Consider the following 144179-nt stretch of genomic DNA (forward strand, 5'->3'; position numbering starts at 1 on the left):
GTCAGCAATTCAAAAAAAGCTACCAAAAGATGGCGCCAAAAAATATGACTCAGTGCCAATTGTTCTAGAAATTTTGACAAATGAGGTTATTTACTCAGCAGCCTCTTGCTAGAGTACTATTATTTTACTTGAGTCCTGATGGGTCTGCTTTTGTATAAAAGAGAATTTAGGGGCGCCTGGGTGGCTCAGTGGGTTAGTCCTCTGCTTTTAGCTCAGGTCATGATCTCAGGGTCCTGGGATCGAGCCCAACATTGGGCTCTCTGCTTGGCGGGGAGCCTGCTTCCCCTCTCTCTCTCTGCCTACTTGTGGTCTCTGTCAAATAAATAAATAAAATCTTTAAAAAAGAGAGAGAGAATTTAGGTGTGAGAGTCACACACACACATGGGTTACAACACCATCTATATTTTGTTCTTGGCTGACTTCAGCCACTCGAGTTAACTGGGAGTCAGGCTCTTAGGGAAATTTCTAAGAGACTGATTTTTCTATGGGAAACAACTATAAACTATGAACAAAATTGAAATCAATTGCCTTCGTCCTCTGAAAAGTAAATAAATAAATAAATAAATTATATTTCGAAGGGGAAATGAGACTTAGAAGAAGTGACTGGCATGAGGTAAATTTTCCCATTTGTTATAGTTTTGGCCGTGGGTAGACAAGAAATAAGATATGGCAAGGTGCAGCTAAAATTCTATCAGGAAACCTGTCATTTTTCTGTCCCAAAGAATCAAACAGTCAGGGACTACATGAGTGATTTGAAAGCAAAGACAATATCCTAGAAAAGAGAATGCCAGAGAAAAGAACCTTCAAATTCTGAACATACACTACGTCCGAGTCTTTTGGCTATCCTTAAATTATGTATTTGTGAGAGAATCTCAATGTAAATTGTAGCTAATGTTATAGGAATTGAATTTAGATTTGATCTGCTACTAACCAGATATAAGACAGAGTTTTCAGTTTGAGTCTAACCAAACTGATTTTTTTAAAGTTTATTTATTTAAGTAATCTCTACGCTCAAGGTGGGGCTTCGACTCATGACCCTGAGCTCAAGAGTTCGTGATCCTCTGACTGAGCCAGCCATGTGCCCCTAACCAAGCTGATTTCTAAAACAAAAATATCAATACTCTTTAGAAGAATATAACAAAATTTAGAGTCTTTCTAACATAATATTCACAATACTAAAGATAGAATCCAAAACAATAAAAATATACAGAACCAAGAAAATATAAGTCATTCTCAAGAGAAAATATAGTCAAAAGAGGAAAACTCCAACACAATTCAAATGTTACAATTACTAAGTAATGAGATCAAAACCTTTACAATGGATATAAGTAAAGAAAAGGTACAAAGGAAACTATCATAATGATTGAAAATATAGGACAATTAGGATAGAAAAAGGAAATTTATCCAAAAAAATCAAACAAAAATTCTAAAACAGAAAACTCATTAGTAAAATTGAAATGATTTAACAGCAGAATTGAGATGACTGAGGAAAGAGTCAATGAACTTGCCTTTTGCTTTTCAGAATATACTAATAAGAAAATTAAAAGACAAAAAGTAGAATGGAAAATAGCACATATTCTGTAATATCATAATTATTACATACATGCAATTTGACCAAAGTTTTCTATTCCGAATATATGAAGAGCTAGCTCTTAGAACTCAATAAGAAGATAAATAAAAAATGGGCAAAAAGTTTCAATGGAAACTTTATAAGAAAAGACATACAAAAGCTATTAAGCATATAAAATAGTGCTCACCAGAATTAATCACGAAGAAATTGTTAATTAAAGCCACATAGACACAACCTTAAAAGATGGATAATACCAAGTGTTGGCAAATGCTGAAGCAACTATAGCTCTCATATATTGCTAGTGAGAAAGCAAAATGATGCACACTTTTTGGAAAGTTGTTTGACAGTTTCTTCTAAAGTTAAACATGAACCAACACTATTCCACTGCACATTGTACATTGTGCATTCTATAGCTATTCCATACCTAGCTATTCATCAAAAATAAATAAAAACCCATTATCACACAAAAGTCATATGCAAATGTTCATGACATATCTATTCACAATAACCAAAAACTAGAAAGGACCTAGATATCCATCAATAGGTCAATGGAGAAACAAATGCCAAAGGCAGTAAACACATATGATGGAATACAATAGTATCAAAAGAAATGGACTCCTTTTTGCCCAACAATATGTATGAAAATCATAATTATTCTACTGAGAGAAAGAGGCCAGTTACAATAGTGCATACTCTATGATTCTATTATATACAATTCTGGAAAATGAAAACAAACCTATATTGCCAAACATACTCGTGGTTACCCGGAATTGGGAAGGAAGGAGAGATGGTCAGCAAAGACGTACAGTCCTTTTTTTTTTTTTTTTTTTAAATTTTATTTAGTTATTTGACAGACAGAGATCACAAGTAGGCAGAGAGGCAGGCAGAGAGAGAGGAAGGGAAGCAGGCTCTCTGCTGAGCAGAGAGCACGATGTGGGGCTTGATCCCAGGACCCTGAGACCATGACCTGAGCTGAAGGCAGAGGCTTAACCCGCTGAGCCACCCAGGTGCCCCTACAGTCCTTTTTTTAAACTGATAAAAATATTCTGTATTTTTATGATAACAGTAGTTTTATGACATCTTCAAAATTTAGTTGTTTTATGTACAGCAGTTTTATGTACATCTTTAAATTTTATCTAATGGTATGCTGTAAATGCATACAGTCTGCTCTATGTAATTATCCCCTAAAAATGTTGATAAAAAAGACAAAAGACAAGCTATAGAAAATATTTATCATGATATAGTACAATGTTCTGTTTCTTATTTTTTTTTTTTACATTTTATTTATTTAGTTGAGAGAGAGGGGTTGAGAGAGAGAGCATAGAGGGGAGAGAGTCAGAAGGAGAAGCAGACTTCCCCCTGAGCAGGGAGCCCGATGCGGGACTCAATCCCCAGACTCCAGGATCATGATCTGAGCCAAAAGCAGTTGCTTAACCAACTGAGCCACCCAAGCACCCTGTTTCTTATTTATTTGTTTTTTTTATTATTATTTTTATTTTTTTAAATTTTTTATTTTTTTAGATTAAAAAAAAATTTTTTTTTGACAGAGAGAGAGAGGCAGGCAGAGAGAAAGAGGAAGGGAAGCAGGCTCCCCAGTGAGGAGAGAGCCTGATGCGGGGCTTGATTCCAGGACCTGGGATCATGACCTGAGCTGAAGGCAGAGGTTTTAACCCACTGGGAGCCCTGTCACTTTTTTTTTAAATTTTTTTATTTTTTATAAACATATATTTTTATCCCCAGGGGTACAGGTCTGTGAATCGCCAGGTTTACACACTTCACAGCACTCACCATAGCACATACCCTCCCCAATGTCCATAACCCCACCACCCTTCTCCCAAGCCCCCTCCCCGCAGCAACCCTCAGTTTGTTTTGTGAGATTAAGAGTCACTTATGGTTTGTCTCCCTCCCAATCCCATCTTGCTTCATTTATTCTTCTCCTACTCCCTTAACCCCCATGTTGCATCTCCACTTCCTCATATCAGGGAGATCATGTGATAGTTGTCTTTCTCCGATTGACTGATTTCGCTAAGCATGATACCCTCTAGTTCCATCCACGTCGTCGCAAATGGCAAGATTTCATTTCTTTTGATGGCTGCATAGTATTCCATTGTGTATATATACCACATCTTCTTTATCCATTCGTCTGTTGATGGACATCTAGGTTCTTTCCATAGTTTGGCTACTGTGGACATTGCTGCTATAAACATTTGGGTGCACGTGCCCCTTTGGATCACTACGTTTGTATCTTTAGGGTAAATACCCAGCAGTGCAATTGCTGGGTCATAGGGTAGTTCTATTTTCAACATTTTGAGGAAACTCCATGCTGTTTTCCAGAATGGTTGCACCAGCTTGCATTCCCACCAACAGTGTAGGAGGGTTCCCCTTTCTCCGCATCCTCGCCAGCATCTGTCATTTCCTGACTTGTTAATTTTAGCCATTCTGACTGGTGTGAGGTGGTATCTCATTGTGGTTTTGATTTGTATTTCCCTGATGCCGAGGGATATGGAGCACTTTTTCATGTGTCTGTTGGCCATCTGGATGTCTTCTTTGCAGAAATGTCTGTTCATGTCTTCTGTCCATTTCTTGATTGGATTATGTGTTCTTTGGGTGTTGAGTTGGCTAAGTTCTTTACAGATTTTGGACATAGCCCTTTATCTGGTAAGTTGTTTGCAAATATCTTCTCCCATTCTGTCAGTTGTTTTTTGGTTTTGTTAACTGTTTCCTTTGCTGTGCAAAAGCTTTTGATCTTGATAAAATCCCAATAGTTCATTTTTGCCCTTGCTTCCCTTGCCTTTGTCAATGTTCCTAGGAAGATGTTGCTGCGGCTGAGGTGGAAGAGGTTGCTGCCTGTGTTCTCCTCAAGGATTTTGATGGATTCCTTTCTCACATTGAGGTCCTTCATCCATTTTGAGTCTATTTTCGTGTGTGGTGTAAAGAAATGGTCCAATTTCATTGTTCTGCATGTGGCTATCCAATTTTCCCAACACCATTTATTGAAGAGGCTGTCTTTTTTCCATTGGACATTCTTTCCTGCTTTGTTGAAGATTAGTTGACCATAGAGTTGAGGGTCTATTTGTGGGCTCTCTATTCTGTTCCACTGATCTATGTGTCTGTTTTTGTGCCAGTACCATGCTTTCTTGATGAGGACAGCTTTGTAATAGAGCTTGAAGTCTGGAATTGTGATGCCACCAACTTTGGCTTTCTTTTTCAATATTCCTTTGGCTATTCGAGGTCTTTTCTGGTTCCATATAAATTTTAGGATTATTTGTTCCATTTTTTTGAAAAAAATGGATGGTATTTTGATAGGAATTACATTAAATGTGTAGATTGCTTTAGGTAGCATAGACATTTTCACAATATTTATTTTTCCAATCCAGGAGCATGGAACATTTTTCCATTTCATTATGTCTTCCTCGAATTCTTTCATGAGTACTTTATAGTTTTCTGAGTATAGATTTTTAACCTCTTTGGTTAGGTTTATTCCTAGGTATCTTATAGTTTTGGGTGCAATTGTAAATGGGATTGACTCCTTCATTTCTCTTTCTTCTGTCTTGTTGTTGGTGTAGAGAAATGCAACTGATTTCTGGGCATTGATTTTATATCCTGACACTTTACTGAATTCCTGTACAAGTTCTAGCAGTTTTGGAGTGGAGTCTTTTGGGTTTTCCACATATAGTATCATATCATCTGCGAAGAGTGATAATTTGACTTCTTCTTTGCCAATTTGGATGCCTTTAATTTCCTTTTGTTGTCTGATTGCTGAGGCTAGGACCTCTAGTACTATGTTGAATAGCAGTGGTGATAACGGACATCCCTGCCTTGTTCCTGACCTTAGCAGAGAAGCTTTCAGTTTTTTTTCCATTGAGAATGATATTTGCGGTGGGTTTTTCATAGATGGCTTTGGTAATATTGAAGTATGTGCCCTCTATCCCTACACTTTGAAGAGTTTTGATCAGGAAGGGATGCTGCACTTTGTCAAATGCTTTTTCAGCATCTATGGAGAGTATCATATGGTTCTTGTTCTTTCTTTTATTAATGTATTGTATCACATTGATTGATTTGCGGATGTTGAACCAACCTTGCAGCCCTGGAATAAATCCCACTTGGTCGTGGTGGATAATCCTTTTAATGTACTGTTGAATCCTATTGGCTAGTATTTTGGCGAGAATTTTTGCATCTGTGTTCATCAAGGATATTGGTCTGTAGTTCTCTTTTTTGATGGGATCCTTGTCTGGTTTTGGGATCAAGGTGATGCTGGCCTCATAAAATGAGTTTGGAAGTTTTCCTTCCATTTCTATTTTTTGGAACAGTTTCAGGAGAATAGGAATTAGTTCTTCTTTAAATGTTTGGTAGAATTCCCCCAGGAAGCCATCTGGCCCTGGGCTTTTGTTTGTTTGGAGATTTTTGATGACTGTTTCAATCTCCTTACTGGTTATGGGTCTGTTCAGGTTTTCTATTTCTTCCTGGTTCAGTTGTGGTAGTTTATATGTCTCTAGGAATGCATCCATTTCTTCCAGATTGTCAAATTTGTTGGCATAGAGTTGCTCATAGTATGTTCTTATAATTGTCTGTATTTCTTTGGTGTTCGTTGTGATCTCTCCTCTTTCATTCATGATTTTATTTATTTGGGTCCTTTCTTTTTTCTTTTTGATAAGTCTGGCCAGGGGTTTATCAATCTTATTAATTCTTTCAAAGAACCAGCTCCTAGTTTCATTGATTTGTTCTACTGTTTTTTTGGTTTCTATTTCATTGATTTCTGCTGTGATCTTTATGATTTCTCTTCTCCTGCTGGGTTTAGGGTTTCTTTCTTGTTCTTTCTCTAGCTCCTTTAGGTGTAGGGTTAGGTTGTGTACCTGAGACCTTTCTTGTTTCTTGAGAAAGGCTTGTACCGCTATATATTTTCCTCTCAGGACTGCCTTTGTTGTGTCCCACAGATTTTGAACTGTTGTGTTTTCATTATCATTTGTTTCCATGAATTTTTTCAATTCTTCTTTAATATCCTGGTTACCCATTCATTCTTTAGAAGGATGCTGTTTAGTCTCCATGTATTTGGGTTCTTTCCAAATTTTCTCTTACGATTGAGTTCTAGCTTCAGAGCATTGTGGTCTGAAAATATACAGGGGATGATCCAATCTTTTGATACCGTTTGAGACCTGATTTAGGACCAAGAATGTGATCTATTCTGGAGAATGTTCCATGTGCACTAGAGAAGAATGCGTATTCTGTTGCTTTGGGATGAAATGTTCTGAATATACCTGTGATGTCCATCTGGTCCAGTGTGTCATTTAAGGCCTTTATTTCCTTGTTGATCTTTTGCTTGGATGATCTGTCCATTTCAGTGAGGGGAGTGTTAAAGTCCCCTACTATTATTGTATTATTGTCGATGTGTTTCTTTGATTTTGTTCTTAATTGGTTTATATAGTTGGCTGCTCCCACGTTAGGGGCATAGATATTTAAAATTGTTAGATCTTATTGTTGGACAGATCCTTTGAGTATGATATAGTGTCCTTCCTCATCTCTTATTATAGTCTTTGGCTTAAAATCTAATTGATCTGATAAAAGGATTGCCACTCCTGCTTTCTTCTGATGTCCATTAGCATGGTAAATTCTTTTCCACCCCCTCACTTTAAATCTGGAGGTGTCTTCGGGTTTAAAATGAGTTTCTTGTAGGCAACATATAGATGAGTTTTGTTTTTTGATCCATTCTGATACCCTGTGTCTTTTGATTGGGACATTTAGCCCATTAACATTCAGGGTAACTATTGAGAGATATGAATTTAGTGCCATTGTCTTGCCTGTAAGGTGACTGTTATTGTATATTGTCTCTGTTCCTTTCTGATCTACTACTTTTAGGGTCTCTTTGCTTAGAGGACCCCTTTCAATATTTCCTGTAGAGCTGGTTTGGTGTTTGCAAATTCTTTCAGTTTTTGTTTGTCCTGGAAGCTTTTAATCTCTCCTTCTATTTTCAATGATAGCCTAGCTGGATATAGTATTCTTGGCTGCATGTTTTTCTCATTTAGTGCTCTGAATATATCATGCCAGCTCTTTCTGGCCTGCCAGGTCTCTGTGGATAAGTCTGCTGCCAATCTAATATTTTTACCATTGAATGTTACAGACTTCCTTTCCCGGGCTGCTTTCAGGATTTTCTCTTTGTCATTAAGACTTGTAAATTTTACTATTAGGTGACGGGGTGTGGACCTATTCTTATTGATTTTGAGGGGGGTTCTCTGTACCTCCTGGATTTTGATGCTTGTTCCCTTTGCCATATTGGGGAAATTCTCTCCAATATACCTTCTGCTCCCGTCTCTCTTTCTTCTTCTTCTGGAATCCCAATTATTCTAATGTTATTTAGTCTTATGGTGTCACTTAGCTCTCAAATTCTGCCCTCGTGGTCCAGTAGCTGTTTGTCCCTCTTTTGCTCAGCTTCTTTATTCTCTGTCATTTGGTCTTCTATATTGCTAATTCTTTCTTCTGCCTCATTTATCCTAGCAGTAAGAACTTCCATTTTTTATTGCACCTCATTAATAGCTTTTTTTATTTCAACTTGGTTAGATTTTAGTTTTTTTATTTCTCCAGAAAGGGATTTTATCTCTCTGGAGAGTGTTTCTCTAATATCTTCCATGCCTTTTTCAAGCCCGGCTAGAACCTTGAGAATCGTCATTCTGAACTCTAGATCTGACATATTACCAATGTCTGTATTGATTAGGTCCCTAACCTTCAGTACTGCCTCTTGTTCTTTTTTTTGTGGTGAATTTTTCCGTCCTGTCCTTTTGTCCAGATAAGAGTATATGAAGGAGCAAGTAAAATAGTAAAAGGGTGGCAAAAACCCCAGGAAAATATGCTTTAACCAAATCAGAAGAGATCCCAAATCGTGAGGGGGGAGAAAGGGGATAAAAAGAGGTTCAGAAAGGAAAAAAAAAAAGAAACAATTAAAAAAAGAAAACGAATAAAGAAAAAATATAAAAAAGAAATATATATATATATATATATATATATTAGATAAACTAGTTAAAAAACCTTAAAATAAAAGAAAAGGGTAAAAGTTAAAAAAAATTTAGCAGAAGAAGAAAAAAATTGAAAAAGAAATTAAATTAACTGCAAGACTGAAAAATCATGGGGAGAAAGCCACGAGTTCCGTGCTTTGCTTTCTCCTCCTCTGGAATTCCGCTACACTCCTTGGTAGGTGAACTTGGTCCTGGCTGGATTTCTTGTTGATCTTCTGGGGGAGGGGCCTGTTGTAGTGATTCTCAAGTGTCTTTGCCCCAGGCGGAATTGCACCGCCCTTACCAGAGGCCGGGCTGAGTAATCCGCTCGGGTTCGCTTTCGGGAGCTTTTGTTCCCTGAGCGCTTTCCGAAGAGTTCTGGAGGGCGGGAATGAAGATGGTGGCCTCCTAGTCTCTGGCCTGGAGGAGCCGAGAGCCCAGGACCCCACTCCTCAGTGCACCCTCAGAGAACAGCGCCCATTTATTCCCGTCTCCCTGGCCTCCAGCCGCACTCTGAGCTGACCGAGCCTGTGACCGATTCAAGGTAACCCCGAGCTGAGAGCTCACTCCTCTGCTCTGTCTCTGTAGCCGGCTTCCCCGTTCTAATACCTGCAAGCTCTGCAACACTCAGACACCCCTGATTCTTCTGTGACCCTGCGGGATCTGAGGCCACGCTGACCCCACGTGAGCTTCACCCCGGTTAAGCCTCTGGAGCGATGTCCCTCAGCAGAACAGACTTTTAAAAGTCCTGATTTTGCGCTCCGTTGCTCCGCCGCTTGCCGGGAGCCGGCCCCTCCCCCCACAGTCTATCTTCCCGTCGCTTTGGATTCACTTCTCTGCCAGTCCTACCTTTCAGAAAGTGGTTGATTTTCTGTTTCTAGAATTGCTGTTCTTCTTCTCTTTGATCTCCCATTGGATTTGTAGGTGTTTGCAATCTTTAGATAAGCTATCTTGCTGATCTCCTGCTACCTGAAGTAGTCTCAGCCTGCTACTTCTCCGCCATCTTGACCCCTCCTCTATTTATTTTTTTTTAAGTTCTACAGGTGAATAAGAAAAAATAAGTGACTCAAAAAGGAAATTAGTAAAATATATGTATGATGCTTTATAGAATATACAATATGAGTGCCATTTTAAAAATGTCCTTTCTCACTCAAATTTTTTTAAAAATGCAAATGAAAATGAGATACAACATTATGTCCACTGAATTGACAAAATTAAAGGTTGATGATGGTCTAGAAAGCGTGAGAACCAATCTCATACACACCATGAGTCTGTGCAGGCTTTCTGAATAACCAATTGGCAAGAGCTGTACAAACTGAAAATGAACAGATCCTTTAACCCAGCAATTCTACAGCTAAGAATATACTTTTAACATTTTACCACTATACATTTACAAAGATGTTAACTGAAGAGTTTATAATGCCACAAATTTGAAACAACATAACTGTTGAGTCAGAAAGAGACTAGTTATATAAAGTGTGACACATAAATGATGGAAATCTTATTTAACCACATTTGTAAAAATGTGGTTCACTCATACATGTTAAAATGAATAGATTGTTAAAGTATATTATTAAGTAAAAAACAAAAACAAGGCACACAAAATGCATATAGTATGATACAATTTGGGTAAATTAAAGGAAATCTATATAGGGGACTGTGTGTGTGAGTAGATATATATGCATTCAAATATATTTGTTTATATGTAATATATATACAAATATAAGACACATTTACACAAGCTGTCCATTGTAGTTACTTTGCAATAGTGGTACTGACAATAAGAGAGGGGTTCTGGTTTAAGAAATTGATCTATATTCCAAGTCACAAAGTTTTACACCTAAATTGTCTTCAAACGATTTAAATACTTTTTAGTTTTACTTTTAAGTCTTTAACCCATATATAATTTATTATTGTATATGCTAGCAAGTAGAGATTCAAATTTTTATATGCGTGGCTATATTCAGAAATATTATATTTTTGTCATTCAAATTCTCTACTGAATTTTAATTTTTAAAGTGTTTCTTGAATCTCTTTTTTAATTTCTAGAAGCTCTTTTTTTTGTGTTTTAACTTTTAAAGACCATCTTATTCTTACTTTATGGATGTACTGCTTTATTAAATCCTCTTTGAAAACACTAATTAATATAACAAAAATGTTTTCTGGGGTCAGATTGTCAGTCTCTTTGTTCTGATCCAGGCTTTCCTCAAATGTTTCATAGCCTTGGCAACCCAATCATAGGTGTAAATGATGGAAGATTACCTGTTGGTTGTGGGGACTTGGGTGGAGCTTGTCAATGGCAGGTTTCTCAGAAGGAGTAGGTAAGGAGGCATCTATTATGACTCTGATGCCCATTCCAGATGCCAGAGTGGGAAGAGTTTTCATTTAAGATATTTTCACCCATTCACATTGTATATGTCTAGGGTTTATACAGACTTTTTTTTTTTTTTAAGAAAATATTCCCCTGATCTTTTGGTCTGGGAGTAATTGTTCAGGTGCCTATTTTCCACCTCTACAGTTTGTAAAGGGAGGTGGGAGTTGCCTCTTCAGACTTTCCATTATCTTGTCTCATTTTAGCTACGTATTTCACTTCTGCTCCATGTACTGAATCTTCCTTGGGATTCTGCTGGGAAGATTGTCCTTCCCACCATTTTGGAGCTCCTCAGTGTTCATTCAAGGCAATGGCTTCCTCCACTTGGTTTCACTTGTCATCACTCTTGACTCATTTTTGAATCACAGTAATGAACCAATGTTTTTATCCAGTATAGCACTCCTTTCATTCTCTTCACCCTTGTGAGCTTTATACCTTTACTGTGACTTTAATGTGAAGGGGTGAAAGGTAACTGCACTTTCTCAATTAATCATCTTTACTTGGAAGCCGAAGAACCACTTTTTGAACAAGGAAAATTTGGCTGTCATATTAGAGAGGATCATTATGTGGTAGTGAGAAGAACTGAGAAGGAAAAATTAAAAAGGTTTTCTGAAAGAAGGGACAGGAGCAAGAGTGAAACTGCCATTGCTTTGGGAATGTTGCTGGAAACCCATGGAGGGACAGTTTGTCTTGATGAAAATACATCCCCCATTTTTAAGTGTATGACTAAGTTAATATTGTCCACCCATGAGTGGCAACTTTAAGCTCTTACCTTTGTCCCTAAGTACCAGCCAACACTCTGTGAAAAACCTTACTTCTGACATTGCTCTTTGAATCATTTCCAGGCATTGCCCCTACCTTTCTTTAGAATTGCCAGATATTGGCTTTAAGATTGTTTTTCTATTTTTATTTTTGCACAGTATGTAGAAAAATGGCCCTAATTTCTAGGTTCTATTTTGTCTACTGCTACAATAAGGTAAGCCTATTTGACACAGCTCAGGACCCAGCCATCCTCACCTTCCAGTTAGAATCCCCACCACACACAAGGTAACTGGGATGATGTTCTTATCCATCTTGTTCCAGCCCCATGAGAGAGAACAGAGGAAAGAGTGAGGCGATGGAGAAAGAGTGATTATATGGGTAAATATATCAGAGTAATAATGTGATTATAATCTCCTTAAGGGCCTTATGAGGGTCTTGTATTTCTTCATACCCCTAAGAACTTAGCAAACACAATAAACCAATTAAGCAGAATTCAATTGAGTGGAGCATTTTCTAACTCTGCAGTACTTAAAGCACCTAAATAATCCTCTCAGCACACCTACCGGGCATGCAATTATAAACGCTCCTCATTCTAGTAACTAAAAAAGGCAGAACACACACGCTCTCTTATTTACTGAGGTTACCTTATACGTCCTATTCCTGGTTTAGCCAACAGTGTTAAATAACAATTACTTCATTTTTACTCATTTCTTCCACAGATATTTATGGAGTAGCCATCACATGCCAATCTCTGCTCTAGGCACTGAGGATACAGCAGTGACTAAAACTGACAAATCCTTGCTCTCACAAATAACACTATATTTGGGTTTGGGTGATCCACATGACCCCCAAATGGCAAAATTTTTTTTTAAGTCAAATTATTTAAATTCTTCTACTTTGAAGAAAAAAAGGATTCTTTGATCCCTGGACTGAAAAGAATCTGTAAAACCACAGGTGCCTCTATAGAGAAGAATCTATAGGGAAGAATCTATAAAACCATACTCATGGTCACAAGCTGTGGTGCTGGCCATGCAGAGCTGCCATGGCTGGTGACTTGGGCCAAGCAGAGACCCCAGGTCTGCTAATGCGGGCACCAGGTCAGCAACCCCAGAAAATGGCAAATGCTGAGCTAGTTAACCATGTCCATAGGCTCCACCCTTCAGGGTGCTCATGGTGTTTAGCTGCGAGTCAACCATTCATACACCTTTTGTGGATCTACCTGCTAGAATACAGAGAAGTCATGATTGACTTGGAGTGTGGCTCAGTTCTCCACATGGTGCAATATGTAACCTAGTCTTGAAGTACACTGATTCAAAGTGACCTGAAGACCACAAAATAGCCAATTTTTTCTTTTATCCTACTAAAGGTTACTTGATTTTTGTTTTTTCCTTGCAATCTTACAAAGATGGTCAATGATTCTGTAAAACATCTACTATGTTGGACAAATTAAATCAGAATTGCTCAAGAGCCTTCTTATGGTGCATATCTTACACATTTCCTCCTTCTCAGAAATGTCCATATTTAAAGAGAACAAATTACATATAACCAGAAATACTTCTAAAGAATCTCATATTTTTCCTCCATATCCTTTCAATTTGTGCCAGTCATAATGTAGCCTAAAACAATTAACTCATAAAATATAGTCACTCTACAAATTATACTAAGTAACTTTTATTTTTATATTTATTGTGTTTACTTTCAAAAATATAAAATCATAAATCAAAAATATAGTTACCTTACTAAAACCAAATGTCACCCTGTTCATTTGGTTCCCAATAATGGCAGAAATAAATAAGGAGATAGGAGGAAAATGAATCAGATCTATACAGTGTGATGCATTCACTTTTTCCATTTGTCTTATCATGTCAGCTCATACCCTGCAAAAATGTTGCTATTAAATTGTATGGAGGAATATCTGTCAATATAATCTTGGAGGCAACTACAAACAAATTTAATCAACTTAGAACAAGGGTGACTAATAAACTCCAATGAGAATTAAGAAGCTGTTCAAGAAACAGAATAAACATTGATGTATTGCTTGAGAATATGACTATCACTTTCCTGAAAAGTCTATTCATATCATGCTCTTTAGATGTCTGGATTTTGGCAGCAGCTCCCAGAAACTGAGTGGAGGTAATCACATAAGCAGAATGTAATAATTCCATCACCCATGGTGGAGGGGCAGTCAGGGCTTGAGGACTGGTGTTACATGCAGAGCAGACAAAAGAACAAGAAATAGAAGAGAACGAAAGCTGTTGAGGACATGTTCTCTCATTTCTCTTTGTTTTCTCGTTCACAACCATCTGTTTCCTGTCTATAGGGAATGAATAGTGCAATTAAAGTGGGAATTAGGTGGGAAAAGGTAATAGCTTGTGTATTCTAGCGTGTTAGAGTTAGAATAAGCTTTCTGCTGTCTTAAGTGCTGGAGGGTGTGATTCTCTCCAATCATACCATATTCAGAATTGACTCATATCTTTAGAAAATTGGACAGGTCTATATGAGGTTCAGGGACTTACAAGAGAGAATTTGGACTGGTGCACACTTGAGGGAAAACCATCTGTTGGAATGGGATTCCCCAAACATGCCAGATTGACAACAGAGACAATGTGGTCACTGAAAGAAAATCCAGTAAAATGAAGAAAACCTCTGGCATAGCGGACCAACTTAAAGGTCAAGGCAGAATTTACAAAGAGGCAATGATTTCAAGTATGGTATAAGACTGTGACTCCCACCCCACCATCATTCTTCCCCTTTGTCTCTGAGTATGCTCTGGACAGGAGAAAAATGAGGCATTAAACAGCCTTCCTTTAACTCTAGGGAGGAACTGGAGTTCAGAATCAACTGGAGTTTTTGTTAAAATGTGTTCTTATTCAAAAGCCTGGGATAGTGTGGAGAGAAGCTGAGATTCAGCACTTTTAACACCTCCCAGGTGCTGATACGTGGACTCACTTGGAATAGTAAGGATCAAAAACTTGTGTCGCTTAGGATAACAGCTTTAATGTGTGAAAAGGCTGCTCCTAAAGAGCAGAAGGGACCTTCCTTGGTCTGGAAGACATAGAAGACTGATAGCCCAACAGTGATCACCAGTGCCCAGGATGACTGCACTGCCAAGGGTAGTTCACTGAAGGTTGGTCTGTAGGAAGCAAATTGTTATGACCTCAAGACTTAGTATGAGATTGACCTGAGTTAGAGTCATGAATCTACCATCTTCCTAGCTATGTAATCCTAGACAAGTTGTTCAACATCTCTGAGACTATTTGCTCATCTGTAAAATGTGGGCTATGACTACCCACTTTCAATGGATGTTGGGAGGATTTAATGAGACAATGTAAATATAGTCCAGTATCTACTTAGTGTGCAGGAAGTTGAGATGTTGGTTACTTATCTTTGACTCTCAGCTCCATTCCCAACTTTTTAGCCTCAAAGTAGTAGTACCCAGACTTCCTTGCCAGCTAGTTTGTGATTAGCTTCTATTAGCTATTGGGAGATATTGGTGGAGGAATAGAATCCAGGAGAAGGGGATAAGCCATTCTTTCTTCCTTTGCTTCTGTCTCTGGAAGTGGCAGCAGCAGGACCCCAAAGCCTCAGAAACATGGGCTCATTGATTCTGATTGCAGCAGCTGTAACATGGCAAGCAACTGTAGGTGACTGCCAGGTGCTACATGTGTGGTATATTTATGGCAGCTGTAATAGCAGAAATAAGCAACTATGGGCTCCAGAAGTCTCAGCAGCAATTGTAACAGCATCAGCCAAAATGGGCTCCAGGACTCCTGCAGAGTCAGCAGGAGTGCAAGCTCTGGCTTCCTGTAGAATGACTGTGGTGGTGGTTTTGGTAATAGCTATGATACTAATGACACGGTGGCACCCTTAGCAGCACAACCCATGTGGGTTCCATGAAACAGCACTGACCCTACTGTCGCTCCAGCTCTAGAGTATACTAATCTAGATATTAGTACATCTCAGTACTAATCTCTGAATAACAGCTCGCCCTTTCCCTCGTTGATTTCCTGGTCCTTCCAACACTTAATCTGCAATTCCCTTTGTTAAATTCCTTCTGTTTGAAATAACTAGAATGACTTCCATCTTCCTGACTAGACTGACAGCTATCACTGTTATTATTATTGACTGTAACAATTTTGGGAGGCTGGGAGTGAGGTGAGCTATGGGAGTAGGTGTGGCTGCTGAATCTGTCAATAAGAGGTATACATCTGAAAACACATTCTTGTTTCCTCTTCAATGACCTTCCCTTTAAAAACACACATACTTAGCTATCATAATTTCAGGACCTCTGGTTTTAGTGGTAGATACCTGAAATCAAACATGATGTCAGATTTAAATTAATAGAAATATTCACAGAGTTGAGAAATTGTCTCATAAATTAATAAAAGAATTATGAAAAAAGTTTAAAATAAAGGGAATTTTAGAACTAGTCAGGAGTTCAAACATACAAATAATGAGAGCTTCAGGGAGAGAAAACAAGAAAAAAAAAGGGAGAAAATATGAAGAAATAACAGTTGGCAGATCTGAAGGATAAGAGTTCCTTGAGAGCCCAGATCAACGAATAAAGAAACAATCATATAAACCACATCAAAGCATATAATCATTAAACTGTAGGAAATCCAGTTAAAGATTCTGAAATCTTGCATAAAGAGAACAGATCATATGCAAAAGTGAAATTATAATGATGTTGACCTTCTTAAGAACAGTCCTGGAAGCTGGAAAACAATGGAATGATGCATTTGAAAGTTGAACGGATAATAATTTTAGAACTTATTATAATTTGATATAACTATTATATATAATATAATGTTTATCATTTCAGGCAGATAGCTAAATTATAAATCCAGCATGTGGCTATTTTTTGACACCCAATATCTCATTTGAAATTATTCCTTCTACTGATTCTTTCTAGAAAGCTGCTAGATTTTGTACTCCAACAAATCAAGAGAGTAAAACAAGAGAAAGAAACATGGGATCTAGGAGAAATGTATTATCCTAGTTTGTGTGGTCCAGAAGCTGACTCTGATTGAGTGCTGGTTAGGGGAATGAAGGAAGTGAGACGGGAAAGAAAAGGCAACTAATATGGGGCATGTTATCAAACAAGGTGCCATTGTGGGCCACCAGAGCTTGATCCTCCTGGAGAAATCCGGAGACACAGTGTGAATCACATGACCCAGAGTTATCCCACTTGAGGAATAAGGAAGATAGGTTTATACTCATCTTGTCAGGTATTGGTTTATAGCTATTTCCAAGGGATGCTAATTTCCATGTACTTCCAGTGTGCTTATGTGAGTGGGCAAAGCACGCCCTGGAGGACAAAGTCTTCAGGAAAGAAATGCAGGTGCTAACAGCTAGAAGTTGCATGGATATGTAATTAAGTGCAAGGGGTACCAGCAATGACACATATCACTTCAAAGCACATTCTGTTGCTGAGAATGAGCCACATGGACTCACCTGGAAGCAAAGGAGACTGGGATATGTAGCCCCTGGCCAGGGAGTTACTTTCCCCTGACAATTTTACATCATGAGCAATAGGCAGTAAGGAAAATGTAAATCATTGGTGAACATCCACCTTCTGCCACTTGTGATTTCTGTTTTTACCTCCTGAGAGCCACTAACAAGAACAAGTGGCACTGGGGGGGTTTGTGATGTCTTCTTTGCTATTAGTTTTTCCCTTCTAAATTGATTCTGTTTCATTAGAAGATATAACTAATGACATAGCACTTATCACCCTAAGTTCTAGTTATCTCTAAGAAGAGCATATATGAATCGCAAAAACCCATTCAATCCAACAAATATTTATTGAGTCCCTTCTATGCTGTAGACCTTGCAAGGTATAAATAGAACACTCTGTCACCTTCTAAATTCTAAATGCTGGGAACTAATAATGCCAAGTGATGTCTGACATTGCTGCTCTACTATATTTAGCTTCATGTGTCTCAGGACATTTTGTCTGACATAGGTGATAACTCATGATCAAAACAATAGCTCAATCTTTAGCAAAGCATCTCAAATCTCCTATGCAGGAAATCTACTCCTCTGCCAGTACCTGGATCAAGTGCCATCTCTTGGCTGAACAGGCTCCCAGAAATTCCAACTGCAATGACTAACTCCTTTCTGAGTGTCCCCACCATATTCTATAGAAAACTATAGAAAAGGAATACTGGATTGTATGTTAGTGACAATTTTGCCTCAAAATATTCCCCAGAAATATATAAGCTCCTCCAGGGCAGAAACTTAACAGTTCCTCACTGTGCCCTGAGCACCTAGCATAACGTGTACATCAAGCATGCTTTCATATGGATTATGAATGACTGAAATAGGATTCACCAGTTCCTTCAATTTTTATAACATCTGGAGTCAACCAGTGGCTATGGTTAGCAATTAACCCAGATTTCACTGCTGGACATCTTCTTAGAAAGTATTGTATTTTTAAAGGTCTTTTGTAGGTATCGCTAAAGAATCCCCCTTGAAAGCCATTTTACTTAGTTACTGGCACCATTCATCTATAGATGTTAGATAGGAACTGATAATAAATGGTAGATGATGGGTAATAATGACGATGATGCTATGCGGTAATTTTGATTTAGTGAACTAGTAGGTGTGCACAGAGAAATCACTCCATAAAAGTCAGTGATGTACTGGAAAAATCACAGGATCTCACGCTGGAGATTCTGGGCCCTTCCCCCTCTGTGCTTATTTGACCATTGCAAGCCATTTAACTCTCTCCAGCTCTGTTACCTCTTCCATAGAATGGGGAAGATAACTGTTTATACAGTGGTGGTAAGAATCACAATACTGTAAATATTTTTAATTATGCAAAAACTGCTCAAATGTATTAACTCCTGTGCTAGGAGTTAAAACAAGAAATATAGGACAAGATCTCTCTTAAGCAGCTTCTAGTTCTGCTATAAATCAACACAAGAAAGACTAATAGTCCTTTAGGGAAATCTGCAAAGGGTATTGAGCAATCAGATTATAGAAAAGATATATAAATGGCCAAAGCCATATGAAAAAGACACCCAATCTCACTCAAAACTGCAAATATGCAAATCTAAACAATTAAAGTTATTTTTCACCAAATAGGCGGGAAAAGTGTTAACAATTTCATAATACCTAATGTCCAAGAAAATGAAAATAGTGCAAGAAACAAATACTGTCAAGGAAAAGTCAGCATAGCTATAAAGTACCAGAGTTTTTAAAATTATATACCTTTGATCCACAATTCTAGTGCTGCAAATTTATCTTATGGAGATACTCAGAAATGAAGACATAAGTACAAGTTTATTCATAATATCATTAATAACAAATGCTGCTAGCAATTTAAATGCCTATCAACAAGGGATAGCTTAAATAATGGTTCTTGCAAATAGTAAACTATGTTCTCCTTAAACAGTCAAAACAATTAATTATCTCTGTTTGTGTGTACAGGTTTGTGGTAATACTAACTGCTGACACTGATCCCAGAACTTCAGTGTCTTAGCACACTGAAATTGATTTCTTGCTCATGTTACAGCCTGATGAGAGTGTGCTAGTCAGGAGCAGGGGAGGGGGTCAAGGGGATGTGGTCCTTATGGTCCTTCACACATCCAGGCTGATGGAGGCTCTGCCATCATAATACCTGGTTTCCACGGTCATTAACATCCAGCTGGCACATAAGAAATGAGGGGAGGCTCATGCATGGGTATTTTAATGGACTGGATACAAAAGTGATGCACATTACTTGAACTCCCATTCCACTGGCTAGAACTCACTCAACTGGCCACTCCTAATTTCTAGGGAGTATTGGAAGGTAGCGTGGCTGTGAACCCAGGAAGGAGAGGAAATGGGTTTGATGATGAAGACCAATTCACAAGAGGGGCATGATGGTTTAAAGTCACTCAAATCCTAAAACAGAGTTAAGAGAAAAATGCAATGTACAGAATTCCCATTTCTTTAGAGATTTAAATATAGTTTTAGAAAAGCATATACCAATATGTACATTCTGTTTTCTAAATGAACACTCAAGAAAATAATAACCGATTATTTCAATGAGGGAGACTGCGGTTGTGGTGAAGAAAGAGGATTTATTCTTTCTTTTTGGTGAAATTTTAAAAACTTATGTGTGGATGATTTGTGTTTTAAAAACATGACTTTAAGCAATGACAAAATATCCAACTATATTCCTTTTACCACTTTCCATGTCTTAGATAGAACATGATTTGGTGATAAACTGAAGCTACATTTGACCTATGGAAAATGCTTCTTTTTTTTTTTTTTTTAAAGATTTTATTTATTTATTTGACAGAGAGAGATCACAAGTAGATGGAGAGGCAGGCAGAGAGAGAGAGAGAGAGGGAAGCAGGCTCCCTGCTGAGCAGAGAGCCCGATGCGGGACTCGATCCCAAGACCCTGAGATCATGACCTGAGCCGAAGGCAGAGGCTTAACCCACTGAGCCACCCAGGCGCCCCGGAAAATGCTTCTTAAAATGTTGAATGAATGAAAGAATGAATGAATCAACAAACTACGTAGATAATATGAAGGTACTAGGAATTCGACTATGGGAAGAATCAGAAGATGTAGTTGTCATGACTTGAAGGATGCAGGATATAAATCGGGTCTTAAAGCATGTGTTGATTTGGAACAATCATCTTTGTGTGTACCAGAGCAGAGTAGTAGCAAGAATATTCAAATATTCGAAGATTAAGAAAAAAAAGGCACAGGTAGCCTCCAGTATTTCTGGAACTATTTTGTGTTCACCCAGTTTAAATTGGCTCTACTCGGTTTCCTCTATCACAGATTTTAGAACATTATATCCTGCTGTGTTGTTTTATTTTTCTGGCCCTGGATATGGCCCCAAGATTTTTCATTCTTGTTCTGTTTCTGGATGCCTGGTCATTTGTTATTTCTCAGTGCTCCTTGGGTTTCTGCTACCTCTTATAAGAGATTTCATGATTTTATGGACGTCATCTTTCTGTGGCCCATTACCAAGAAAGGGCTTTGGGATTTCTACCTACACTGCTTTCTCCTACCTTCAAGCCTCCTGCTTGTAATCATGTGAGTAATGCAATTTTACTGATGGAGGTATATTTTCCTTCACTCCAGAAACCTTTGTTTTGTGTACCATAGTTAAAAAAAATATGTACAGAGTTATGGCTATTGTATTTTATCAGCCAGAAGTAAGAACATTATATGGGGAGGAACAGGTGGCTTATAAAAGATATTATATTGCGTTCTGCTTTTGCTCTATATCCTGCAGGTAAACTGACTGATATTTTAATTTCCTCAGACTCTTTTGAAAGCTCTCTAAATGAATGTTCTGAAGAAAATATATAACTTTGGTTATCATACTTTATGGTTATTACTGTGTACACATTAAATGTGAATTAATGCAATAAAACAGTGCATTTCACATAAAAATACTATGAATTTCACTGCTGCCCCTGACATAGCACATGTATCAATATAATTATGGGTTACAAATCTTTGTCAAGAGAGGGAGTAACATTTATTTGATATTCACTTATTGTAAGAATTCAGAACAAGTAATGCACTTTGATACCACACTTGTACCTTTTCTGTTCCCTTTACCTGAGGTTCCTTTTATAAAATTAACATTTTCTTCAGACTTAGCTTTAATATGATAACAGGGGTGACATGGGAAATACTTAGCAAAGACTGGTGCCAATGAAAATTCACTTGCCACTAACTATGGATAAGTAATTCTCATCTTTGAAATTTAAGGAGATTCTGCTATCTTTTCCAGCTCTCATCAATTTAACAAAGTATTGTATAGTCATATTACTCTAGGTAGATAAAACAATATGTATATTATAGCAAATGTTTAAATGTTAGCTATTGTCTACCAAAGGCACTAACAATTAGTAAGTTCATTCACAGAAGTTTAATCAGAAATTTTATATTTATATAATATATATTATATATAATAAATGTTATATTTATATATTTATTTATGCATTAATAGAATATATTATATAATATATATTATTATATGCCTATTCATTATACTTTAAATAAACTAGCTAAACTTGATTAAAAATCAATAGTATTTCTCATAAATGAATTTCATATATTTTGAAGGAAGAAAAAAAGCTAAGGTCATATTTAGATTCATGAATTATAAGACTACCTTTAAAGATGATTCTCTAGGTTCAGATTCTAGTTATGAAAGAATTTCTCCATATTTCCTGTAGAACCTATGACAAAAAGTAGATGCTGATAAGTACAGGCTGTCATGATTTCTCTGAATTCCTTATTCTTATTTCCTGATACAGCTATTATACATTGCCCAAATTAATCACTGTGAGTCTGAAAATGAGAGTGCATATATGTGTATGTCTCATAAGGAAAGAATTATAATATATTTATGTCAGCAGCTGTTTGCTCTGATAACATGTTTCTCCATATAAGTTATTTCCATAGCCTTTATCCTTACTAAGAGAACATTCCTTTATGTTTAGGAATTAGGAAGAGAAGACCTGATTTCAGGGAAGGTGCAGCCAGTCCTTGGTCAAGGAATGGGCATGAGCCTAGTTCTGGACAATGATCTAACTAGCATCTTGATGCTGTAGAGTCTGGAATTAACCTACTGCTATCTGCTTCCAGATTTCTTAGCATATGAGAAAAGTATGGCTTTCTTTTTTACATATTATTGATAGTTTTGTTTTTCCATTATTTTTATTATTCGCATGCCTTTTAAAATTTATAATCATTACCATAAATTGAAACCAGTCATATGAATTTTGTGCTTCTTTTTTCAGTAGTACTCAGATGAGTCAGCTTGGATGTGAACTTGGGTTCAACAAGGCTGGGGTCTTATCAGTTGAGTACAATAAAGGGAGAGGAGAACAAGGAAGTTGAGGGTATCTAAAAAAAATATTATAATGAGAATTTTTTAAATGTTTGATAGAATTCTCCAGGGAATCCGTAGGTCCTGGCTCTTGTCTTTTGGGAGGTTTTTGATCACTGCTTCAATCTCATTACTAGATATTGGTCTATTCAGGTTGTCAATTTCTTCCTGATTCAGTTTTGGAAGTTTATAGGTTTCCAGGAATGCATCCGTTTTGTCTAGGTTGCTTAACTTTTTGGATGTAACTATTGATAATAATTACTTATGATTGTTTCTATTTCCTTGGTGTTAGTCATGATCTCTCCCTTTTCATTCGTAATTTTATTAATTTGAGCTTTCTCTCTTTTCTTTTGGATTAGTTTGGCCAATGGTTTATTGATCTTATTGATTCTTTCAAAAAACCAGCTTCTAGTTTCTTTGATGTGTTCTACTGTATCTCTAGTTCTATCTCATTGATCTCTGCTCTAATCTTGATTATATCCCTTCTTGTGTGGGGGGTTGGCTTAATTTGTTGTTGATTCTCCAGTTCTTGAAGGTATAAAGAAAGCTGGTGTGTTCTGGATTTTTCAGGTTTTTTTGAGTGAGTCTTGGATGGCCATTATGTATTTCCCCTTTAGGACCGCCTTTGCTGTATCCCATAGGTTTTGGACTGAAGTGTCTTCATTCTCACTGGTTTCCGTGAATTGTTTAAGTTCTTCTTTGATTTCCTGGTTGATCCAAACATTCTTAAGCAGGGTGGTCTTTAGTTTCCAGTGTTTGAATTCTTCCCAAACTTTTTCTTGTGGTTGAGTTCCAGTTTCAAAGTATTGTGGTCTTAGAATATGCAGGAAATAATCTCAATCTTTTGGTATCCATTGAGCCCTGATTTGTGACCCAGCATGTGGTCTATTCTGGAGAAAGTTCTCTGTGCACTTGAGAAGAATGAGTACTCTGTTGTTTTAGGGTGGAATGTTCTGTATATGTGAGGTCCATCTGGTCCAATGTGTCATCCAATGCTCTTGTTTCTTTATTGATTTTCTGTTTGGATATCTGTCTATTACTGAGAGTGGTGTGTTAAGATCCCCTACTATTAATGTATTCATATCAATATGAATACATTAGTTGGCTGCTCCCATACTGGGGGGAAATATTTACAATTGTTAGATCTTCTTGGTGGATAGACCCTATAAGAATGATGTAGTGTCCTTCTTTAACTCTGACTACAGTCTTTAGTTTAAAATCTAATTTATCTGATATGAAAATAACTATCCCAGCTTTCTTTTGAGGCCCATTGGCATGACAGATGCTTCTCCATCCCTTCACTTTCAGTCTGGATGTATCCTTAGGTTCAAAATGGGTCTCTTGTAGACAACATATGGACGGGTCCTGTCGTTTTATCCAATCTGCAACCCTGTGCTGTTTTATGGGAACGTTTAGGCCATTCACATTGAGAGTGATTATTGAAAGATACTTTTTTTTGACATCATGTTGCCTGTGAAATCCTTGTTTCTATAGATTGTCTCTGTAAATTTCTATTCTATGACACTCTTGGGTTCTTTCTTCTTTTATAGAACCCCCCCTTAATATTTCTTGTAGTTCTGGCTTGGTGGTTACATACTCTTTTAAACCTTGCTAGTCTTAGAAGTTCTTTATCTCTCCATCTATTTTATAATGTGAATTTTGGAAACTAAACAAGATGAAGAAGAAGTAAACCTGGGAGGGAGGGAGGTCAATATGAGATCATTTTAAGTCTTAATGACATTAGGGAACTCTTACAATGGGCATATTAGAGAAAACATACTGGAAATATAAAAGAGTGTGGTTAAGCACTGAAGTGCTTTAAATTTGAATAAGAAGCTGGGGCATTGCTGATAATGAAAAACCCCTGAGTATGACTCTGAGAGTAGTGGCTAAGTGAGGCAAAGGAACATGAAACGTGAGTCAAAGCCCAGAGAGATCAAAAGCCCAGAGAGATCAAATTGACATCAAAGAGAATTCTCTCCCCCACACATGAACATGTGTGATCTCATTCATATGTGGATAATATATTTGAACATCCACTTGTCATCCTCCCTCATATCCATTTTCTACCATTCTCTGCCTTAATTTCTGCCCTGTGGTGACTGATCTCTATGCACTACATCACTCATGTTCCCTAGTTCTGTGGTGTTCAGTTGGATTGACCAAGGGAAAGTGAAGGGAAAACTGAAGTTGGAATATTTATCCCCTTCACCATCTCTTCCTTATAGGAGTTCTGGCAGTGGCTGAGTATCAGGGTTACAGCTCCTAATGGAGGGATGTACCTCTTTCATAGCTCAAATCTCCCTCTAGTTTCCTAAAATGCTCCTCCCTCATCATTGCACCTTCCATCTTAGGGGTAACAATAATTTCATGCAGGGTTCTTGACCATTCCATGTTTGTTCTCTTATCCCATATCACACCCCTTAAAGTATGTCCTTCATTTAACTTTCTTCAATTAAGTTTTTGAGAGTGTTACATCTCTTCCACCAGGACCTAGACTATGTCAGTCAGCTTTACAACATATATTTATGTGACAGTGAGTAATGGGGAAGGGGGAGGGCATATTAGGGAAAGTATCAAATATTTTGAAATCTAATATCAAATAATGAGATATCAAATAATATTTTGGATTCTAATTAAACTGCAGTTTTCAAAACTAGAACTGTCCTTAGAAATCAACACCCAATTTAAATGCTTCATACTGCAATTTTTTTTTCTCAATACAGACAGGTTAAATGACTTACCTATTGGGAAATTTTGAATCATGGAGATCACATTCTATTTTGATTTGCTCAACAGGCCCTTGTGGAACATGAGATTTCACAACCATCTTACTCTAACCTAATTTTAACTGGAGAAATAAACTATATTATATATAAAATGGAACTTACAAAACTTGAAAATTTGCTCAAGGAAGTTACACTGAAACTGTTTATCTGTTAACTTATCCTGATTTCTATAGCAATTGGCCCTTTGATATATTTCTAAAGCACATGGATTCATAAAGATCATCTAAAAATATCTATTATGTATCATTTCACGAAAGTAAAACTGCCTACAGATGATTTTATAAAGATAATGTCATATCATCCAGAAGCCCATGGGAAGGCCCACATAATTACATATGATACCATGCAGCTCCTTAATTTTTTAAAAAAAATTTTTTTAAAGATTTTATTTATTTATTTGTCAGAGAGAGAGAGAGAGAGATCACAAGTAGGCAGAGAGGCAGGCAGAGACAGAGGGAGAAGCAGGTTCCCTGCCGAGCAAGGAGCCCGATATGGGACTCGATCCCAGGACGCTGGGATCATGACCTGAGCCGAAGGCAGCCGCTTAACCAACTGAGCCACCCAGGCGTCCCCAATTTTTTAAAATTTTTAAGTCTTTTCCTTTGCCACTCTAGTTCCAAAAGTGTAGTTCATTATTATTTCTGACAGTCACAAACATGAAAATTTACCTTACCAGTGGTTAAAAACTCCACTCAAGGTTATTATATCTTTATAGGAAATACTTCTGTAAAGATAGAATTCTGATAGGAATGTTCACATATACTAGGAGACAGAAGAATAAATACCATGAACCTTATCTTTTCTATTTGTACAAGCAGCAGAAAACATTTGACGACAAACATTCTTATTTCCATTTGTCACACAATGCTTTTAACAACATATTATCCTCAGCTCATATACCAAGAGGTTGCCATTGATGTTATGTGTCAGGAAGATGCTTTTCTGATGACCTTTAAATACCACAATCCCAAGTGATGATGCAGAATGGTTTTCTTTTATTCCAAGACCTTCTTTAAAAAATTCAAATGCTTTGGGGGTATGTCATTGGGCCAATGATGCAGTGTTACATCTTTTGCAAGATGTTAGAGGAACGAAAGCCTGTTAAACCTTGAATGTCAATCATCATCTCCTACTAAGATATTTTTACCTTGTGTATTTGTAACAGTTTTCTTCTTTAGAGCACAAAGAACTTTGTACAGAAAAAGTACAAAGGACCCCCAATACTGAAAACTGTTGAGAAAAGGTGGGATGTGTGTGGGTGGGGGTGGTTGATAGCTGTGCATCAATATGCAAGTTTTTGAAAGGAAGTCATCTCCTGCAGTGATGGCAATGAGGACACATTTTAAACTAGTCTGTTCCATCTGTTAGGTACTACACTTCATTTGGGAGTCTGAATCTGTGACTCTCATCAAACCATCACACACAGATCAGTTCCTTATACCTCCAACAGGTGTCCTTGATATTGAGCCAGCTGTCAGTATATGCATACCATGTGGGAGAGGACATTTCCTCCACTTATGTAAGTCAGATCCTGGAGATAATAAAAGAAGTCTCTTTTCTCTCTTCTGAGACTCCTAATTCCTAATTCGTGGCATATATTTAATAACAGGGATAAAACTATGACCCAGAATTCCTCTCAGGGAAAATATTGTGAGTCTTTGGAAAATATCCTTTATTAAGTCACTTAAAATCCAACAGGCATACTGAAGGCAATATATGGTCAAGAAAATAATCACCAAAAGTGAAGAGGAGGGATTTTAATTATTGAACACTGTGGTGAATGGGTCTCACACGTATGAAAGCAGAACAGAACCATTCCACGTAATATGAAGATAATAAACATTGCTTAAAGAAAATTCAAGAAATAAGAGGGTCCATGAAAGACAGCTGTCTAGTAGGATTTCTGCAGACTGAGCAATGTAATGTAAATATAATTTCAATGTACAAGAAAAGCCCTTTCTTCTCTATGAAACCAACATGAAACTTTATATTACTCAGTAATAATTTTGATGTGATTGGGTCATCCAAGTAGAATGTAAATAATGGTAGGTACATAGCAAAACCAGGGACATTTCAACATCTGGTATCTTTTAGATAAGAGAAGGATTCATTTTTTCAAGGACTTTTTCTCTACTTTCCTCTGTTAAGCATAATCATTGGTTACTTTTACTCTCTTCTTTTCATGATGGTGCAGTGGAATATGTCTTACAACCTTTTATAGTCAAAGGACAACAAACAAACAAACAAACAAAAACACTTGCCTGTGGAATAGCCTTACCTTTTTTTTTTTTTTTTTTTTTTTTTTTTAGTAGAGCTGTGTCCCTATTCCTCTAGCTAGAATCTCATTCTCCAACAGTTAAAAATGCTTTCTTCCCAGTAGCTCTACCTATTCTAGTCTGAACCTAACTTTAAAAATTATTTCAAGAGTCAAGAAACTTCTAGTTTCCACTTGGGTATAGTAATCTGAGAATATTTACACTCTCAAGCTTAAAACAACAACAATAATGAAAAAAAAAAAGCCAAACCAATTGCAAGTTCATGACTTTTCTTGAATATATCAGAAAACTGATGTTTATGGAAACCTGGCAGCTGGAATCTAATGAGGGACAGATACATGCAGGGAGAGATGGGACTTCCGTATTTGTTTACCTGGGCAGATGCATGTGGACACTGGTAAGAAGAATAAGGCTCAAATGATTAATGGATTGGAAGAGGCTGAATAGAGGCTCATGAGAAACTGTGGAGCCACAGAAGATGTGGAGGAGTTCCTCCTTTTTTCAAGATTTCCTCCACAGACTCCATCTCGATCTCATAAAAATGACTGGGGAGAGTCTCAAGAAAGCATACAGGCAGGCCTAGGAGAGGGAACAACAGCCACCGTGGAATAAGCACACCCTCTCCCTGTATCTTCTATGGAAAAAAGTCTATAATCTATGAGGTGAAGAACAGCCAACACTCTTACCCTGAGGGCAATGGTGAAAACCTACTGTAGCCTGAGAAAGGAAAAGAAAATAAAGCCCTCTACCCTTGGGGAAAGATCAGAAATAAGTGCTGGACTACACATATTTCAACAGTCAAGGTCTCCACCCACGATCAGCAGACACAGCACCTGCTATGACTGAGACTGAACTAGAGCATAGACAAGCAAGCACATATTGAAAAGTAACAAAAGAATGCTGTTGAAGTAGTTGAAAGAATATGGAGACAGACACTATCTGAGGCATAGTGCAAAAGGAAGTTCTAAAGCTGAGGATGAATCAGATATTAAATAAAACCTATTGGCAAACCAGTCCCCACCTAAAACCAAGTATCATTACAGGAATTTGAAGCCTGTGGAACACTGAGAGTAACTGTAATAACAACATTTTGACTCTTGGCTGGACTAATTTAAACATGCATATAAAGGACCAGAAGAGGAAAGAAAAAAAGGCCTAGCAGAAGGAAAGCATAAAAGCTATTTATCTCTTCCTCTATTGTCCAACACAAGATGTCCCATTTTCAAAACAACCCCCCCCAAATTGAAACATACAAAAAGGCAAAACAAAACAATATATTGCCAAGAGACAAAGCAATCAACAGAACCAGACTGAGAAATGACACTAATGTTGAAAGTGGGAAGTGATTTAAATGTTATAATTAATATGTCATATGCTAAAGGATCTAACGGAACAGGAGGAACACGTATATACATGATCAGATGGAAATTTCAGCAGAGATTCAAAAACTACAAGGTATCATTAAATGGAAATACTAGTAATGAAAAACATGGTAACAGAGACAATGAAACAAAAAGGTTCATGAGTAGCCTTGATATAGACTATGAAAGAATCAGTAAAGTGGAAGACAAGTCATTACAAATGATCCAAACTCAAATTGAAAAAAAAAAAAGACTAGAATAAAAAACTTAAAAAGAACAGAGCATTCAAGAATATGAATAGAAAAGGATTTAATATATATTAAATACATATCAAATATATTATCTAATATCATATATATGACATATATTCCATAGTCATGAGATTATTGGCCAAGGGAGTCTGATGCTAACATCACTCTCTCAAACCCCAAATCAACCCCACAAAATAATATTCATATTGCTAACTCTTATAAGGAGAAAAGAGAATCCTCTATATTTTGCAGCCCAAAAGGCATTTATTTTTCTATAAAGGAAATAACTCAAAATGATAAAATAACTTCATTTTGAAGTAGTTTTTATTTTTTATTTATTTTTTTAAAGATTTTATTTATTTAACAGACAGAGATCACAAGTAGGCAGAGAGGCAGGCAGAGAGAGGGGGTAAGCAGGCTCCCCTCCGAGCAGAGAGCCTGATGTGGGCCTTGATCCCAGGACCCTGAGATCACAACCTGAGCTGAAGGTAGAGGCTTAACCCATTGAGCCACTATGCTGATCAACTATAGCTTTGAATTTATGATGGGATAGGTACCATGTTTTGTATCTAAATACAATGAATCTCTGATAAGAATTAAAAATGAAATATTTCCTTATTTCCATAATTGTAATCAACGTTAGGTAGGTCTCAACCTTAGGTAGGTCCCTCCCTACTTCATTCTATTACTCTTGGGAACATTGCTCAATAGAAAATTGAATCCCCCCAAAATGAGACTTTAATGTATCATCTGACCTTTGGGGAAGGAAAATAGACTGCATCAGTTCAAAACAAGTGTCTAGGGGGGTGCCTGGGTGGCTCAGTGGGTTAGGACGCTGCCTTCGGCTCAGGTCATGATCTCAGGGTCCTTGGATCGAGTCCCGCATCGGGCTCTCTGCTCAGCAGGGAGCCTGCTTCCTCCTCTCTCTCTCTACCTGCCTCTCTGCCTACTGTGATCTCTGTCTGTCAAATAAATAAATAAAATCTTAAAAAAAAAAAAAAGAACTGTTAAAAAACAAGTGTCTAGGGATATATTTTCTGTCTTCTAATTATTAAAACTCAAAAAAGTCCATTTTTTAACAGGTTCTTTCATATATAATTGTATATATTAGCTCCATATAATAATATAAAAGACAACTGTTGTAAAATTCATAAAATATATGCATTAGTAAATTTAAAATAATTTCTAAAATTTCTATATTTTATACTTTCTAACCCTACTACAATCCATTATCATTAATATATATAATTCCTATTTATAATTATAAAGTATTTGCTAATGATTTCATTAGTAGTAAACCATTTTATTAGTTGTTATTTGCTATAGTAAAAAAGACTATTAGGATTAGAATTACATAATGAACTTCCCTTCTGTTAAATTTTTCTGCTCATCTAAAATATGAGATGAAAAAAATATCAGTGTATTGTGTGTTTATAGCAAACATAAGTCTAAAATGTGTGAAATCAATTACACAGAGTTTGAGAGAGAATAATACAGAATCTACTTTTTAAGGGTCTTAAAGTCCTTAATTAAACATAAAGTAGTATAATAAATTTGAAGGTAGATACTTATTAAAATTATAAACCATTAAAATTATAAACCCTACAGAACCCCCTGAAACATATAATAAAATATATAAATAATAAGTTAAGAGTTGGGATGAAATAGAATAATAATAAATACTTACCTAATCCAAGACAAGGCAGAAAAATAGAGTAAAAAAAGAAACAAAGAACAGATGGAACAATCAATAGCAGACATCAAGAAGATAGATTTTAAACCAATCTCATTAATGATTACATTGAATGTAGTCTAAACACATACACTTTCTTTTTCAGATTAGGTAGAAAACTAAGTTCCAACTGCATACTGTTTCAAGAAATCCACTAGAAATATAAAAATACAGATAGGTTGAAAGTAAAAGTATGGGCAAAGATAAAACATGCAAACTCTAATCAAAAGAAATTGTAGGGCACCTGGGTGCCTCAGTTGGTTACGTGTCTGCCTTCCGCTCAGGCCATGCTCCCAGGGTCCTGGAACAGAGCCCTGCATTGGGCCCCCAGCTCAGTGGGGAGCCTGCTTCTCCCTCTCTTGCTCCCCCTGCTTGTGCTTTCTCTCCTTCTCTCTCTCTCCCCACCCACACTGTCAAATAAAAATGAAATCTTTAAAAAAAAAAAAAAAAAGAAAGAAAGCTGAAGTGGCTACATTACAATCAGACAATCAGACAAAGTGTACTTCAAAACAAGTAAGATTATCCAGGATGAATGTTACAGAAGGATAAAGAGGTCAATTCTCCAGGAAACATAACAAATCCATACTGGTATATGCCTGTAACAACAGAATTCAACATGCATAAAGCAAAAAATTTCTAAATTTCTGGTTTGTAAAAATATACAAATCCACAATGATAATTAAATACTGTAATCCTCTTCTTTTAGTACAAATAACCAGAAAATTAATGATATAAGTTAATAACTCTGTGAACCAAATAACTCTACAAACCAATTTGATTTAATTGATATTTACAGAACACTTGACCAACAACAGAAGAATGTACATTATTTTCAAGTGTACATGGAACATTCATCAAGATGGACCATATTCTATATCATAAGCAAGTCTTAACAAATTTAAAAGAATTGAAATCATAGAAAATTAAGTTCTTGGGCAATAATGGAATTATACTGATGATCAATAATGGAAAGATATCTGGAAAATCCCTAAGTATTTCTAAAAACTTAACAAAATTCAAAGTTCTTAATAACCCATAAGTAAAAAAACTGTACTTCAGGGGAAATTGAAATTTTTTTTACTCAATAAAAGTAAAAATTAAACATATTAAAGTTTGTTGGCTAAAGCTAAAGTAGTGCTTAGAGTGATGTCCATAAGATAGGAATTTTGTATTAAAAAAAAAAAGAGTATGGGCTATGGTGAGTGCTGTGAATTGTGTAAGAATGATGAACCACAGGCCTGTACCCCTGAAACAAATAATACATTATATATTAATAATAATAATTTAAAAAGAGTAAGTAATCTAAGCTTCCTCTTCAAGAGACTAAGAAATTAAGATCAAATTAAACCCATAGGAAACAAAGAGAAGAAAAGAATAAAAGCAGAAATCAGTGAAATTTGGGGTGCTTTGGGTGGCTCAGTCGGTTAAGCATCTCCTTCAGCTCAGGTCATGATCCCAGGGTCCTGGAATTGAGATCAGCATTGGGCTCCTTGCTCAGAGGGACGCCTGCTTCTCCCTCTACCTGTTGCTCCCTCTGCTTGTGCGTGCTCTCTCTCTGACAATAAATAAATAAAAATATTTTTTAAAAAAAGAGCAATCAGTGGGGGCACCTGGGTGGCTCAGTGGATTGAGCCTCTGCCTTCAGCTCGGGTCATGCTCTCAGGGTCCCGGGATCGAGCCCCACATCGGGCTCTCTGCTGAGCAGGGAGCCTGTTTCGCCCTCTCTCTCTGACTGCCTCTCTGCCTACTTGTAATATCTATCTCTCTCTCTGTCAAATAAACAAAATCTTAAAAAAAAAAAAAAAAGCAATCAGTGAAATTGGAGATAGAAAAATAGAGAAAATCAGTGAAATGAAAAGTTGTTTATTTATTTATTTATTTATTTATTTATTTATTTGACAGACAGAGACCACAACTAGGCAGAGAGGCAGGCAGAGAGAGAGGAAGGGAAGCAGGCTCTCCGCTGAGCAGAGAGCCCGATGCGGGGCTTGATCCCAGGACCCTGGGATCATGACCCAAGCCGAAGGCAGAGGCTTTAACCCACTGAGCCACCCAGGTGCCCTGAAAAGTTGTTTCTTTAAAAAAAAAAAATCACTGCATTTAATAAACCTCTAGCCATCCTAGCCAAGTAACAGAAGAAAAAGAAACAAGTTATTAATATCATAAATGGAAGATAGAAGGGATATTATAAAGGATCCCTTAAAGATAATAAGACAATAAGAGAATACTAAAAAAATTCTATGCCCTTAAATTTAAAAACTTAGATAAAATTAACCAATATCTTGAAAGATATAATGTGCCAGTACTTGCTCAAAAAATAAGTAGGTATGGGTATTGACCCCAAAGATACAGATGTAGTGAAAAGAAGGGACATCTGTACCCCAATGTTCATAGCAGCAATGGCCACGGTCACTAAACTGTGGAAAGAACCAAGATGCCCTTCAACAGATGAATGAATAAGGAAGATGTGGTCCATATATACTATGGAGTATTATGCCTCCATCAGAAAGGATGAATATCCAACTTTTGTAGCAACATGGACGGGACTGGAAGAGATTATGCTGAGTAAAATAAGTCAAGCAGAGAGAGAGTCAGTTATCATATGGTTTCACTTATTTGTGGAGCATAAGAAATAACATGGAGGACATGCGGAGATGGAGAGGAGAAGGGAGTTGGGGAAAATTGGAGGGGGAGATGAACCATGAGAGAGTATGGACTCTGAAAAACAATCTGAGGGCTTTGAAGGGGCAAGGGGGTGGGAGGTTGGGTGAGCCCGGTGGTGGGTATTATGGAGGGCACCTATTGCGTGGAGCACTGGGTGTGGTGCATAAACAGTGAATTCTGGTACACTGAAAAGAAATTTAAAAAATAAAAAATTAATTAAAAAAAAAAGAAAAAAAGAAATAGGTAACTGGAAAACCCTAAATCTATAAAAATATTAAATTCCCAGTTTAAAACCTTCAACAAGGAAAACTGATGGCCAGGTGATTTCACAGGTGAGTCCTACCAAGCCTTAAAGGAAAAAATAGTACCAATTCAACAAAACCTCTTCTAGAAAATGATAAAGTAAGCAACACTTCCAAACTCATGAAGTCATTGTTACCCTAGAACTAAATCTAGACAAAGTCATTATAAGGGAAAGCTAAAAAGTAGAACAATATTCCTCACAAAGATACAAATATCTTCTATAAATTATTAGCTAATTAAACCCAGCTAAATATAAAAAGGATAATAAATGACTAAAAATGGAATTTTCCCAAGAATACTAGGCTTCCTCCATATTAAAAGAAACAATGTAATTTACCATATTAACAGACTAAAGAAGAAAATATAAGTAATTATATAATAGATGCAGAAACATCATTTGATAAGTTTTAACATAATGGGGGGGGGCGTTCAGCAAACTAGGAATAAAAGGAATCTCCTTAACCTGATAAAAACCATTTCCACAAAATCTGTAGTTAACATCATTTAATGAAAAACTGAATGTTTTCTCCCTAAGATGGGTAAGAAGATAAGGATATCATTTCTCACCACTTTATTCATCATCTTACTGGAAGACCTAGCCAGTGCAGTAAGACAAGGAAAAGGTAGAAAGGCATAATAACAAGAAAAGAAATAGTAAAACTATCTCTACTTACAGACATGATTGGTCATATAGAAAATCCCAACAAAGTTACAAAGTTAGGACTAACAATTGAGTTCAGTAAAGTTGCAGGATACATAAGAAATGAATCGTATTTTTAAATAGTAGCAGTGAACAATGAAATTAGAAGTTAAAGAACAACTTATAACTAGCAACAAAAATGACATATTTAGATATAAATGTTAAAAAAATTATGTAGGATCGGTAGGCTGAAAATGGCAAAACACCAAATAAATAAATTTTTTAAGACAAACACAGAGAGATGTTTTTTAATTTGTTTTAATTTTTTAAATTAAACGGTTTTTTAAAATTAAGTTAAATTAAATTTTTAAATTAGTTTTTTTAAATTAAAAAAAACATTTTAAAATGTTTTAATTTTTTAAGACAAACTCCGGAGATGGAGAGATGTTTGTGGATTGAAGATGCAATAGTGTTAAGATGTCAGTTCTATCCAAGTGGATCTATAGATTCAATACAATTCTAATCTAAACCTAGGAGGTTTTTGTAGATATTGAAATTCCAATTCTAAAATTTATGTGGAAATGTGGCAAAGAAACTAGAATAGTCAAAACAATTCTGAAAAAGACAAATTTGGAGGACTCACACTATCTTATTTTAAGACTTAGTATACATCCACAATGATCAAGACAATGTGGTATTGGCAGGAGGAATAGACATGAGATCAATATAAGAGAATGGAGAGCCCAGAAATAAATCCACAGACATGTAGTCAACTGATTTTTTTTTTACAAAGGCACAAAGATAATTCAATTCAGAGAAAATAATCTTTATAACAAATATTATGAGAGTACATAAATATACGTGTGCAAATAAATGATCTATACCCATACCTTTTACCTTAATAAACATTAACTCAAAATAGGCCATAGATTTAAATATAAAAAATAAAATTATAAAAACTTCTTAAAGAATATATATAAGAAAATAGTTGTGACATTGCGCTAGGTAAAGAGTTCTTTAGATATAGTACCAAAAGCATGAGTCAAATTTTTTTTTGAAAACTGATGATTTGTACTTATTAACAAGCAACACTTTTTGCTCAGCAAAGGCACTGTTCAAAGAATGAAGAGACAAGCCATGATAAAGAAGAAAATATTTGCAAACTAAATCACATTTCTGACAAATAACTGCCGTCTAGATTTTTTTTTTTTTCCTTAACTTGACCAGAAGAAATCAAACAACCTATTTAAAAATGGACAAAAGTTCTGGACAGACTTCAGTAAAGAAGGTATACAAATGGGAGATAAACACATGAAAATATGCTCAATGTCATTAATCACATTAGGGAAGTGTAAATTAAAATCACAATGAGATACATGTCTATTAAATAGCTAAAATTTCAAATCATTATAATACCAAGTGCTGGTGAGGATGTAGAGGAACTGAGACCCTGATGAACTATTGATGAGAAAGCAAACTAGCTGAGCTATTTTGGAAAACAATTTGACAATTTCTTAGAATATTAAACATGTAATTACCAATGGTCCAATCGATCTACTAGGTATTTCTTCCAAAGAAATAAAAACATACATTCACATAAAAACCTGTATGTGAATGTTTACAGCAGTTTTATTCCTAATTGTCATAAAGTAGAAACAACCCTGATGTCCTCTAAGTGATGAATGGATAAACAGAATGGTATATTCATAAAATAAATAAGCATTATAGAGTGATAAGAGGTAATACATTATTGATCCATGAAACCACCTGAATGAATCTTGAATACATTTTGCTAAGTAAAAGAAGCCAAACTAGATGGTTCAAGGTAAAATGCAAAAAGAACTGAACAAATTTAATTGATCCAAGGAAGTATTTTTTTCTTCCTAACTAGGAGATGGGCTGGGAATTCTGGAGCTACTTTATGAATATATCAGAGTTAAACAAATAACTAAAAATACTGTAGGCTTCTTATTGTTGGAAAAAGCACTTAAACTTAAGAACAGGGGAAGCTAAAGTGAGCTCGAGTTGTTCAATTGGGATGGGCAGTATCCGTATAAATTTCTGTTTAGTATTATTATTATGTATGCAGATAGGTACTGAAATTAATATGTGTGCGTGTTCTCATGGATTAGTACATACACATATTCTCACTGTGTCTGCTGAGAGGATCTAGAAGTAGCTATACCTCACTAGTAACGAACTTATCTAGCTCCCAGATCTTGGTTTCTAAATAAAAGGATCCAAGACACCTTACTATATAGCTGATTCCAAGTCTGGGGTTCAGAAAACACTAAATGAGCCTGGTGTATCTATTGTCAAAAATTACCGAAGGGCTTACAAACAGATAGTGCATGTAGAAAGGACCAAGGAAACAGCCAGGAAGAACTCTCATCGGCCAAAGCTAGAATAATTTGAACAAAGAACAACAACAATAAAAAATAATGAGAATATTGCAAATAACCTATAGAATGAAATAAATATCAACAGTCACACTGACATCAATAGGTAAGCTAGTAAGGAAGTAAGTGAATGGAATAGCTTTTATTTGCAGATGAATTCCAATTACTAAGTTTAGAAGGAATGAAGAAAACTGAAAATATAACAGACAAGGTTCACTGATGAATGCTAAAAAAAAGTGAACATTTGCTCAGAGGCAGGGTGTTTCCATAAATCATATTGTGTCTCCCCCAGAATAGTTATTAATTGCAAAGGGAAAAACAGAAACTTTACAGTGGAGACACCCAGCAGGTATTACAAGCCCAATGAGGAAGGCTCACATCACCAGTAATAAAACACATTGAATCATGCATTTTGTTATAGGATGCACTGAGAAGAGCAGGTCATGTCTGTGATATTCTTGTCAAAGAAGTCTGTCTACTTTTGCCTTTTTTATCCTTCACTTTTAGTCTTTCTAACCATAATTCTATGCTCAGATTAGAGCCACTTTCTCATCATTTTTCCTTTGTCCTAAACACATATTTTTCAACTTTCACTTTTGAGTTGCTAACTTCTTAACCATGGTTTGTCCAAGATTACTTGATAGTAAATAAAAGGTGAGGAATGTCTATCTCGCATTTCTGTTATCTCCCCCCCGCCCCGCCCCCGCCTTAGGAAACGCAGGAAATCACAGTGGTCAAGAGCAGGGCTCTAGCGCCCTCTGCCTGGGGTCACACATAGCTCAGCCACAAAGCCTGGTGTTTCTACATGCATCATTGAATTTCTCTGGCCTTCTATTTCCGCATCTGAGAAATGGAGATAAAACCGCACCTATCTTACAGAGTCATGTGAGGAGTAAAGGAAATAATACAATTAAAGTACTTAGAAAGCAGAACGCCTTGAATGTGGGCAGTCCTTAGTAACTGTTACTACTTATTTTATACCTAGGTTCAGAGAATTAGATTCCATCATCATCAATTTGGATAAATCTGCTTTCTCATTTACTCCCTCAATTGATACTGAACAAATCCTTGTTATCCTCACTCCTTTCTGACAATCATGCTACCCTGATTAATATGTTTTTGGATATATATGTATATCCAAATATATACATATGTATGTGTATATATATATATATATATATATATATATATATATATATATATATCCTTGATTTATGTATACCCTGTATTGGGTTTTTAAGGAATGTAAAATACATAAGATGTTTAATTTTTAAAATATGTATGCACACACACAGCTGTATGATCTAATTCATTGTTTTTCAACTCTAAAATTACCCAGGGAACTTTTTAAGTATCAATCTCCACCCTAGGCCAATCAATTCAGGTACAGGGACTTAGGTATTAGGAATTTTCAAAATTTCCTCAAGTGAGCAGCCAGGGTAAGAACCACTGATCTAGTTCATTTTTTCCAATCGCTCCATAGCATACTTCCACTGCCATTCATTCATTCCTTCATTCATTCATTTATTCTATGGTGATGGATGCCTCATTTTCTGCCTGTTCTCTACTTCTATATGTAATGTTTTAATAAGCATCCTTATACATGTTTGTTTTATGGACCTAGAGTAGATGTTTTCTGGTTTATATATGCAGAGGGGAATTATTGGGTTGTTGAATCTGTACATCTGACTAAATAATAGGTTTTCTCTGGGATGTGTGCACAAGTTAATTCTTATACAACAGCGCGTGATGAGTCTACTTTCCTCACATCACAAAATCCAGAACGGCTTCAGGGGTGTGCAACGTCTATAGCCAAAAGAGCTCCATGCTTGACTTACTGTTCTCCTATCACCATCTTGAAATCATTTCATCTTCGAAGTTGTGTTTCTTAAGTAAAGTCAGATGGGATGATGTAGCATGCCTGTGAGCAGAGGAGATACGCTCGATGGCAGTGCACTCTGGAGCAGTAGCCCACACAAGCGTGCACTCAGGCTCATGGCTGTGGCATAAACACAGCAGTTTGAGTGGGACAGTTTGGGCTGCTTTCGGGGCCCAAGAGTCTGCTGGGTCCAGACTGGTGGCAGCAATGGCAGCCACCAAAGTGGCCAAGGTTCTGGCAGGTGCTAGGGCCTCAGAAGAGAGAAGAAAGTCTGTGTGGGAACGCTGCCCCATAGACAGGTAACCACTGATTCGCTTTTTGTCACTATAGATTAGTTTGAACTTTTGATAATTTTATACAGTCAAACAATATGTTCTCTTTTTTGTGTGGCTTTTTTCACTCAACATAATTATTTTGTAATTCCCCCATATTGTCGTCGCTCTCTTTTTTTAATTAAAGATTTTTCTTTATTTATTTGAGAGAGAGATTCAGTGAGAGAGCACAAGCAGGGGGAGCTGCAGAGGGAGAAGGAGAAGCAGACTCCCTACAGAGCTGGGATCCTGACATCAGGTCTCGATCCCAGGATCCCGGGATCATGACCTGAGCAGAAGGCAGATGCTTAAGTGACTGAACCACCCAGGCGCCCTTTGTTATATCTTTCAATACTTTTTTTAAAAAAGATTTTATTTATTTACTTGACAGACAGAGATCACAAGTAGGCAGAGAGGCAGGCAGAGAGAGAGGAAGAGGCAGGCAGAGAGAGAGGAAGAGGCAGGCAGAGAGAGAGGAGGAAGCAGGCTCCCTGCCAAGCAGAGAGCCCAATGCGGGGCTCAATCCCAGAACCCTGGGATCATGACCTGAGCCAAAGGCAGAGGCTTTAACCCACTGAGCCACCCAGGCGCCCCAATACTTTATATTTTGTTGATGCTGGGTAGTATCCATCACACGAATAAGCTGCAATTGGTTTCTCCATCCTCTCCTTGGTAGGCATTTAAGTTGTCTCCAGGTTTTCATAAGTACAAATAAAGCTACTATGAACATTCATGAACAAGTCTTTGAGTGGACATACATTTTCATTTCTCTGGGTAAATAACTAAAAGAGGAATGCCTGAGTCAAATGGTAGGTATAGGTTTAATTTTTGAATTAACTGCCAAACTATTTCCCAAAGTGGTTGTACCTGTTTACATCCTCACCAGGAGTGTAGGACAGTTCCGGTTGCTCCATATCTTTGCTGACACTGTGGATGGTCATCCAGATTCTGATGGTCATTGCAGTTTTAATTCTCATTCATATAATGACTAATGACATTGAGCATCTTTCGTATGCTTATTTGCTATCTCTATCTTCTTTGGTGAACTGTCTGTCCAAGACTTTTTCTTCTTTTTTACTAGATCATTTTCTTATGACAAAATTCAGAGAATTCTTTATAGATTCTGGATACAAGTCCTTTATCTGACATATAATATGCAAACATGTCTTCGTAGTTTGTGGCTTGTCTTTTCACAGGGTTTTACTCTGAATGACATGCAATACCATTTCAGCTCTGAGAAGAAGGATAGCTGATCTAACTTCCATTTAGATCAGCTTAGTTACTGTGTTCAGATGGATAAGAGAGAGCGAAAAGCTTAAGTAACAAGTCCATTTACAAAGCTGGGGTGCAGAAGCAATCATCCAGGTGAGAAATAATGGCTTCCTGGACTAGCCAATAGCACTAGGAGTGGAAAAAAGTTGAACTCTATCTATAATCTGTGCTGGCATCCCAAGACTGGTGTGGTGGGAGCCATCTGCTCCAGGTACAGGCGATAAAGTGAGGGGATTGTCTGTTGAGAACTCAAAAGTGACTTTAAAACTGACTAAAATCAATCTGCTTTTTATTGTCACTAAGACCTTGCAATTTTCAACAATGCCAGTGATAAAATACTCCTCAGAGGAAAGAATCTTTTATTATTTCAAATCCTAAACAACTGCTATAGTACCGCTGAGTCTTAATAATATACCCGGGAGCTTCTGTTGAATATATTTTTATTTCTTATCCTTTAATAAACATTGTATGCCAGATGGAAGTTATTTCAGAGACCTCTGTTACACAATCGGGCTTCAACACACTTGGATAGACCCTGCTGCCTGCACTGGTTTTGAAAGGACACTTGCACACAGGGTTTGGGAAACACCTGTGCTCTCTTAGGAACACTTCCTGTCTCCATCCCTGGGTGGGACGGGGGCACCACCTGTTCCTACAATCCAACAACAGATTCGAAAGAAACAAAAGTGTCGTGAATATAAAGATGAAAAAGCAGAACTTGAATGACTTCAAGTCTGTCATTCAGTGTGACCATGTGAAGTTTTGCATTTAAAATTTCTGGGTTTTATTGTGATATGAGATTCTATCTTTAAGACTTCTGTGGCCATACGTGCAGTTACTAATTCATCTAAATTAAATGTATAAAGTCTTCTTTGTTCAACTAAAAAGATTGACAAATCTGGCTCTACTCTAGGCAACATGAATGGATGAAGAAAATTAACTTTGTTGAAGTCACTGATGAGTTTGCAAAAGTTGAGACAAAAGTTCATTAATGCAAAAAATATATAGTTCTTTGTCTTTTAAATTTTTTAAAGATTCTATTTATTTATTTGACACAGAGAGAGAGAGAGAGAGAGAGATCACAAGTAGGCAGAGAGGCAGGCAAAGAGAGAGGGGAAGCAGGCTCCCCACCGAGCAGAGAGCCCAATGTGGGACTTGATCCCAGGACCCTGAGATCATGGCCTAAGCCGAAGGCAGAGGCTTAACCCACTGAGCCACACAGGCACCACATCATTTAAAAATTTTTTTAAAGATTTATTTATTTTAGAGAGACAGAGAGTGCATAAGATGGGAGAGAGGTAGAGGGAGAGGGATGGGGAAGCAGACTCCCCACAGAGCATGGAACCAACTCATGGCTCTATCTCACAACCCTGAGATCATGATCTGGGTGGAAACCAAGGGTCAGTGCTTAACTGAGCCAACTATGTGCCCCTAGTTCTTTGTCTTTTTTTAGTACATCAAATAGTATTAATCCCGCCCCCCCTTTTTTGCAGTATAATTTTTATTTTGTTCTTCTTAACTTGTAATATTTATTTTTGGCATAAATTTATATATGAAGGTCAATGAAAGAAAAAGAAATAACTGCATTTCTTTTCTGGCCATTACTACTATTCTTTTTAGTTCATTGTTATTATCTTTTTATTTAGTGATTATTACTGAAAACAATTTGGGGAGGCAACTATGGGATGTTAAAAATATCCACTTTGGTTGTCAAACTTCAGGGTGCCATTAATAATTTGAAATCAGGCATGGTGTGTGTAAGGTAAGGAGGTTTTCATTTATACATATACTTTATTTTGTTTTGCTTTTTGCCTGTACAACAGGAAGGAAGGTTGTGTCATTTATGAGCTTGTGGAGGAAAAGTAAATGTTTGGTTTTAGGACATGCCAATTTCAAGGTGTCTGTTGGAAAAATCAGCATACGGTTACCTGGGTGGCTCAGTTGGTTAAGCGTCTGCCTTCAGCTCAGGTCATGATCCCAGAGTCCTGGGATGGAGTCCTGCATGGGACTCTCGGCTCAGTAGGGAGTCTCCTTCTCCCTTTGTCCCTCCTCCCACTTGTGCTTGCACACTCTCTTTCCTACTTGCAAACATAAATAAATAAATAAATATATATATATATATATATATATATATATTTTTTTTTAAAGAAGAAAAATAAGTGTGGATGTTAAAGCTGCTGCAGGTATACAAATCTGGAGTTTAGGGGAGAGACTCTACTGCAAGGTATAAGCATATGGCTGGTATTTAAAGATAATAACTCAGGCACAAGAGGAGTAAACACAAAGAAGGAGGTGGTCTGGATATGAGTCCCGTGCTATGCCAGATTTAGAGATTGAGCCTTTGTGGCCCTGCATATGGTCACACTTTATGAACAGTCCATGAAAAAGCACATTCTCTTTTTATTCTGCACATGTGTGTTGATTAATATCTGTCTGCTTGATCTACAAGTTTCTTGAATGTGTTAAAGTATCCAAAGTAATTTTTTTCCAAAGTAAATTTTTGACTTATTTGCTTTACCAAGTAGAACTGTTATATGTTGCTTTCTTTAATAAACTTATGCTTTGAAAATATATAGATTTATAGAAAAATTGAGAAGTACAGAGAGCTCCTATATACACCTGCATAAGGTTCCCCTACTGATAACATTTTATATTAATATGATACATTTGTTTTAATTAATGAGCTAATATCGATGCATTATTAACTAAATCATTCAGCTTTCCTTAGTTTTTTTTTTTTTTTTTAAGATTTTATTTATTCATTTGACAGAGAGAGATCACAAGTAGGTAGAGAGAAAGGAAGGGAAGCAGGCTCCCTGCTGAGCAGAGAGCCCGATGCAGGACTCTATCCCAGGACCCTGAGATCATGACCTGAGCCAAAGGCAGCGGCTTAACCCACTGAGCCACCCAGGCGCCCAGCTTTCCTTAGTTTTTACTTAATGTCTTTTTTTCTGTCCCAGGATTCCATCCAGAATTCTACGTTGTATTTATTTATCCTGTTTCCTTAGGCTCCTACAGACTAACAATTTCTTAGACTTTCTTGTTGCTCATGACCTTGACAGTTTTTGTGTCCCTTTATTGGATTTTGTCTCATTAGTCAGGTGTTACAAAGTTTTTGGAGGAAGATCATAGTATAGAGTGACATTTTCATCACATCATATCAACATGATTCATGACTGTTGGTATTGACCTTGATCACCTGGTTGAAGCAGAGTTTGTCAGGTTTCTCCACTGTACCGTTACATAATTTCTACATAAATTATTTGGAATTATTTGAAATTGTTTTACATGGACAATGTGTCTCTTCTCCTCCTTTTGTTAATTTATTCAGTCACTTAGTTATAGCAGTATGAACTCAAGGATATTTATTTTATGCTTTGCATAATAATCCAACATTACTTTATTTCTGTTGCTCTAGTTGTTCCAGCTTTGGCTATCGATACTCTCAGTTGGCTCCTGTGCCTCCTGATGAACCCAAACCAGTGGAGGTCAGTGGTTGGTTGTTTTGTTTGGGGAATTCTTAAAGCACTTTCTTATTTTGTGGCCCTACAACATACTCTAGGCTCATCTTGTATATTTCCTTCCTCATTCCTACAATAAGTCATTGCTACAAAGGCTGTGCTTCCTTTTATTGAAAAAGGATATTAGAAACCAACATATGGGGGCAGTTGGGTGGCTCAGTCAGTTAAGCATCTGCCATCAGCTCAGGTAGTGATCCTGGGGTCCTGGGATCAAGCCCCAAGTTGGGCTCCCTGCTCAGTGGGAAGTCTGCTTCTCCCTCTGCCCCTCCCTTCTGCTTGTGCTCTCTCTCTCTCTCTAATAAAATCTTAAAAAAAAAAAAAATAGAAACCAAGGTATGGACACTCTAGTTGTGGTTGTTACTGGTTTGTAACATCATTTGTTACATCATTTGTAACATCATAGTTTTGTAAATCATTTGTTGATTTTTGTATTTCGAGGCTGTAGTTTATGTATATGGTCATTTTGATTATCACAACTTCTTTAATTTTATTTTATTGTAAGCAAGAGCATTTAACATAAGATTTACTCTCTTCACAGACTTTAAGTGTAAAATACAGTATTATTAACTATAGACAAAGTTGTACAGAAAATCCCTAGAAGTGATTCATCTTTCAATACTAAAAGTTTATACTCATTAATTAGTAACTCCCCACCTCGCCCTCCCCTGGTAACCACTGTTCTGCTCTCTGCTTCTATGAATTTGACTATTATAGATACCTCATAAGAGGAGTCATACAGTAATTGTCTATATGTGACTGCCTTACTTCACTGAACATAATGTCCTCAATGTTTACACAAGTTTCAAATATTGCAAGATTTCTTTAAGATTTTATTTTTAGATAATCTCTACATCAAGTGTGGGGCTCCCACTCATGACCACGAGATCAAGAACTGCACGCTCTACCAACTGTGCCAGCCAGGTGCCCCAGGATTTCTTTCTTTTTTAAGGCCGAATAATATTTCATTGTATGTATATATCACATTTTCTTTATCCATTCATCTGTCATTGGACATTAAGGTGGTCTCCACACCATGGCTATTATGAATAGTGCTGCCATGATCATAAAGGTGCTAATATCTCTTCAAAATATTGATTTCAATTCCTTGGATAAATACCCAGGAGTAGGATTGCTGGATCATAATGGTAGTTCTATTTTAAATTTTTGGGGGAACTTCCATACTGGTATCCATAGTGGTGGCACCATTTTGTATTTCCAGGCAGTGTCCAGGGGTTCTCTTTTCTCCACATCCTCATGAACACACATTGCCAATTTTTGGTAATAGCCATCAAAACAGGTATGAGGTGATATTTCATTGTGGCTTTGGTTTTCATTTCCCTGATGAGAGCGACACTGAGCCTCTTTTTTTTTTTTTTTTTTTTTTTTTTTTAAGATTTTGTTTATTTGGGAGAGTGCACATGCATGAGCTGGGCGGGGGTGGTGTACAGAGAGGACTCCCAGCTGAGCACAGAGCCCAAAGCAGGGCTCAATCCCAGGACCCTGAGATCATGACCTGAGCTGAAATCAAGAGTCAGACACTTAAAAACTGAGCCACCCAGTTGCTCCCTGAGCATCTTTTAATAAACCTATTGGCCATTTGTATGTCTTCTTTGGAAAATGTCTATTCAAGCCATTTGCCCATTTTTAAAATCAGGCTGTTTGTATTTTTACTTTTGAGTTCCTATATATTACTCTGTTGATTATTTCCTTTACCAGGCAGGAGTTTTTTAGTTTGATGTGGTCCCATTTGTCTATTTTTGCTTTTGTTGCCATTAGTGTTATATCCATTAATGTTATATCCATTAATTCATTGTTATATACATTAATTCACTGCCAAGACCAAATCATGAAGATTTTCCCGTATGTTGTCTTTTGGAAGTTTTACTTTTGGGTCTTATGTGTAAGTCTCAAACCCTTCTGAGTTGATTTTTGCATATGACTTAAGGAAAAAGTCCAATTTCATACTTTTGCATGTGGATATCCAGAATTCCCAGCACCCTTTGTTGAAGAGACTATCCTTTCCTTTATGTGATTCTTGACACCACTTGTAACATCTTAATATACTAGTGTATGTGTATATATATATGTATCAGTTTTTTCCCCTACTATAATATGATTCTCTTACTTACATGGTTTTAGCCTTAAACTCCATATTGTATGATATTAACATTGCTATGCCAGATTACATTAGATTTGTGTTTCTCTGGCATTCTCTATCACTTTATTTTCAAACCTTCTGAATATTATTATTTTAAATATGCTTCTTGTAGGCAATATACAAGAAGTGAATTTTGGTGAATTTTTTAAATGTAGTCTGAAAATTTCTTTTTTTTTTTTTTTTAATATTTTCTTTATTTGTCAGAGACTGAGCACAAGCAGGGGTAGCAGCAGGCAGAGCAAGAGGGAAAAGCAGGCTCCCCACCAAGCAAGGAGCCCAATGTGAGACTCAATCCAAGAACCCTAGGATCATGACCTGAGCAGAAGGCAGACGCCTAACCAACTGAGCCACCCAGGCACCTCCTGAAAATTTCTTTAAATTGTGGGTTTAAACTTTATATTCATGATAACATTTATATTCATAATAACTTGACATAGTGGGGCATTTTTTGACATTTTTTAATTTCTATTTATCATGTTCTTGTGTTTCTTCATCTTCTTATTTGTCCTCTATATAGACTGATTGAAATTCCAAGTCCTGGTTGGAAAGTTACATCCTTTTAGTCTTTATGTGTTTACCCCTGACTATTAAGATATACTTTTTTATTCTTGTATACTTATTTTATTCTTTTCTATATATTTCTTAATCTTATCAGCTTCTAATTTTAATTATAAACTAGGTAAGTGTTTATTTGTGTGCTCTCAACCCCTCAGATCTCTTACACCTATGACTCTCTCTATTCATCCCAATCTCACTATGTTGATAGCATCTAGAACTTCACTAATAAAGTAGCTACTAGCCACATGTAACTAGTTTTAAATTTAATTAAAATTACATGAATTAGTTACATGAATTATTTTCCAAGTGTTCAACAGATATATAGAGCACAGATATAGAACATTTTCATCATCTCAGAGGCTTCTTTTGGATAGTGCTGATCTAGAGTTTTATTGTGTATTGTTTTGAATATAATTTTGATCACTTGTTTACTCTTTAGAAAATAGTATATTTTACTGAATTATTATCTTATTCTTACTTTTCATATATTTCATAGTATCTGCCTGAATCTTTCCCTCTACTTTCTGGAAAGCTTCCTCAAAGAGCTCTGCAATGGAGGTCTTTGTATAGAAAATTCTGTGAGACACTTTATAAATAAGGTTACTTGTATTTTGACTGCATTTAAATGACAAATCATCTGGATATGAACTCTAGATAAAATAGTCTTCCTTTGGGTCACTTGGGTGGCTCAGTGGGTTAAGCCTCTGTCTTCGGCTCAGGTCATGGTCTCAGGGTCCTAGAATCGAGCCCCACATTGGGCTCTCTGCTCAGCAGGGAGCCAGCTTCCCCCTCTCTCTCTGCCTACTTGTGATCTCTCTCTCTGTCAAAATAAATAAATAAAAATCTTTAAAAAAATCAGTCCTCCTTTGTCATTCTGCTAATTTTGTTCCTTTTTAAAAAAAAATCCAGGATTGCCACAGATGACTCTAGTATTATCCTGACAGTATTCCATGTAGATGTTGTACTATTCTTTTTTGTCTTTAGCAATATGGGTTTTAGTATTTTTTGCTTATTATTAATTGTTCTGTGAATTCTGTTAAATTTGCCCAGCATCTTTCTTTATTTGGTGGAAAAACATCAATGATTTTTTTCATATATTTCTTCCTCTTTATATATTTTCTCTATTTTGGTATCCTTATTATAGTCAATTTGGAATTTTATTGTTCTCTTTGAGTATTATTTGTGGTTTGGGTTGTTTTTTTTTTAAGATTTTATTTATTTATTTGAGAGGAAGTGAAAATGAGAAAGATCACAGAGGGACAGAGAGAAGCAGACTCACCACTGAGTGGAGAGCCCAATGTAGAGCTCAAGCCCAGGACCCTGGGGTCATGACCTGAGCCAAAGGCAGAAGCTTGACCAACTGAGCTACCATAATACAGGTGGCCCTGTATTATGTGTATTTTAAATATATTTTAAACTTGTTCCTTTTTTTAATCTTTTCTAAATGTTTGATTTATTACAATAAATCAAATTACAATAAAATATAAAATTATTTCATAGTGCTTTGTTCCTCAGATGTCTGAATTACCTTGTGAGCTTCTATTCAACATAGTATTTACTAACTTGACTAATAATGAATGGCTGGAGAGACACTGAAGTCTAGATTCTGTGCTCCAGCTTATAGGGTCTGATCCAGACCTCACTCATTGAGAAAGTTAGGAGGATGTCCCTTGGGTCTGGGAGGTGTGTGTGTGTGTGTGTGTGTGTGTGTGTAGGTTGGGAAAGTAGAAAAATGTTCTGTCTGGGATATATTAAGCCTACTTATCCTAATGATATATTTTCTATAAAATCATTACCATAAGATGTTTGGGACTGTATCAGTTATTGTTTGCTGCTTTAACAAAGCATTCTGAGAAATATTGGCTTAAAACAACAATTTAGTGTCTTAATTTTATGTGTTAACTTGTCTCAGGAGGCCAAGAAGGAACAGAGGGACAAACTAGACTGGATATCTATTATGGCTCTTTCCCACATCTGTTGGCTGAGATTGTCAACCAGCAGGATCTACATATGGCTTTGTCTATGTAGTGTGGATTTCTCACAAAATGATGAATGGATTCAGGAAAAAAGTACTCCAAGGACCAACTTTCCTAGAAACTTCGGAGGAAGTTAAAAGGGCTGTTATGGTGTAGCCTGGGAAGTTTCAGAATGTTGTTCCCACTGCATTTGATTAGTCAAGCAAATCACTAAAGTCAGCTTGGATTCAAAGAGAAGAGCAAGACATACAGGAAAGGAAGCAATTGATGATGGTTACTATTGGAAACTAGTTTCCACATACACTATATATTTCCCTATTCTCTGACATATGTCAACATGAAATAATTCCCTTTGTGATCATAAATTCAAACCACTGACTATTGTTCTTCCCTAGCAAAGCAAGTGAGCTTTACCTTTGCCCATCAGCTATTTTTTTGGTTATTAAAAACCAAAATCACCATTATATCAGTGGGGTATCTGCACTTCTACCATGGAATGCTGCATTCTCTACAGTGTGTGTGTGTGTGTGCGTGTGTGTGTGTGCGTGCGCGCATGCATGTGTGTGTGTGCACACACACCCACACACATGCTTGCGCACATATGGTTACACACAGTCTCTCCCTTTACCCATGACACACAACCACACACACGCAATCAGCATGCCAATATTCTAGAATTGCTAGATATTTTAGTCTGCTTTTTTTTTTTAAGAACTAACTAGATCTAAAGCTACTTACACTAATAAGCCTTTTATCTTCATAAGTCAGATACAATTTAAAGAAAACACTTTCTTCTCAATCACAGGCATCTATCATCTGGAAGTAAGTATCTCATTCAATTATACTGCATATGCCAAATAAAAATCACATGAACCCTAAAGAATGTTTAAGCTTAAGAAAAAAGAAAAGCTTAAACTATGGGAAATTCTGTAAGTAACTTTAATTTCTTTGTTTGTTTGAGAAGAAATATGATTTGCTATAATTTCAGTGAAAGAGAAACATTCACTTTAAAGATATAAAATCCTAATTTTTAGCATGTATTCTCTCTCAAGATTCTTTACTCATTCTTTGATAACTTCCATTGTCATAGGTGCTTCTTTATATTTTAAAATCATAAAGCACACAGAAGATACTAACTATATGCTTAGGGCATTCTATGTATCCTCCTCCATGAGAAGCTAAATTAGTGGGAGTACAAATTATGATTGAATATTCATACTAGAATAATACAAATAAAGGGCGTAACCAATTTAGTTAAGAATTTCAGCAAAAGCCTATTTTGAAAAGTAAATGGAGGATGTGAAGAGACTTCAGAAAGTACAAATACAGGCAACCAATAAACATAGGAAAAACTGTTCAACCTTACAGTTTATCAAAAAAAATGCAGATTAAAACAAAAACAGACATTTCCCTTAACAAATTGACAAATTTTAAATAATATTATGTTGTCAGTTTATACAGGAATAATTAGACAAAAACTAAGAAATTAAGACTATCCCCAAAAGTTTAATGTGACAAAATTTCATATTTTGCAGTTTAGAGACAATTTATTTAAATAGAAAAACAGAACTGAAAGGATACCAAAAAGCATAGAGCCAGATAATCAAAGAGAAGTTAGAAATTATCTCCTTCAGTTCTCTCCTAATATTTTCTGGATTTTTTGTTGTTGTTTGTTTTGTTTTCGGTTTTTTGTCAACAGTTTAAACAGAGTTTGAGATGGGCCCAGTAAAGAAAACCATCATTCTGTTTATTTAGTAAATAGGGTTATGTTTGAATAGTTACAACCTAAAACAGCAGATTTTTCCGTAAAGGGCCAGATTGTAAACGTCTGAGTCTTTGAGGACTGTAACGTCTCTACTGCAACTACTCAACAGTTGCCACAGAGTGAAATCAGCCACAGACAGCATATAAATTAATGGTCATGGCTATATTCCAATAAAACTTTATTTACAAAAACAGTCAGCATGCTGTGTTTGGCTGTGGGTTGCAGTTTTCTGACCACTCCTTTAGAATATACCTATACGTTGTCCCTTAATCATAGCATATAGTACATTTGCATTTATTCATCTGAGGAAGGAGCCAGAAAACCTGAGAGGGAAGGGAGGATCTAGAGGCCAGACTTAACTAAACATTAGCAGAGAAATAATGGCCGCCTAGAAGGAGAATCTATGTCATTACACTGGCTTATGACTTAAAAATATCTAAATATTTGGCATAAACCAAGGAAAAAATTTACTGCTGGTAGTGATAATACTCCATTCTTTGAAAAACTTTTCAGTGCCTAGACCTCTAATGAACTGAGCAGCTAAACACAGAGTTTTGGACTAAGGGAAAAAACACGTCCCTTAGGATGGGAGGATGCATAGCAGAGAAGAAAAATCAGAGAAGGTAAACTCTTAACGTCTCTTAAAAAAGAAAACACGGTTGGAGGTTTAAAATGTAATGTTAGAGAAAAATACATTCAGATAGTGTCGATGATAGTCGCTCAAGTACCTGCTGTGAAAATAACCTTCACAGAAACAGGAAAAAATGGCTGTGATTTGGGTCAGCACTTTTTCCTTCCCCTTGTCCCCCTCTTTTCCTTTTTCCCTCCTGAAGCTGCACTGACCTTCCATCTCCTGCTTTGGGGGTGATGATTGAGCCGATGGGCGAACCCCAATCAGAAGTCCCTGACCGTTGAGTCCTGTCCTGGGTTATTTAACCGAGCGTGATGGGTATTTCTGAGAAGGTCATCATTTCTTTCCATCGCAATGAGTGATTGGCTCAACAAGGAGTTCATATTGCACCAAATACTTTCAAAAATGATTCATGTTAATGGCATGTCTCTGGGGATTGATGCTAAATAGAAGCTACAACTAAAGCTTAAAAAATGATTTAGCAATATGAAATCCCACAGACCACGGCACACGTAGGCACAGTGGATGGTAAACATCAAAGAATAAATACAACTAAAAGTCATAAAATTGGAGAGACAATAAATCGGACAGTTCAAGACCTTTTGGGGGCTTGAATCATAAAAAATAAAATGACTTACTCAGGCATTCCTGGCTTTATTTATTTATTTTTATTTTTTTTGCCAGACGTCTTTTACAGGGCAGTGAACTGAAGACAGTTTCATATTTCTGACATGTTAGTGTGGTTTACAAAGGTAGTTGCCTCACAAAATAAAATCAAATGGACATATTGAAGAAATACCCTCTTTTGTCCATAATACTGATCACTCCTTGAGGGGGGAGGTTGTTGGGAATTTATTCACCAAAATCAGACTTGAAGCTTTTATAGTCTTCCCATGGCCGCCACAAAAATGTAACAAAAAAGAGAACTGATATATCCAACCCATTCCAGGTTTGTTTTTTTTTTAATCTCCCTATAGCCCTTTTACTTTTTAAGGGGGTTATAATTGGTTCTTTAGAATCTATTTTATAATAAAGAGGGAAAAGAATTGTAATGTTTTAGATGAACTGGAAGGAGAAAAAAATAACTAGGTTCAATTTAACATATTAAATTGAAGAAAATATTAATGTCAAAGATTCTTTAGCTTCAAATATAAAATGTTTCTTTAGAAAAGTTTCTTTTAAAAGACCTACATGTAGGCAATTCTAAATGTATCTTTAAATAAATGAAAAAGGAAAGAAAAAAGGAAGCAGCCTTATACCTTTCTTTCTTCTCAAGACTTTCTATCTTAACTATTAATTCATAATTCTAGCAATATTCAACCACATTTAGCAGACATTGTGTAAAGACCTCTAGAGTGCTTAATAATGAACAAGACAAGGTTCCATCCTCAAGCTTTCCTCTGGAAAGCTCCTCACAGGAAGGATTAAATCTGCATTGAGTCAACAAAAATGACCTTGGCAGCACCCGGGTTCCTTCTGTCTCTTTTACTCCTCATACACAACTCTAAACAAGCTCATGAATACTTTCACTTTTACATGTCTTATTCTCTTTTCTCTACTAGACATTAAAATCCTTACTAATATATTCAGTTGCCTATTTTGTATCAGAATCCATTCAACAATGACTAAAAGAGCTATACTTCTGCTATCACAGAGGTTGCAATTAAGAAATATATTAGATAATAATTATAACAGTGAATTATTTAATTTTATTCGTTATAAAGACAACAGTGGGCATTGGCTGATAGGTTAATCTTATGTGGGTGCCTATACTCTCAGTACAGGCAATATTACCCGTGTTGGGGGAGAACTTATTTTGTTTGGAGATAAAATAATCTTACTCTTTTAATATATAAAACACAGATCTATGTAATATAGATATAGAGATAAATAGAGCTAGAGATACATATAAAATCTCTATATGTATATGTAGATATTATATTCACACAGCACAGAACCAGATATATATCCGAGATATTAAAATTTCTTGGGGAGCAATTAGAAAAAAAATGTCTAAAAAGGCCCCTTAGGGGGAGATGATAAAGAAAAGGAGATTGAAGGGCTCCTGGGTGGCTCAGTGGGTTAAAGCCTCTGCCATCGGCTCAGGTCATGATCCCATCGAGCCCGGCATCGGGCTCTCTGTGCAGCAGGAAGCCTGCTTCCTCCTCTCTCTCTGCCTGACTCTCTGCCTACTTGTGATCTCTGTCTGTCAAATAAATAAATAAAAATCTTAAACAAACAAAAAAAAGATACAAAGAAAGAAAAGGAGACTGAGAAACACTAGTCTGACTGGCATTTACTGCTCACGCACAATCCATTTGTGTACACCATTCTATATGATATGCTCCCACTCTTTGTTCTCAGCTGTGGGAAGTGCTATCTTCAGCCAAATCTCTTACCCTTTTGACCCTGCTTCACTAGATCCTGAGTGTAAGGCTCCAAAGAGATGAGGGCTATAATTTAAGACAAATTTAGGGTTTGGAGTTCTGGGTTTAGGAGAATCTACTTCCCTCCCTTATCAGTACTAGAGATTTTCAGGGGGCAAAAATAATACGAGTAACATTTATTGGGCATTTATTATATTGTTAGGCTCTCTGCAGAATTCTCTAGGCACATCATCTCATTTAATGCTCAAAACTCTTCCATGAGTACTATTACCATCCCTGTTGTATAGATGATAAAACCAGGACTTGGACTAGTCAATAACTTGCTCAAAGGCAACTCGAGACTCAAACCCACAGGATCTGATGTCAAAGCCTCGTCTCATGACCTTTTTATGTTTCACCCTTTATATCAAAATTGTGTTTCTAAATATCATTTGCAAAATGGTTTCTATGGGAAATATCCTCTGAATTCTAAACACTGACTCACAAAAAGAATGATCGGGGGGCGCCTGGGTGGCTCAGTTGGTTAGGCAACTGCCTTCAGCTCAGGTCATGATCCCAGAGTTCTGGGATCGAGTCCCACATTGGGCTCCCTGCTCCACGGGGAGTCTGCTTCTCCCTCTGACCTTCTCCTCTCTCATGCTCTCTCTCACTGTCTCTCTGTCAAATAAATAAATAAAAAATCTTAAAAAAAAAAAAAAGAATGATCGGAACATGCATGTTTATAACAAATTGATGATCTGTATTTCTTGGTGAATTAAAAATAGCCACAAGTACGTGGCAGTGCTTACATCGAAAGCTGTCCTAGTCATACTATTAAACAAAAAAAAAAGAGCAGGCTAGAGAATAAAATAGGTGATAAATTCATATGAAAAAAGAATAAATGAAATATGAGCCAGCAATCCCACTTCTGGGTATATACTTAAAAGAACTGAAAGCAAGATCATAAAGAGATATTCATATACCCATGTTCATAGCAGCATAATTCACAACACTTAATGTGTGGAAGCAATCCAAATGTCCATCGACAAATGAATGGACAAGGAAAATGTGGTCCATCCATACAATAGAGTATTATTCAGCCTTAAAAAGTGGGGAAATTCTGACACACATTACAATGTGGATGAACCTTGAAGACATTATGCTAAGTGAAATAAACCACTTATAAAAAGACAAATACTGTGCAATTCCACTTACATGAGGCATCCAGAGTAGCCAAATGTAGAAACAGAAAATAGAATGCTGGTTTCCTGGGGGACAAGGGAACATAGAGAGATGTCCTTTAATGGGTATAGAGTTTCAGATTTGGAAGATGAAAAAGTTCTGGAGAGTAGTTGTGTAACAATGTACATGTACTTAGCACCATTGAACTGCACACTTATAGTGTACACCAACTTTGTTAGGTGCATTTTACCACAATTAAAAACCAAAAAATTAAAAAGATAGCCACAAGTTCTTTTTTTATCCCTATACTTGCCCAAGAGGTAGCCCTTTTTTCACCCTCTTGCCTGTGGGCTGGGCCCCGTGACTATTTGACAGAGAGAATATAGTAAAAGTGATGCTGTACAGATTCCAGGTCTAGAATGTGAGAAGAACGGTATCTTCCTTCTTCCTGCTGAAATCCAGTTGCCATTCTGGGAGGAGGCTTAAGCAGCTACATGAAGAAACCTGCATAGAGTAGAGCCAAGGCTGCTAGTTAACCACCCCTGCTGAGCCCTCCACTGACAACCATCATCAACTTGTCAACCATGTGAGGGAGGCCACCTTGGAAGTGCAGCTTTCAAATTTAGGCCATTGGCACAAGCAAGCTTCCACCACATTAGGCCCAGATCAGCTATCTCTGCTGAGCCCTACTCAAAAAGCAAAATCCTGGGCAAATGCATGATTAATAACTTTTCAAGCACTGAGTTTTGGGGCAATAATCAAAACTGTACCCCCAATACAAAGTGGAATGCTGAAAAAATGAGTGACGACTAACACATAAAACTGAAAAAAATTCTCATGTTATCATGTCATGAAGCTTAAGTTTCCAAAGGTTAGAGTTTGACCACCCTTTGTCCTTTCACCCAGAAAGAAAGTTTTTTGGTAGGCTCTTCCAGCACGGGTCCTTTCTAGAACCCTAAATATGTGGGTTTTTTGTTGTTAAGGCACTCACTGTGCAGCAGTGCTTGCTTAAACATTACCATAGTGAACAGAACTAGATTTGGTCTAATTTATTGTGACCTTTAAAGAACTGTTTAATGGAAATTTATGAAACAAAGCAATAATTTCAGAATAATTTGTACTGTAGGTAAAGAAGAAAACATTTCACTGAACAAATAGATTAAAACTTATTTTAGATATTCTATAGAGTTGTCAGAGTTAAGTACTATTCTCTCCTTTTCAAGGAGGTGCTCATATTTTTTCAACTTTAAATGAACAGGCCAGAGCCTCAGTCCCATTCTTTGTTATTGTAGCCTTTATGACTTGTCAGTTTTTGTCAATTTCATACAGAAAATGATAAGCTATGGACTGAGTTATGCCCCCCCCAAAATATATATGCTGTAGCTCCACCCCCCAGTGCAATTGTAATTGGAAATAGGACCTTTAAGGAGGTAATTAAAGTTAAATGAGGTCATAAGGGTGGAGCCTGACCATGTAAGATTAGTACCCTTATAAGAGGAGACACCAGAGATCCCTCTCTTTCCATGAGCCCACACTGAGGAAAGGCCATGTGAAGACACAGTAAAAAGGCAGCTGTCTATAAGCCAAGAAGACAGCTCTCATCAGAAAACTAGTCAGCCAGCATCTTGATCTTAGACTTCGAAGCTTCCACAACCATGAGAAAATAAATTTCTCTTTAAGTTTGAGCTACCCAGTCTGTGATATTCGTTATGGCATCCTGAATAGATTAATTCTCTATGTTCATAGTGGTTTAAAGTTAAAAGAAATCTTTAGGTTATCAGTCCCTCCACATCTGCTGTCTTTTCTTATGCAGCAATAGTATTTAGTTGGGCACATGGCCCCACTAGGGGGCCATTTTACAAAGTGTGACTTGAACAGAAGTGAAACATTCAACTGTCTGTGCCCTTTAAGAAATGACCAAGCCTTCTGTGTCCTCTCTCCCCTTCCTGATGGCTGGAATGTGGAAGCCATATAGAGACTGGAGTAGCCATCTTGGACCATGAGCAGGAAGTCATCAGGGAAGATGGCAGAGTCATGGGTTCCCTTGCAAAGGAGAGCTACCCTACAAGCTCAGATTTCTACTTCACCGAGAAATCAACTGCAATATTACTTTATGCATGGTTAATTTTGATTCTACTTTACAGAAATCAAACTGATATTCTAATTCACATAATCACCCATTGCAGGAGTTATTAATCATTATCTGCAAAGGACCATATAATAAATACCTCAGGCTTTACATTCTCTGTTGCAACTACCCAACATTGTGGTTATAGCATGAAAGCAGCCATCGACTGCTATGAATGAATGAGCAGTACAGCTGTTTTTCAGTACGATTTTATTCATAAAAGCAGGGGATAGGCTAGAACTGGCTCTTGGCTGCAGTTGCCTACCCCGACCTATTATAATAATTCCTCTGTCTTAACATTGATGGAACTGCTACATGCAGAGTTCAAACTATGGTCACACACAGCAAAGACTTCACAAATACCAAAACTGTTCCCTAAATTCCCAGGTCAGTATTCTATCCATTTATCTCATTCTCTATAACAGGGGCTTGTAGATACCTCTCTGCAGTTATGTAACGTTTGCTCATTATAAGAGCCTTACTCATAAAAAATTCTCTGCTTTTTTTGTCTCTTTATTATCTTCATTGCATTTCCCTTTTTCTTTTTGTTCATTTTTCATGCTAAAATTCATGCTTTTTATTATATGCCCATATCCTCTGCTCTCATGGGTCACTTGTGTTATGTATTAGACATTGAATTTTATTAGGCCAAAGATACCCAGACACTATCTTTACTTATCAACTGCCTCAGCTGCTTTAGAACTAAGGTTCTGAGTAGAGAAACTTCATTTATAACAACAACAAATATATAATTTTGTTTATAAGAATGAATAGAAAGCTCAGTGTGTATACAATCTTATGTAGACTCTATGTTCTCCAGGCTCATATTTATACTGTCAAAAATTTGTACTGTCAAAAATTACTCAGGTGCAATTACAAACTTCCTGATCTTTCTTCAGTCAGAGAGCTGAGATAAAAAAAGAAAAAAAGTCACATTCTTATTACAGAGACACATTTACTGTGTTTTTATGGAACGATAAATGATCTTGATTACTCTATACCAATCACTCCTTGAACCTAAGACAGGAAAGTTATTTGTCTCTAACAAATGAATACCTTTTTTCTTAAACAATGCAAAACAAGTAACTCAACGTATTTTCTACTTTTCCCTGTGATACCAGAAAATTCAAAGCTGCTTCCAGCTTGTCTCTCCTAGCTAGGCATCCGAGTCTCCAGGTAGCAGCTGCTTTCCTTCAGCTGGTGTTCATTCTTTATATAAACCGTTTTATTCCCCAATTGCATACTGTGTTTGATACTGCTAATCTCTTCAATTACACTTTGGAGTCTCTTGGGACCTACATCAACTGTATAAACAGCAACACGAAGTAGCTCTCAGGTGACCAGCCGGAGAGTGTCACATTCCAAAGAAACATTAAAAGAAGGATCATTTCAGTAGTATCCTCAGATTTTCTTGAATCTCACAAAAACAAAGTGGGGGGGTGTCAAATCAAAAGGAAAAGGCTCAAATGAATGCAAAGGAAGGCAAATGATTGTTCCATATAGGTATGCCATGTGCGGCATCCTCCATTCAACTCTCTTCTAGGGCTTTCCACCTCCGGGGGCAGTATTTCTGGAAATACGGCCCCTATGTTGCTTTTAAAAATGCCATTTTTTAAATCCCATCCCAGACCTACTAAATCAGAATGTCAAAGGGCAGAGCCCAGTCATCTGCATATTCATCAGTTCTCCAGGTGACGTGAATGCCTACCAAAGCATGGGCTGCTAGCCTTTGAATTAAAGCCAGATTCCTTAAAGTTTAATACCCCACAGATCCTTCTGTCACACCACCCTACAAATATGATGCTCCAACCATATGGAATCCCCTGAGGTTCTCTGGATTGTTCCTGATTCCTTCAGCAGCACAGCTTCCTGCACTCTCTGCTGAGAAGTTCCACCCTGACCTTGCCCATCTGAGATACTGCTATGTGTCTAGTAGGAAATAACTCATATATACCTTCTTCTGACACAGTCTTCCCTGGTTTTGCCCAAGCCACACACCCTAGGCCCACCATCAGGACCTTTCCCTCTCTGCTCCTTGATTCTCTGCTCATTCTGCCACAAAGCACTTAGTTAGGGCACTATATCATGATTCTGGGTTTTTAGTCTTTCTCTATTAAACTAGAAATTCCTCAGGGTGCCTGGGGGGCTCAGTCAATGAAGCATCTGCCTTTGGCTTAGGTCATGATCCCAGGGTCCTAGGATCCAGTCCCACAAAGGGCTCCCTCACAGTGGGGAATCTACTTCTCCCTCCTCCTGCTTGTGTGTGCTCTCTCTCACTTGCCCTCTCTCTCCCTCTCAAGTAAATAAATACAACCTAAAAAAGAAAAAAAGAAATTCCTTACAATCTACCTGGTTATTTACTCATTTTCCCCCATGTACAGAGTTTAATCTAAAAATACATATATTAAATAAATGAGTAAACAACATGAAGTATGTTCTCTATGTGTCTGGTGGCTCTAATTACATGCTAAAGTTAAATTAAAAGTCAAATTCTGCTTGTTTAGCCCCCCTACTCCTATACAGTCATAAGCATAACAATAACTTAGTAAACTAGTGCATCAGCCTCTTTGCTTGGCATGTACGTGCTCTCCTTGAGAAATAAACAACAGTACCTCTAATTTATGAACTGCCACTTTGAACTAACACCTATTTCAGTCCCAATGGCTCAATGGCTATTTGAATAGCTCTATAAGGGTTCAAGACTTTTTAAAAAATGATGCCGTGGCTCATAGAACTATGGTGAATACAGTTATAAATTTCAGAAATGAGACCTAGGTTCTTTGTGCAGCCACATTTGGGTTCAGGGAATATTCCAACCATGGCATCTCATTTCTTAGGAGAGAGTGAATGCCCGCACTCTACACTAATTATCAGGCCACATCAGACTCTCCTCCTCTGATGATAAAAGCTTTGGCTGCCTTTGAATAAAGTGCTTCAAAGTCTCCCTTTCATAAGATTTTTGAAATCTCAGCTCATTGAGACTGTCACAGCTTGACATACTCGTGAATTTGTCATACTTTCTGGAAGCCTTTCTCCAATCCTAAACCTGGGCTAAGCCAAAAATCTTCTACTGATAACACTCTCCTAAAGTGGAAGAGACAGGGAGAAAGATGGCAATGTGTCATAAAATAGGGAAAAATCACTCCATTTGGTCCAGGAATTTTAAATGTGTGTGTCATTTCCATGATTTCAGAAGAAAAGGGTTAAGTTTATCTGAGATGTTTCTCTGGGCAATGCAGTACCAGGCCCCAAATACAAAGTAGGTTGGTGGATGTATGTCAGCATCCTGAAAGGAAAGAATGGGATATTTGAGAAGAATTTAATTAAAACTTAACAATTTACTAAGGTATTTAGGGAAATCAAGTCAGGGTGGTATAATACCCTGGGACTATCTACAGGGGGAGAGCCATTAGCACCTCAAACCTGAAGGGGCAAGGAAAAGAGAGTGGTTCTAGAAACCTAAGAGGCAATTAAAAGGAGCTGACCCAATAGTGAGGGGCTCTGGCCTTCCATTGAGGGACATAATCACCCCATCCCACTTAGCAAGGATGCAGTTATGGAAGTTAACACTTCAGACTCACTCCCCATCTTCTAAATCCTGCTTGTGTTTCCCATCACCTGAATTGCAGCCAAAAGGCAAGGAAATCCACTGTGTGTCATATGTGTCAGCCTCAAGGGTCATGATGCGGGATGGAGAAGACAGAGGTGAGTTTCATGAGGCATACAGAAGACATCCCAGCCTAGAGAGTCACAGGGAGGCTGGAAGTGAATATTGAACAGCAGAATTTCCATTGCTTTTGTTGAAGGAATTGACGTCGGCTTTACTGGGCACGTGTACACTGTAATAAAGATTTCTGACCATAAGGACTCTAGTGACTTACACCTTCTCTGCTTTAGGTTCTGTTAAGGTTTTGAGAATTTGGATTGATGATAATACATGGATACTGTGAAAGAATTTTTTTTTTTAATGACACGCTGAAAGGTAGCAATAGCAAATGCTTAACTTGGCAACTATCTGAGAATGGACAGTCAATTACATATCAATAATGCAAATAAAGGGGCGCCTGGGTGGCTCAGTGGGTTAAAGCTTCTGTCTTCGGCTCAGGTCATGATCCCAAGGTCCTGGGATCGAGCCCCGCATCTGGCTCTCTGCTCAGCAGGGAGCCTGCTTCCTCCTCTCTCTCTGCCTGCCTCTCTGCCTACTTGTGATATCTGTCAAATAAATAAATAAATAAATAAATCTTTATTAAAAAAATAATGCAAATAAAATTTTAAAAATGTGTGCAAAAACAACAATGGTCCCTCTATATCATTTACATCTAGAAATGGTTATGGTGGGATCCACTGATCTCAGGACCAACTCCAGCCATAAATCAAATCAGTGACAATCTACATGGTGTGACTCACGGTGTGAGCATCCACAGTGTCAGCTGCCCCCAGTCTCCCTAAGCCAGTCACTCTTAGCTAGAATTCTGCCATTATAGAACGATCTTTGTGTTTCAGATGTCCTGGATTTGCTGGCATCCCTTCTTAAAATTTGTGTTCTCGTAAAGTAATACCAGAGTAGTTATTAGCATATTGAGTTAATTACGAGTAATAGAAATTAGATTACTAACCTTATTTTACCCAACAACTATCTATATTTTTTAAAGGGAAGAAAGCAGACTTGTTGCATAGGTCACTGTCTGAAGTAGACTGAGATGAGATGTCACCAGATAGTGAGACAATCTCTGGGTAGTGAGGGGACAGAAGGTGGCAGCTGGAAGTCAGGGTCAGAGGTACAGGAGAGAAAGAAATCTAAAGGGAAGGAAGGGTGTCAAATAGACTCAGTACACTGTATTTGTTATATATCACATATTTTGTGCAAGACATCATGCTAAGCTGTCTCCATGCATTGTCTCATATAATCTTTACATCACTCCTGTGAAGGAGGCCTTATTAACCTGCATTTTTCCAGATGAGAAAAAAGAGGTTTAAGGAAGCTCAGTAACTTGCTTAAGGTCACAGAGCTAGTAAATGATGAGAAAGAGTGTGGATTCCACATCCTCTGCCTCATTGCATCTGAAATATGTTCATGTCCTCTCTAGTCCTGTCTGCAAGAAATTTAAAGAAGGGTGAATTAGGAATTAGAATAGAAGATTTTTTTTTAAAAGCCAAAGCCAACCAACCAAACAAACAAACAAAACTTAGAAAAGGCCTGAATGCAAAACACACACTGTCCCCAGAAGAGATATTCATTTATCAATTCATTGTCTAACAAAATTCTGTTGAATGCTTACTCCAGCCCGGGCTTATCCTTAGTTCAGGGATTGCAAGAGTGAAGAAATATTGCCCTCCTTCATAAGCTGGCAGTGGTGAAGACTCTGATCCATGTGTGTACTCAGAGAATACAAGAGCTGAGTTTGTTTGGGTGTTATAGACCAGAGAGTAAGAGTTTATGAATATGCAGAGTTCTTAAGTAAATTTGGTGCTGGATAAAAATGAAGCATAAAGGATAAAAATAAAAAATGAAGCAAAAGAGGAAGCACTTATATCAATTAGTATAAGCTACACCATGCTGCAGTAACAACAAAAATCTCAGGGGCTTTACAAGGTGACAGTTTATTTTTTATGAATTCAAAGTCCACTGTGAGGATTCTTGGGGAAAGTCATTCTCCAAATGACTATTCAAAGATCAAAGTGCCTTCCTCTTTTTGGAGGATGGGAGGGGGCTTTCATTATTCCAACACAAGACCTCCTTCACTATTGCCAGAGCAGAGGAAAAGTGAGATGAGAATAATACATGGCATTTTTCCTAACTTGACCTGGAAATGAGATGCATCACTTCTGCTAAGATTTTATTGACCAGAAATAGTTACATGGAACCACCCACCTACAAGTATTCTGAGAAGAAGAGAGCCATATATTGGGGAAACCAAGTAATGTCTACTGTAGTACTTAACAGCAAATGCATACTGACTGTCTATGATAATACAGCCTATTTAGTTCAGAAACTATTTGTGATGTCTCTGACTATGACATGGAAAATCTCTTCTTAAGGGTGCCGAAGAAAACCAGATAGGAAAATAGACCAGATGTTCATAAGAGAGGCATGGATATGGCCTAGTTCAATCTCCATCCCAGTTAGACAGTGGGCTTCTCTTGAGAACTGACTCTTATAGACAAAATAAAAAATCAGAGAGAAAGAAGCATTCATTTTGCTTCCTGGCTGCCATCAGAAATCTGTGGGACTTCCCTTGGCAGCAAAAGACTTCATCTTCAAGGGTAGGATTTTAAAAGGTGGTTTAGTGGGGCGCCTGGGTGGCTCAGTGGGTTAAGCCTCTGCCTTCGGCTCAGGTCATGATCTCAGGGTCCTGGGATCGAGCCCCACATCGGGCTCTCTGCTCAGCAGGAGCCTGCTTCCCCCTCTTCCATTCCCCCTGTTTGTACTCCCTCTCTCGCTGTGTCTCTTGCTGTCAAAATCTTTAAAAAAAATAAATAAATAAAAGGTGGTTTAGCTTTGGTCAAAGGGCATAGAAAAAAAAGGAAAACTCCAAAAGTTGAAATTCACAAATCAGACACATTAGAGTCTTGAACACACTAATTAGTTCTTAGTCAATACACTGTAAGGCTACCCTGAAATTATGGCTAAATTGCATAAGAAGAAACATGTTTGGAACTCAGAGTGGAAATTGAGAATTTGGGAAATTAAACTCATTACTCTATATACTCCAGTTATGACTCAATTCTTTTTCATTGCCCCTTTTTGAACCTTTTCTGTGTCTGTTGTACTCCTGAGATGAGTAATGGAATTTAATATTAGGTTCTTTTTTTTTTTTTTTTTCCAAGTGCAGGTGTTATTTGGTCTTGTACAAGAGTAGCAGGACATTTAACAGCCTACACAAAAAGGCTTACACAATATTCAAGGAAATGTTCCTTCCTAACAGACTGGGGTAGAGTCATTTCAAAGGAGAATGGTAAAGAGCATTGAAAGGTTGACAGGGGGATGAAGTGTATTGGAAGCAATGGACGAAGAGGCAAAGTGGGAATGGTAAGATGACTGGCTAAGAGCCTGGAGGTTGGTATGTCCCAGCTGCTCTGACAAATAATGTGTGACCTTGGGCAAATCACTTCATGTGGTGAATGCTGTGATGTGCTACCCAGATTCTCCCTTCAGGACTGAAGGACCCATTTCCTTCACTGCTGGGAGTAATCCAGGCAGAGAGCCTTAGCTGTCAACACTTTCAAGAATTGCTTCAGTTGAAGGGTACAGCTTCTCCCAGGCAAGTCCACATCCAATGACTAGTCTATGAAGAAGCCTGGCTGGACCTCTTTCCCCAACCTGGGATGGCTTGGAAAGGCCATTTTACCTCCAGGGGTAAAGCTGGGGCCTTTGAAGTCAGCTGGGGCCTTTGTTAAGAAGGCATCGCTTCTCAGCTTCTCCCTTTGCCCAGTTCTGCTTCTTTCCTCTCGCTCACACAGGTGTTGATTCCAAGAACACTCCCTGATAAATGTCCTGCCTCTAGTCTCCCCCTCAAAGTCTCTTTCCTGGGAAATCCAATCTGTGATTATACATCCAACTGGAATCTATAAATCTAGGACTCAGTTTCCTGTTCCAACTAGGGGAAAAAAAAATAAAAATGATCTTGAAAGAGCTGTGGCCTTTCAACATAAGGCTCATGCATGGACATGAGAAAGACTATGGACAACCTGAAACTGTACATGAAGTTTTGTGTAAAGGAGCCATTTCCTGGGGAGATGAGTTGACCTCGACAGACTGCCTCAAGTGTTTTTCACTGTAACAGATTAGGAGTCACTGATAAGAGATGACCTCTTGCAGGCACTTTAATTGCAATATTCCAGGATTTCACAAGGCACAGGGTAGGGTCTTCAAGGGCTGCTCTGTGTGCTCCTAACTTGCCACTATGAAAGTCAATTCAGGGACACCTGGGTGGCTCAGTTGGTTAAGCAGCTGGCTCTTGATTTTTGCTCAGATCATGATCTCAGGGTCCTGGGCTTGAGTCCAATAAGTTTGACTTGGTGCTCAGTGGGAAGCTTGTTTGAGGATTCTCTCCTTCCCTCTCCCTCTGCCTCTCCCCCTGTTGTGAATGCTCTCTCTCTCTCAAATAGATAAATATATCTTAAAAAAATAAAGCCAATTCATATTTATGAGTTAATGACAGAGGTCTACCCCCAGAGAAAATGTATTCATTTTGACAGTGTTCCAGAAATAATTGCCTAGCCTTAATTTTTAAACGTCTGAAAGGGCTGTAAGAATAGGCATTTTGTTGGTGAAAAAGTGAATCCAAACTGGCTGGTCAGAGAGACAATGTGAAACAGGCTTGCAATCCTTGTTCCTACAATTCTAGAACCAACCTGGAACCAGTTCTAGTAACACAGTGACCTGCTACCCTCACCATAGCCCACTACTATGAGAAAGAGATTTGTCCCAAAGAGAAGAGCAGAAGCATTCACTTGTGTGTCTACTATATGCCAGGTGCTCTGAACACTGATTTTATTTAAAGCTCAGGCCAACAGGTGAGCAAGCCTTATTATTTCCATTTTCAATAGAAGGAAACTGAGACTTGAAGTTTCCAAAATTTTGTTCAAGGTCACAAAATTAGCAAAACTGACTTGCACTTAAACTCAAGTTTGTCCTGTCCACCTCCAAATTTTGGACATATTCTGACATACCACTTTGCCTCCTTAGGCTATGTCAGACCCTCATTCCAAGCTCCTGGCAGGAAACACCTTCTCAGATAAAGCTGGCTACATATGGAAACAGCAGCCAGGACATCAATTCAACTACTAGGGCCTCCACTCTCATCTACCGGATGCCAAGAGTGTTCACAAAAGATTTCTGTGAAAATAGCAGTCAGAGAAAAAAAAAAGGAAAAACCATTGGCCACTGGTAGAAAAAAATAATGTAGGTAAACTGATGAATCTTGTCCTAAGTGTTTAGGAGTAGAGGTTTAAAAAAAATTTATATATATATATTTGGACTAGGTCAACAAAATCCAGGCAGGCATTTGTGAGTTAATGTAATACCAGAAGTAGTCTACTCCCATAAAAGAAGGAGTTACTACTATTAATTGTACAGCATTCATTCTATTCACCTAAGTGGGGCATGCAGTGAAACCAAAAAGTCTACTTTATTGTCAGATTCTTTAATCTTTTTTGCTATTATAATCACTAGCACTATGATCTCAATAATAAGCACTACCTCTTAACTATGTGTAATAGATGCCCACTTTAATTTATACTATCTCATTAATCCAACAATATTGTGGAAGAAGGCTGAGCAGGTATTATCTCCACATAATAGATGAAAAACCAGAGGTTTAGAGAGCTTAAGAGATTTGCCCAAGATTTCTTAATAGCATTCTGACTTCTAGGCTTTCCCCAAATTTACTAACAGGTAAAAGAAAAACAGAGCCACATCAGTGAGCCCAAACTATGCAAATAACTCTATGTTAACTTCCTACTCCATATTTCTACATAGCAACTAGAGTGTTGATTTCCAAATGTGGATCAGATCTTGTCATTTCCCTGCCCTCAACACTCCAACCCTCCAGTGGCTTTCCATCACACTGAAATAATTCGGAATCATTTCTCTGGCCTAGGTGGTCTTACAGGATCTGGCCTACTCACTTCCCTTGCCCACACTTGCTCCTGGTTCTTGAACCAATAAGCATGCTCCTTCTTAGGTTTTTGTATTTGCTTTTCTGTCTCTCTGGAACTATTTCTCCTATTTCCACGAAACAGTTTCCTTACCATCGTAGCTGAAAAAGCACCCTGTTATTCTCTTTCCTTGGACCTGGGTTTATGTTATTCAAAGCTCCTAGAAGTACTCAAAAATTATATTATATATGGATTTATAGATTTTCATCTGTTTCATAGTCATCATTCATATTTATCTATTTATTATTTCTCCCCTAGAATATGAGTTCCATGAAGGCAGGAAGCCTCTCTGCTTTCTTCACTGTTAGATCCACAGTACCAGACTTAACAGTTCTTGGTTAATAAATACTTGCCAAATTTAAAGTGAGTCACTGAAAATATCAGTTAAGTAGTTGAGATTATAAAGAGCAGATTATAATTTTCATGTTTGCTGCTGTGGGCACTTCCCTTCTCCTTAACTGGAGAGGTCTTTGTGAAATACATGATGTAGTATAAGGCTTTTATGAGAAATGGTCCCGTCCTGGCTTTATCACTTCCAACTCCTAGCTTCATTGAGTTATTTAACTTTGCTCCTACTCTAAAACTAGATTTCCTTATCTGTAAAATGGACATAATTGTAGTAGTTGTGGGAATCAATAAATTACATGCAAAAAGCAAGCAGTGTCTGACACACTGGGAAGTGCTGAATAAATGTCAACACACAAATGGATAAAGAATATGTAGCCCATATATACAGTGGAATATTACACAGCCATCAGATAGGATGCCAATTTTTTTATCAACATGGACAGGACTGGAGGAGATCATGCCGAGTGAAGTAAGTCAAGCAGAGAGATTATCATATGGTTCTACTTACTTGTTCTACTTACTTGTGGAGCATAAGGAATAACATGGAGGACATTAGGAGAAAGAAAGGAAAAGTGAATGGGGGGAAATCGGCGGGGGAGATGAACCACGAGAGACTGTGGACTCTGAGAAACACACTGAGGGTTTTGGAGGGAAGGGGTGTGGGGGGTGAGCCTGATGGTGGGTATTAAGGAGGGCACATATTGCACGGAGCACTGGGTGTGTGCAGAAACAATGAATCCTGGAACACTGAAAAATTAAAATTTAAAAAATAAAAATAAAAAACAAAAAAAGTAGAATTATAAGAATTATAAAGAATTATAAACATAGGTCATTCCAATTATTTATTTCCTCATTCTTCATTCATGTACTAATGAGCTAGGCACTGGAGGAGCACGAATGAATAATATTTACTTCATGCTTTAGGACAGCCTGGAACTGGTAGTGGGGAGAGGGCCTATATAGTATCACTTTCTCCCCTGGCCTACTAGAAACTTCTACCATATGCATATATATATATATATATACACACACACACACACACACACACACACACACACACACACACACATATATATATAATATTCTATGAAATAAGTTGTAAAAATAAATTATTAATTCATAAAAAAAAAATTATTAATTCATGTAATCATTATTACATTTTTTTCTCATTTAATCCTCAAACACCACTGGAGACATAGCCACAGAGAAACAAAAATTCAAACCTCAAAAACTGTGTGAAAAGGAAGGCAGACATTTGTCGACTCAGATACTGACCCTGGCTGGGGACCTGGTTTGTGGTGCCTGCACTGTGTCATGAAGATGCTGGAGTCTTAAACTGTCACACTTTCAAGAAGATCCTACCTAAAAATTCTGGTTCCAATTTCTCTTGAAAGATTGGCTGGTCTAGCAACACTGGAGCTGCATTTCCTTCTGACTACCAAACTCAAGCTGAGGAGTGGCTGCCCCCCCTTTCAATCAACTCTCCAGATTTTATCAGTTGTGAAGTTTTTTTCTATCCTCTTTCCAAGAGGCCAATGTTAACATCTCCTACAATGATTGCAGCTTTTTCATTTTCTCCATCTAACCATGTCAGTGTTTGTTTTATATATATTTAAGGTTGTGTTGTGAGATTCATATACTTGACTGTAATACATTCTCAGCAAATTGCTCTTTTTATTATGATTGAGTGTCCTCTTTTTGTTCCTAGCAATTGTTTTGCTTTAAAATCCGTTAGTATTGCTACCATGGTCCTCTTTCAATTATTACTTGCCTATTGTATTCTTTTCCTTTTTCTTATTCTCCTTACCCCTCACCTCCATTCCAGCCTTGACTCTTCCCAGAGCTGCAATTTTTTGAGGATCCCTTCACGTGCTCCCTCAACCCCAAAGCAGCAGATCTTACCTTAGCATCTGGGGCTACCCTCTGATAGGCTACTGGGAATTCAGAAGACCAGCCATGTTGCCCGCAGAAACCAAGGGAATGGCTGGGTCTGAGTCCTATGGGACTTGATTTGTATCTGGCTATGGTTCTCTTTCTTTTTTAAGTTTTCTCTTTCAAAACAAACATTTATCCATCCTTACTATACATAAAATTCAAAGTTGGTTGTGACTACTTTTCAAGGCATGGGCTCTACAAAACATACAGAGTGAACATATCACATATCCAGGATATGTGATAAAGATGGTGCCAGATAAATAGAGGCAGTTCGTAGCTCTGGGAGGGGAAAATGAGATCTTAAGACCTTTCCTCAGCAAAATCAGTGGGGCCTAGCATTTAGATTCCATGAGCAGCTCCTTCTTCTATCCTTCATAGCTGGAGAGCTGGCAGTGGAATATGAGTATTACTCCCAGGGTCACAATAAAATTAAAGGACAGATGCCTTTAAATAAGTTGTAGATCATGAGTGTAGGAGTTATGTGAGTATATATGATGATTATATCCCCAGCCTCAATGGCATATCTCAGATACTTTATCAAACCATCAGTATGTTATTTTATTCATCAATAATGCAGTGATATTAGAGAGAGAGGGAAAGAAACAGAAAAAGAGCAGAGATTGAGGTAAAAAGAGCTGACAGATAGGAAAAAATAATTTACCATAAAGTTAAAAAATGTGCATCTGATTTGAGAGTCTAAATTTAAAACAACACAATGCTTCCCACAGACCGAAAATCAGCCTATCCTGCTATGTCCATTCAGATTTCCCTAATCTAACCACTTCAATTTATTGTTCACTAATTAGATAGAATTGTTGTCCAGAATAAAGAAATCACCACCCAGTAATTACTTCATTGTAAAATGTAATGAGCACCCCAAACACTGACACATACTGTAAAAATTGCAGCACAATAAATAGAACACTGTTTTCCAACAATAACCCGGCAGTGAATTCTGCTAGTGTATTTCTTTGTGAAACATGTTTATGTGATAGTCTTCCAATTTTATGGTGGAAGTTTATCACCATAAGGTGCATTTCATGACAGCCGAATAACTACATTCAGTTAGGCTTGTCACCATGTGCCTTCCGTATCAAGACACATGCTGATTGTATCAAATACTGTTGACTGTCTTAGTGCCACAAATAGAAAAGATGATTACACTGTTCTGTGTAGATATGATGCAATATTATTCACATTGCAAGAAATCTAAGGTCAAGGTTGTCTAACGACATTAGAAAGATTGGGTATTGAAAGCTTTGTAATGCAGTGATGATTCACTAATGGGCAGATGACAGGTGTACCTTAATGTGTGGATGATTCTTTATGTAATGGGTGGGATAGAGGTATACGCATATCAAATCACTGAGTGTTATTAGGGTGGGGATATGGGTTGTTAATTTATCTTTTTTAAAATAAATCAAAGCCATGTTTTAAGCACCCCCTTTTCAAAATGTGTTTATCGCAAAGGATTGTACTAGAGGACAAGAGATCTAAAATTTTGCCTCTATCCTGCACACACACATTCTGTGATGGGGCTGGCAAGTAAATGACTGTGCCCTACACCTTGGCATTCCTTATGTTTTGGGTTTTGGCATAGTACTGTTGGCTTTTACTCTCATCTAGAATATACTGCAAGGCATATCTTCTTTAAGCTCTACAATCAGATCCATGTCTGTAAAATAGCAAAGATTACTAGTTACTTAATCAAATTTGAAATTTATTTACACGCCAGTGTCAAACAGTTGTTAAGGTCTTATCCCAGCTTTGTAACTCACACAAAGTAGATGATCACAGAAATTTAATTTCTCAAAATCTCATTTTGATAGTTTATATGCACTAACCTGTTACCTTGTTTGGGTCTCACAGTTCTTTCATAATCATGTAGTATAACTTAAAAAAAAAGAATAAAAGATATTCACCAGAACGGTTTTTACAATAGCATATTCTCCATTATTTTTTCCTTCACATCCACATACTGATGAGTTAATTTAAAAAAAATCATAAAATTGTGATTTCAACACATTACCAGATCAATGCACAGTTAATTTAAGAAACTGAGCAAATATTGAGGTTGAATGTCTGTTGATACAACAGCTATGTCATGGGGACTATATTAGCTTTCAAAGAATAAAGGTTAGTTTGGTATAATTAATAACACACATGTGTTTATTATTTAAAGGATATCTGCAATTCTATAAACTAATGGCCTTTATGAACATGATCCACAAAGTATCCTGGAAAGAGTCTGTTAGTAACAGTCAAAGGGCCAAAGTGAGAGGTACCTTGATCTGTAATTAGGGCAGGATGCTGGGTGAAGGTCCAGCTAGCAGAGAGAGAAGAATATATTCAGTCATGAGGAGTAGGAAAGATAGTATTTTCCATTAGGTGGTAATTGGAAATAGTGTCTTCAGAGAGTTCTGAGAGCAATAGCAGGCTATTCCAATAACTGGACAGGACTAGGAGATCTGAGAGAGGAACTGAATTGCAGTTCCAGGTTCTTGACTTGTGGCTGTTGCTACAGACCGTTATGGGTATTGAGGCCTCAACCAGTCCTACAGTCACTCAGCACAAAGAGGAAGAATGCAGGGCAGAGAAAAAGTGCATGTATGACTACCCTTTTGATGGGATTGGGCAATGATGTGCATTATTGCACAGGACAGGCCCAAGGAAGCTGGGGCAGGGGAGAAGATTATGGAAAGGAAATAAGGAAATAATCTTTGTTCTACAGTGAAAAAGATGGATGAATGCAGAAAAAAGAATAAAATTGGGCTTTAGAAGAGTAAGAACTACACAGACTAAGGCTCCAGGGATGGGTCATGGCCCATAAAACTCGGTGGGTGGGCGTCTATGTCAGACGATGTTCCCTATTCCCCAATGTCTGATATAGGTATTTTTAGGGTGGCCTACTTGGCTGAGTAGAATCAGTCAGCCAAACATAAATAATCAGGTTATTTATTTCAATTGTCCTAACAGCTTAATTGTACATCCATTTGGTGATTTAATAAATCCTTGCTCATTTACCAATATGACAACTATCATTAATCAAATTAACACAAAACTAGTAATAATGCAATAAAAGGTACAATATGATCATGATATTTGGGTATTATGGGATATATGAGAGCAGGTGAACTTGGACCTTATCAAAAAAATTATTCTGAACTTAATGTGCAGTGGGGTATCTCCTCATTATTGATAAATTAGAAATGCCTGGTTTTATCCAATAACCCAAGAGTTATCTCTTGATTAATTGATGCCACTATGGTGGCTTCATTTTTATGTTTCAAAATAAATGCAACCTTTACTTTGTAGAGAATACTACTTTGGATAGTTGCTAGAAACAAAATCTTCAGTTAATGGGTTCACAGTCCCTAAAGCCTCAGTTAAGAAGTATATATTAACTACTTTCTAGGTGATTCTACAAAGTATTTTTGGAGAGTTTTAGCAAAATCTGATCTAGAAATGATATTCACAATTTTAAATTTATAGCTCAGAAGACATTTGTTGCAAGCTTAAACAGATACATTTAAATTAATGATTTTGGGGGACGCATGGGTGTCTCAGTGGGTTAAGGCTCTGCCTTCGGCTCAGGTCATGATCTCTGAGTCCTGGGATCGAGCCCCAAATCGGGCTCTCTGGTCAGCAGGGAGCCTGGTTCCCCCTCTCTCTCTCTGCCTGCCTCTCTGACTACTTGTAATCTCTCTCTCTGTCAAATAAATAAATAAAATCTTTTAAAAAATTGAATGATTTCTGTATCGACTAGATTATTTTTTTCACCTGAGGGTAGAAGTTTCTTCCAGTGGAGTCTGCCAACCCAGATATTTCTGTGATATAATGTGGACTTCTCAATCTCGTTGCTTCTCCTTGGATTAAAAATATCAGTGTTTGCATATTTGATCAATGAAGTAGAAAGAGCTGGATTGGGGGAAAAGAAGTGACCAGGATGGTTGAGATAGGAGGTCACTTGCCTCAGCCACCACCAGTCTCTACCACCAGCCAGGCTGAGGGAGAAGCAAGATTCTGATTACCTTCATCATTACCGACCCTGAAACACAGTGACACCAGTGTGAAGGGGGCAAAAACATGAAAGTATTTGCTGAACCTGGTTCGCTGGCATGAAACTACAACACAGTCATGAATTACATCAACCTTCTATTCACTTTTAACCACTTATCTTTTGGAACTTCAGTTTCCTCAATTTGTAAAATCCGAGTTCTTTGAAGTTAGATATTTTATACATTTCATTATAATTTCTGGTACTAAGAATCTCTGAGACATTTAAATATGGGAGTAGAGTTGCAAAGAAAAATACAGCAGATTGTTCTATTTAATACTTATTCCTACAACAACCAGCTCTGGGTCATTAACTGATAACAAGGATCAATGATTTTCCACCTTGCGTTAGTGAAGTATGTCCAGAGCTATGGAGTGAATGTTTCCAGAACACGAGAATTCATTAAGGAATGCTGTGGGAGAGAAACTACTTGTGCAGAAAGGAAAGGGGGCAAATAATAACCACAATAACTGCAATAAATTGAAACAGAAACTTCTTAACTCTTGCCTAAGGAATGATTATTCAAAGAAGGAAAGAGGAAAAAAAAAAAAACAGGGATGATGAAGAGAAGGTAAGCAGAGAGAAAGACAGAAAGAAAAAGTGGATTGACAACAAACCTATCACAAAGAGCTTACAATCTGCCAAGGGCAATGCAGCAGCTGAACTTGAGTGTGCAGGCCAAGAGGTCACTGTCCACTGACACACTCCTGACGATTTGATCCTCAGGGTTTCCATTAAAACCCACGTGGCTGTCATATCTCAGACTGTGTCAGAAGCTTGAAAAGAACAGTTTCTGTTCTCCAGCTCAGTAGCTCCCCCCCCGTTGATTCAGACAGGGGTTTGCAGGGCACCTCCTGCAAAGCCTCCATCCTGGCTGAGTCAGAGGAGCAGGCCCTTCTTGGTCTCAGAGTCAAGCCCCACTTTGGGTGTAGAGATTGCTTAAATAAATGGGGGTGCCTGGGTGGCTCAGTAGGGTAAGCTTCCAACTCTTGATTTCAGCTCAGCTCATGACCTCAGGGTGCTGAGACTGAGCCCTGCAGGCTCTATGCCAGGCATGGAGCCTGCTTAAGATGATCTCTTTTGGGGCTTCTGAGTGGCTTGGGGGCCTGGGTGGCTCAGTGGGTTAAGTGTCTGCCTTTGGCTCAGGTCATGATCCCAGAGCCCTGGGATCAGCCCCACATTGGTCTCCCTGCTCAGCAGAGAGCCTGCTTCTTCCTCTCCCTCTGCTGTTCCCCCTGCTTTTGTGCTCTCTCTTCCTCTCCCTGTCAAATAAATAAATAAAATCTTAAAAAAAAAAAAAAAGGATGATTTCTCACCACCCCTTGCTCCTCCCCCACCCCGTTTGTGCATACATGTTTACACAAGCATTCTAAAAGATAATGGTAAATAAATAAATAAATCTTTTTTAAAAAGGCCAGCGGATGGGGGGGTGGATGGGTGGGTTGCTGACCAGATGGAAAATGCTACCAGGAAAATCAGAAAATAAGTCTTCACTTCTTCAGTATGTCAGAATTTATTGCCATTAGTCATCAGGAGCTTATAACTCTCAGCAGCAGGAAACAGAGGCCCAAAATGCAGACGTAAAGGAAGAAAGCTACTGTTTACAATCAGATTTCCTCCTCCTGCTTTGCACTAATGTTTCTCTAAGGTCAGCGCGATGTGTGCCGGCACTAGAACACAGGACAGTTTGATTTCACCGCGAGAACACAGAGCAGAGTCGGGCTGCCCAGTCGTCTCAGCTGTGCCACCCCAGACAGCCGGCTCCCTGCATGTAGGAGAGCTCAGCCAAGGTCAACAAAACCATAAGCCAAGGGTTATATTCAGCGGGACCAGAAGAACCACAGATTCTAAATAAATGCATATGGTTTTGAGCCACTGCATTTTGTAGTTGTTACTCACCATCACTGTGGCCTTAGGCTATCACTTGAATCGTCAACTAATGTTTTCACAGAACTCTTGAATTGATTCTTGGTACTTTACATAATAAGAGTAGCAATACCTTAATTTACTGAATTCTTTCTACATACCGGTGTTTTTTATTCATTCACTCAGTCATTCATTCATTCAACAAACACACGTCCAACACTGCCATATAGTGTTACCTGTTAGGGATGCAGACATGAATAAAAACAGAGGCCCAGCCATTATAAATTTAGTCTAACTGGGAAAAAGTCCCAGTCTGGTTGGGAAAAGATGTGCCTTAAATCACCTTACAAATGTATAAAAACCGTGATAAAGGCTATGAAAAATTATAAGGAGTAGAGCTTAGAAAGGGAATTTATCTAACCTGAAGATCAGGAAAGGAAGAATTTTTTTTTTTTTTAAACACCACTTGAGAGAAAGGGAAAGAGCATCACAAGCAGATGAAATCCTATCCCAAAGGCCCTGAGTCAAGAAGGAGCAGGGCTTGTTTAAGGAACCTGAGGGCCAGGGCCTCTGGTTGTGCCCAGGGCTAAGGGGAGATGGGGTGGGAGCAGGAGAATGCCCGAGTGAAATTTCTAGAGAGCTATTCTCACCGCAGTAGACTCCTTGAAGGGATTTTTGCCTTCAGTACTCAATACTCCCCAGGCAAGTTGGTAGTTTTATGATGTCCATCTACAGACTAAGAAGCTGAGACAGGAAAGCTAAGGAACTAGGCCAACTCTGCCATCAGATGTCACATCCAGAGCCAGCACTCCAGTACTCAGCTCTACGTCCCTTGTCCCTGACACTTATATTAACTTTTTTAAAAAAGATTTTATTTATTTATTTATTTGTCAGAAAGAGAGAGAGAGAAAGCACACAAGCAAGCAGAGAGGCAGGCAGAGGCAGAGAGAGAGGCAGGCTCCCTGCTGAGCAAGGACCCCACCCCCCACCATGCGGGACTCGATTCCAGGACCCTGGGATCATGACCTGAGCCGAAGGCAGCAGCTTAACCCACCTAGCCACCCAGGCGCCCCTTATATTAACTTCTTGAGCACAAGCCTTACACTACTCTGTTGTTTCCACCCCTTTTGGTCTTTCACAGAGATGAGGCGAGGCAAACAGGCCTGAGAGCCAGGGTGGACGTGGGTTCAGAGGCTGACCTTGCCTCATGAACAAACCATTTAATTTTCCTAAACCTCTGTGATTTCATTCTTTCAGGTTAAAAAGGGGGATATACCTCTTTTCAAGCAGGAGCAAAGGGGACATATAACTAAGAGATTTGCAAAGGAGTGGACACTCAGTAAATGCTGGCTGTTGCGATGACGACCAGAGATTCCATAATGGAACATTGTGCATCTACTGTTGACTCATTATCATCAAAAGGCAACCAGCCCAATGACACTTATAAGTCCAAAAACAACACCGACATTGAGCTTCACCGGGGATTAAATGGCTCAATTTAGTAAAAAGCCCTACTAATTTCCCAATTCACAGCCAACTATGGTAAAGGCCTCAGATCTAGGCCTGTGGCCTTAATGATTTGCACATGTGCACCATCAGTCCCCTTCAGCATCCTTTGATGGGAGGGTGGTCGGGGGTCTCTTCAAAGCTCCCTCACCCCAGGCGAAGTAGCAGTCCCAAGGTGACTCCAGGAAAATGCAAGTCTCTGAATTTCTCTAATATTACCCATTTCTCTACAAGTCTTGCTTCCTAACCACTATCTCCCTGTTTGGGTTGAAAAGCCTAAGTTTCCCTGCTGTGTAATACCATTTGAAAAAAGCATATGGCAGAATGTATACACCACCTATGGAACATTTACTGACTGACTGGCAGGATAAAAAGCAACATCAAGTAGTTGACATCAATACAACAGCCCCATTCTAGCACCTAATACAGTGTTCAGTCCATAGAGGGGCTCATTTAGAGTTTGAGTGAGTGCCCTTATTGTATAATGGCGAAGAGCAGGGCGTCTGGATTCCTTTTACTTCTGAACTGTGTGACCTTGGGCAAGTTACTAAGCCCCTCTAGACCTGCTTTGTCTGTAAAATGGGGATAATAAGAACTTGCTGGGTTTTCAGAAGGAACTGATGGGATAAGGAATGGAGCCCTTTTCGCGGCATATCTGGCACCCTGTGGGCTCTGTATACTGTAGTTATCTTTCTTGCAGGTGGTGTGAAGACCTCCCAGAGGGGCCTCCAGCACACACGGTGTGTTGATTCCCTCAGGTAGGGGAATGCCGCATACAGTCAAGTTTTCAATCCTGAAGAAAAGGGCTTCCTTTCCCAGGCTCTCACCAGCCCCACCCTGAGCCATTTCCTAATGGTTCTCCTCAAACATATAAAATCCCATCACTACTTTTTCCCAGAGAGGACCTCAACCAGAAAGCAACAACAAAAAACCAACTTTAGTTCTCCATAATGAAATTCATAGTAGGCTAAAAATATTAGGGGGAAACTATGAAGATGCTATTTTGGGAGGTCAATATTTGACTATTTCTGAGCTAACAAAATAATCCAAAGGAGCCCTGTGGCTCACCAGACCAGGGAACTCAAGGTAAGTCACTAAAAGTTTGTTATGTTTAAATTACTTGTTTGTTTTAATATTCTCTTTCAGAAGTTCCTTTTGGATCAGCCATGAACTGTGGAGTCTGGATCTGCCTATCTCCCTCTTCGTTCCCCAAGACCTCCCGCAAGCCAGCTCTCCTGGCTATCAAGTGACCTGTTGTCACAGTGCCTGCGGAGAATCACAGAGCCCAGGAGGGAGAAAGACCTCAGCAGGCAAGCCCCTTCCTCCAAACACAAGTCGTGTACGTCATGTACGTGCTACCTACACTGTGTCCCTGCCTTACTTGGATCATTCCTTCCAGGGGTCCACAAGCTGATCTGGGTACAAGGTGCATACCCATGCACCGCTTTCTCTTTCACGACCTGGCGTTGAAAGTCAATCTTTTGAATTACACAGCCTGGACCTCAGGAATCAACAACATTTCCTTTCAGCATTGTGACTCTCTGTCAGTCTAGAATCCAGGGAGCCCCAGGTCCCCTGAGAAACTTCAACACTACCACATGCTCGTTCTGATCTCGCAAAAGCTGTCATGAAGTTCAAATCCCATCTGACATGCAAAATGTCTTGGAAAACAGTCAATCACTCTGCAAAGTTTATTATTACCTCCCTGCGCAAGTAAATAAGATGTTAGAGAAAACTGTGGCCTCACTCACTTGATCCAAATTAACTTTGAAATCTGATTTATTTTTAGCATGCTTATTTAGAAGTCCTGAACATGTAAAGCCAATGAGCATTGAGTCAAACGAGAAGTCAGGGTAGTACGTATTTGATAGTTTCCAGGAACTACCCACGTTTTGAGGGTCAGAGAGAATTCTGGGAGTCAGGATATCCTATCTCAGCCAGGCAGCCTTTCTGATGCTACGTGGTTTGGCACATGAAAACTTTGAAGGTAAAAAGAAATTAGAATTTATTGACTACTTTTAAATTAGAGCAATATTTCTATTTGTGCAAAGAGTGATTCCTTTTGATTTAGGAAGAACAGCACTGATTTATGTCCTTAGTGAATTCAACCAGGCAGCTTAAAATGTAACCTAATAATGTAATTATGACTATTTGGGAATGCCTGAGTTTAAAAAAATAATAATAAGGGCAATAAAGACCCAGAGAGCCTATACCTTTGTGACATTCACTGATGTAAATAGTCACTCCTTCATTCAACAAATTATTTACTGAGTATCTGCCATGAGATGGGCATCAGTTAACTGTAAATAAAGTAGCAAAAAATAGATCTGCATTAATTCAAACCATGTCCAGTAATTTAAATGATCAAGAGAACAATGAATCTAAGGTAAGATAAATTTCTAGTTAATCCTGTAGGTTCAAATGCTCAGTGAGTAAGCACTGAATTTGGCTTCTGTCTCCATTTCTTCTCCAAACAAGACACAGTGTGGGAGAAAGAAGAGAGGTGTCAGGTCAGGAACCCTGTGTTCCATACATGACCCTGTCCTAAGCTCAAGGTATGGCTGCTTGGATCCCCTCCCCCTTCTCTGAGCCCCTGTTTCCTCATCCATGAAATGGGAGTGTTTTCTAGCTCAAATGCCTATCTCTCTAATCCTGTGGCTGTTTAATTCAGCTGCTGACAGTCTGTGAGCCACCTCCATTGTTGTGTGGGGCCCGAATCAGAGGACTCTGGATTTTTTGTTACTCTTGTTCATTTTTTTATTTGAATTTGTCATTCAAATTTGAAATTTCAAATTTGAATTCTCAATTTGAAAATTGAGATATTTTGTGTAACAATCTGGATGTCTATCTTCTCTCTCTCTTTTTAAAATTTTATTTATTTGTCAGAGAGAGAGCTCCAGAGAGAGAGCTCACAAGCCAGAGGAAGGGCAGACAGAGGGAGAACCAGGCTCCCTGCCAAGAAAGGAGCCTGATGGGAGACTCCATCCCAGGACCCTGGGATCACGACGGGAGCCAAAGGCAGCTGCTTAACTGACTGAACCACCCAGGATCCTACTGAGCAGTAGGCGGCTATTGCTTCTCAGTGGAAGTGGTATAATGATCTTAGAATCTTCAGTTGCAGGAGAAATCTCCACATTCAGCATGTCCTAGATCCCAGAGTTCTAGGCTGACTGCAAGGGAAGGCTTCCTAAGCAAACGGTTTTATAGCCACACAACACCTCATGCTTAGAACAACCCTTTACTTGGCTTAATGTTCTGTTGTCACCATCTTGAAATTCTTCCTAATTTTAAGCAAGAGGTCCTGCATTTTCATTTTGTTCTGGGCCCCTGAGATACTGTAGCCTGTCCTACTTGCCACCATCCTGGGGCTGGACTTTCCCCAAAGGCAATCAGATGGTTGCCTCTTGACCTCCAGTGTGGAAAGTTAGCACTGGATTTTCTTACCATTCTGAGGTGATGCTGCCCCTGAACAGAAACTATTTCCTCCCTCGCTCCCTGTATTCTTGCCTTAGCACATAAAGTAAAAATATCCGTCCTCTTGGAAGAACATCTCACCTGGTTTATTCATTCCTCCCAGGAGATGAAGAGTGACTTATCTAATTGGTGAGATTAGAGAAAGGTCTTCAGGGCACCTGCATAGGCCCCCACCCAGACTCTCACACACTTGACTCTCCTTGACCAATTTGGAATCGAAGCTGGTTCTCCTCTCCAGCATCTTTGCTTGCTTGAGACCCAAGCTGTGGCAGCACAGGCTGTGAGTCTTGATTCTGCCATGTAAAAGCTGTGAGACCTGGTGTAGCCTACTCAACTTACCTGTGGCTCCGTGTTCTCATCTATAAAGTAGGGATCAAAACAGCATCTACCTCAAAGGCTTGTTGGGAGAACTAAGTGAATTTCTAATCTATATCAAGGGCTTAGAACACATATTAAGGGCTAAGCATGAGATTATTAACTGGGTGTGGGCAGTCAGGGAGGGAGGGAGGAGGAGCCCCAGTGAGCCTCAGCTCAAGCCACATTTTCCAATCCAGTGTTGCCAATACTTAGGTTGACATTTTGATCCCTGGCCCCTGCATCTATTTCTCATATGGGTTAGAATCTGTAAGAGGAAAGTTCATGATTATGCCACAACACAGGCCAGTCCTAAAGCTTCATTTTACCTCTTTTCCAATCCCACCACCATTGTGCACATGGGTTATCACCAATCCGAGGGAGTTCCACTCTTCAAGCCCACAGTCTGGACATGCCAGCCATGGGCAGTTAGAAAAGCTGTTAGAAATGGAAAGGAATTGGCAAACCAACTTCCAGATGACAGCATGAGGCAGAGAAGCCCAAGGTTGCCAAGGTTGTCAGTGGCAAATGAAGAATCAGATAGGAGTTAAGACAATGGCCATGCTGCTGGGCACTGTGGGAAATTCTCCCACCTCACGTGTGGGGAAAGATCACTAATCAGTGTGTGGCTATCCCTCTTCTTCCAACGATTATTGCAGAATGGTGACCTTTGGGGAGTAAGTCGTTCTGTGATGAATGTTGAAAGGGACAGATGAAGACCCTGGTCTTCATCATTAGCAATGTGAAATGAGGGGAGAAGAGGAGGCACAGAGAAAAAGAAAAAAAGAACAGGCCGTTCTTCCTTTGTTTGAAAAGATGCTTGCAAGTCTCAGCTGTGAAGGAGACCTTGCACAGGCAGTATGTGAGGAGGGCAGGTCACACAGGGGTCTTCCCTCCAGGAAATAACCTTCAGCAGCATTGTTTTCTAATATGGAGGATAATGAACAATACTGTTGATCCAATTTGCTCTTTTTCTCAGCGTAGAACTTTCCCTGTGCTGTCAGCCCTTTGGATTTATTGACACTACAGGGAGTTTGGAGAAATATAGGCATTACTTTGGCTTTTGGGTTCTTTGTTTCAAAAGGAATGTTTGAATTGTCCTATTTGACAAAAAGAAAAGAAAAAAAAAGTAAAAAAGCTTGGCAGTCACAATGGCTATTTCTCACACTGGAAGGAAGGAAAAGGAAAGATGAAGGAGGGAATAAAATGGGGTTTTATTCTGTGGTTTTTCAATTAATGATAGAGAACACCAATCATTTTGGTGGGAAAAGTATTACATAATAGACAAAAACTCCAACCTAAAAATGGAACAATCTTTGTTATTAGCTTGATAGCTTTGCCCTGCAAATATCATCAGAGCAGCTGGCCAGAGTAATACTAGAATATATTAAAAATATATATATTGTTACCATTGATAGTACAGAACAACTCAGGTCAGGCTCCATTACTGAACACACCTAATACTGTTTTCTAAATTTTCAACACCTATTCAAATAGAAGTCTGAAAAGAAAAATTGCCTCTCACTCCAAAGCTTTAAAACACACAAAAAGGCACCATATTGCCACTTTAGGGACACATTTGTTCCCTGCTGTTGCTATTTTATATGTCATTTCAGTCCTGCAGTTAGCTATAAAGCAAATCTTTTCTTCTTCCGGAGAGGAATAAGAGCTGCCTGAAGGGAAACAAGAATGGGAAGCATCCTTAAAATGACTGATTTACAATTGGCAAGGAGATACAATATGAAAATTATAGCTTTCTCATTTTGAACATGGGAGCCTCAGCTCTTACTCTGAAAGTACCCCTTAGGGGCCCCCTATTGGCACAAGAGAGACGCTGTCATTTTTGGGTTTTCAGAAGATTTGGGGAAAGAGTAAGGTGTGTGTGTGTGTGTGTGTGTGTGTGTGTGTGTGTGTGTGGGTGTGTGGTGTAAGTATGTGTGTGTGCTATGTTTAAAAATACATGTATGGATTGGGGGTGGTGTTGTGTGTAGTGGTACTAAGGGTATGAATTCAGTACGGGTTAGGTAGAGTTAAAGGAAATGCAGAGAAGTTAACATACGCCACAACTCATTATGTACAGGAGGTGTTCCAGTCTAAACACAAGCATGGAATTCAGATATCTTGAGTTGTAATCCCCATTCTGACAGTGACATATGGTGTACCCCTGGGCAATTCCCCTGACTGTGTTTTGACCCTAACTTATCATCTGCAATAAGGAAAATAACACCCACAGAAGAGGGATATTGTGGAAATTTATTTATGTTACCAAAGGGCATGGGGACCATAGGTGAAATGTTAAAGATAAACCAAGGACTCTTTGCCTGTCAACAATTCATGTGTGGTTCACATGTACTTCCCATGGGTTTAACCCTCTCTTCATGACCTTCCCAAATACCCCTCTTGGGTAAAGTCTAGTAAAGAAGACTCTGTTTTCTCTCTCCAAGAATACTGAGAAGATTCATAGATCCAGGTGTGATAACAGGCCTCCAATGTGGTCCCATTGACCCTCACCTCCTTGTACTCTCTCCTTTTTGTTGTTTTCTCCCACGCTAAATCACAGCTAGCTTATTTACCCAATGGAATATGGCAAAAATGTGTGACTTCCAAAGCTAGATTACAGAAGGCATTTCAGCTTCTTTGTTCTCTTGGATTGCTTACTCTGAGGAGTCAGCTTCCATGTGGTTAGGATATTTAAGAAGCCCCAGGAAGAGGCCCAAATGAAGAGAAACCACCTTACCAGCAACCCGAGTGAGCCACCTTGGAAATGTACCCTCCAGCCACAGTCAAACCTTCAGATGACAACAACCGCAATCAGTATCTGACTACCAGTTCAAGAGAAACCTGAGCTACAACTTGCTAACTGAGTGGCTCATAAAATCCTGACTCACAGAAACTACAACATACTGAGTTGTTATTGTCATTTTAAGCCACTAAGTTATGGGTTTATATATTACACATCAGTGCAACTAATGTACCTCCAGTAGATTAGGTTAGCACAGGTGATCCTGATGCCATTCTATTAGAGAATGTACCTTGAAACTATTGTCATTTTTGAGAGACTGGTTGGGTAGATATTGTGAGTGTTCTCAGAAGGCCAAGAGTCAACTGATCATTCATTCATTTATTCATTCGTTCATCCTTTAATTCCCCAAATATTTATTAAGCATCTGCTGGATCCTAGACTCCAAAATAGATAACGAGAGAATAAGACCAGTTAAACATATTCCCATAAGAGATCTCACGTGTACTGGTGGAGACAAATAAATAAACAAACATACATACATATCATAATGTGGCAAAAAAAAATATGACAAGGAATCAAATAGAAGACATTGTGGGAGCCCCTGTTTAAGGGAGAAGTTAAATCTATCTTGAAGAATCAGGAAGGACTGCTCTAAGGAAGGGATTAAGGACATTCTCAAAGATCAGCTAGAAGTTACCAATGTGAAGTAGAGAAAAGACAGGAGGCTGCAGTATGAAGGAGAATGAGCAGCAGGTACAAAGACAGATGGAGCAGCAGTGTGTAGATAAGAAGGCCCCAAGTGCACAAACAGTGGCTGTAGAGAAAGGGATTTGTTTCCCCTTGATTTATACCTTAGGTAAATGGTCCTTTCCTGACATAATTGCCCTGCTCCTATAAAGTCAAAGAAATGTTCAACTACACAAACTCTAGCACAAGCAATGAAACAGGAAGCCTTCACTTCCATATTCAGACACTCCTTCTTTCTTTTCTTTCCTCCAGTTCATTCTCCTCATCTGAGACCCATGTGTTCTTCAATCCCTTTCACAACCTATGTAAAGAAGTCATTTATATCCCAAGAAAAGTGCTTAGTGTATTGTGGTCATTAATAAAGCAACTGAGTTCTTTCAAGGTGATATGCTATCTCCTTTAAGAAGTTTCTCTGAGTCTTCCAAAAAGTCTGAGGCTTCCTAGGGTTCCAAGATGACTTCATTCATAGAATGATTCATAGAATCTACCAGACTGGATTGTTACCCATTAGTTCATCTGTTGTTTCCCCTATTGGACTGAAAATCTGGTATCTCAGTCTTGAATGGTACCTCTATTATTCCAGAGTTTAGTATACTCACAGATATGACAATGACCCCTTCATTTTCTCTCATACTTGATCCTATCATTTATAGTCCTTTTTAATAATTATTTGCAAGTCTTCATGTATATATATTTTTTGGAGGGTACATTTGTTCAATATTCCTCACCTCCACCTACCCCACAAATGGTAATTGAAGTTCTATGGTAATTACAACCTTGCATGCTTGCTTCCAGGTATTTATAAAGCCTAATGCAGTGCCTGGCAATTAAGTGGCCCTCAATAAACATATTTGGAATACAGAAAAAATTTAATTCAGTGATTGATATCGAATGAAAAAAATCAATGTGGTTCCTCATTCCTCATTCTCATGTATGTGTGAATCTTCTACTTTCTTGGACAATTAATCTTAGATTCCAAAAACATGGATGCCATTTCTCAGTAAAATCCAATGAATTTTAATTTGGTTTAATAAATTAGTTTTTAGGGGCACTTAGGTGACTCAGGTCATGATCAGGATTGTGGGATCAAGCATCATGTTTGTTTCCATGCCCAGCATGGATTCTCTACTTGAGATTCTCTCTCCCTGCTCCCTTTGTCCCTCCCCACCTCCCTCTCTCTCTTTCTCCTAAATAAGTAAATAAGGTTTTAGTAGGTTCATTATCTACCAGCCCGTTTTCTGAGAAAACACATACAGAGCCTGATAAATATATATTTGTTGTATCTCTATCTGTCTGTATCTGTATTCTGTATCTGTCTGTATCTTTCCATGAATTAGAAAATAAGCATTTATAGTTAATAATCAATTACTATGTAAATGTTGGGTTAACACTTAACACGATAGCAATGAAGCGGCAACTGAGATAGCAAAGTGCCCCAGCAGGTGTAAAAGCCACTGTGTTTTCACACGATGTCGAATGAACATAAATAATGCCTTTGACACAAATCTAAAACTATTACCCTTGGATTTCTTTCTGCAAGCTGGGGTTGTGAAAGCAAAGCCGCAGGTTGTTTCCTTAAGAAGGAATATGTTTATTTGTGACTGGCAGCAAAATGATGTCAGCAGGGACCCCATCAGACATCCCTCCTCATGCCGCTGATTGGCAGGTGGAGGTTAGAAAAGAAAAAGCAGGTCTTCCTGAGGCACAGAGGAGGGAGCAGAGACAAATAGGCAAGACACTTATGTCACAGAGCCTGGGGAAAGAGCGTCCTTTTGGAATAAGGGGTGAAACATTGGCCTTTAGCTTCAAGGAACCTAACTCAAGTATGACTGGCATTTCTTAAAAGAGGACACTGGAGAAATGGGAGAAGCATCAGCCTTGACCAAACAGAAGCCTGCCTGCCTTTCTGGGCAGTCACTCAAAGGCCACAGCTAAATGGGTGGGGTTGGACTGACAACTAAAAGGGAATTTCAGGACACCCAAATATTCTGGGGATAGATCATTAGAAAGCTGGAATTTAGCATTTGCTAAGGTCTTCCTCAAAGAAGAGTTTTGTACACGGGGATCCCTCCAATCCAGGTAGGAAGGCCAATATTTGCTTATTTATTTTGCTTATTTATTTTGAATAAATTTGCTTATTTGCTTATTTATTTTGAATAAATCACATATTTACTTTCCTAACTATACCTCCGTAGGTAGAAAAGTTGTGTTTTGGTTCAGAGTTAGAATCATAAAGCTACAGGATACAGAAAGCAGCAGCTAAATTGGGTTTTATTATTATAAGATGAGGGTGATTAAGAACTAAATTATAATATTTTAAAAAATATTTTATTTATTGATTTGACAGAGAGAGAGAACAAGAGAGCACAAGCAGCGGGAGCAGCAGAGGAGAGGGAGAAGCAGGGTCCCCACAGAGTAGAGAGCCCAGAGTGGGACTCAGTCCCAGAACCCTGGGATCTTGACCTGAGCCAAAGGCAGACTCTTAACAGATTGAGACAGCCAGCCTCCCTAAATTGAAATATTATATGTTACAAAGAGATAAGAAAAGAGAAAGCTTGTAACTGGGTGGCATGATAGTTAATTATCACTGGCATGAACAAGGCCAGGGGGATCTTTTCACTGAATGGGAGGAAGAGTTGCCCATCTTGTGTTCACTGAGTTGGGCCATTAGATTAAACTCTATCCACTGCTACTAAAATGGAGGTTGGGAGTAGGGAGGAATGCAGAAAAATCCTTCTCTCTGATTTTAAACCTCCTAGAGTTTTAAACCTTTCTCCATCCTTTTATAAATACAACATATTCATTAATTTTTGGCACAGAAAATGGGCAAGATTTCCCCTAAAACAGGGAGTACCAAAATTATGGTGGTATAGAGGGGGTAAAAAACCACTTAGGTTAGCTAATCCTGTGGCATAGTTTTCAAAGATGACACCATTATTTCAAGTTTAAGGTCTCCATTAAGATCCATTATGGTTCTTCATTATTTAGCTTACTGCGGTGGCTAAGTGTCAACTTGGCTAGACTCTGGTCCCTAGTTGTTTGGTCAAGCACCAGTCTAGATGTTGCTGGTTAGGCGGTTTTGTTTTGTTTTGTTTTGTGTTGTTTTAGATGTTATAAGTATTTAAATCAGGAGACTTTGAGTAAAGCAGATTACTCTCCACAATGTACATGGGTCTCATCCAATCAGTTGAAGGACTGAAAAGAAAACACTGAGGACTCCTGGAAAAGAAAGAATTCTGCCTGTAGACTGCCTTTGGTGTAAAGATTGAAATAGCAACTCCTACCGGCATTTTCAGTCTTCCAGCCTGCCGTTTATACTTGCCAGCTCCTATAATCATCTCAAATAATTCCTTAAAATCTCTCTCTCTCTATGAGAAAAAGAGTGTTTCTGTTTCTCTAAAGATCCCTGCCTGATGCACTCAGGAACCAACACTTGTACTAGCTTTGGCTAATTAATTTTCAGACTTTCTAATGTTAGATGTTCTAACTGTTCTTAGAGTTTTTTTGCAAATGTAGCAGCTGAAATGCCACATGAACATTGGTGCCTCCTTTGCCAAACCTAAGTCTGAGATTCAACAGCCTGAAATTGATTGAATTTCCTTTAAAGTAGAAGGTCCAGAATAGCTTTTCTAATGGATTCAAATAAATATCAACCAAAGTTCATTTTATTTGTTTTGCTCTTAACCAATTTCATAAACTAAGATGTGTATGATAGCCTTGAACTTAAGTGACCTAATGAAGTACATCATTTAGCTTAAAAATGCTGTATTTTTCATTGTAATGCAACTATATTCACAAAGAGATATATATTTTCTGAAACTAGGATAATTCCCTTTCAGCCAGGGAAAAAAATCAGAAATATTTGCTTTTAAAAAACTGGTTGATTCTACCCACAGGAACAACAGGGTCTATTATATTTGTGAGGCTTGTAGGAAAGTATTTTGACAGGTGAGATATCAAGATCTGGTTTGTTTTTCTCTTCAACTTCAGTATGAATCACATAATCTCAAGCAGTATTCTGAAATTTGTGATTCAAGAATGACCTATATTCAAGGTATGAAGACACTTTCTTCAAAATGCAAGTGTATGATAATGGGACCCATGAATCTGCATTTTCTATAAGTGACCAAGGTGATCCAATGTGTGACGTCTGAGGACAGCTAAGCTAAAATGATGAATAGTTGGGCTAAATATTTTTGTGAGATAGAGATACTTCTTTAATCTCTCTAAAAAAAAAAACTTATCTAATAAATAAGATCTATTGGTATTGGAATAGTATAGAAATCCAGATATCTTCAAGATTTGTGGTGGAACTTCTAATTAAAAGTTTTCTAGAGATCCCAGTATTTAGAATTTCTATGACACTAGTATTGAATTAAATTCTCACCAGATCACAGGGCCTGATCTTCAGCAAATGGGTGCCTTATTAATGACAAAAGAATATGTGTAGGGAGCTACTACTTCAAAACTTTTTAAGCGGTGCCAGGTACAAAATTCATAGGTAATATAACACAAATAAACACACAATGTCTTAAAAATTAAGAAAATGTTCTAATTTTAATAGGAATAAAAGTAATTTATATTAAATTAAAATGGATTTTCACCATTAAAATAATGGCCCTGTGAATTATGACAAGAGTTGTATACCTGGAAAAATGAGTTATATTATACTTGTGAAAAAATGCATTAAGACACCAAACATGGGATGCCTGAGTGGCTCAGGTGGTAAAGGATCTGCCTTCAGCTCAGGTCATGATCCCAGAGTCCTGGGATCGAGTCCCGCATGGGGCTCTTTGCTCAGCAGTGAGCCTGTTTCTCCCTCTCCCTCTGCCAGCCACTCTGCTTACTTGAGCTCTCTTTTTTTCTATCAAATAGATAAATAAAATCATAAAAAAAAGAGACAGCTAATGCAGTTAAGTTTTATCTTCATATAATTATCAATAGATTTTTCATCCAAGGATATGCCCAGCAAAACATTCAAAACTTGTGCGGATGTGGCAAGGTTGTTCATTGTGGAGGTGTCTCACACAGTACAAGATGTCTAAAGAAAACTAGCCTGTGCCCAGCAAGTGCCAGTCCCTGTCATTATGGAAATGTTAAGAAGGTCCTGTATCCTTTGACACCTGCTACATTATCCCTTCCTTAGAAAGTCCCTTTCTTCAAATCCCATAAGAGTTATATACACTCTCTAGCAGGAAAGGGACCTCAAAGTCCATTTTACCCATTTAGTGCTTGAATCTCTTCTGCAATATCTCCACCAAGTGGTTGTCTAACCTACTGTCCCAAACATGGCTATTCACATACTTCCTTCACATTATTTAAATAGTCCAATCCCCTTCTTTTCTTGTATCCCTGAAAAATGTGTGATGGTGAATATGGATGTTCAATCTACACAAATCCATGCTAGAAGTCCATATCATCTGTACTGTCTATATTACAGAGGGTTTGGGTGAAAATTGCAGTTATCAAAGTCCTGAAACAATTCTGGACATGCTTGAACACATCATCTTTAGTTCTTGCTATTTGCAGAAGGTGATTGTTAAATCATGGATTTGATGTACTAATTATTTTCTATATATGTTAGTAAATGCAAGTGTATAAAAAAATTAAAAGATGACCTAAATACCACCTAAAATATCTTGCAGTCCACACTTTGGTCTACTAACAATGTTCTACTCTCTCCTTCAACATTCATGATGTGGTTTTTTGTGTCCACTTACAAAAACTTTCTAAAGTGTTAACTGGAAGGCCTGTATATACACTCTTTAATTCTGCTTACTATGCACTAAGGCAGAGTTCATGTCTACACCTGAGCCTCAATTCCCACTTCCTGTAGGAGGAGCCAGTGTATCTGCCCTCCAGCTCCACAGCATTTTACCTCCTAAATCTCTTGAGTCATAAAAAGACAATATCTCATCTCCATTCCTGGTTCTGTTTCCTAGAGTTCTAGCCTCTTTTTCAAGGTTCTCTTCTCTAAAAACCAGCAAGCACTTATCTCTGATCAGCTGTTCTTGTGAAGAACATGGGTTGTGGAAATTTTCAATACTTTGCCCTGTCACAGGGGAAAAGATAGAGAACATGGCCTGCTCCCAAGCACAAGGAGTACTAGCTAGCTATTTGCTTATAGTAGTCTGACTGCTTGGGTATGAGTTAACATTGAGTATTTCTTTCATATCCAGGACCCTTCCACGTAATCAGTGAAAGTTAAGAGAAACACGGTCTTCCAGGAATTTCCCAGACTTGAGATTAGGGTACTAAGTTTTCCAGTGATTATCAGTTCTAACTGAGCTTATCAGTTAAAGGAAACAGAGAGAGGGGAACCCTCTTGACACAGCTGGTGGGAATGCAAGCTGGGGCATCCACTCTGAAAAACAGTACGGAGGTTCCTCAAAAAGTTGAAAATAGATCTACCCTATGATTCAGCAATTGCACTACTAGGGGTTTACCCCAAAGATAGAAATGTAGTGATCTGAAAGGGCACCTGCACCCCAATGTTTACGCAGCAATGTCCACAACAGCCAAACTATGAAAAGAGCCCAGATGCCCATCAGCAGTTGAATGGATAAAGATGTGGTATATATATTATAGAATAGAATATTACTCAGCCATCAAAAATGAAATCTTGCTATTTGCAATGACATGGAAGGAACTAGAGGGTATTATGATAAACGAAATAAGTCAATTACAGAAAGACAACTATATGATTTCACTCATAATTTAAGAAACAAAGCAGAGGAGCATAGAAATAGGGAGGAAAAATAAAACAAGACAAAATCAGAGAGGGTGACAAACTATAAGAGATTCTTAACCATAGGAAACAAACTGAGAGTTGCTGGAGGGAAGAGGGGGTGAGGGGATGGGGTAACTGGGTAATGGGCATTAAGGAGGGCATGTGATGTGATGAGCACTGTGTGTTATATAAGACTGATGACTCATTGAAACTCTACCTCTGAAATTAAAAATACACTATATGTTAATTAGCTGAATTTAAAGAAAAAAAAAAAAGAAATAGTAGTGGCCAGTTTAATAATGACCTCTCCCTAAAATGCTTGCACTGTTAGCACTGTTCCCTTTATTGTGTAGTCCTGCTGGTGAGGTGTATTAGTCCACTTGTGCTTCTATAATAGAACACTCTAGACTAGGGTGGCTTATAAACAACAGAAATTTATTTCTCACTTTTCTGGAGGCTAGAAGTCTGAGATTAAGGCACCAGCAGATTCTGTGTCTGGTAAGACCCCACTTCCTCAAGGATGGCCATTTTCTTGCTGTAACCTCACATGGTAGAAGGGGCTAGGAAACTCTCTGAGGTCTCTTTTATAAGGGAACTCATCCCTTTTATGGGGGCTCTTCCCTCATAACCTAATCAACTCTCAAAGGCCTCACCTCCTAATAATATCTCTTGATACTAAGATTTCAACATGAAATCTGAGGGGACACAAACATTCAATCCATAGCAAGGGGTTACTAGCTCATACTCAAGAGAGTCCCTTCCCAAATTTTCCAAGAAACCCTCACCACCTGTCCCCAATTACTACAGTTGTTTCTATCAGAACCAAGCATTTTGTATCACCAGGCAACATTTATTGAGTGCTGATTATATATGCATTACAAAAATGCTAGTTGCTGCTCTGGGAAAAGCAAAGGATTAATAAACTGGAGAGAATGTTTTCACCCAAATTATTTGTTAGGAATTGGCTGTCCCTGAACCACTAAAGGAAAGTGGAAAAGACTCAAAATACTATGGAAAAAGAACCTGGAACTCTGGACAGGCACTCTAGTAAGGGCAGAGTGGGAGGCAGCAAGACACAGAGAAAAGGAGATAAGCGTCCTATGCGTTCTTGGCAGTGTGACCACTCACAATTGGCCCTCCCCAAAATGATGTGTAAATTTTTCTGAAACTCATGAAAGGCTAGTTGTAGATGGATCTCCTAAGCAAATCATCAGGGCATCTGAAATTTGGCTCTGGAGTGATAGGGGTGATAAAAGAGATAACACCTGTGGACTCAAAAGTTAGAGGCATAAGTTGACTCAAGGATTACGAAACAAATTCTTACCTTAAAAGAGCTTAAAATCTAGTGAAGGGGAGAGGTATATAACCATAAGCCTAAAGGCATAATGAAATATCTAAACACCAAATTAGTGGTGATAAGATTAGAGGAGATCAGTTGATATTCAGAGGAGGGATAGCATCCCTGTGAGCTGAATGGTGGAGAAAAACATGACGATGAGGTCCCTGAACTGGCCTTTGAGATGAATTTTTTACCTTGGAAATCAATGACTTCACAAAAGGGCATTGACAGAATGGAGGAGAGGGCCTAACATGATTATTAGAGTAAATTCTATGACTAAAATTATTCCATGCTTACATCAATCTTGTGAATGCTACCTGGTTTTAAATTGGAATATCTATATGCTCATTGCAAACACTTAGACATGAATCCATGAGTAAGTTTCAAAAAGGGAATTCTTTAGCAGGAAAGCAGGAATACTTCCATTTCTTGAGGCTCTCAATACATCAAAAATTTTGGCGAAACGCCCTATCACGTTTATAAAAATTGTGGTATATTGTAAGTGCTTACACTTTACAAATAGCCATTTTTACTCTAATAAATAATAATAGACAATGCTTATTGTTTCTAGCACTTAAAAGATAAATTTTCACTGCACCCTCAACCATTCCACAAGGTACCTGTTATTCTTATCCCAATTACACAGATAAGGATGCTGGGTCACAGAAAGATTCTGGGAGTTGCCTAAAGTGCTAAAAGGGGAGCCAGAATTGGAATGCAGGCTGTCTGACTCTAAAACCCACACTTTCAACAAGGGTACCATAAAATGATGTGGGTCTCCTCATTCAGGGAAAACATAGAAGTTAAAATTTAAGATCATCCAGAAATGTGACACCCGCCCCCCCCCCAACACCTTCATACACTCTCTGTGATTGGCTTTGAAGAGATCTGAGACAAACAATGTCGATATGTGTACATGGCTGGAACAATTTTATTCTTGTAGTGGGGAGGATAAGGAGTTGGGGATCAACCCCCAGATGTAGAAAAGCAATGGAAGAAAAGTTCACCATATCCAGTTAGTACATATACATATACATATACATATACAGCTAGTACCTGAACTTCTGTCCATGGGCTCTCTCCCTCTGGCGTCAAATCCCAGATCTGCACAAGCATGGGATGAAATCATGCCAACTGATTGTATTTTTCAGCTCTGCATAGGTTACTGTGAGTGCAAAGGGACAGTTGTTTCTGATAATTACGTCTCAAAATTGACACCCCATTAAGATAAATGAAGACAGTGCATTCTTCCAAATGATATTATTTTAGTCTACCTGCTGATTCAACAAGATTAGCAGAAATTAATCTACATTCTCAAGAAAGTGGGACAGGGAGAGATTGAAATGCCTCATAGAAAAAGAAGGCAAATTTAGATTATGGTTCAAGATTGCAACCATAGGGGCCAAAATATAGTTTATTTATATCTGATAACTCCCTATCTTTAGCATCTGACCTTGGCATGGCAGACTTAGAATCGGGAAATCTGGGCTCCAGTCTAATTTCTACCACTCACTAGCACCACAGCCCTTGAAAAGGCATCTGACCTCTCTGGGTTTCATCATTCTCGCCATTACAATGGGGATCATACACCAACCTCACCATGTTGGAGGGTTCTCATGGATGTAGTATGAGCAAAGTCCTCTGAGGACTCCACAGGCCACAAATGATATAAACTTGTTTAGTTCATCATTACTGTGAATAAGGCGAACCATTTTTTGTATTACTAATATTTCTTCTGAATTGAATAATTCAATTCAGATGACAAATTTTACAAACAGCTCAAGCCAAGAGCCAACGATCAGGATTATTTGTTTCTTATGGTCACAGGACTTCCAAAACAAAATTATTATACCCAGTATTACTACTCTTAAAGCAGGACCCCTCTAGCTTTCCAACATCTGGATGAAAATGAGATCACTAATTTGGAAACACAACTGAGTCCATTCTTGGCTAACCAAATTAATCCTTTTTCAGTGACTAAGAAGAATTAGTAGATCTAATGGTGGAGAACATTAATAATGTCACAACCTCTCTTCCAAATGTTAGTAAAACAAGCTCAACTGTTTTAGAAACACTATTAGGTAATAGCAATGGGGAAAAAACAATTCAGAGCTGAAATACAATGTTAATCAAGTACAAACTCTCGCTTGACTGAAAGAATGGAGAAAGACACCTGTCTTCCTTCTAGCACTATAAGGAAGCATGTCCAGACAGGAAAGACTTGGGCGCCTGAGTGGCACAGTCAGTTAAGCATCTGACTTAAGCTCCAGTCATGATTCAGACCTGCATTGGACTCCTTGCTCAATGGAGAGTCTGCTTTTCCCTCTCCCTCTGCCCCTCCCCCCTTCTCGCGCTCTCTCTCTTTCCCCCTCACTCTCTCTCAAACAAATAAATAAAATCCTTTCAAAAAAAAGGACAGCAAATACATGCAGTTCAAACTGCAAAGAGGAAACCATTCCAGAGGGGCAGAGGCAAAGTCTCTTCTGAAAATGGGTTATTTCTATTCCTTTAAGCTCACATGTAGTAAATAGAACCACCTGGCCTTCCCGGAACTTCTATTAAAAGTTGATGATTAACAATGTAAAGCATAAGAAAATTCAATGAAAAGATTCTATGCCATATGATTACTTGAACATAAAAAAATAGCAGCTCGAAAGACAATCATCTTTTTAACACCTTATTATTACATGCATTCATCTCCACTTTTCCTAAATGCCCATTTTGCTTCCATCATATCCCGTGTCTTTCCTGCTTTTCTTCTAAAGTCTTTCTCCAAAAAAGTCTCTCTTCCATATCTTTCACATATATTCAAATGACTTTCTGATGAAAGTTCCTTCATAGCTGATGGATATAAATATTTAACTGAGTATGTTTATGACATGAATATTATAACAAGAACCAATGTACAGTTTTTAAATTAGAAGCTGTCTACATTTTCTGTCATCACTCCCAAGATTATTTTCCAAACCATGTATTTATTTATAAATAGTTATAATCTAGTTTAAGTACAATTTGGAGTTCTCTTTCACATTCCACAGTATAAATATTTCTATGTTAAGTTTCCCTTGATAAAACGTATTAATAATCGTATCTTGGGCAAAGGAGCTTAGCTAGCTTTTTGGAATATTTAGGATACTTTCTTCTTCTAAAGATACTATTTGAAGCAATAGAACGTTAATAATAATAATAATGACAATGGTGGCTCAGTCAGAGCTGCCACATATGGTTGTGTAGGCTGATGTGACACAGCTTTAGCGGCCATTGTTGACATTGCAGTCATCATAAGATTTATGCTTTTCTTACGCCAGTATTCCAACGGACAGCAGGAATGTATCTGCATAAGGACTGGCTTTACCTAACTCATGGTATTAGGCTAATGGTGATCTGCTCCTATCTCTTCAGTCTAAAATGCGTCAGGCTCTGATGAGCTTTTCCCACATAACCTCATGTAATCCCCTCAACAATCCTGTGTGTAGAGAAATTATTGTTGTCAACCTTGTTTACAGATTAGGAAACTAAAACCTTAGTTCACTCAGTTAGCAAGTGGGAGGGTGAGACTTAGTCTAAGTTCTTTCAGACTCAGAATTGAAGTCCAACCAACAGTTAAACTCTACGTCATACTGACTTTAAGTGACTATCAAAGATGACTGCATCGCCACACATTAGCTACATGTTAAACAGTGACTTTCTTCTTGCAGATTCCTTCCTCAAAGGTGCAATTCAAGGTCAAAGAGTAGTTTCATTTTTTGTCATCTAAGTCTACTTTGTCATCAATAATGTATGTAAGTCCTACATCTTTTCACTCTTCATTCAAAAAATATTTACTGATCATCCACTACATTCCCAGGCACTGTCCCAGGGTTTGGAGAAAGAACGGTGCGTAAATAGATCACTTTGTTGTTTCACAGAAGCTTAAAGTTAAGTGGGAAGCTGAGAAATCACCCTTGTGTGTCGTTATTCTTACTCCTGTTTTCTATTCTGAACTGTATAAAATGTTAACCTCACCATTTAGATTTACCTTATTAATAAGCAGTAATGACAAACCTAGATTGCAGTGGACTCTAGCGATTGTTGCTCTGATATGTATGGGAGAGTGGTGGAAGTGAAGCAGAAAAGGCAAAAAGTGGTTGGGAATTATTTTCCCCTTCCAAACATTCATGTAGCCTTTGTTTATACAATATCATCGTGCTTTATGATTTAATTACTTGTTGAGTGTCGTATCTAGAATTTTTCCTGCAGAAATCATACTAAACATAACTTTAAAAAATATGGTTCTTTGTGAACACTCAGTAAATATCTGCTTAATAAATGAAAACAATACTTGAATGACTGGTAGCATCAAAGAACAGAACAAAATAAAAGACTTAGTAATTTATTCCATATGCAGACACACACACAATTTACTGGATGTCCAAGTCTCTCTTCTTTTGCTTTACAGGAAGCCTCAGAAACCATGACTTTACACACACAATTTGTTTGAGCATATCAAATATGCAATAATTTGTAATATTCTTTTGTACTGTTTTCAAATCTTGCCTGATCATAAAATCAGTTTTGGAAAATAGCCATTCCCAGGTTCCTCCTTGATCTAGTTGGACTAGGAATCTATTTATATAATTTGTTTTGCAGATGAGTCTATTATAATAAGGAAAAAAATGTTAAAACTACTAATAAAAGATGTGTGACATGTCAGACCTCACACTGGATTAAAAATATTAAGAGTGGAGAGGTCTGAATAGTTGAGCCCAATTTCTAATATCTAATATCTAATATTTAATGCAGGAATAAGACGTGGGGATTACCTGCATGCCTGTTAGAAACAGATGAGAAGCTACTCTGCTATGTTGTCACCCTCAGTTTTGAAAATGTGTTCCTAATGTGTCATGTACAGGAGAAGTAATAATTTCAAGTTGCCTAATAAGAGAAATGTTAGATATGGTTAGATATACTGTAATTGGACTAGCAGAAGGAGTTACCATGTTAGAAAATGCTCTCCTGAAAATGATATTTGAGTTCAAGGATGGTCATGCACTCATGCGTGTTTCAAGTAAAGCAGTCACCTGAGTTGTACATACACAATTCTACTAATAAATATACAAACTTTGAAGAAGCTCTTTGAAACACAGCAACTTAATTCCTATACATAGCCCAGAGCAGTCTTCATATGTTCCCAGACAGGTCCTAGAATGCAAGAAGATTCATAGCAGTCATATTAAACTAACATCCCCAATCTATCTAAAAACAACCCAAATGTCCACAACTGTAAAATAGTGAAATAAACTGGAGTATATTCATAAAAGGGACTATTATATAGCAATTACAATAAAAAATTATTGCCACAAACACCATGAATATCACAGTCATAATATTTGTGCAAAAGAAGCCAGATATCATAGAGTACATTTTGTGCCATTTCATTTATATAATATACAAAACCAGGCTAAGAACCTATGGGCTTGGATGTCAGAAAAGTGATTACCTGGGGAGGCTGCTTACTGGGTGGGGTATGAGGCAGCTTCTGGTGCTAGTTCTTGATCTAAGTGCTGACCACATATGTAATTTTGTGAAAATGTATTAAGGTTCACACTTACTATTTTTTCACATTTCTGAAGGTATGCCATATTCTGTGCACCATTTACTCCTAGAAAAAAAATCTGATTATGTTTCTCCTCAAATTCTGTGGTTGTGCATAGGATAGGGGAATTTTTGCTGGTTATCTTCACTGATTCATAGTCTTCTATCCTACAGAGAAGAGCTACAGAGGGTTTGTATAGAAAATACATGACAATTTCCAAATACAAAGATTATACCTTTTATCTACTCCCAGTCCATTATTTACTTTGAATGTGTTTTCCAATAATGGTCCTATATTCATGTTGATTCACCCTCTTGACTCTGCCAGATACTCTCCACAAAGACAGAACAGAGAGAAGAATCTGTAACTCATCTAGGTCAGTGGTTCCAATGAAGTCTGTGAAAGAACAGACCAGGGTTTGGTCCTCAGAGGCTCACCTCTGTCAGCCGTGCCCCAGTCATCCAGTGTGCACAACCATTCCTTCCAGGTCAGGGGACCCTGTTGACAGTAAATGTCTATCACCATGACTGGAATAACAGGCCACTGAGTCAAGAGACCTCTTGAGGGTGAGGACAGTGAGGTTGGTGGGGGGATTGAGCTAAGGAGCTTTTAAAGATTGATATTGGAAAATGGCCTCTGTAGCAAATCATGTGAGTGCTGCCTCCAGATCATTGATCCCTTAGGCACTTCTCCACAGTCTGTTGGTGGGTAGGCTTTCCCATCCAACAGCCAGCACCTATAATTCTTTCTCAGATGATTTTCAGGGCTCCCAGAGGTGCTTCACCAGCATTTGCAGAGCTGGAAGTCTGGAAAGGTACATCTCCCCGGGGCAGGACTTGATGACAGCTCCAGCCTCCAGGCCTCTGCTTAGGAGACCCCAGAGGCAGGACTAGAACAAGGGGAAGCTGAGGGAAGACTACAGTCTAAGGAGGCACCAAAAACTCAGTGATCAAAATAAATATTTCAGTGCAGTATTTTTTAAAAATCCAAATGAACATAAAAATCCATGATGATCAAAATACCATAATTTATAGACAGGATGAATATTGCTGAAATTTCTTACTGCCTCAGGTTCCAGCAACCTTCCATACTACACTACTCTGAGGTGTAATGTTCTCCAGAGCCCCTGTTAAATGATTCCCCCACTCTTTAGGACCTAAGGCACTGGGAGAACGGATCATGTGTCTGTTTTATTTTGGGGCGTGTTCTTTTGCCTCACAGGATTTACATCTCTCCCCTGGCCCATCACCCATCTTGTTTTCCCACGCCCACAGTCTCCAAACGAATACCCCTCCCACAAGTGTTGCCTTTCTGGAAGGACTGTCATCTGAGGCCTATCTCACTCCCAGCCCTTTTCCTTTGGTCAGCATTCTGATCGGCCAAGACTGAAGACTTTTTTTAAAATTTCTTTTTACTACTGTACTTCCTGTGGTCTTTCTTTCTTCTAGTGATGATTTTAGTTCAACCTCCTCTTTTGTCTTTCACATGGTAGGAACCCCCTCGCCCTCTAACCCAGCCTGAGGAAAAGTTTCTGTTTTTCCACCCTCAGGTAATGTGGAATTTGTCTGGCTGAAGGCATTAGATTTATATAATCTTATTTTTCTTGTTGATCTATGAAATTATGAGGATGTTTGGAGAGATTTGGACTTAGCTTCTGTTATCTTGGGCCCTAGAAGCCCCCCCTGTTATTGACCCCTCATGGAGTGTGCTGACTCCAAAGCCCTCTCCTACTGGGTTGCCTCATTTTGACCTTCTTCCTGAGTGCCTTCTCCTGTCCTCGGGCTGACAACACCACAAGTAGAAAATGTGACACAAAAAAAGTACATAGACCTTAACACTAAAAGTATAATATCCCTTCCAGAGAAAATAATAACCTGCTGTAAAAATATTTTACAATTCATTACAGTTCATGAAGCTCCATTATGAAAATCACAACCCTGTCACGGAACAGCTCTAACTACACATGTAAACAACTAAACAACTCTAAGTGGAATATAATACTGGATTCATGCCTTAAATTTATTTCATTATTTGCTATATTATAGCAAATGAAATGCTGGGAGGAAGGAAAGAGGAGCAAGTGCACCAGGTTCCTAGTTCATGAGCTTCATAACATACATTTAAGGTGCTGTCTCCTGGCGAGAGCTTTTCTATACCTCTAAACCCGGAGACGAGAGCTTTTCTATACCTCTAAACCCGAGCACACATCTCATCTTTGAATGTGTGCTGAAACAAGCAGGGTGTAATAATGGTATCTGGCCACTTATTCCTAAAATAAGTATAAAAAATTAAGAAGTCCTTTGCTATTATTTAATCAATCAAAAATAGGGATCTTCTGAATAAGCGGTATGGATTGTATCAATGTCCATTTCCTGGTTTTGATATTGGATTTAGTGACGCAAGATGTTAACACCGGGACAGGCCGAGTATAAGGGGTCTCTGGATACATTTATTTGCAATTTCATGTGTACTTATGGTTATTTCAAAAAAAGCATTTAAAAAGTTCAAACAACCACTAAGGTTTTTCTTGTCCTGCAGGAAGAGCTTCTGGTTTGCAAGATAGGGCCCTGCTCTTTAGCTGGGCTCTAAGAGGCAAGCTGTGTAGACATAGTGCCCAACAACCTAAATCCCACTGCGCGCAATACCGTCTATTCATGCCTTGGTCATAGAGCGAGTCTTCACGTGCATCTGAGAAATTGATCTGCATGGATACCAGCGGCACATGAATGACTGGCTCAGTATTATAGCTGACAATTGTTTTGGGACCGTTTGTCTTAATCTTGCCCTACCATGTTGGTACACTTTCTGAGCACACCCGATGAGTCACACAGTAGTTGGCCGTGTGTGACAGGCTGAATAAAAGCCCCCAAAGATATTGGGTCCTAGTCTCTGGAACCTGTAAATGTTACCCTATTTGGAAAAAAGTGTCTTTGTGGATGTGATTAAGGGTCTTTAGGTGAGGAGAACATCATGGATAACTGGGTGGTTCCTAAATGCAATCCCAAGTGTCTCTGTAAGGGAAAGACAGATGCAGATGTCACACGGCCCCATAGAGAAGGCAATATGAGGACAGAGTAGAGAGCAATTTGAAGACACTGGCTTTGAAGACTGGAGTGATGTGCCTACAAACCAAGGAACGATGGCCACTACCAGAAGCTGGAAGAGGCAAGGGATGAATTCTCCCTCAGAGCCCCTGGAGAGAGTATGGCCCTTCTCCCTCAAGGTAGACATCATGATTTCAGTCCAGGAATAAGGATTTCGGAATTCTAGCCTACATAACTGTAAAAGGATACATTTTTGTTGTTTTAAACCAAAATGTTTGTGATTATTTCTTATAGCAACCACAGGAAACTAATACACATGATGGGAGAAAGTTTGCTTCCAAAGTAATTACTGATAGATACATATTTAGTCCTGAACATGAAGTGGGGACCCTTTGGACTCTGTGGAAGCAGCACTAGATGGGAAGTCAAGAAGCTTACTTTCTTCATTTCTTAGGTCTCTTCTGACACAAAGATACTACTATATAACCAAATTCTGCTTTTCCTTTTTTTTTTTAATAGGATTTTTTTTTTAAGTTTATTTATTTATTTATTTGACAGAGAGATCACAAGCAGGCAGAGAGGCAGGCAGAGAGAGAGGAGGAAGCAGGCTCCCCGCTGAGCAGAGAGCCCGAAGCGGGGCTCGATCCCAGGACTCTGAGATCATGACCCGAGCCGAAGGCAGCGGCCTAACCCACTGAGCCACCCAGGCGCCCCAAATTCTGCTTTTCTTCTATGCTCAATGAAAATAAACAAACAAAAAAATCTTCAATAAACCCAAGACTTTTCTATCTTATTTTACAATTGGCACATTCAATGTTAATTAAAGTCCCCATCTTATCACATCTGAGGCCACATATAAAAAACCCATAGCTAATATCATAGAATGATATGGGCTTAGATGGGTTTTTCATATATGGCCTTTATTATGTTGAGGTATGTTCCCTCTAAACCTACTTTGTCAAGGGTTTTTATCATGAATAGATGTTGTACTTTGTCAAATGTTCTCTACATCTATTAAAATGATCATTTGGTTCTTATCCTTCCTTTTATTTATGTGATGTATCATGTTGATTGATTTATGAATATTAAATTACCCTTGCAACACAGGAATAAATCCTATTTAATTGTGATGAGTGATTTTTTTGCTATGTTTTTCTATTCAGTTTGCTAGTATTTTATTGAGAATTTTTGCATACATGTTCATCATGGATATTGGCCTGTACTCTTTTTTATTAGAGTCTTTATCTGGTTTTGGTATTACAGTAATGCTGGCTTCATAGAATGAATTTGGAAGTTTTCCTTCCTTTTCTATCTTTTGGAATAGTTTGAGAAGAATAGTTATTAACTATTCTTTAGATGTTTGGTAAAATTTGCCTGTGAAGCCATCTGGCCCTGGACTTTTGTTTGCTGGGGAATTTTTGACTACTAATGCAATTTCTTTGCTCGTTATCAGGTCTGTTCAAGTTTTTTTTTCTTCCTGTTTCAGTTTTGGTGGTTTATATGTTCCTAAGAATTTATCCATTTCTTTCAGGTTGTCCAATTTGTTGGCATATAGTTTTTCATAATAGTCTCTTACAATTGTTTGTATTTCTGTGATGTTGGTTATTTCTCCTCTCTCATTTGTGATTTTATTCAATTGTGTCCTTCTTCTTTTCTTTTTTATAAGACTGGATAGAGGTTTATCAGTTTTATTAATTTTTTCAAAGAACTAGCTCCTGGTTTCATTGATCTTTTCTATCGTTTTTTTAGAGACTATTTATCATATGTTTCTTCTCTAATATTTATTATTTCTTTCCTGCTATGGCTTTAGACTTTGTTGTTCTTTTTTTAACTCTTTTAGGTATAAGGTTAGGTTGTGTATTTGAGATTTTTCTTGCTTTTTAAGGTAGGCTTGTATTGCTATATACTTCCCTCTTAGGACGGCTTTTGCTATACTCCAAAGATTAAAGAGCATTGTGTTTTCATTTTTGTTTGTTTCCATGTATTTTTAAAATTTCTTCTTTGATTTCATGGTTGACCCATTCATTGTTCAGTAGCATGGTGTTTAACATCCATGTGTTTTTGGCCTTTCCCAATTTTTTCTTGTGGTTGACTTCTAGTTTCATAGTATTGTTGTGGGAAAAGTTGCACTATATGATTTCAATCTTTTTATATTTGTTAAGGCCTGTTTTGTGAGCTAATAGGTGATCTATTCTGGAGAATGTTCTATGTGCACTTGAAAAGAATTCTGTTGTTGTATTCTGCTGTTTTAGGATGGAGTGTTCTGATTATATCTGTTAAGTCCATCTGATCCAATGTGTCACAAAGACATTGTTTCCTTATTTTATATTTAGAAGCTCTGCCCATTGATGTAAGTGGGGTGTTAATGTCCCTTAATATTATTTTATTATTATTGATTAGTGCCTTTATGTTTGTTATTAACTGTTTTATATATTTGAGTGCTCCTATGTTGGGTACATAAATATTTATAATTGTTATATTTTCTTGTTGGGTTGTCCTCTTTATGATTATTAATGCCCTTCCATGTCTCTTGTTAGTGTTTATTTTAAAGTCTAGTTTGACCAATATAAGTGTTGTTTCTTCAGCTTTCCTTTGACATCCATTTGAGTGACAAATGTTTCTCCACCCCTCACTTTCAATCTACAGGTGCCTTCAGGTCTAAAATGAGTCTCTTGTAGACAGTATATAGAAAGGTCTCTCTTTTTTTTTTTAATCCATTCTGATACTCTATATGTTTTGATTGGAATGGTTAGTTCATTTACACTCTAAGTAATTATTGATGGATATGTATTTAGTGCCATTTTTTTTTTCATATAATATCTTTTTATCCCCAGGGGTACAGGTCTGTGAATCGCCAGGTTTACACAATTCACAGCACTCACCATAGCACATACCCTCCCCAATGTCCATAATCCCACCCCCCCCAACCCCCCTCCCCCCATTAACCCTCAGTTTGTTTTGTGAGATTAAGAGTCACTTATGGTTTGTCTCCCTCCCAATCCCATCTTCTTTCATTTATTCTTCTCCTACCCCCTTAACCCCCCATGTTGCATCTCCTCTCCCTCATATCAGGGAGATCATATGATAGTTGTCTTTCTCCGATTGACTTATTTCGCTAAGCATGATACCCTCTAGTTCCATCCACGTCGTCGCAAATGGCAAGATTTCATTTCTTTTGATGGCTGCATAGTATTCCATTGTGTATATATACCACCTCTTCTTTATCCATTCGTCTGTTGATGGACATCTAGGTTCTTTCCATAGTTTGGCTATTGTAGACATTGCTGCTATAAACATTCGGGTGCACTTGCCCCTTCGGATCACTACGTTTGTATCTTTAGGGTAAATACCCAGCAGTGCAATTGCTGGGTCATAGGGTAGTTCTATTTTCAACATTTTGAGGAACCTCCATGCTGTTTTCCAGAGTGGTTGCACCAGCTTGCATTCCCACCAACAGTGTAGGAGGGTTCCCCTTTCTCCGCATCCTCGCCAGCATCTGTCATTTCCTGACTTGTTAATTTTAGCCATTCTGACTGGTGTGAGGTGGTATCTCATTGTGGTTTTGATTTGTATTTCCCTGATGCTGAGTGATGTGGAGCACTTTTTCATGTGTCTGTTCGCCATCTGGATGTCTTCTTTGCAGAAATGTCTGTTCATGTCCTCTGCCCATTTCTTGATTGGATTATTTGTTCTTTGGGTGTTGAGTTTGCTAAGTTCTCTATAGATTTTGGACACTAGCCCTTTATCCGATATGTCATTTGCAAATATCTTCTCCCATTCTGTCAGTTGTCTTTTGGTTTTGTTGACTGTTTCCTTTGCTGTGCAAAAGCTTTTGATCTTGATGAAATCCCAATAGTTCATTTTTGCCCTTGCTTCCCTTGCCTTTGGCGATGTTCCTAGGAAGATGTTGCTGCGGCTGAGGTCAAAGAGGTTGCTGCCTGTGTTCTCCTCAAGGATTTTGATGGATTCCTTTCTCACATTGAGATCCTTCATCCATTTTGAGTCTATTTTCATGGGTGGTATAAGGAAATGATCCAATTTCATTTTTCTGCATGTGGCTGTCCAATTTTCCCAACACCATTTGTTGAAGAGGCTGTCTTTTTTCCATTGGATATTCTTTCCTGCTTTGTCGAAGATTAGTTGACCATAGAGTTGAGGGTCTATTTCTGGGCTCTCTATTCTGTTCCATTGATCTATGTGTCTGTTTTTGTGCCAGTACCATGCTGTCTTGATGATGACAGCTTTGTAATAGAGCTTGAAGTCCGGAATTGTGATGCCACCAACTTTGGCTTTCTTTTTCAATATTGCTTTGGCTATTCGAGGTCTTTTCTGGTTCCATATAAATTTTAGGATTATTTGTTCCATTTCTTTGAAAAAAATGGATGGTACTTTGATAGGAATTGCATTAAATGTGTAGATTGCTTTAGGTAGCATAGACATTTTCACAATATTTATTCTTCCAATCCAGGAGCATGGAACATTTTTCCATTTCTTTGTGTCTTCCTCAATTTCTTTCATGAGTACTTTATAGTTTTCTGTGTATAGATTCTTAGTCTCTTTGGTTAGGTTTATTCCTAGGTATCTTATAGTTTTGGGTGCAATTGTAAATGGGATGGACTCCTTAATTTCTCTTTCTTCTGTCTTGTTGTTGGTGTAGAGAAATGCAACTGATTTCTGGGCATTGATTTTATATCCTGACACTTTACTGAATTCCTGTACAAGTTCTAGCAGTTTTGGAGTGGAGTCTTTTGGGTTTTCCACATATAGTATCATATCATCTGCGAAGAGTGATAGTTTGACTTCTTCTTTGCCAATTTGGATGCCTTTAATTTCCTTTTGTTGTCTGATTGCTGAGGCTAGGACCTCTAGTACTATGTTGAATAGCAGTGGTGATAACGGACATCCCTGCCGTGTTCCTGACCTTAGCGGAAAAGCTTTCAGTTTTTCTCCATTGAGAATGATATTTGCGGTGGGTTTTTCATAGATGGCTTTGATAATATTGAGGTATGTGCCCTCTATCCCTACACTTTGAAGAGTTTTGATCAGGAAGGGATGCTGTACTTTGTCAAATGCTTTTTCAGCATCTATGGAGAGTATCATATGGTTCTTGTTCTTTCTTTTATTAATGTGTTGTATCACATTGATTGATTTGCGGATGTTGAACCAACCTTGCAGCCCTGGAATAAATCCCACTTGGTCGTGGTGGATAATCCTTTTAATGTACTGTTGAATCCTATTGGCTAGTATTTTGGCGAGAATTTTTGCATCTGTGTTCATCAAGGATATTGGTCTGTAGTTCTCTTTTTTGATGGGATCCTTGTCTGGTTTTGGGATCAAGGTGATGCTGGCCTCATAAAATGAGTTTGGAAGTTTTCCTTCCATTTCTATTTTTTGGAACAGTTTCAGGAGAATAGGAATTAGTTCTTCTTTAAATGTTTGGTAGAATTCCCCCGGGAAGCCGTCTGGCCCTGGGCTTTTGTTTGTTTGGAGATTTTTGATGACTGTTTCAATCTCCTTACTGGTTATGGGTCTGTTCAGGCTTTCTATTTCTTCCTGGTTCAGTTGTGGTAGTTTATATGTCTCTAGGAATGCATCCATTTCTTCCAGATTGTCAAATTTATTGGCGTAGAGTTGATCATAGTATGTTCTTATAATTGTCTGTATTTCTTTGGTGTTCGTTGTGATCTCTCCTCTTTCATTCATGATTTTATTTATTTGGGTCCTTTCTCTTTTCTTTTTGATAAGTCTGGCCAGGGGTTTATCGATCTTATTAATTCTTTCAAAGAACCAGCTCCTAGTTTCGTTGATTTGTTCTATTGTTTTTTTGGTTTCTATTTCATTGATTTCTGCTCTGATCTTTATGATTTCTCTTCTCCTGCTGGGTTTAGGGTTTCTTTCTTGTTCTTTCTCTAGCTCTTTTAGGTGTAGGGTTAGGTTGTGTACCTGAGACCTTTCTTGTTTCTTGAGAAAGGCTTGTACCGCTATATATTTTCCTCTCAGGACTGCCTTTGTTGTGTCCCACAGATTTTGAACTGTTGTGTTTTCATTATCATTTGTTTCCATGAATTTTTTCAACTCTTCTTTAATTTCCTGGTTGACCCATTCATTCTTTAGAAGGATGCTGTTTAGTCTCCATGTATTTGGGTTCTTTCCAAATTTCCTCTTGTGATTGAGTTCTAGCTTCAGAGCATTGTGGTCTGAAAATATGCAGGGAATGATTCCAATCTTTTGATAATGGTTGAGACCTGATTTAGGACCGAGAATATGATCTATTCTGGAGAATGTTCCATGTGCACTAGAGAAGAATGCGTATTCTGTTGCTTTGGGATGAAATGTTCTGAATATATCTGTGATGTCCATCTGGTCCAGTGTGTCATTTAAGGCCTTTATTTCCTTGTTGATCTTTTGCTTGGATGATCTGTCCATTTCAGTGAGGGGAGTGTTAAAGTCCCCTACGATTATTGTATTATTGTCGATGTGTTTCTTTGATTTTGTTCTTAATTGGTTTATATAGTTGGCTGCTCCCATGTTAGGGGCATAGATATTTAAAATTGTTAGATCTTCTTGTTGGACAGTTCCTTTGAGTATGATATTCCTTCCTCATCTCTTATTATAGTCTTTGGCTTAAAATCTAATTGATCTGATATAAGGATTGCCACTCCTGCTTTTTTCTGATGTCCATTAGTATGGTAAATTCTTTTACACCCCCTCACTTTAAATCTGGCAGTGTCTTCGGGGTTTAAGATGAGTTTCTTGTAGGCAACATATAGATGGGTTTTGTTTTTTTATCCATTCTGATACCCTGTGTCTTTTGATTGGGGCATTTAGCCCATTAACATTCAGGGTAAGTATTGAGAGATAGGAATTTAGTGCCATTGTATTGCCTGTAAGGTGACTGTTATTGTATATTGTCTCTGTTCCTTTCTGATCTACTACTTTTAGGGTCTCTCTTTGCTTAGAGGACCCCTTTCAATATTTCCTGTAGAGCTGGTTTGGTATTTGCAAATTCTTTCCATTTTTGTTTGTCCTAGAAGCTTTTAATCTCTCCTTCTATTTTCAATGATAGCCTAGCTGGATATAGTATTCTTGGCTGCATGTTTTTCTCGTTTAGTACTCTGAATATATCATGCCAGCTCCTTCTGGCCTGCCAGGTCTCTGTGGATAAGTCTGCTGCCAATCTAATAGTTTTACCATTGTATGTTACAGACTTCTTTTCCCGGGATGCTTTCAGGATCTTCTCTTTGTCACTAAGACTTGTAAATTTTACTATTAGGTGACGGGGTGTGGACCTATTCTTATTGATTTTGAGGGGGGTTCTCTGAACCTCCTGGATTTTGATGCTTGTTCCCTTTGCCATATTGGGGAAATTCTCTCCAATAATTCTCTCCAATATACCTTCTGCTCCCCTCTCTGTTTCCTCTTCTTCTGGAATCCCAATTATTCTAATGTTGTTTCGTCTTATGGTGTCACTTATCTCTCGAATTCTCCCCTCATGGTCCAGTAGCTGTTTGTCCCTCTTTTGCTCAGCTTCTTTATTCTCTGTCATTTGGTCTTCTATATCACTAATTCTTTCTTCTGCCTCATTTATCCTAGCAGTGAGAGCCTCCATTTTTGATTGCACCTCATTAATAGCTTTTCTGATTTCAACTTGGTTAGATTTTAGTTCTCTTATTTCTCCAGAAAGGGCTTTTATCTCTCCAGAGAGGGTTTCTCTAATATCTTCCATGCCTTTTTCGAGCCCGGCTAGAACCTTGAGAATCGTCATTCTGAACTCTAGATCTGACATATTACCAATGTCTGTATTGATTAGGTCCCTAGCCTTTGGTACTGCCTCTTGTTCTTTTTTTTGTGGTGAATTTTTCCGCCTTGTCATTTTGTCCAGATAAGAGTATATGAAGGAGCAAGTAAAATACTAAAAGGGTGGCAACAACCCCAGGAAAATATGCTTTAGCCAAATCAGAAGAGATCCAAAATCGTGAGGGGGAGAAAGGGGATAAAAAGAGGTTCAGAAAGAAGAAAAAAAAAAAAAAGAAAAAAAAAAAAAGAAACAATTAAAAAAAGAAAACCAATAAAGAAAAAAAATAAAAAGGAAAAAAAATATATATATATTAGATAAACTAGTTAAAAAACGTTAAAAAAGAAAAGGGTAAAAGTTAAAAAAATTTAGCAGAAGAAGAAAAATAAATTGAAAAAGAAAAAAAATTAAATTAACTGCAAGGCTAAAGAATCATGGGGAGAAAGCCATGAGTTCCGTTCTTTGCTTTCTCCTCCTTTGGAATTCCGCTGCTCTCCTTGGTATTGAAACTGTACTCCTTGGTAGGTGAACTTGGTCCTGGCTGGGCTTCTTGTTGATCTTCTGGGGGAGGGGCCTGTTGTAGTGATTCTCAAATGTCTTTGCCCTGGGCCGAGTTGCACCGCCCTTACCAGAGGCCGGACTGAGTAATCCGCTCGGGTTTGTTTTCGGGAGCTTTTGTTCCCTGAGCGCTTTCCGTAGAGTTCCGGAAGGCAGGAATGACGATGGCGGCCTCCCGGTCTCTGGCCCTGAGGAGCCGAGAGCCCGGGGCCCCACTCCTCAGTGCGCCCTCAGAGAACAGCGCCGATTTACTTCCATCACCCTGCCTCCGGCCGCGCTCCGAGCTGACCGAGCCTGCGACCGGTTCAAGATAACCCCGAGCTTAGAGCTTACTCCTCGGCTCTGTCTCTGTAGCCGGCTTCCCTGTTCTAATACCTGTAAGCTCTGCGACACTCAGACACCCCCGATCCTTCTGTGACCCTGCGGGACCTGAGGCCACGCTGACCCTGCATGGGCTTCACCCCGGTTAAGCCTCTGGAGCGATGTCCCTCAGCGGAACAGACTTTTAAAAGTCCCGATTTTGTGCTCCGTTGCTCCGCCGCTTGCCGGGAGCCGGCCCCCCCCCCACCACAGTCTATCTTCCCGTCGCTTTGGATTCACTTCTCCGCCCGTCCTACCTTTCAGAAAGTGGTTGATTTTCTGTTTCTAGAGTTGCTGTTCTTCTTCTCTTCGATCTCCCGTTGGATTTGTAGGTGTTTGCAATCTTTAGATAAGCTATCTAGCTGATCTCCCGCTACCTGAAGTAGTCTCAGCCTGCTACTTCTCCGCCATCTTGACTCCTCCCCCCCTTTAGTGCCATTTTTAACCTATTTTGTCATTGTTTATGGAGATTTCCTCTGATACATTCTTGCCTTTGTCACTTTTGGTCTCTCCTTTGCACTCAGAGTTGCCTTTAATATCTCTTGCAGGACTAGTTCAGTGGTCACAAACTCTTTTAGTTTTTGCTTGTCTGGGAAACTATCTCTCCTATTCTGAATGATAGCCTTGCTGGATAGAGTATTCTTGGCTGCTTTTTTTTTTTTTTCCATTTTTTCCATTTTTTCCATTTCCAGTTTTTCCATTCAACACCTTGAACATATTGTGCCACTCTCTTCTGGCTTGCCAAATTTCTGTTGAGAAATATACAGCTACCTTTATGGGTTGTTTTCCCTTGTAAGTTAAGGACTTATTTTGTCTTGCAGCTTTTAAGATTTTTTCCTAAAAACTATATTTAGCAAATTTAATTACAATATGTCTTGGTGTTGGCCTTTAGTGTTGGCCGGCTTTTGTTAATTTTGATGGGAGTTCTCTGTGCCTCCTAGATTTGGATGTCTGTTTCCTTCCCCAGATTAGAGAAATTTTCTGCTATTATCTCTTGAAATAAATTATCTGCCCCCTTTACTCTTTCTTCTTCTTCTAGGACTCCTATAATACAAATGTTATTATGTTTGAAGCAGTCACTGAGTTCCCTAAATCCATTCTCATGTTGCATAATTATTCTTTTTCTCTTCTGTTCAGCTTCATTATTTTCCATCATTTTGTCTTCTAGGTCACTAATCCATTCCTCTGCTTCTTCCAGCCTGCTGTTCATTGCATCAAGCCTGTTTCCAATCTTGTTCATTGCATTCTACATCTCTGATTCTTTTTTAACCCTTTTATCTCTGTGCTAATGGTCTCACTGATGTCTTCTATTCTTTTCTAAAGCCCAATGAGTACCCTTTTGATTGTTGCTTTAAATTTTCCATCAGGTATGCTACTTATATCTATTTCTTATTCTTTCATTTGGGAGAAATCCCTCCATCTTGGTGTTTTGTCAAAGTCTCTGCCTTCTCCTCTGTCAGAAAAGCTAGTTATGACTCCTGCTCCTGAAAGTAATAGCTTTAGAAGAAGAGGTCATGCAGTGCTCAGGGACTGGTGCTATAGGAAGTGTCTCTGGGGCATGCTGCATGTGGTGGAGTAGGAGGACCCTAGGCTGCTCTTGTTGCATGAACCCAACTAGATAACTATCAAATCATGATACATATCCCAGAATTGACCTGGAGACTGACAGAAAAAACTTCACAACTAAAAGGGAGAGAAGCGGTCACATCAAAGAAGGTAGAAAGTGGGTGCCCAGGTGGCTGAGTTGGTTAAGCATCTGTCTTTGGCTCAGCTCATGATCCTGGGGTCCTGAGAGCGAGTCCTATATTAGGCTTCATGCTCAGCAAAGAGTCAGCTCCTCCCTCTCTCTCTCCCTCTGCCTCTCTTCCTGCTTGTGCTTGCTCTCTCTCTCTCTCTCTCTCTATCTCGTGCACGTGCACGCTCGCTCTCTAATAAATAAATAAATAAATAAAATCTTAAGAAGATGAAGGAGGAGGAGGAGGAGGAGGAAGTGCAGAGACACAGTTTAGGGAAGACACAGGTTGCAGGTGCTGCAGAGCGGGGGGAGCTATGGTCTAGAAAGAGAAGCACATAGGAGAATGCACAAGGAGAACATTTCCCCAAAGTTATTGGCTTAGAAAATGAGAGAGTCTATATTTTATGAGTTCTTGCAACCAGTGGGGCCTAAAGTCTGGAGTTTTAAAGGTCATGGGCTTGGCTGTAATAGAGCCTGGAGGGTGCCGCACTGCTACTGAAGAGAAGGCAGGCAAACAACCTGGGGGCAGACAATATGGAACCACTGACTTGAAGAACACCTGGGGCACACAGTGGGGAGATTATTCACTCTTTTTGGAGATCTTCCCTTAGAGGCAGTGTTCAAGGTGATGCCTCTCCAGGAACAAAGGAGCTTGTTGGCAACTTTTCCCTCTCCCACCCCTAAGTATAAACACAGAGCTACCTGGGGGAAGCAGCACAGCACAGACACTGACTGCCTAACTTGTTTACACCAAGTCCCATATCCCTGTGCTTTGGCAAGACTGCCCCTCTCCAAGTTTCTCACAGTCCCAGTACAGTGAGACCCTCCCCCAAAGACCATCACAAACCCCTGCCCACACCATGTCTCCAGAACAGAGAGTTTTTCAGGGCCTTAGTTCTGGTGCAGTTGGTGTCAGGTCTCATTTCACAAGCAGACCAGAGCACACCTAGTTAAAACTGACAACATTCAGGCCAGGGACCAAACATTGCCCACAGCAGGAAGAAAGCCTCTGAAGATCACTGGCCTAAAGAACAGAGCAACAGAAACACAAGAGCAGAGGGCACACAGAACTTGAATTTTAACAAGTCCTCAGGTGATTGTATCATGCACATGATAAAGCTTGAGAGGTTCTGCTCTAGGACTCAGGAAATCAGCAACATCTTGAAACGGCCTCCCACATCTAAGCCTACATGTGAATCCTCAGCCACATGTATTAGCCTACTGAGAAATGCCAGTGCTTTAGAGAACATCTTACCATATGCACAGATACAGCATCTACTTCTGCACCCACTAGTCAGAGATTGTTTTGCCATAATACATACCATTAATAACACTGTAAACACAGTAATTTCTTTAAGAAATAAAGACTACATCATTTCCCAACTACTTGCTATAATACAGCTTTTATTTGTGGCTTTCTGACTTCCAGGTTTCATGTCGTTTTCTTCAAGAGTATTATTCTGGTGCCAGCTGAAAAGGGCAAGCTCAGCCCAGCTGGGTTTTTCCTTTCCTATTGTCACTTCCTTAGAAGTTAACAGTCTCGCCTCCTTTGCTCCCCTGTTCGAGAGCTCTGTGGGTGTTCTCTGGGCTTGTAATTGTGGAGTTTGTTTGGGAACAGTAATGTTTCCATAGTTCCAATTGCTCTGTCTGTCTGGCTCCCTGTTACTGAGGTTTACAATCCCATGGAGGCATGTGAGGCCAACTTGTCCATATTTGCTCCCCTTGTTCACAACAATGCTGAATTTTGACCTGATTTCACAAAACACACAACATGTTTCTCTCCAACTTGCCCTAATTCTTTATTTTAAAATATTTAGTTTTCTGGATTTTATCAGGATTCAAGCAAAAACTGGATTCAATCTTTTAGTCATTCTAACCCATATTCCATTGACATGAAAGGGGCATTCTTGAAGCTGATACAAGCAGACACATTCATTTTTCTCTCTATTTATTTTTAGACAAAATGATTCTTTAGTCTATGGCCACTGAAAAATAGTAGTGATCACCAAGAGAGAAACTGAAAGAATAACTAATCGCTCAGGGAAAAACTCTTGGCTAATGACCTACTGAGTTAGAGAAACAGAAACCTCACATCAAACTGACTTAAACCCTCTCTTCACAGCAACAGTACTTCCTGGGGCTGCAGACTATGCCATCAAAGTCACAAACAGCAAATAATCCAGGAAATCATCAGGACTGGAGGATAAATATGAAAAAGTCAAGTTTAATTCTACTTTCTTAGCGAGGAAAAGCAGTTAGAGGAAAAATAAGAAGGGATTCAAATGCTACTCATTCTTCAAACCAAATATTTATTTAAAATAACCATATGGCCCCCCAAAAAATGTTTAGTTGATTTGATATTTGTCTTTGCTTCCTATTTCCTCATGGGCAAACTGAGAAATGAATGGCTGTTTTTTTAAATAGGACAAAGCAACTTTAAACAAAAACAATATAGCAAAGTCAGATTTATTTGAATGTGAGAATCATATGACAGCCAATGAGGGCATTATTTTTGCCCCAGAGGGGACATTTTCTAGTAGGTAACACCTCTGAAGGTGCTATTTTTGATAAGTATTTATTCTATTAGCATGACATTTCACATTCTATATTGCTAGACACACATTCTAACTCAAAATTAGTATAAATGCTATTACTCATATGGTAAGTAGACATCATAAAAGTGAAAATGCCTTTATTGTTGCAGATGGATATCCAAAAACTATACATAAAATGAAGGATGATGTCAAAAGAACTTGAGCATTTCAGAGAACTATACAAAAGTGTTGCAAATTCTACAGTACCCATTTGAGATAAGGAGGAAGGGATGACCAGGTTGATATTGGCAAGGCTGTGTAACCTTGGGCCAAAGAACCTCTCAGAGATTCAATTTATTGCAGCGTAAAACGTATTGTTACAGTGGCAGGCTTAACGGGATGTTAGTGAAGGTTAAACGAGATCCCAAAATGCAAGCATCCAGTTCTCTCTCTGGCCCATAGCAGCTTATTCCTTACTTATTATTCTTATAGTAGCAACTACCTTTCAAGGGCCTTCCATTTTGTGTGTAAATTATATACCAATGTGAAAAAAAGACTCCGTAACCTGATACATTTCTGTCTCTAAAATACCCCACACAACTCCAATACCCAATGAGTCTAGAGAAAATTGGTCTTTAAGTGTGACAGAGATTATATTACTCCTAAGTTTTGTCCTGACCCTCCTGGTTCACATCTAGGAGAGGAGAGAAGCTGCATTTAGCCCGAAACAGAGAGGCCCTGTGGTTCTATCCATCAGCAAGACATAAGGATCTGAGAGCTTCCCCTGTGATGGTGTCTTCTAACAGGAAACACAGCAGTTCTGAGGCCCACTGTGGGTTGCTCTGCTTGTCTGGGGACACAGTTAACATGTCAAAATATGCACTTATTAATAATGAGTCAGTAAATGTAAAATGTTGGTGCATATAAATAATTTGCATTTATGACTTTTGTTTGTTTGTTTGTGTTTAGTTCCTAAGTATCTTTGGAACAGGATATTTATTATATTTATATACTCCTTAATAGCAACTGAAATTATTAGAGTGTCCCTGTACAATGTATGTTATCCAATGCCAATAAAGAGTTGGATCAGTCCCTGGATGTTACATATACATGTAGTAAACTCTGATTTTTTTTATTACTGTTTCATTCATATATATTACTTAACTTTCTCACTTTTCATTTGAGAACTAGGAATAATAATACTTTCTTCACAGGGCTCTGGGGAAGATTAAAATAAGAGAGAAATAAAGTGCCTTATATACAGTGTATTACTTCCTTTTCATTTACCCAGTTAATGTATATTCCTTGAGCAATTATTACAAATTAATTTAGGCATTGAGTTATTGGGGCCAACCAACAGCTTACATTTTAGTGGTGGAGTCAAAAAATGAATAAGTATACAAGATAATTTAAACAGTGATAAGAGCTGTAAAGTGATGAATATACCTGTTAGATATTACTATGTAACCAATTATTTCAAAATTCAGTGACTTAAAATGACAAAATTCAGTGACTTAAAAACACAAGCATTTATTATTGCTGCAGACCAGTTAGTTTTTCTGGACTTGGGCAATCTCATTCATTTATCAGTGGTCATCGGCATTTTGGTTCAATGGCTCTACTGATCTTGGCTTGAGTCTCTTACAAGTTTAGAGATCAGCTGATATACACTGAGACAACTTGGCTCTCTTTCACATGAGGGGTCACCCTCCAGCATAACTTCAGTTTCATTCAATTGGCCAAATTAAATCTGTAAGATTCCACCTAATGAAGGGAGGAGCTGAAAAGTTAAGAGGTGTGGACACAGAAAGGGAAGAAATACTCCTTTCATTTTTTAAATCAATCCATGCCCATGAGTTTAATGGCCACTTTAAGGGCAGGAGTCAGAGAATCCTCTTTGAGTGGGTAACCTTTGAGTTAAAAATGAGCCGGCCTTATGAAGATTTAAGAACCTACTAGAAGAAAGAATAGCACATGTGAAGTCCCTGAGACAGGGACTTAATTATTTTCAAATGACTTAATTATTTTCAAAGAAAGGACAAAAGGCTAGTGTGACTGTCCTGTTTTCCTCCATAGCGCAGGATCAAATTCCATAGATTGTATTTGGTGGAGGAGATCAGGATGAAGAACTTAAGAGTGGAAGTACAAGAGTGAAAGATCTAAGATTCTAGAAACCACAACCAAGTCAATCCTTTTGCTGTGATCAAAAGCAATACCACTGCTTCCACACAGAACTCCCAAGGGTTCATCTCACAAAATTTATAGAGACATTCAGGATTAGATTTTCAGAAGTAATAAACGATAGAACATTTGTTATTGTAGAAGACATTAAGCAGTATTTCTAAAATAGATCACTTCCATTCCTTCCCCAAAATTTGCATGGTCTTTCTAGGGTAGGAACGTAGAATTTCCCTAAGTAGTTTTGATTTGATTTGATTATTTTTTGATCTGTCTTCACAAAAATTTTCAACCTAGTAACTCAAAGTACAGAAAACTCTAACTCATTGTGGTAGGCACAGTTAAAATGGAAACAGAAACTATAAGAGTCAGAAGGTCAGGTCAAGGCAGTTAAGCTTTTGGCTCATGTCCCTATGATATCTCCACAGTCAGTGTCTATTCATTTAATATATAAGAAATTTAATATATACAAAATATATATTTATTTAATATATAAAAATGACTCCACAGTCAGTGTCTATTCATTTAATATATAAGAAATATATAAGAATTTTTGACTTCTAAGCTAGAAGTCAAAAAATGTGGATTATAGGCCTAGATCCAAGTCAAAGAGCAAGATCTATGTCTTGTTCATCTTTATTTGATTAGCTCTTGAGGAAGTCTTAATTTAATACCAAAGAGATAGATGGCTGAATATTGGCTGGCTGGCTGACTGGAAGGTTGGCTCACAAGCTGGCTGGCTGGCTGGTTGGATAAATGAAGGATACTGCAGGAGGAAAAAGAGCAAGATTGCCCAAAGCCAGATATTTTAATAGACATTGCCAATGGATGATTAGTTTTCTCTCAGTTGGCCATAAATAGGAAAATAGACGTTAGATTCACCTCCAAACAAATACTCACAGCATCCCATAAAGATCAGGTTTAGCCATGTGATTTTGAGGAATTCTATCAAACACTTTGGTATCAACATTTTCATCTCACAAATGGAACAACCAGACTAAGTGATTTCTAGTTTTTGTCCCTCTTACACTGTAGGGTTCTATGATATGCACCTCTAAGTACAAGACTATCCTTGATGATGAGAAAGACATTTTAAAGCTCAGTCTATGGGCAGTGGCTCTTTCTACTATTTTCTTTTTCATCTTGGAAAAAAATTTTTGGAAAACATGACTCATTAGTATCATCAAAAATATTAAATTAGTCATATTAAACACATGGAATGTTTACAGTGAGAGAAAAAAGAAGTACTAAATCCCTGTTCTCCATGGAGTTCTTGATTTTATGATTTATCTTGTTATGTAGCCAAGAAATCTCTTTGACAAGAAACCAGTTCCACCACACATCCCACCCCCTCAAAATTCAACCTCTGATATATCTGCTCATTGGCCAGAATTCCTTTTCTTGTTTATTTTAATTTTTTTTTAAATTTTAATTCAGTATAGTTAGTATATGGCGTTATATTAGTTGCAGGTATACAATATAGTGATTTGACAATTCTATACATTACTCAGTGCTCGTTATGATAAATGTACTCTCAATCCCCTTCCCTTTTTCACCTTTTCCCCGTTTCACCCATTCCCCCACTCCCTACCCTTTGGTAACCATCAGTTTCTTCTCTATAGTTAAGAGTCTCTTTCTTTGTCTCTCCTGCTCTCTCTCTCTCTCTTTTTTCTTTTGCTCATTTGTTTTGTTTCTTAAACTCCACACAGGAGTGAGATCATATGGTATTTGTCTTTCTCTAAGCATTATACTTTTAGCATTATACTTTTTAGATCCACCCATGTTGTTGCAAATGGCAAGAGTTCATTCTTTTTTATGGCTGAGTAACATTCCATCGTATATGTACACTCCCTCTTCTTTGTCCATTCATCTATCAATGGACACCTGAGTTGCTTCCATATCTTGACTTTTGTAAATAATGTTTCAATAAACATAGAAGTACACATATATTTCCAAATTAATGTTTTCATATTCTTTGGGTAGATACCAAGTAGTGAAATTACTAGGTCATATGGTAATACTATTTTTAATTTTTTGAGGAACCACCATACTGTTTTCTACAATGGCTGTGCCAGTTTGCATTCTCATCAATAGTGCACAAGTGTTGCCTTTTCTCTACATTCTCTCTAATACTTGTTTGTTGCATTTTTAATTTTAGCCATTCTGACAGGTGTGAAGTGATATCTCATTGTAGTTTTGATTTGCATTTCCCTGATGATGAGTGATGTTGGGCATCTTTTCATGTCTCTGTTGGCCATCTGTATGTCTTCTTTGGAAAATGTCTGTTCATGTCTTCTGCTCATTTTTAACTGGATTATTTATTTTTGTGTGTTTAAAACACCTCTTCCTACTTGTCCTTGGAGAAATTTCCCTTTCTCATTCCATGTGGTTCTACTGGTTCAGGGAGGGGGTTTTCAAGCATATCACCGAGGTACACTACCAAACACAGGAGTGGGCACATGACCAAAAGTCTCATGTTTTCTTACCTCTGTTTATTTATTTAAATCTTTATTTTGCTTAACATCCAAAACAAATATTACTGGGGATGTTAAATTATGATGGTAGTCTTAAAAATGTTCTTTGTATGGTGTCCCCAAAATGAATATTCATAGCAAGTACATATCCCTCTTCTACTGGGAGTAGATTTTTGAAATTTTGACAAAATACTTCAGCCAACTCTTCTATTTCTCCCTTTTGAAAGAGAAAATCAATAGCCTTCAAGCTAGGTTGAAGATGTCTAATCTTTCCTAGTCTTACAAGATGATAAACTCCAAGCTCAGGCAGATCATGGACACAGACTTAAGAGGAGTACCACTTTCATCTGAGTAACTCCTACCATTCCCCTGGGGTCTCAGTACAGATGACTCCTCTTCTGAGAAGTTACTTACCATGCCAACACTGGCATTGTTGCCCTGCCATAGTTCCCATAACAACTGCTTCTGTTCAAATTACAGACTGCTTGACAGAAGTAAAATCACCTGTCTACTCTTACTCCCTCTTCTCTCCACTAAACCCAAACCTTCCTGAGGACACTCCATTATTATATCTCCAGTGTCTATGACAATGCCTTATCTCCTGTAGGAATTCAAAAATATTTATTAAATATTGTGTAGATATGGACTTTATTATGCTCTGTGTGTCTGGAGGTATGGTAACCATCACATACAACTAACTTTTGCCCTTCCGGCATTCGTTTCCCACTTCTGATAAATGCACTTTGGTATTGTTTTTGTATTTCTCCCATACCCTAGATTAATGTGCTTTCAGGTCAGACCTCACTCTAGGCTCTTAGGAGCAGCATAAAACCAAAGCCTGGTATTTTAAGCTCTTTGACCAAGATTCAGAGTAAATTTTCTGCCTAGCTTTAATTAATGAAATTGTTCCCCACAAAGGAGCTAAGTGAGAAATCAGAACTCTGAAATAGCTCAAAGGGGTTTTTCAACAGAAGTTTTTCAAATTTTTGCCCAAGAATTATCACACAGTATGAATCCAAAGATCCTCTTTAGGTGCTTTAAGTCAAATTGTCTAAGGAAGTCCAGGCATCTCTGGTCACTTGTCAAGCCCCATCCTTCTAACCACAGTGAATAGCTCAGGAATGGAAATGAGACCCAAGGCAGGACATCAAGAAGCCCATTGGCCACTCTTGCTTCCTCTTGAGAAGAGCTTGCCTGGAAATTATGAGTGAAAAAGCAAAACTGAAACTGGGAAAAGATTCTGATAAAACCCTTTGAGTACCTGGATCTATCTATGCTTGAAATGAGACTGGTCTTAGACATTTGATTTATAAAAGATAATAAAATCTCTTTTTTGCTTAAGTGAGTTTGAGTTCAGCTTCTGCCATTTTCAACTGAAAAGTCCTAACTGATATAGTGTATGATATCATGTTTAATTAACATGTTCAGGTAACACATATCAACTTTCTGATTTAGAGATTTATCAATTGGCACAAAGGAACTATCTCCCACTATGTGAACTCTCCCAAGGTCGCACAATTAGTAAATGACAAAATCAAGAACTAGAACTCAGTTCACCTGGCTATAGATGTCATGTTCTAGGCATTGCCCAACATGGACATTCACATGGTGAAATAAGAAAATCAGAAAGGCAAATCAATCCATGAAAATTGCTAGAACACACAGTTTATAAGGAGACTCTTAATGTCTGGATCCATACAGTTCCATATGCAAGATATAAGGGAAGAGAAATGGGAAGAGAATCAGTATGTTTCTTTACCTGAATCAGCAACATGTTACAGACACCATTTACTGACACTGAACTGTGAACATCCACTTAGAATAACACAGCTCCCCTCTCAGTAACTTTTCATCCTACTTGAGATTTCACAGAATCAGGAATTTCTTGGAAGTTTTTAGAGGTTATATTTTTCACCCCGTCACCTCATATGCCATGAGGGGACCTAGACAAGGAAAATAAAATTGGTGATTAGAGGCTGCAATGGGGAGAAAAAAGGGACAAGTTCTGGAATTCTTCACCCTTCCTAGCCAAGCTGCTTAGGGCTACTTCCACAATGGTTCAGGAGCCCTGTTGTATGGACTGGTTCTGCACACACTGACAGAATTGCTGAGGAATCTGTACCACTGGATGAGTGTCAGAACTGTACCAATCACACTTAGTTACAAGTTCTCTCTGCCTATCCCAACTGCTACTATTGCAACTCCTGCCATGCTCCAGCTTCAACAAGACAACCAGCCTAAACTTAGCAGTCAACAAGTTCAATGGTTTCCAAATGTTCAAGACAAATCTCATGAGAGAACCATCCATGACTTTGGGTGTACAGACAGAAGGGAGAAGTGGGTCCACACAGAAGAACCTTCTATGGTTTGGCTCCACATTTCGCCCTGGAAGCATCTAATTCACTGCTGCTAAAGAACCATGATTTTGAGGGACACCTGGGTAGCTCAGTCAGTTACATTTACGCTTTTGGCTCAGTTTATGATTTCAGGGTCCTGGGATTGAGCCCTCATTGGGATCCCAGCTCAGGGGAGGAGCCTGCTTTTCCCTCTTCTTCTGCTTCTCCCCCTCCTCATGCTCTCTTTCTCTCTCTCTCTCAAAGAAATAAAATAAATCTTAAAAAAATAATAAAAAAGAACCATGATTTTGAGTAGATACATACTTAAGCACTGGAGTCTTGTTAGGCTGTTGCTGTGTGACCTCTAGCAAGTTATTTCACCTCTGTAAGCCTCAACCTCCTTATCTGTAAAATGATAGGGATAAAAACACCTGTCTCAGAGTATAGTTGCAAGGATTATATAATTTTCTAGCACATAATAAGGATATAACACAGATTAACCATTACCATTATGTGCAACTACTGCATGTGTATTTTAACTAAAAGGCAACAAAAGAAGTGTCTGAGTTATTGGCATTCAAGAGACCACTCTTCCCTAAAATGTCTGAAAATTTTAGTAACATTCCATAGTTTGACCTTGATTGCTAGAGATTTTGCCTCTGTAGATCCAATCTCCAAGATCTCTCAAGCATTCCCTTTATGGTTACTTTACCCTTTCTTTAATGTTCAGACACATACTAATTGTAATGGCTGCTTTAAGGCCTGGCTTAATACATGTGTGTTTATGTGTTCAACTAGCCTCAAAATATTAGACATTATCTGTTTGCCTTCCTCCATTCTGCACAAATTTTAAACCTTCTCTATGTTCTTCTGGACATCTTCTTGCATGCTAATGTTTGTGTTTATAAGTCTTTATGATACCAGCCCTGTAACTAAGATGTTCTAGTTTTCAGGAAGGCCCTCCTATCCCCAGTTCTTTCTCCATCCTTTGTGTGATAGTCTGATTTATTATAAGAAATATGTATTTGGCCTTATTCCCATTTCTGGCACTAGCTCCTAAAACACTTGGAATTTCCTAAGTGATGACAGCAACAAAGGCATCTTTTGTTATGTTAATGGGGTGAATTTTGTACAAGACCTAAATATTGGGGTTGGTTGCCAGGGAAACCAACCATGTGATTAGAAGGTTGGAACTTTCCATCCCCCTGACCTCCAGGGAGGGGAGAAAGTCTGCAGGTTAGTTAAATCAGTGACCAATAACCAATGATTTAATCAATCATGAATATGTAATGAAGACTTCATAAAAACCTCAAAGGTGGGGGGGCGTTGTTCTGAGAGCTTCAAGGTTAGTGAACATATGGAGATTAAAGAGAGTTGGCATGCCTGGAGAAAGCATGGAATCTCCTCACCCTTTCAGGTGCATCTCTTCCATTAGGCTGTTCCTGAGTTATATCTTTTTATTTTTTTCTATTTTTATTTTTTAAAAATATTTTATTTATTTATTTGAGAGAAATCACAAGTAGGCAGAGAGGCAGGCAGAGAGAGAGAGAGGAGGAAGCAGTCTCCCTGCAAAGCAGAGAGCCCGATTTGGGACTCGATCCCAGGACTGTGAGATCATGACCTGAGCCAAAGGCAGAGGCTTAACCCACTGAGCCACCCATGTGCCCCAGTTATATCATTTTATAATAAACTGTTAACCTACTAAGTAAAATATTTCTCTGAGTTCTGTGTGCTGCTCCAGCAAATTAATTGACCCAAGGAGGTGATCATTGTAACCTCTAATCTATAATGGATTAGTCAGAAGCTCAGGGGATAACCTGGGCTTCCAGTAACCTGGGCTTTTGAAAGGAGTCTGTCATTGGGGGAGAGGGCCATCTTGAGAGTCCCAGTTTGTAACCTATGGAATCTAATGCTATCCCTGACTCTGTAGACAGTGCCATAATCGAGTTGAATTTTAGGACACCCAGCTAGTGTCAGAGTTTCTTGTTGGTGGGGGAAGACTCTACCACCTCTCTTTCCTCCCCCATTGGTACAACTGGGTGCAGAAACTTTTACTTTGGCTTTGGTCTAATACAGATAAATCAGTGGCAGGTGCTGTCTCTTTGATGCACATAAAAGATTAAAAAGGGATCTAAAAACTTCTTTTGATTCATTGGTTGTAGGAGACTGCTTAAGACCATGAGGTATCACTGAAAATTCAGGAAATATGTGAAAAGTGGAAAGCTAGAGCCTCCAAAGACACAGTTCTGATCCTGTTTATGTATGAGCAATTTAATTTAAATGATATGGATGCAGTTAGAAAATGATGATGGAATTTAAGCCTCATTAAATACCAAGAAATACTACTTTTATATACTTCCATTCTTCCCTACCCATTATTTGCACTTCCCTTTGCTGATGACTTGTGAACATTGTAAATGTCTCTTCTGTGTTTTTTATTCTATATTATAAAATTCTTCTCTTGTGACAGCCACATGCAACTTGTTATTCTTTTAAAAGGTTATACAATTTCATTAGAACTAGAAAGGGCTTTTGGAATATTACCAACCTGGCAACATTCATCTGGCAACAGATCATGGCCTTAGCAGGACAGCATTGTATTGAATTAAAGGATTAAACCTTCTGAGTGAATGATCCAAAACTTTTGGAGGAATAGCAAAAGTGTTTGCCAAACTGAAACAGATGCCTGTGGGTACAGGCAGGTGAAAGGTCTTTTCGCTATTCACTATTGGTACAGTATTTATTTCATTGGGAGCCTAATGAAATGGTTTCTTGAAAGGCTTATTACTTGACTTCAGAAATTTTAAAACTGTGATAGTTCCTCTTATTTAAAAGAATGGTACCCTTGCTTGCTTTTGAATTGAAAACTTTTATTTTCTCCTCACATATGGTTATAACACAAAGTATTTTCTATCTAATAGTTGCTGAGCCCCTAGAGAAGTAGTTCTCAACTGGGGGCAATTTTGGCCCCAGACGATATCTGTCATTGTTGCCCCTAGAGGATATCTGGAAACATTTTTGGTTGTCACAACAGGGGATGTATTCTATTGGAATTTACTGGGGAGAAGTCAGGGATGCTACTAAACATCCTTCACAGGCATCACCCCACAACAAAGAATTATCCGATCCAAAAGGTTAATAGTGTAGAGGTTGAGAAACCTTGCCCTAATAAGTCAAGCAGAGAGAGTCAATTATCATATGGTTTCACTTACTTGTGGAGCATAAGGAATAACATGGAGGACATTGGGAGATGGAGAGAAGTGAGTTGGGGGAAATGGGAGGGGGAGACAAACCATGAGAGACTGTGGACTCTGAAAAATCAACTGAGGGGTTTGGAGGGGGGTTGGGTGAGCCTGGTGGTGGGTATTAAGGAGGGCACGTATTGCATGGAGTGCTGGGTGTGCTACGTAAACAATGAATTTTGGAACACTGAAAAAAAATTAAATTAAATTAAATTTTAAAAAAAGAAAAGAAACCCTGCCCTAGACCACATAGAATCTTGAAGGTACAAGAACCTATCCTTGCTTTGGAGTTCCTTAGAATCAAATTGAATAAAACAAAGTATGATGCTTATACATGAGGTATAGAATTAACCTTCTACTCCACATCTATCCATCCAACTGGATTGCAAACCCTATGAGTGAGGGACTGTACTTGCTATGTCTTTGTCAGAAGGTGATGATTAATTAGTTATTCTCTAGGTTGGGTAAGAACAGAGCAAAAGTAGCACAGTTAATTCTCAAATGCTCAGCATAATAAGAGTTAAAAGATGTAGGAGATACATCTTTTATACATCTGCAAAATGTGAGTCAAAATCTACTGTAATGATGGATTTTATATAAACATAAAGTCATGTTCAGTATTTGAAAATGTACTGACCATTCTAATATGCATAATTGGTAAAAGTAATCAATAGTGTGTAATAATTAAGAAATACTAAATTTAAATTACTTGATGAAAAAAATCACCCCCAAATTACTATATATTAAAATAGTATGGTATGTCCTATTACTTTTTAAAAAGATTTTATTTATTTGAGAGAAAGAAAAATAGAGACCATAAACAGGGGGAGGGGGAGAGAAAGAGGGAGAAGCAGACTCCTCGCTGAGTGGGAAGATCCAAGAGTAGGCTCAGTCCCAGGACCCAGAGATCATGACCTGAGCCAAAGGCAGCCATGTCACTGACTGAGCCACCTGAGCTCCCCTATCATTACCTATTTCTTAAGCTGACCATTTTAACGTCATCATACCTTCAAATGTTAAAAAGGAATCAGAAATAGGTCAGAGATGTAATCCCAAGTATTTGTTTCTTTCCCTCCTTCCCTAATTCCTCCACTGCTTGATGGAGTTGTAGGTCTGATGTCATAGGAGTGTAATGCTTAACCATATTTTCCTCCTTTTCTTCTCTCTGTGTCTAGCCTCTACTTTGGTCTCAGGAGAGGCAATGACCAAAAATGGAAGGGGTACTATGCCTAATTGTGGAGGCAACTGTGCATTCCCAAATTATAGTGCATACCTTATGACACTGATTACTCTGAAGTTCCAAAAGCATTGGTGTTTTGCAATACGGCATTTTTATTTCTTAATGATTTGTAATAATATTATTTTTTTCCCAGGAAACTGCCTATTTAAAAATAAAACCTATGTTAAATTGCAAACATACATCTTTCCCATGTCATCAAAGGCTGATATTTGTCATCTTTGGGGCAAAATAGATTATATATATATATATATATATATATATATATATATATACACGTAGCCAGCTGGAGCCAAGCTGTTAAAATCTGAGAAAAAATCCTGAAAAATACCGATGAATGAAATTTCCTTTTAAAAAATTTAATAAAATTACTTGGGTCCATAATTTTCTGCATGGTTTGTTACTGAAACACTAGGATGATACAGGATGCCTTATAGTTCCAAAACTTTATGAATCTCTCTGTGTTCACTTTGCACAATCATACCACTATAAACCTAATGGTACTGTAGTCAGCACATGCTGTTAACTTATTTAATCTTGACCAGAAATGAAAATATTACATTGAAATAGGATAACATTGTCTTATGTAGAAGAGATGAAATATCAGATGTTCCAACTCCCTAAACAAAGAAACCGTAGAATTTCCTCTGATCTGAGAATCTTATACCAGTTATATGAATGAGTTAAACAACAAAAGTGTCCTTTAAATCCACTACTGGTTTCAGATTACACCTGTTTAATCTCCTGGTAATGACTTTTGGTAACATATCTGCCTATACATGAAGATGCCCAAGAGAACTCAGAATCTTACAATCACATGGAAATTGTCCAAAGGTAATATAATTGTTTATGAAGAATACAGACAATCTCTTTGAAAGAATTATCCATATGCATAAAAATAGATATTATAGTCACTCAGTTTACAATGCTTGAGAACGTTAACTCTTCAAAAAAAAGAATAATTTAAATTGTACACTTGTATACCAACTCAAATTTCAACATTTTAAGTAATATTATAATGGAGGAACACATTTTTTAAATTACGTTTCAAGACTACAAATCAAATATGTAGTTTCTTATAGTTGGACCCTAGAGAAGAGAGAATAAAGCAGAAAAAAATTTTACTGAAGAAACATGGCCAAAATATTTCCAAATTTGGTGAAACACATATCAAGAAGTTTATCAAGATCAAACAAGAATACAAGCAAGCAAGCAAACAAACAAACAAATAAAAACAAAAAAACCCCCACCAAAGTACATCTTGGTCAAACTGTTAAATTCGAAAGGTAAAGAGAAAATCTTAAAACTAGCCAGAGAAAAGCGGTATTATATACAAGGAGCAATTCAGAATACTGTTGCCTTTACATCAGAAACAACTGAAGTCAGAATATAGTGAAATAAACTCTTCAAGAACTAAAAGAATATATAAACCAGCAATCCAAGACCCTATATCCAACAAAAATATCCTTCAAGAATGAATATAAAATAAAGATATTTCCAAATAAAAGATAAGTAAGAGGTTTTATCACTAGGAAACCTAGTGGAAATTCTTCAGGCAGAATAAAAATGAGACCAAATAAAAATGTAGATTTTTCAGAAAAGAATGAAGAGTACTGTAAATGGTAAATGTGTGACTAATTACAAAAACAATTCCCCCTTAATAACTATAAAAATGCATAATAAATATATATTACAGTTTAAGACAAAAATTATCTCTATAGTGAGATTTTGGCATAATCTGATGTGACACACAAAATTATATCAAAGATGATGGGGAAAGAGATAAATGGACATAAATGGTTATAAGGTTTTTAGCATTTCACATAAACTGGTATAATATCAACCCCAAATTGACTGTGACAAGTTAAAGATGTTTATTCTAATCCTTACAACAACCAATAAAATTCAGATAGCTATAGTTAAAAAAATCAATGACTAAATTAAAAAGGAATTATAAAAATGTTCAACTAATCTAAATGAAAGCACACAAGGAGAAATAGAAACAAAAAGCAGAGGAGATAAAAATTAAGTTATAAAACAGCAGGCTTAAATTTAGCCATGTTAATAATTATTTTTATATATCAATAGAATAAACATTCCAACTTAAAGGGAAAAATTTCAAATAAATTTAAATAGCATGACCTAATTATATACACTCTTTAAAACAGGTAGAAAGTAAACAGATAAGAAAACAATTCCACAGAAACAGTAAGCTTAAGAAGGTTAGGTTGTGTTAATATCAGATAAATAAAACTTCATGACAAAGAAGAGAAATAATGATAAAAGGGTCAATTCATAAGAAAGACATAACAGTCCTAAGTATGTACATCCCCAATAGCACAATTTCAAAATCCATGAAGAAAAACTGACAGAATAAAAGTGAGAAATAGACAATTCTATCATCATAAGTAGAGATTATAATACCCATCTCAAAAATTAATAAAACAACTAGATAAAAATGTCAGAAAAAAACAGAGATGGTCTGAACAACTCTACTAGCCACTTTGTCCAAACTGGTATTGATAAAACATCCCATCCTAAAATTGTAGATTCCATACATTCTTTATAAATAATACGTAGTACATTTAGCAAGATAAACCACATTCCATGCCGATAAAAAATCTCAATGAATTTCAAAAGCCCAAAATCATAATGATTATGTTTTCTGACAAAGCAATAAACTACTAAAGTTAAAATAAATAAATAAGAAACTAGAAAGGAAAACAAATATTCACAAAAATTCCAAATATTTGAAAATTAGATCACATATTTCTAAATAATCCTTGGGTCAAAAAATGTGAGGGAAATTAGAAATATTTTAAACTGAATATAATTAAAATAAAATATTATCAAATAAGAGGAAAGTATTTTGGTGCTTATAGGGAAATTTACAGCAGTGAATATTTATTTTATAATTTTAAAGATTTTATTTATTTACTTGAAAGAGAGAGAGAGGGTTGGGGGGAAGAAGCAGAGGAAAAGGGATAAGCAGACTCCACACTGAGTGTGGAGCTTGATGTGGAGCTCAATACCATGACCCTGATATCATGACCTGAGCTGAAATCAAGAGTTGTACACTCAACCAACTGAGCCACCCGGGCACCCCAGTGAATGTGTATTTTAAATCTAAAATCAATGATGTAAAGTTCTGCCATAAGGAACTATAAAAAAAAAAAAAAAAGAAGAGCAAAGTAGACCTAAAGTAAGTAGAAGAAAATGATAAAGAAAATAGTATAATTAATGAAATAGAAAACAGACAAATAATAGGACAAATTAACAGAGTCAAAAGTTTGTTCTTCCAAGAGATGAAAAAATTTAATAAACTTAAATGAATTTTTACAACCATGAAATCAGCACCCAGACCAAGAAATACATCATTCTTTCATTCTTAATATTGGTAATTTGTGTTCTCCTTCTTCCTAGGTAGTGGTTTATTAAATTTTGTAAAAATTCATTTAAGTGTATACTTATGATTGTGCACTTTTCTGTATGTATATTAAGCTTCAATAAATAACCTGCTTATTAACAAATAGAAAAGCTCTAAGAACATGATTTTTAATTGTTCTCAAAGTTTGGAGACATGAAATCAGAGAGGGCATATTTATCAGCTTGGACTGCTATAACAAAATACCATACACTGTGTGGCTCAAAGAACAGAAATTTACTTTCTTACAATCCTGGAGGCTGAAAGACTGAGATCAGGATACCAGCATGGTTGCATTCTGGTAAGAATTATTCTCACTTGCAGGTAGCTCTTGCTGTGTGCTCATGGACCTTCCAGGGGTTTCTCTTTCTCTTTTCCTCTTAGAAGATCATGAATCTTACAGGATCGAGGTCCCACCCTTGTGATTTCATTTAACCATAATATTTGCTAAAAGCCCTATGTCCATTATAGTCACATCGGACACTAGGGCTTCAACAGATGAATTTTGGAGGAGACACCATTCAGTCCATTGCAGAAGGGATGTACTAAAGTTTAAAATTCTCAGGAAATACATCTGATACGGTATACAAGACATTTGTTAGGAAGTGCTCTTGGGATCAGCAAGTGTGGAAAGGAGAAGAAGGACTATGTAGGAGAAACTGAGCTATGATGCAATCTCAAGAAAGACCACAGCTGACTCCATGGGCAGCTCTGGAAATAGATGGCCCTTCAGACTTGTTCCCAGTTAGGACCAGAGAACATTATCCTACATTGACTGGTCACTGCATGGGTGCTGCCCTAGGAAGGAACAAGACCTTAGACAAGGTGACTCAGCAGAGACAATTCCAATGAGAGGCAACAGCAGACAACCAACCCCCCACCCCCTCAACAGATGGGTCGATAAATCATTCAGTTCTGATGGAGATATCTGGGCAATGCAGCACAGTTTCCTCAGAGTACTATCTGGAAAAAGTTAACTGCACACACTTAACCTGGAGACAGACCTTCAGCCTACCAGACTTGAAAACTCCAGCGCAACAAGGTTGCTGTGACCAAGGATACAGATTCAACTTGGCAAGGCTCAGAAAAGCTGACAGATACGATCTCCATTCTGATCAATTAATTTGCAATGAGCTATATATCTGTCAATGTAAAACTCATAAGCTGCTAATCTATAATCAGAAAAGTCTTGCTTAGCATAGAAATAAAATAACAATCAGTGATATAATTTGGATATTTAACGACGTCAAGTCCTGAGAGCCCAATATCTAGGCTCAGATTAGTGCTAGGTCTTTAAGATAAGAGACATATTCAACACATCATAAAACAGTTAAATTTAGTTTTCCTGTATTTTTGGATTTCTCACTCCCTTCTTCTTGTCTATAGTAATTAAAGTAAAAATACTCCAACAACTGACCCTGAGGGACATTCAACATACTGTTTCCCTGGATAAATCAAACTGAATGATGAAACTAGCAATGCAGAAATAAATGAATCACCCTTGGGATACCAGGAAGCCTTCACCACTGGACTTGTGAAAATTTCAGTTCACTGTGCTCTTTTATGCCTGACTGCTAAAATCTAAAGCATCACTGTTTATCTGAAAGCACTACAAACTGGAGTCGGAATTCAATTGCATAATTAGATATGATGGGCAGGTTATCCAAATGGCAGAGATGAAGAGGAGTGAGTGGAAACACAGATGTAACAATAGAATTAGATTATTTGGAGAGGACATGAAGGACAGTAAATTCGTGTAGAGTATGTTTGGGGAAAACTAAATGGATAAATGATTTTGAGGGAGGATGAAGAAATATTTGTATTTCTGAAAATGACTATTTCCTTGTAGAGTTCAGGAATTTTCTTTAAAATAATGTTATTAGTCACATAAAAACATGGATAAATTTCATGGATATGTTGAGGTAAATACAAAATAGAATAGACAGAATCATTCCACTTAGGTGAAATTCAAAATCTGATAAAATATTTCAATGGAGTAGTATTAGATTAGTGGCTACTTTTTTCTTTTCTTTTCTTTTAGAGAGAGAGATTTTGAGTGGGAAGGGGCAGAGAGAGAGAGGAGAAAGAGAATCTCCGAGCATGAAGCCTGATGTGGGGTTCAGTCTCACGACCCTAAGATCTTGACCTGAGTCAAAATCAAGATTCAGAAGCTTAACTGACTGGCTCCCCAAGTGGTTACTTTTGGTGGGAATTATTGACTAAGAGGGGCATGAGGGAACCATCTGTGGTGCAGGAAATTATTTTGATATATGTAGTGGTTATATGGGTGTACGTGTTAGAGAAGAATTCATCAAGCTATAAACCTAAGATCTGTACACTTTTACTGCATGTAAACTACACATTGAAATAAAGTAAAAAGGGAATAAAAGGGGATTTCACCTATTCTTATATTTCTTGCCATCTGTAGTTTACTAATTTAAGGGAAATAGCAAGCTCTATGTAAAAATTAGGGTAAATACTCATATTTCATTCATAATAACCACAGAATCTTAGGATGTTAGGATTCCCTGGGTTATTCATCAGGCATTTGGCAAAGATTGATTTCCTATAGTGTGGCAGCATTTTGCATATTCAATTTATTTGGAACTTCACAATTATCATGTCCGATTTTAAGAGGTAAAGAATATGAGTGGCACCTGGATGGCTCAGTCAATTAAACGTCCAACTCTTGCTTTCAGCTCAGGTCCTGATCTCAGAGTCATAAGACTGAGCCCCATGTTGAGCTCTGCACTGAGCATGGAGCCTGCTTCAGATTCTCTCTTTCCTTCTCCTTCTGCTTCTCCCCACTCAGCTCTTTCTTTCAAAACAAACAAACAAACAACCCTAAAAAAAAAAAAAAAAAAAAACGAGAAATAAAGCAACAAACCAACAACAAAAAAAAACTTTCAATAAAGATGTGTTATTAAGGGGCACCTGGGTGGCTCAGTGGGTTAAGCCTCTGCCTTTGGCTCAGGTCATGATCTCAGGGTCCTGGAATCGAGCCCCACGTCGGGATCTCTGCTCAGCAGGGAGCCTGCTTCTCCCCCACCCTCCCCCCACTTCTGCCTGCCTCTCTGCTTGTGATCTCTCTCTCTCTGTGTGTCAAATAAATAAATAAAATCTTTTTTAAAAAATGTATTATTTAAAAAATTAATTTAAAAAAAGGTAAAAACTATGAGCCTTAGAATATTTGAATGAGGTTACTGATTTGGTGGGTAGCATAAGAGCAATTGACGGTCACCAGGTCGTCACTTATTCCCCTGCTCTCTACGCCATAGTTTCGCTTTTCTGAAATCCATTCAGATGGCACTGATCCCACTTCCTGCAAAATGGGGGCAAAAAGTGGAGTCAGGCACACTTGCCTAAAGCACTCAACCTTCCTCCTTTTGAAACCAAAATCACTTCCTTAAGATGATGATTGAATTGGCAGAGAAGTTAGTACCCAGTGTGGAATGATGTGAGGGATATCAGAAAGTTGCATCATCTAAAAATAGCTCATTCCAACCCCTTGCCACCCCCTGCCTGTCGTGACATCCTAAATACACCTAAATACATGCAAAATCAATCAGTTTCTTGGGAACTTAAATGCTTTTTGTGAGGGCAAGAGGGGAGGCTTTAAGAGTTGTCTTTATTAAAATTCCAATATTCCTAGTATGTCTATCAATGAGAAAGAAGAAACCTAATGAGGGAAATCATCATAGCCAAGCTCTGTGTTCTTGATAAACTTAGCTATGATCATCGTTTCGCTGTTTATCTAAATAATACCAGTGCAATAACTCGTGGTCTGACTCCCACATTATACCCTCAGTTTCTGCAACAATAGCAGTACTATTACTGCAACTATGAGGATAACGTTACAGGGGTCGAACATTTGGTTGGTAAATCTTCACTGAGCACCTACTATGTACGTTGGATATTATGGTTGGTATTTGTGAATCAGCAGAAAAGATAGCAGAGCTGCCCCACCTCCGCAAGGAGCTTATATTCCAGTGGGAGAGAAAGCCCACAACAACAGTAATTATGAAACAGTAATATGAAGCCACAGAAGTTTTTAAATTGCAGTACTTACAAAATTGCAACCAGTGCTATGAGGGAAACAGATTGCTGAGATTTTTTTTTTAAATGAAAAAGGCCTTAAATGAAAAAGACACAGTGCCTTTAAATTGAGATTTCCAAAATGAGGATCAACAAGACACATTACAGGACATCATGTGAAGAACAAAGAGAAAACTTCCAGCCAACTGAAGGGCGCTGGAAGCTGCCTTCCTAGTGGAGGTTAAACACCTCTCACATCCTATCCACATTTAGCCACATCCTCTCATTAAATAACTAAAGTATATTGCTTTTCTATTTCACATATGTGGAATTCTCTCAACAATACTTTCTCCAGACTAAATAACTATAAGTTCTTTCTCTTTTTCCAGATTTTCCCCACAATTACCATCCTGTAAGTTTGTTCTAAATAAAACATCCATAACTGATAACAATGTAATTTAAAACAGGAGGTGGGTGGGGACTGGTAGCGTTTAGAAAAAAGAAAAAAAAACTGGGCAAAGAATCAGGAGGAGAAAAAAGATCACTGAACAGCAACTAGAAATGGGATAGATTCACACTCAGGAAGCAGGGTAAGTGAAAGAGAACAGCAGAGAGAAAAATGGTGTCAGTTCCAAGGTTGTTCAGGGACAGAGAAACTGCAAATATTCACGTGACAATTCAGTTAGAGCGAGGTCTTAAAAAAAAAAAAAGTCTGTCTCAAAATGGCAACAGATTGACAGAGGGTGTGTACGAAGAGAAAAGAGGTAGAGAGAAAAGATAGAGGGGCGCCTGGGTGGCTCATTCAGTTAAGCATCTGCCTTTGGCTCAGGTCATGAGCCCATGGTCTCGGGATCGAGCCCTGTGTCCAGCTCCCCACTTGGCAGGGAGCTTGCCTCTCCCTCTCCCCTGCTTGTGCTCTCTCTCTAATAAACGAAATCTTAGAAAGAAAGAAAGGAAGAAAGAAAGAAAGAAAGAAAGAAAGAAAGAAAGAAAGAAAGAAAGAAAGAAAGACAGACAGGGGGATGAGAGAGTCCTACTGATTTTACCTGGAAAAGCAGAAATGTAAAAGCTATGTTTGAGATTATTACAGGTTTATAAGAAATAAACCTACCACTAACAGCAGCTCTCCCCAGATCCTTCTCCAACTTTTCAGTGAGTCTCTCGTCTAAAATTCTCTCTGGGCAAAATGCTGAGCTGGGCAATTCTCACTTGAGACAGCCGCCAGAGAACTGCCAGAGCCGGAGTCACCTTAGGGTTCAACTGAGCCAGAAATCCAAGATGGCACACTCGGATGGCAGGAAGTTTGTATTCTGGCTGTCAGCTGGGGCTGAGCTGGGCTGTCAACCAGAGCGCCTACACATGTCCTCTCCAGTGTGTCGGTCTCACTATGGTTAGACAGCTTCCAAGGCAGCGGGCTGCCATCAGAGTCCTCCGAGTGTCTAGATCTAGGGTAATAAAACCCAATTGTCCCTAACCAAGAGATGGTTTTGATAAAAAAGAAAGGGGAGGGGGTAGAGGTGGGGAATTAAAAGGCATGACAATGAATGTCATCCTGCAGCAAACGTGGGACTCAGCAGGAGCTTAGCTGCAGCATCACACTGAGTGTGTTTTCTAGAAAGCACAAGACATTCCACCTCTCTCTGAGGCTCCAAAATACCAGAACCAGGAAGCACAAGATTCATATTCATATTAAGAGGAAAAATAGATAGCTGTGCCTACTTGTTTGACTAGAAAGGCTTTTACGCATCAATAAAAAGCTCGCTTGCCAACATTATGTGGCACGTAGGCCCATAAAGAACAGTTGCTGAAAGTCTTTGCACATTCAGATTAAAATAAAACTGCTGAACAAAAGCTATTTGTACACAGGTCTAAACTTGAATGGCTAGAGGGGGTTTTATATGAGTGTTTTTAGTGACACGTGCTGAGAATATACCTAGCTCTGGTTCAGTGCTTATCGAAGAGCCAGGAGTTTTTATGAGCAAATGTGTTTGTGCTGTGTGTATTTTCTAAAGGATTACTTTACACTCTCAAGTACATTGAATTCACATCCAAAAGCTAAAGTTATCTGCTGAAAAACAATAAGCTGATCAGAAAGTGGGCAAGTGACTGTTTTATTTTTAAAAACATAATTTCTAAACATGGTGTCAAAAATACCTATAGGAACTAAGAGCATAGGCAGCTTTGGTGAAAGAAGCATCCAGCCTTCCACTCTCCCTGATCCACAGCCCAGAAATTTGAAACACCCTCACTTGAAATTGTTCCAGCCAAAAGACAAAAAACACAATCCTAAAATAAAAAATTTAAACCAGAATAACTCATGTACCTTGTCACTTTTTGTCTGCAACGCCACTGGTCACACGGGGGTCTCAGAGCCATGTGAGTTCCCTGCCTCACACTACTTGCTGTGGGTTTCAAGGATGGATGCTCCACTCAGCTTGTATGTCCAGGCTAGTGCCTTCTCCACATGATCTAGGAGACTCACAACACCTTTGGGAATTTATCAGGTAGGTGTCTGTGGATTTCTACATCTGGTAGAGCACTGACAAAGACATCAAAGTTATGCAATTTTGGAATCACCCTTGTAGAGGAGAATTCATGTGGAGCAGTGTTTCTGCCATTTTCCTAACCTGCCTATGCTGTTATGTCACTGAACCAGGTTATGAATCATAGCAAAATGTGTCCACCCAAGGGACCTCATGAGAAAACTGACCAGGTGCAGAAGTACTATTATAGAGTGTTGATTTCATTTTACATTTACAATTTACGTTGTTGATTATGCTTGCAATTCCTTTAGATTGCAAAAGGCAGGGTACTGGACACAGAGGCCAGAAACCTGAGAATTTATTTCTTTTCCTAGCTCTAATCTTGGGCTAATCAAGTCCATACTCTGTTCCTGCTGTTTCTTGTCATAGAGTAAATGAATTTTCTTTCCTTCTTTCTTTGTTTCTTTGTGGTGTTTCTCATTCTAAAATTTTATTACAATGAGAAGGAGAACAATAGTAGTCTGGCTGTAAATGTGAGGAAACATCTTTTGCTTCAACCGGGTGTTATACTTAACTAATGAATCATTGAACACTACGTAAAAAACTAATTATGTACTATATAGTGGCTAACTGAGCATAATTTTTTTTAAAAGGCTGGGAAAAAAAAGAAACTAGAAGCTTTGGAATAAGGCATTAGAAAAATATATTGTACATTAGCACAATAAGCACACTGGTACCAATTAATTCAATTTCACTAAAGACTTCCAGATATTTCATTTTTTTCATCCCATCTATATAAATGAGACTGAGAAATTGAGCTGGAAATTTAGGGTAGATAAAAATGGTACATATAAGGTAGAATCAATCATTTTCAAGCATTTAGTATTGTCATTTAGTCAACAAATTATGTTTAGCTTTATTTTAGCAGATGAATAATTATCAAGCACTTCAACAAATTTTTGACTAACAATATCAATACTTCAAAATATTTCTTCACTTAAGAATTTTCAACCTAATTTTCAAGTACTTAGTGTTCATCATATCCTTTAATAAACAAATCACATTCAGGCTGCTTCTGAGTTATTGGTTGCCATTGTGAATTGAGAAAAAACACAAATTAATTACATGTTGACATTTGGTAAATCAAAAGATTCAGTTAACTCTTCCAAAGTATGTATTTTATTTTTCTGTTCTTCATTTTTTAAATTGCTAGTTTCACTTAAAGATTGGCTGTGATGGTTTGGAGTCTCTTTCATCCCTTTATTCATTACTTATAATTTTGGGTTTGATTTTTCTATGATCGAATTTTTCTCCACTGCTTGGTAGATGTGACTGGGGTGCCATGGAGGGAAGCATTTGCCAATCTGGAGTTTAAGGAGGAAGATTGATGACCCCATGCCAAAACCCTAAGAGGGAGGCCCAATACATAGAGCAAGTTACAGAAAAGTTGGCAACTGTAAGAGTAGGCCAAAGTTGGCCAGTTTGTTTTTTTTTAAATTTCTTCAGAAATGTCAGAGATCTGGGATGTTATATAAAATCTCCATGACTGGTAGAAAGGCAAGAAAAAACCTCAGATAACTTAGATGGATTTAATTTTTAACAATGTGAGTGAACCTGAACAGATTTTCATGAACTCCAGATGTAATAGTGGCAACTACCTAATACCAGAAATTCGTCAATAATAGCTAGGGTCAAGGATTCATGTCTTTGGGAAGGAAATGTTTTACTCTACCCTTCAAGATTCTTCTAACTGGTCTAAGCATTAAATTGACATGAAAGAGATTAACGGGAGAAAAGCAAATTTAATGACATACTCACCAGGAACCCACACAGACATGAGATTTCAAAGTCAGTCAAAATGTGGTATATATGTCATCCTGAACGAAGGAAAAGGGGGAAGGAGTCTGGGACTTCAAAAGGAAGGAAAGCAATTCAGGAAGATGAAGAAGACCCAATGTTTGGCCAACAAATTGTTGCTGGGCCATCCAGAAACAATGGGACAGAGAGAGGAATTTTAACAAACAGACTTGGTTAAGTCAAGTCACTGCACCTAATTCACATTATGCTGCAGTGATCTGGGGTGATCATCTTCTTCCTGGAGCAGGTCCTCTGTCTAAATTCTTTTTAAGCAGTTGCAGAGAAGATCAAAGTTTCTTCTTCAGTCTTTTGGCCCTTGATTGTTTTAGTTTGAAATACTCTTCATGACAAAGTGGGAGGGCTTGGGGCGGCCTGCCTTCAGCTCCTACAATTTCAAAAGGAAATTTTTTTTTTTTTTTAAGATTCTGTCCATTTGACAGACAGAGATCACAAGTAGGCAGAGAGGCAGACAGAGAGGAAGGGAAGCAGGCTCCCTGCTGAGCAGAGAGCCCGACATGGGGCTCGATCCCAGGACCCTGGAATCACGACCCGAGGCAAAGGCAGAGGCTTTAACCCACTGAGCCACCCAGGCGCCCCTCAAAAGGAAATTTTTAAACAGCATTTTTTTCTTTTGATACTTGACACCACAGCAACTAGTGGTTCATATATTTAAATAAATATCCAATGTAACAGAATTGCATGTCTTGATTTTCCATTCTATTTAGAGTGTAGACATATATATATTCACAGTCACATTAATGAACAATGTCACATAATAAGCTCAAATTTGAGGAGCAAAAAATTTAGCAGAAATTAAATATGCTGGTGTATAAAAAGAATCATAAGTCATGGCTTTGTCCTGAACATCACAAAAACATTTCTGAATTTCCTAAGAATGTGGCCTGATTTGAGCAGTAATGACCTTGAAAACTAAACAAGTATTATAGGAATGACTATCGGGAACAGGGACGGAGGAATGAAAATGTGTCTCAGAAGCACCAGCAGATGGCAGGAGAGGAGAAAAAATTCCAAACTGAAAGAGATGATCAGCTTCCATGCTGGAGTGTGACAATTTTTTCATAAATACTTGTCTGCTAAGCTGTCAGCTTAACACTCCCTTCTCTCTACCAATTGTGAGGACATAGGCAGTCTCTGATGGTAAGTCAAGAGTTCAGGGCATCTTGCAAAGACCTTTGTAGTGAAAACAGGACACATCTCTTCACTGAATTTTGGCTTCTAGAAAATGCCAGTAGGCATTCATATCTGCTAGTTCCGGGGGCTTCTGGCATCTGAACTCCAGTTCTCGTTCCACTGTTAACTGGTGTATTGAGGGACAGTCACTGGGCTGCAGTTTCCATTTATTTTTTTATTTTATTTTTTATCTTTCCTATTTATTTTTTAAGTAGACTCCACACCCAGCATGGAGCCCATTGCAGGGCTTGAACTCACTGTGAGATCAAGACCTGAGCTGAGATCAAGAGTCAGACACTTAACAGGGTGACCCACCCCAAAACCCTCCCCCACTTTTTTTTATTAAATCGAGGGGATCAAGTCTTACATAATAATCAAGAGCCTATAATTTTAAAGTGAACCAAGGGTGTCTTCTGAACACTTGAGCTTTCTCTTCTTTTAAGGCAATATCCAACAAGGCCTGAGCTGCTAGCCAAGATGCGTGAATTAGTGGCTTTGATGCAGGGCTGATGTGGTGTCCAAGCCTGGGGTACCATTCCCACACAGTCTACATGCGGTCACTCATGAGTGGCCGCCCTGTTGAACTTAAACCAAATAGATTAGGAATCCATAGATAGATTCTCTGAAAGGGTTTCAAAAGCCTCAGACTGAAAGTCCTTTACAACTCCCCTGGGGAATTTTGTCAAAAGTCATGTGTGTATGGGACATATGTATGTATGTACATTACATGTCATTTCAATGTCTCACAAAATCAGAGTTTCTGAGTTAAATTTTTTTTCTTCATTCCTTACTTGGCTGTGTGACTTAAAGCAAATTACTTAAATCCTCTGTTCCTCAAATTTCTCATCTGCTAAGTGGAGTTACTACTGTCTCTTCTGACAAGTTACAGGGAGCCGGGCCATTTGAAGACATTCACAGGCATGAGGCACTCTGCAAGTCTTACCTTACAAAACAGTAAGCATATTGTAGAAGGCATTTAAACACCTTGTTAAATATGAGACATCATTTTAAAAACATTGAAGAGAGTTTTACTGTTGTACTATAAAAACGGTTAATATTAATTTTTTTTTGCAGTTTTTCTTTTGTGTTTTGGAGCCAATATATTTTGGCCAAGTCTCAACCATTTTTATAATCTGTTGGAGAGCCACAGGCCCTAAACACTGTTCGTGTAAGTAATGGATAGTACATCTCTTCTTATGAAGTTTAAATGACATAATCCACATGAAGAGCTTCAACTGTGCAGACCCATACAAAGCACTCAACAACATCAGCTGGGAATGTTCGTCATCATGACTGCATAACTTCTGAGGCTATCCAGAGACTTAAGATCAGTTAGAGCAGGATGCCAGCTAGCTAGTTCATGGCTTCCAATCCTGACTGCCTACTTGATCACCTGTGGATTTAAAAATGCTGATGCCCAGACCACTTGCCAGGTCAAGGATGACATACCCTCTGGGCTGGAGTATTTTTAACATTCTCCAAAGGGACTCCAGTGTACAAAGTGGAAACCACCGAGCTAAGTAGAGGTGAGCATTCTCCATGTGTCTCTGTAGTCATGACTTATCCTCTTTACAGAATAGTAAGATTTGCCTCTGAAAACAGTGGTTCTCAAAGAGTAGTTCTCACACAAGCAGCATGGGTGTTCCTTTTAACTTGTGAGAAAAGTTCACAAGCTCCTCTGAATTAGACGCTCTGAGGGCCCGGCTATCGTGTTCTACCAATTCTGATGCACACTGAATTTTAAGAGTCACTGTTTCAAAGAAACATATTTGTGCTCTGTCAGGATTTCAAAATTGATTATTAAAATTCTAGGATAACAGAGTTTGGAAATGGCGATATTATTTAAGTCCCAGCATGCTTGCGCATAGGAACACACACACACACACGTCATTTTCTTCATGTGGTTGACTAACACGTTCTCATCACTTCCACCTCAAACTACCTATCCAGGTAGCGATCACACTTTGAACAAACAGATACATTGTCACAATTGTCTTTTCTCATATACATGTTAAACTCTCCTGATCCATATTCTGACTCGTGCCAACAACAGAACGTGTGGTGAGTAAAGTCAGAAATTTTCCTCCCTCTATCTTCTATTAAGTCTATGATCTATAAATTCTCCTTTCACAAAACTCTTTAACAACCCTCCTTTGTACTTTCTTCAGACTTTAGTGTTCATCGTACTCCTTTGAAACTTCTTCAAATTACATTTCTCCTTCATACAAGTGATTGACACACCAAAGGTGAGCCTAGACCCAGTCAGTGGGGAGGGTTCCTTGGTCACTCACACAGGGCTCGTAGGTAGGAGTTTCTTATTAATTCCTTCCTTCGCCTGTTTGGTGGGTAACATTCACCCTTGTGTCTTTCATATTCTTACCAACTTGGTCTGTTTTCATTTTGCATTTGCCATTTCTCACCAAGTAACCCTATTGAATGTCATCTCATTTATTAGCAACTCCAACAATTCCAACGTGTTTGAAGGTCTACCTTCAAAGCACAACTAATACCTTGTAATCTGGTCACAATTTGGAAACTGTCAAAACCCATTTCCCTAGGAGGGTGGCTATAATCTGAGTAACGACCCTGGCTAGTTTTTACTCATCTCTGTCCCAGTCTTTTCTCAAATCCTAATTTTGGCCCTTTGGGCTTCTAATGGACTGACACCTATGCCCTGGTATTCCCTTCAGTACAACCTCTAACTCTACCTTTTTAGCTCTGCCACAGCTAATGCGTGACTCCCAAACTTGGCTACACATTAGGTACAACTAAAGTTCTTCAAGGAATACTGAAGCTTAACTTTGGGTCCCAGAAATTGATTGAATTGGTAGTCTGAACTTTAACTGAGACATCAGGAGTTGTTAACGCCACCCTTCTCCCCCCACCCCCCCCCAGTGTGGCTCTAATGCAGCAAAATCTGTGAACCAATGGCCTAGAGGGACACCCACCTGCCAAGATGGCTCCCACAGGTTCTGTGGCTCAGAGTGGCTCTACAGACCCAACTGCCTGGCACTTTGCTGCCCTCTGCTGGTATCTCTCAGCTTCATCTCCAACTGGCCAGACCCTCCCAAAGCTGGTTTAAAAATGATTAGAAAGGTAGGTTGCAGGTATCCAAGAAATCTAGTTTATTCTGACTCTCCTTTTTCACTTCATTTTTTGTTTGTTTTTTCATCTCAAACAGTATCTGAGCAGGAAACTGGATTTTTTTTCCCCCCTAGTCAGCTGCCTATTTTCTTGACTGAGTAAGAGATACTGACAGGCTGTGTGTGGATCAGGAAAGAGGAGAAAGGAGCTGATGTGTATTCAGAGACACCCCTGACTGGGAGAGTCAGAGAAGAGTTCTGTGGAGCGTGGAGAACTTTCTGAACTCACTGACAGGCTGGAGTAGTGGAATTTTTAAATATCGAGGATTTCCTTTTCTGTGCTCACACTATCCTTTTTCACAACAATATCTGTTGCCTTTTTTAAATCCTTATTTAATCCTTATTATGTGCCAGGCTTGACTGTTGGTGGTTTACCTCTCATCTTACAAGATGTCCTGATTTAAAGATAGAGAAAAATGTCTCGGAAGAATTAAGTGACTTGTTTAAGAAAGCACGGTAAGTGACGGTTAGTGGCTAAATTGTGTCTCCCCTAAAATTCATGTGTGGAAGTCCTAACTCCCTCATCGTATCTCAGAATGTGACTGTTATTTAGAGGTAGGGTCTTTAAAAAGGTAACTCAGTTCAAAGGAAGTCATCACATGGGTCCTAATCCAATCAGACTGGCGTCCTTATAAGAAGAGGAAATTTGGACACAGACAAACAAAGAGGGAAAATGATGTGAAGACACAGGAAGAACATAAGCATCTACAACCACAGAGAGAGGAGCCTTCTCTCCTGGCCCTCAGAAGGATCCAACTCTGCCAACACTTTGATCCCGGACTCCCTGCCTCCAGAATGGAGAGAAGTAAATTTCCGTTGTTTGCCACCTGGTCTGTGACACTTTGTTCTGGCAGCCCCAGAGAACATACAGTGAGAGAGTCAGGATTTGAATCCAGACCTGGCAAATTTCAAACCTTTGCTCACTGAACAACAGAACAACCTTAATCCTGGAGACTACAAACTATTTTATAAATGATTTTAAACAAGTATTACAAACCACTATTATAAAGTATTACGCTCATCCATAGTAATATGTCCTTATTTGTACTTTTCATATAATCACCTTCTGTATTTCCACAGCCAAAAAGAGTCTTGCTTTGGTGAATCTACCTTTATAGGGTATTTCACAATATATCTTTCTATATATTTTTAGGTGCTGGCTTTTTCTCCCTGGCTATGTCACACAATTCTCCTTGCAGTGCTGGACCTTCCACACCCTTGAGGTTCAATTCAACCTCAAACTGCTTTCATAAACACTCTCCATTTTCACCTCTGTTATCTGATTTGTTTTCCATGGTTACATTTTCCAGTCTTTCTTTCCTATTCATGAGAATTCTGAATAGCCACATGTTTTTCATATTAAAAAAAAAAAATAAGCATGCTCTACCTACCTTTTTTTTTCCTAATAAACAACTAGATCATTCAAATTGCCCATTTTAGCCAAGCCCTGTGATTAGCTAATGATCTCATGAGCTGCTCAGAAAAAAATTCATCCATTTTTTTGTCATTTTGGAAGCTTGCCTTTTCTTTTCCTTTTTGTATAATAAGCTCCTTGTTGATTTCCACTCTAAGGTATCAAAAAACTCTGACCCACCCTTCAGTCATTTTTACCTTTGTGAATGAAATAACAACCACACATATTTGGATCCCACTTCCTTCTACTTGCCCCCTCTTTAGTTCATGTGTTTGTTTTTTAAAAAAGTGTATGCTAATGCCTTTTCAGCATTTTGAGGCCAGCAGGAAGGGTTTGTAGATCGTATTCCTATTGCAACATCAGGACAAAAATACCACAAACATTTCCTGGGCCTTTACAGCCCACCTGAGGTTTCCTATGACTCAGAACATTGAGACAGTTTGTGAATCATGCAGTCGGACTGACCACAGGATTAACCTCACTCCATTACTGAGGATAAACAGCTGTCTATAGATAGTGTTTATACACAACCACGTGGGTCATGCTGGAGGTCTTTGAGTGAGTTGGGTCCTAGGGAGCCTTCAGAGACATAGTCTACATCCCACATGTGTGTGGGTTTAGAATGATTGACTCTCAGAGAAGGAGTTTCTTCTGCTTGTGGGTGCCTTCGGGGCACAACTCAGGCTTCTTAGCTGGAAGAAACAGAAAGGGACCCTGGATGATGTAAACAGAAAACCAGTTTATTGAAAAAAGTGTATTAGGTAGCTTCCCGACTTGCCACAGGGGCCAGGGAAGCGAGCTTGGAAAACAGCAGAAAACAAGGGCAGGGCAGCACCACACCTTGGCACAAATCCATCTAGAAGGAATAGCACTTTCACTTCCACTAAAAACTGAGTACTATGGTGGTGTCTAAAATTGGAATGCTGCTCAGATTGCAAAATGTATTCTTCGCAGGTGCTAGTGGCTGTGTATCTCCACCATCAGACTCCAATGCAGACCAAGCCAGTGTGATTGGCCTAAGTTACCTAAGTCAGGTGAATGCTTCTCAGCTGCTAAGAAGGCCATATAACTGAGCATTAGGTCTTTTTAAATTCTAAGTAAAAATAAGTTATTTGTGGGGCACTTGGGTGGCTCAGTGGGTTAAAGCCTCTGCCTTTGGCTCAGGTCATGATCTCAGGGTCCTGGGATCGAGCCCAGCATTGGGCTCTCTGTTCAGCAGAGAGCCTGCTTCCCTCTCTCTCTCTCTCTCTCTGCCTGCCTCTCTGCCTAATTGTGATCTCTGTCTGTCAAATAAATAAATAAAATCTTTTAAAAAAAATAAGTTATTTGTTTTTTGGGGTGTTGAGTTTGAGAAATTCTTCATAGATTTTAGATACTAACCCTTTCTCAGATATGCTGGTTACAAATATCTTCTCCCATTCTAAGGGTTACCTTTTCATTTTGTTGATTGTTTCCTTTGCTGCACAGAATCTTTTTATCTTAATGAAGTCCCAATAGTTTATTTTTGCTTTTGTTTCCCTTGCCTTTGGAGCTGTGTCTAGAAAGAAGATGCTATGGCCAGTGTCAAAGAGGTTACTGCCAATGTTCTCCTCTAGGATTTTGGTGGTTTCCCATTTAGGTCTTTCATCCATTTTGAATCTATCTTTTTGTGTATGGTTTAACAAAGCGATTCAGTTTCATATGTGGAATTTAAGAAACAAGACAGACGAATGGTAGGGGGAGAAAGTGAGAGGCAAACCAGAAAACAGACATGTAACCATAGAGAACAAGATGAGGGTTACTAGAGGGGATGTGGATGGGGAGATGGGTTAAATGGGTGATAGGGATTAAGGAGGGCACTTGTGTGGTGCACTGGGTGTTGTAAATGATAAATCACTAAATTCTACACCTGAAACTAATATTATGCTGTATGTTAACTAGATGGAATTTTAAAAAAAAGAAACTTGAAAAAAAATTCTAGGTAGAAATAGATTCTGCCTCCTGTCAGGACTCATAAAAGGAGACTTCCCAAACAGAAGCAGAGGTTTGGATGCTGAGTAGCAAACAGAAAGTACAAGTATCCTCCACACTCCACTACTGCAGCTGCTTAACCCCCTGCTTCCCACCC

The sequence above is a fragment of the Enhydra lutris genome, unplaced genomic scaffold, assembly GCF_002288905.1.
Source record: "Enhydra lutris kenyoni isolate GAN:26980312 unplaced genomic scaffold, ASM228890v2 scaffoldscaffold39, whole genome shotgun sequence".
Classification (NCBI taxonomy): Eukaryota; Metazoa; Chordata; class Mammalia; order Carnivora; family Mustelidae; genus Enhydra; species Enhydra lutris.